At 44.9% G+C, this 110,403-nt stretch overlaps 5 protein-coding genes and 1 long non-coding RNA gene across 28 annotated transcripts; 4 read left to right on the top strand and 2 right to left on the bottom strand.

Moving 5' to 3' along the window:
- Window positions 1–858: 858 nt before the first annotated feature.
- LOC118686697 (uncharacterized) lies at window positions 859–5,226 on the top strand. Of its 5 annotated transcripts, none has more exons than XM_054514678.1 (7): window positions 859–1,621; window positions 2,145–2,209; window positions 2,826–2,889; window positions 3,133–3,201; window positions 3,517–3,592; window positions 3,707–4,491; window positions 4,915–5,226. In XM_054514678.1, exons 1-6 carry the CDS (start codon window positions 1,046–1,048, stop codon window positions 3,940–3,942), a joined length of 1,086 nt encoding a protein of 361 aa, XP_054370653.1. In that variant the 5' UTR covers window positions 859–1,045; the 3' UTR covers window positions 3,943–4,491; window positions 4,915–5,226. The 5 variants fall into 5 exon arrangements, 4 of the variants coding, with proteins under 4 accessions (XP_054370653.1, XP_054370654.1, XP_054370655.1 ...); XM_054514679.1 differs by having other exon boundaries at window positions 860–1,621; window positions 3,133–3,159; XM_054514681.1 differs by having other exon boundaries at window positions 869–1,621; window positions 4,370–4,491.
- A 2,147-nt stretch (window positions 5,227–7,373) lies between these two features.
- Window positions 7,374–8,056, top strand: LOC118686704 (uncharacterized). Its single transcript, XR_004980215.2, has 2 exons — window positions 7,374–7,667; window positions 7,792–8,056. It is a non-coding gene; the product is annotated as an uncharacterized LOC118686704 (long non-coding RNA).
- Window positions 8,057–17,446: 9,390 nt separating this feature from the next.
- On the bottom strand, window positions 17,447–32,702 carry LOC118686699 (ELMO domain-containing protein 2-like). Of its 12 annotated transcripts, XR_008508306.1 has the most exons (11): window positions 32,556–32,702; window positions 31,394–31,422; window positions 30,671–30,765; window positions 29,793–29,922; window positions 28,842–28,975; window positions 28,176–28,244; window positions 22,548–22,672; window positions 21,308–21,385; window positions 21,080–21,205; window positions 20,192–20,466; window positions 19,728–19,839 (listed from the first exon to the last, which is right to left on the bottom strand). XR_008508306.1 is itself a non-coding variant. In XM_054514558.1 (9 exons), the coding sequence occupies exons 1-8, from the start codon at window positions 32,698–32,700 to the stop codon at window positions 19,718–19,720; spliced, it is 849 nt and encodes a 282-aa protein (XP_054370533.1). In that variant the 5' UTR covers window positions 32,701–32,702; the 3' UTR covers window positions 17,447–18,582; window positions 19,685–19,717. The 12 variants fall into 12 exon arrangements, 3 of the variants coding, with proteins under 3 accessions (XP_054370533.1, XP_036238940.1, XP_036238945.1); XR_008508307.1 differs by lacking the exons at window positions 20,192–20,466; window positions 21,080–21,205; window positions 21,308–21,385 and adding exons at window positions 17,447–17,600; window positions 17,869–18,582 and having other exon boundaries at window positions 19,685–19,839; XR_008508308.1 differs by lacking the exons at window positions 20,192–20,466; window positions 21,080–21,205; window positions 21,308–21,385 and adding exons at window positions 17,447–18,117; window positions 18,457–18,582 and having other exon boundaries at window positions 19,685–19,839.
- A 7,388-nt stretch (window positions 32,703–40,090) lies between these two features.
- MGAT4D (MGAT4 family member D) lies at window positions 40,091–71,862 on the top strand. The gene is given in 16 exon segments (XM_036383025.1): window positions 40,091–40,181; window positions 50,038–50,199; window positions 51,164–51,304; window positions 52,929–53,027; window positions 53,030–53,061; window positions 54,666–54,712; window positions 56,553–56,666; window positions 57,919–57,994; window positions 62,726–62,837; window positions 63,390–63,520; window positions 67,511–67,618; window positions 68,442–68,635; window positions 70,342–70,420; window positions 70,528–70,606; window positions 71,206–71,318; window positions 71,836–71,862. Coding segments are annotated over 16 exon segments (1,605 nt in total).
- A 4,609-nt stretch (window positions 71,863–76,471) lies between these two features.
- Window positions 76,472–98,952, top strand: CLGN (calmegin). Of its 6 annotated transcripts, none has more exons than XM_036383022.2 (17): window positions 76,472–76,623; window positions 80,103–80,233; window positions 80,849–81,019; window positions 81,779–81,849; window positions 83,594–83,652; window positions 84,752–84,893; window positions 85,082–85,163; window positions 85,894–86,086; window positions 87,892–88,081; window positions 88,662–88,775; window positions 89,346–89,502; window positions 90,361–90,576; window positions 91,958–92,077; window positions 92,255–92,393; window positions 94,273–94,353; window positions 96,486–96,613; window positions 97,867–98,952. In XM_036383022.2, exons 3-17 carry the CDS (start codon window positions 80,858–80,860, stop codon window positions 97,936–97,938), a joined length of 1,926 nt encoding a protein of 641 aa, XP_036238915.1. In that variant the 5' UTR covers window positions 76,472–76,623; window positions 80,103–80,233; window positions 80,849–80,857; the 3' UTR covers window positions 97,939–98,952. The 6 variants fall into 6 exon arrangements, with proteins under 6 accessions (XP_036238915.1, XP_036238916.1, XP_036238912.1 ...); XM_036383019.2 differs by having other exon boundaries at window positions 76,475–76,623; window positions 97,864–98,952; XM_036383020.2 differs by lacking the exon at window positions 76,472–76,623 and adding an exon at window positions 76,858–77,072 and having other exon boundaries at window positions 97,864–98,952.
- A 1,713-nt stretch (window positions 98,953–100,665) lies between these two features.
- Window positions 100,666–104,431, bottom strand: SCOC (short coiled-coil protein). Of its 3 annotated transcripts, none has more exons than XM_036383058.2 (4): window positions 104,413–104,431; window positions 103,671–103,742; window positions 103,487–103,570; window positions 100,666–102,914 (listed from the first exon to the last, which is right to left on the bottom strand). In XM_036383058.2, exons 2-4 carry the CDS (start codon window positions 103,690–103,692, stop codon window positions 102,772–102,774), a joined length of 249 nt encoding a protein of 82 aa, XP_036238951.1. In that variant the 5' UTR covers window positions 103,693–103,742; window positions 104,413–104,431; the 3' UTR covers window positions 100,666–102,771. The 3 variants fall into 3 exon arrangements, with proteins under 3 accessions (XP_036238951.1, XP_054370695.1, XP_054370694.1); XM_054514720.1 differs by having other exon boundaries at window positions 103,671–103,745; window positions 104,413–104,429; XM_054514719.1 differs by lacking the exon at window positions 104,413–104,431 and adding an exon at window positions 104,391–104,409.
- Window positions 104,432–110,403: the final 5,972 nt, after the last annotated feature.

Below are 110,403 nucleotides of genomic sequence, written 5' to 3'. Positions count from 1 at the left end.
GAAATAGTTTTCCTAAAATCATTACCGTTTTGGGGTTTTTTGCACTCCCCGGTAGCCTGAACGTTTCTACTGCTGCTTTTTTATTCTAAAGCTAGAATGGAAATCCAAGATTAGAAATACAGGGAAAGAAAGAGAGAAAGAAATAAAGAGAGAAAGAAAGAAAGAGAAAAGAGAGAAAGAGAGAAAGAGAGAGAGACAGAAAGAAAGAGAGAGACAGGAAGAGAGCGAGAGAAAGAAAGAGAGAGAGAGAGAAAGAAATAGAGAAAGACAGAAAGAAAGAAAGAGAGGGACAGGAAGAGAGCGAGAGAAAGAAAGAAAGAGAGAGAGAAAGAAATAGAGAAAGACAGAAAGAAAGAAAGAGAGAGACAGGAAGAGAGCGAGAGAAAGAAATAGAGACAGAAAGAAAGAGAGAGACAGAAAGAGAGCGAGAGAAAGAAACAGAGAAAGAAACAGAGACAGAAAGAAGGAGACAGAAAGAGAGCGAGAGAAAGAAAGAAAGAGAGAAAGAAATAGAGAGACAGAAAGAAAGAGAGAGAAAGAGAGAGAGAGACAGAAAGAAAGAAAGAAAGAGAGAGAGAAAGAAATAGAGAAAGGGAGACAGAAAGAAAGAAAGAAAGAAAGAAAGAAAGAAAGAAAGAAAGAAAGAAAGAAAGAAAGAAAGAAAGAAAGAAAGAAAGAAAGAAAGAAAGAAGGGAAAAAGGGAAAAAGGAAAGGAAGAAAAAAAAGAAGGAAGAGAAAGGAAGAAAAAAAAATGAAAAAGGAAAAGGGTGAGAGTGAAAAAGAAAGAGCGAAAGTGGAAAAGGGGGTGAAAAACAGAGTGAAAACACGAAAAAAGAGTTGGAGTGGAAAAGAAAGGACATTCGGGAGGGGCGGTGCTGCCTAAGGTGCTTCCGCGCCCAGGAGCGAAGGAGCCGTTTGATCCCCCGGCGGGACCGCAGCTCCCGGTGGCGGCAAACGGAGCGGTGGCTGTCAGTCCGAGACTACAACTCCCGGCAGGCCCTGCGGCCGTAAAGCGCGGCGTCTGACGCAACGGCCGACGCGCCATATGAATGGCTGGCGGGCCGAGGCGGCCGCGCGCCGGGGGAGCGGGCTGGGCGCGGGGAGCTCCCGGCGCCTCTCCCGCGCGGGACGGAGCCGCGGCAGCGACGCTGGAGGGGCGAAGCCTCCGGCCGGCCGCCCGCACGGAGCCGAGCGGCGCGGAAGGGGCGTCCGCCCGGTGCCTCGGCCTCGCTCAGCGGTCCCGGTGGCGGGGGCTCGGCTCGGGCGGGGCGCGCTGCCGCCCGCCGATGGCGGAGCGCCAGGCGGTGCTTTGCTGCCGCGGGCCGGGAGCTGCAGGAGCCGCCCCGGGCGAGCGGCGCCGGGCGCTGCCGCGGTCACTGTGCGGCGGCTGGCGGAGGCGCGGGAGCCGCCGAGCTGCAGCCGTGTCCCTCGGGCTGCTGCCGCTGCTGCGGGCGGGGGCGGACGAGCGGCTGGAATGACACGGCTGCTGAGTGCCTCAGTGCTCGTGGCTCTTTCTTCCACGCAAACAGATGGAGCGGCATCGCTGAGCAGTAAAACACAGCGATGGCCCGGAGAATGGCGAGCGCAAGGAGCGCCGGGCTGGATCCTTCTGCTGGCACAGGTGCGATCCGCAAACTCAGCCCCTGGTGCCCCTACCCTCCCGACCCCCAGGGGAAATGCTCTCCAGCCTCGAGCTGCTGCAAGACAAAACGTGTGATTTGACACTAGGGTCCGGAAAAGGTTTCCGTTTAGATTAGCAAATGCCTCAATTGTTCTTGGTTACATCCTAGGATCGGTTTTAGGCAGTGACTTTATACCGCTTGTCGGATTTTCTTGTGCAATGGTAAGAAAATAGGCAGGTCCGATACTGGTTTCGCTTTTTTTCTACTTCATGTTCCATGAGCTGCTTTTATCCAAGCAATTGTTTTAAAGTTCTACTGTAGGCGTTTCTGGTTCACTTTTTTTTTCTTTGCAGCACCCGTGACTTTTTTTTTTCTCTAAATCGGCAGTAAATATAGCTGAGTAAAATTACCTTGGTTTTCTTCCTTCTTTTTTAACTTAATTGTTTTTATTGATAATCCTATTTGAATATGCAGAACAAGTGGGTATGTCCTGTAATATATCCTAGCTTTTCTTGTTTTCAGGGTACTCAGAAAATCTGTCTCCCTTGGAGTCCCACAAAACCATTCTCAGTGCAATCTCCATTAAGGTATGGATTGACAAGCCACCATCAGTTTAGATATTTGCCTGTGTACCTTTTCCTGTAATTCAGAGCTTGCGTTCTGTGGTTTTTATGATAAACCTATCAAACATGTAAAAATGGTTTTGCAAGTCTTAATCGTTGAAGGCAGCAAGAAGTGGTTTTAAAGCTTGTTCTTGAGCAGACAAAGGGAAAAAGTGTGCATTTGATGCTGAACTTGTCCTTTTTCATTTGACTTGCCTTGAATGATTTAGGAAGAGAGAGAACTAGAAAAAAGAGAGAAATAGAATTGGTTCTTGGGCCCTCCTAAAATGCTCCCCGTGATTCTGTGTGGAGCCAAAGTGAAGGGTGATGGAACAGAGCCCTGTGCTTTAGAAGGAAATCAATTCCAACCTGATCTCCACCCTGAGTCTCCCTAATTTCTGTTTTTAAAATGCAAACTAAGTTTAGGAAGTGTTGGAAGTCAGTATTTTGGGGAAGAAATGGCAGTTGCACCAACCGTTCCATTTCCCAGAGGCTCTGGGAACGATTCATTTTGTAAGCGCTGTAACTGCAATCGGTTGGTGGTTCGGGGTTGGAATGTGCACTTGCCCTCCTCTAAAGCACTCGTTCCTTTGCATTTCAGTGCCAGGAGTCTGGAGAAACTGGAGAAGAGCCCAAGAGACATTTTTCATCCTGAGATACAAAAGGTAGGAAGTGACTTTTTTTTGTTTGGTTCTTTTTCTTTATGATTTCCTGGAAATAGAAGTAATTAAGTATAGATACTACTGGTTTGTTTCTTCCAGTAGCTAATAATAATCTAATACTACTTAAACTGTCTCTTTCTCCATTGAACTGGCCATTTCAAATCCAAACTTCTAAACACAAATAAAACCATCATCCTTGTAGAATCTTTAATAGGAGGGGGCTAAAGATGCTGTTTTTGTTGACAGGATTTATTGGTTGTTGAAGGGCAAGAGGTGAGTACAAGCCTGACTACTTCTTGCTCACAGACCCGTCCGGTCAATGCAGCTTTGTATTTTGATGGGCTTTTGATGACTTCTAAATCAATTGCTCGTTACAGTAAAAAGAAGTAATGTTTTTTTGAACCTGACAGCAAAAATAACTTGAAGCACCAACTTAATAATAATAGATCACCAATATAAGTTACTGATTTTATGCTATACTATCAAAGTTTAAAGGTAAATTATTGTGTATTGGGAGATGGTATAAAATGTATGTTCTGATGTGTAGGATGTATGCCAAGATTAGAGGAAACAAATTTTTACATCTTCTGTTTGACTGTTTATCATACAATATCTGGTTTTATTTCCCAGGGATCGGTGAATTTTAAATTTGGAGTCCTCTATGCTAAGGATGGTCAGCTTACAGGTGATGAAATGTTCAGTCATGGTGAATTTTTCACCTTCTCCTTAATTGTTTTGCTCATCTGAAAAAAAAAAAAAAGGCAAGTTAAAAAAAAAGCGATGTTTATTATTTGTTACCCTGTTCTGTCCGTTTCCTCAGTATTTGCTGGAGCTCTGCTTACCCAAGCTTTGGGTAAAACAAGCTTTGGGTTCCTTCTGTCCCACTGGGTGTTGCCCAGTTTGGCTGCATCTGGTGAAATTCACCCTGAGCCCTTACAGAACCAGCTCAAACCACGTGAGAGCCATTCGCAGCTCTCTCAGGACACCCGGAGGAGGATGGGTGACGTTTCTGAGCATCTGGCCAAGTGTACTTGTATCAAAACTCGGCCTGTGTAATTTCTGGGGAAAACCCTTCTGTATCCTGGAGGGTTCCTCAGACTCTGTTGAGGATCCAGGTAGCAGTTGCTCACCTGGATGGTTCCAGCTCCTCAAGTTAACACTTGTACTCTTGCCCTGTAGTTTAGATCTATTGTAGTTTTGTTATTTTGCACGATTTTACGTCTTTGGAAAATAACGTGCGTTTCACTCTTTGGAACCTCTCGGATCATTCTTTGGTGCAGCACCACCTAATGGGACACTTGGCTGCTGTGCTGAAGGGCTTGGTTACTGGGATTGTAAATCCCGGAGAGTTTGTAAGTCTTCTGTCCCCAGGGAGGTGTCACGCTTTGTTCACTCTGTTTGTCAGGTGCTGCTTCTCGTCGGAAGTATTAACTTCAAACTGCCCTGTTCTTTTTTTAACTTTTTTTCCTGGTTCTCTCCGTAGGGCAGGGAAGGACTCTCGTATCCCGGTCGTCAGACTCAGCGCTGCCCGAGAAGATACAGAGAGTGTAAAAATCATAAGGAGCAAATAGGACTGCAGAGGAAACAAACTGGAGAGAACAAAAGGTGATATTGTTCTCCTTAGCCTGGATTAGAAACATCCCCTGTGCTTTGATGCTGGTGGCTGCCAGGGGCTCGTTAGGTCTTTTTAGGCAGGTGTAGGTGTTCACTTGTAGGTTCTATTTTTTGGCAAAGGACCATGAGAGAAGTTTATTTCTACATCCAAATAAACATTCATCTTATCTGAACATAACCTGTCATCCCATTTCTGACGTTAAGGACTCCTGTATAAATACTTGGGGAGGTTTTCTTTGTCATTTCTGAATGGTTCCATTTTGGTTCCATCTACCTGCCGGATACTTGAACGAGTCTGAGGTGGTTTAATTGCATACTGCTTCCTTGAAATTCTGTTGGTCTCTGCTTGGAACCCTTCTTGTAGTGCTCAATGAAAGACTTCTGATGGTGTTTTCTTGCCTGTTTGTGTTTAAGGTCGTGCTCTGATGCATTTACAGAAACCATGGCAGGAGAGAGTCAGCTGCTGGAGAAGAGGAGACAGTATTATCCCTGTGCAGCATAGAACTGCGCTACTGCTGTGTCATCAGCTGTGTCTGCACTGAAAGTAGCCACCTTCACTTGTAGGTAGCTCCTTGGTGCTTTAGGACACGCTGAGGGATTTATTCCTTTTGGGATCCACGATGAGAATTCCCAAGAGAGGTAGTAATAAGGTATGAGATTGGAAAAAAGCCTGTGTCCTTGGAATGTTGTTGTTGTCGTCAAAAGTTAATTTTTCCTTCTTTCTTAGCCAGTAGTCAGCTTTCTGCTTTATTTTTTGTGGGATCAGTACTTGATTGTTTAAAAAATGGCTTCAAAATAACTGCAGCGGCTGGCCACCAGGACCTTGTTCAGATTTGCCTATTTGCTTGTAGCTAAAACGTTTCCATATTGTTTATCATTCTATTGAAGAAACTGCTGCCCAGTCAACTAAGAACTGAACATCTATCTGTCTAGGACATGGGGAGAGGATTTAGGTCGTGTCTTTGTTTCCAGAAAAAAGTTCCAGTGTAGTTTCTAACTGGAGGCAAAGGGGGGGTGAAGACTCGGGGCTCTGATGCTGTTGGGGGCACCCCGAGGTGCCCAGGAGAGGGAGCCCCACTGCGGTGCAGGAGCAGGTATGTTATCACGTACTAGAGAGCAAATGATAAATAGAAAGAGGAAAATTATAAATATAAAAATATTTTTTAAGTCGTTAAATAAAGCGGGGTTTTTTTACTTGTCAATAGGCAGGGTTTTGATTATAAAAATTATAAATACAAACAATATGAAGGTAGAAAACTAAGTCTAGAAATATATCATAAATACATACAGTTTAAAAGTAGAAGAAAAAATCAGTTGCAGCAGTAGATACGATACATAATATAAATAATACTTTAAATACATGTCTAGAATTTTATAGATATTATAGATAATTATTAATAGATTGCATCAAAAGAAACTATAAATATAAATGTGAATGTAATTCTACAAAGTATAAATAAAAATATTTCAATATCGTTTAAAAGAAGGCATTTATTGTATTTATTTGGTTAGAGATGGGGTTTTTATTTGGATTAATAGAAGTATTCTAGAAATATAAATCTAACTATAGAAAGATACAATCGATAGAGAAAGATATTTCTAAAAACACAACCGAACGCCGCCGCCTTCGGGGGAATCGCACGAGCTCGGCCGAAGCAAGGCGCGAGCGGCCGACCCTGACGGCCTCGAGCGAACCGGGGCGAGGCTTCCGAGGCTGCCTGGAGCGAAGCGAGCCGAGCTCAGGCGAAGCGAGCCTGCCGCTCTCGTGCGCGCTAATTAGCGCCAGTGCGGTCCCAGCCTAATGAGCTCCTGCCCGAGCCCGCGCTCCCGGTCGTGTCCGCGCCATGGCCGGGCCGCCCGCGGGACGCGGCAGCGGGAGAGCCCCGAGCCGGGCGAGCTGAACGTGAGGCGGCGGCGCTTGCCCGCCCGCCCTCAGGGAGCCGAGCCGAGGCGAGCGGAGCCGAGGCGCGCCGAAGGCACAGAGCGGCTGGGAGTTGGGCCGAAGCGAGCCGAGCTCTGCCGAAGAGGCGAATGCAGGCGCCAAGAGCCGAGTTGAGGCGACAGTAGCCGACTCGAGCCGAGTGTGTCTCCGGAGGGAGCCGAGCTCCGCCGAGCGCAGCATCCCGGGCAGGGCGAGGCGCCGGGCCGGGCTCGGGGTGCAGCCGGGGCTCTGGGGGGCTTCCCCGCCTGTCCCTCTCTCTAGCCCTCCTTCCTTCTCCCCGTATTCGCCTTCTCTCGCTCCCTTTCCCCCATTCCCTCTCCCCCCACAAACCCGGCTCCTTCCTGTCCTGTCCCTAGCCCGCTACTCCCTTCTGTTCCCCCTCTCTCCTTCCTCTGCCCAGCCTCCCTGTACCCCCGTCCCGGGCTTTCCCTTCCCGTCCCGCTTTCCTGCACAGCCCGAGCTCCCTCGCCGCCCTTTCTCATGCCCTGCTCTCGCTCCTCTCTTCCCGTGCCCCCTTTCCTTCTTTGCCCCGCAGCCGCGGGGCTCGGGCTGCCGGAGAATAAAGCCCCGAGGGCCGGAGCCCGGCGCCCCTGGGCCCTTGCAGGAGTCCCCGCGCGGGGCCGGAGGCTCTCGGCGGATCCCCCCGTGCCGCTCAAGCAGCCCGGCCGACAGCGCCGGAGCTGCGGCTTTGCCGGCATCGCGCTGAGAGCGGCCCCCGCCCTGTGCCGGGCCGTCCCCGCCGTCTGTGCCGCTCCCTCTCTCGCTGCCCCCGGCCCGTGACAGCGAGGCTGGGCAGGAACCTCAACCCTTCTGGGGGCTGCCCCCGCTTTCTTGTTGCAGCAGAATCCCTTGCTGGGGCCATGCACGTGTGGGAAGGGCTTGGGGGAAGCGCTGCGCTGCTGTCCAGGGCAGTTCTGAGCCTTCTTTGGGGGTCAGGAAAAGGGGGGGTGAAGACTCGGGGCTCTGATGCCGTTGGGGGCACCCCAAGGTGCCCAGGAGAGGGAGCCCCACTGCGGTGCAGGAGCAGGTGGGGGGCGGGCGAGGGGCGGGGGTCACGCTGGGTGCCGTCCCCCAGAGGGACCCAAAGCTGCCACCAAACGCGCAGGGAAATTGCATTCCAATGTCTTGGGACAGACGCTCATGGGAAGTTTTCTCAGCTATCCAAGGCACGGAGCCCTGGAGCCAAGTCAGCCTGAGCTGCTGCGTGCTTGCTGTGAGCCTTGAGGTGAGCGCGCATCATTGCGGGCTTGGGATCGATTGAAATGCGCTAAGGAAACCAGCTCTGGCGAGGGAGGCAGGGAGGGAAATGCTCTCTTAACATGTGCCAATGCTTCTGTCAAACTCATCAGGGCAGGACAGCGTTCAGACTGAAAGTGTGAGAAGATGTGCAGTGAGACAGAGAGTCTGACAGGAGCACCGGACTCACAAGTGCACGAATTTTGCTTTTGGCTTGGATTTAAACTCAGAAGTTGTAAGGAATTTGGGAAGGAGAAGGGACATTTCAGAAGGAGAAGGAGAAGATGTTACAGTCCTGGCAAAACCTTTTGTTCTGGCTAATAAAAGAAGTTAGTTTAAAAAATAAAAAAGAAAAAAAAGTAGATTTTTTTTCCTTCACTGTTGTATTTGTTGGTGGTATATGGTGTGTTGTTTTATTTCTTGGTCTTATTAACTCTGTGTAAATAGTTCTTTGAGTGAAGCTCACTTTCTGGACGGGTTGGTTTGTATTTGAGGTAGGATTAATTTCAAGAGGTTTCTTTCCTAGACTTCTGACAGGTATTCCTGGGATTTTGGTTTTGTTTACTGTATGTATCAACAGAGAGATTTGGTAGGGCCAGCCGGGCTGCTGGAGTTTTGGGTGTTAATTTATTAGATGGCTTTTGTTCAATGCAGTTTTGAATTGTTGAAAGGGTTTTTAATGTAGTGGTTTTAAGGCGGTTTTTAAGAATTGTTTGTATTGTTTCATGTTGTTTGTAGTTGGTGTATGATCAGGGATATGGTGGAACTTCTTGAACGTTCTGGTTTTAGTGTTCCTAAGTTCCGATTTCTTTCTGGTTTGATTTTTTTTTTTAGTTTTATTTTTTGAGACAGGGGCATTTATATGGTGGGTTTTTATAGGCAATATGCTTTTAAATTTGGGTAGTGATATTTTTTAGTATTTTAATAGTTTAGATTTTTTATTTTAATGCTTTTTTAATATTTTAAAATAATTTTTATAGATGATTGGTTATTATTTGTGGGTTAGCATAAATGTAGAGCTTTGGGGGTTTTTATAGTAATGTTTAGGGTCAGTTGTAGGGTTTTGAGTTTAGTGAGTTGGTTTGATTTTTTTAATTGGTGTTTGTTTTTACTAGCAGTTCTGTCATTTTCAATGTGTATCTGAGTTTTTTGGGGTTTTGAGCCATTGGTTTAGGAGGAAGTTTATGATGAGAATGTACGGAGCTTTTGGGCTAGTTATAGTGGGATTTCAAATTTCTTGACAGTTCGGTTGATTTGAGTTTTTCTTAGGGTTAAATGTTGTGGGGTCTTTGTTCTGTTAGTCCTAGAAATAGGTTTTGTTTGGATATGCTGCGATGGATGAGCGTGGGCTGCGTACCGGTGCTGACGAAGGCGCAGGATTTTTGTGGTTCTGATGTGTTGGGTCAATGAATTGATATGGTCTAATATATAGATTAATTAAAGTAGAAATAAATATAAATATAAAAATAAATATAAAATGATAGTGGTAAACATAAATATAGAAAACAAATAGATAAATATGTAAAACTATAATATATAGTATATTATTGTAACATACCATAATATATATAAATGATAGTCTATTTTATATATATATCCAACGACATATAAATCTAGATTGTAAATCTAAAAGTATTTAAATATAGTTAAAATAAATTGGGGATTTTTTGATTTTATTTGGTTATAGGCTGGGTTTTTTTATAAATAATATAAATAATATAAAAATATAAATAGAAATATACAAATATATATTATATACACCCATATCTATAAATATGTATTACAAATAAATATAAGAAATATACAATATAAAAATAATATCTCTATTTTTTATTATTTATATTATTTATAAAAACCCCCTCCTCTGTGCAGTCTGTCACAGTTGCCCACAGTCTGTCGTGCTGCTTACGGAAGTGCCAAAAGCCAAAACCTTGAGGAACAGACCTTAATGTGACTCTATAAATGGCTTTAACAATCCCCTCCTTTCTTGTTTTCATTTTGAGGCAATCCTGATTGCCTTTGGTTTTCTCCAGCCAGAGTTAATCCAAAATCTGTCTCTTCAGGCCCCTTTCTGGCCTTGCCTAGAGCACAGCACACTTTTTCCCCTTGAATGTTTCTCCTGGCTGGTGAGGCCATGAAAGGAGTGGGAGATGATGGGAGAGGAGCTCAGTGCAGGCAATTGCAGAGTTCCTCGCTCTCCCCTGTGCAATAAGGAGGGGAGCATTGCCCAGCAGGCAGACGATGGAACGAGTGGAGATGCCTTGTGAGGAAGGCAGAAGGAATTAATGTCTGCAGGAGCCCAGGGAGCGCTGGGGCTGTAACTGGGAGATGCACAGCAGACATTCTCCCCAAAGGCAGGGCAGGGGCGGTTTCTCCTGTTTCTGGGCAATGCCGGGGTGGCTGTCACTGCTGCTGCCACTGGAACTCTCAGCCCAGGGCTCAGGCCAGCGCCAGCAATCATCTCTGCCAGCTCATGGGCATTGCTGGATGTCTCCTGTGCTGCTCAGTGACGCTCAGCAGCCTCAGTTCTGGTCAAAACCATTTCAGTGGGAGCTATGAGGCACAAAAATGCTGAGACCGATTTCACAGAGCCACCTGTCCCTCGTGAGTGCAGGGTGCAATCCCAGCAGAGCAGGGGCAGCTCTCCCTGGCTGTGCTTTCTCTCAGCACCTGAATGACCCTCAGTGTTTGGCAGGAAAGGGGCTCCAGTAAACTGCCTCCTTTCTCCTCCTCCTGGAGTCCCAGCTGCAGAAAGAACTGAGCAGTGGGGTGCAATCCTTGTTTGAAATGGCTGAGAATGAATCTCGATCCCAGCCTCAGAACTGAGCCCCGGTCGTTGCGTTTGCCTTCTCCTGGGTGCGCTGCAGTCGCTGCCGTGCCCCAGGGCAGGGATTTGTGTGCCAGCCTTAGCAGGCTGAAGTGCTGGAGATCTCTCGGTGGGCAGGAAATGGAATGGGCTGCCTTGGCCGCACCTGCTCCTGCCAGCTGGATCCAATATCCATGGGGGACTTTGCAGGCACCGCGTGCGTCAGTCCCGCTCCTTAGGACAGGCTCCCAGCTCTGCCCTGGCACTGATCCGGGAGCTCTGGGACACCAAAGGTTTGGAGCGGCCCCTGAGCCTCGGCAATGCCTGCAGGGCTGGAGGCTTCCCTGGGCCAGGGCAGGGAATCCCTGCTTGTTCCCAGGCGGGAATGCCCGGGCTGGAGCAGCTGGGAGGCGTGGCCCATGGAAAGGGACGCGAGCTAAAGGCCGAGAGCTCAGGTGGAAGCAGCGGCTGCCAAGGGAGCTGAGCCAGAGGCAGCCCGGGCAGGGCAGAGGATGGGAATCCTGAAAGGTGAACGTGCCCAGACCGGCAAAGGGCAGAAAGCAAAAGTCCAAGCCAGCAAAAGACAATGTAAACCGTGGAGATAAAAAGACTCTTGAATTTGCCTTTTCATAATGAAATAAATCCAGCTGGAACAACATCAATAAAAGCAGTGGGAAGGATCATAGCAACAGGTGGGGTTTTGCTCAGCTCTGCTTCGCTTTGATTCCACTACAAAAGATCAAGGCTTCTCAGGAAGATGGAAATGAACACATAGGTTGATCCAAGAGCAGTGAAAAGTGGGAATGAGGCACTTGTAGCCCCAGGAATGGCTCTGCCCTTGTGCGCTAAGAGAGCTTCAGCAGCAATTCCCGCTTTGGTGACATTTTCCAACAACGTGGATTTTCTACAGGGGCAGACTTGGAAAAGAGCAGCTCCACGCTGAGATCACGTTGAGAGCTGCTCATGAGTGTCACAGCCGCAGCTCCCCAGAAGCTGAACTGTTCACTGCAGAAAGAAGGAGAGGCAATTTGTTTTGCCATTATCAGTGTGCTAACAATGTGTGCCATGCAAAGGTCACGAGCAGAGATGGCAGCAGGCTTTGCTCTGAGAAGCAGAACAGGTTGGATTTAGGGCATCCTAATGAGATTAGAGTGAGACAAAAGCTCAGCTGATAGGAGCAGAGGAGCACGTGGATCCATCCAGGGATTTCTGTCATGGAAAGCTAAATAGGCAAAGATCTGGCATCAGCTTTAATTGATGGCTGTCATCTTTCTGCTTTTGAGACCTAGTCAGTGGCATGGTATTGGCCAGAGTTTTAAACAGAAAATGGCATCAGGTGTTATTAATCTTAACTAGGTTTGATTGCATAAAGAAGGAAAGGAGAACAGCGTTGTTTATCTTTGTTTTGGAGCCTGCAGCCATTGTGGCTGCTTTGCACAGTGCACGTTGGTAGCGGTCGGTGTGCGAGAGTCTGTAAAATGAATATGAAAGCTTCTGGCCATGCCTTGATCCCGCCCAAGGAGCACAGAGCGAGTTCTCCCCTCAGGAGCAGCCCTGTCGGCCGGCAGTGCCGGCTCCTCCCGGGCACTCCCATCCGCCTCCTCCTCCTGGCGGAGCCCGAGCAGAGAGCCCGCGTCCCCGAGTCCCCGGGCGGGATGCGAGTCCCGGGCTCGGGCCCGTCCCTCTGCTCCCGCTCCGTGCAAGGGGCTCGGTGCCGGCTGCTGCCGAGCCCCGGCCGCTGGGGCTCCGCTTCCTCTGCCAAAGCTGCCGCTGTCCCTGAGAGAGGCGGGGCAGCTGCCATGGCCCGGGAGCGCGGCCATCCTTGGGGAGCTGCTCCTTCCCGGCGGCGGCAGCTGGGAGCTGCCTCAGCCTGAGCTCAGGAGCCGAGCAGGAGCGCCCGGATCGTCACCCGCTGCTGCCCGCTCCGGCCCGGGCACCGGGCACCCCTTCGCTTCCCCCGGGCCGAGCGGATCCGGGGCTGCTCCCCGCGCCGCGGCAGCGCCCGGAGCCACGAGCGGCATCGCTCCGTGAGCCGGAGGCGGCGCAACAAACCCGGCTGGGGATAATGGGATATCACAGTGCTGGGATAACGCGGTATTGCAGACGGGCTGCATTTTATGGCATCCTTTCAGGGCAGGCATCCTACCTTCTAATGCCACGAGTGGGTTTTTTGCCAGCCTGAGGCAGTTCTCCCAGGAGAATCAAATGTGTGAGAGGTCCATTCCCTGTGACCATCTGTGGGGATGTCCGCAGTCAATTCCACGACCCTGTGAACTGAGACTAATAAATTGGGCATTTTTCTGGTCTCCAAATCGAAGTCTTAAGTCCTGTGGGTTGTTTTTTTTTGTTTTTTTTTTTTTTTTTTTTCTTTTTTTTTTTGTGGTGGTGAAGGTGAGGAGGGCTCAGGGACAAAGTCCTCCGCTGCTGGCACTTGGACCCAGTCCCAGCCGGCCAGGCCGAGGGCTGTGAAGCCGGGACTTGAGCCCTGTGTTTCGGGGGTGCAGAACGAGGCTCGCCCAGGCCTCGAGCACAAAGGCCGAGTCCTGCATTTTGGGGTCCGGGCCAGAGGCCAAATGCTGCGTGCGAGTGCTCGGAAGGCGGAGCCCCGGCCCGGCGCTGTCCGGGCCCGGCCCCGGCCTGACGGGGGCGGCTTCGGGGCTGAGAGAAGCGCTCGGGCGCTCCCTCGTGGCGCTCGGCAGCGGAGGCCGAGCTGCGGCCGAGGCTCTTCCCGGAGCCGGGACACTCGTGGGGCCTCTCCCCGGTGCCGATGGGCGGGGGGTGAGGAGCCGGGAGCGCGGCGTTGCGGGGCCCGTGGGGCCGGCGTTCGGGGGCTCGGGCCCAGCCCCCGCCGCGGTCTCGGGTGCCGGAGGCCCCGGGGCCGTTGCCGGGCGGGCGGGGAGGTGCCGGGGGCAGGAGGCGGGGCGGGAGCCGCGGTGTCCCCGGGCCTGGGCGGGTCCCGGCCGGGGCTCGGCGAGCCCGGGCCCGACGGAGCGGGACGGGAAGGCGGGGCCGGCGGTTGCCGCTCCCTGGCCGCCACTCCCGCCCGCGGCGCCGGGACACGGAAGGTGACACCGGGACGGGGCTCTGCGGGCTCAGGAGAGCCAGGCCCCTCCCGCCCCATAGCGATGCCAGTCGCGATGGCGACGGAGGAGAGGCGGCACCGGCCGGGACCCCCGGCAGAGCCGGGCAGCGCTCGGCCCCCGCAGCCCAGGCCGCGGTCACGGCCCCGCCGCAGCGCCCCGGGCTCCGAGCGGTCCCCGGCGGGAGCAGCCGTCGGGCGGGGCTCGAACAGCGCCGAGCGAGGCTCCCGAGCGATAGCCCCGGGACCGGGGGGGACAGGGGGGCGGGGCCGGCACAGGTGCGAGGGGCGGGGCCACGGAGCGCGGGCACGGGGCGATGCGACGTTGCCACCGCCACCGTGGGCGGGGGGCAGAGCGCCGCTGGGGTGTGCCGGGCGGTGCCGCCTCTCCCCCGTCGGGCGGATGGAAGCGGCATCGGGCCCGGGACCGGTTTGGGGCCCGGGTTGGCCGCGGGCACGGGGCGCTGCCGGGTGCGGGATCGCGGCCGTTCCCCGGTGCGGAGCCGCCGTGTGGGGCCGGGACCCCGCAGGGCGCCCTCTGGCGGACACGGAGCGCGGTGCGAGCGCGGCGCCCCCGCCTGGCGGGGGACAGCGGTGCGGGGGGCGGAGCCTGAAAACAGGGGGCGGGGACAGGGGCGGAACCGGGCGGAACAAGGGACGGGGCCTGAGAGAACGGGGGCGGGGCCAGGCGGCACAAAGGGCGGGACCAGGGGCGGGGCCGGCTCAGGTGTGCACGGCGGGCGCGGCTCAGGTGTGCGGGGCCCCAGAGCGGCTGCGCGGGGCGGGGCCGAGGTGTTTTAGACCCCGGAAATCGCCTCGGCCGCCATTTGCTCACTCAGAGCACGGTGCGGACGGGAGCTCCGTGTGCGGGCTCCGCCGGTAAGGCGCGGAGGCTTCGGCCTCCCCTTCTGTCCCTCTTTCTATCCCCCTCCTTCCTTCCCCGCGTATTCCCTTTCTTTCTCCCCCTTCCCTCTCGCCCTAAAACGCTCCTTTCATCTCCTCCCAAACCCGACTCCCCCCACTCGTTCCTGTCGTGTCCCTTCCCTGCTACTCCCTTCTATTCCTCCTCTTTCTACCGTCCCTATTGTCCCCCCTCGGCCTTTCCCTTCCTGTCCCGCTTCCCTCCTCACTCCGACCCCTCTCCCTCCCCGTCCTCACCACCCCCATCTCTCCTGTCTCCCCGTCCTCCCCTCTCCTCCTTTCTCTCGCCGCCGCGGGGCTCGGGGTGCCGGGCAATAATAAAGCCCTGAGGGCCGGAGCCCGGCGCCCCCGGCCTCGCTGGGGTCCCCACACGGGGCCGGAGCCGCTCTGCGGGTCCCCCCATTGCAGTCGAACACACCGCCCGACACCGCCGGGGCTCCGGCTTTCCCAACATCACACTGGGGGGGTCCTGGGGCGGGGGGCCCGAGTTACAGGGGCCCCCTCATTAGGAGGGGGTCCCAGGGGGGCGGGGGGTTTAGGAGGGGCCCCCTCATTAGGAGGGGGTCCCAGGGGGGAGGGGGGGTTAGGAGGGGCCCCCTCCGGAGGAGGGGGTCCCTGGGGGGAGGTGGGGGAGGGCCCCCTCCGGAGGAGGGGGTCCAGGGGAGGGGGCGGGGCCTGGGGGGCGTAATCCCCCCTCCAGGCTCCGCCCCCTTCCCCGGACCCCCTCCTCCGGACGGGGTCCCACCCCGGCCCCCTCCAGGGACCCCCTCCTCCGGACCGGGGCCCGGGAGGGGGGGAAGGGCGGGTGGGGTGGGGAGGGAAGCGGAGGGGGGCACGTCACTGTGCAGCGTCAACACACGTAAAAAAAAAAAATTTGCCAGACACCCGACCGTCCCCTGCCGTCCTGTCCCCGCCCGCCCCACCCTCCCCCCCGGGCCCCGGTCCGGAGGAGGGGGTCCCTGGAGGGGGCCGGGGCGGGACCCCGTCCAGAGGAGGGGGTCCGGGGAAGGGGGCGGAGCCTGGAGGGGGGTTGCCCCCCCAGGCCCCGCCCCCTCCCCTGGACCCCCTCCTCCGGAGGGGGCCCTCCCCGACCCCCCCCAGGGACCCCCTCCTCCGGAGGGGGCCCCTCCTAACCCCCCTCCCCCCTGGGACCCCCTCCTAATGAGGGGGCCCCTCCTAAACCCCCCTCCCCCCTGGGACCCCCTCCTAATGAGGGGGCCCCCCCTAAACCCCCCCCCCCCCCCCGGGACCCCCTCCTAATGAGGGGGCCCCTGTAACTCGGGCCCCCCGCCGCAGGACCCCCCCAGTGTGATGTTGGGAAAGCCGGAGCCCCGGCGGTGTCGGGCGGTGTGTTCGACTGCAATGGGGGGACCCGCAGAGCGGCTCCGGCCCCGTGTGGGGACCCCAGCGAGGCCGGGGGCGCCGGGCTCCGGCCCTCAGGGCTTTATTATTGCCCGGCACCCCGAGCCCCGCGGCGGCGAGAGAAAGGAAAAGAGTAGGGAATGGAAAACGAGAACAGGGGAACGGAGGAGAAGGTGGGGAGAGATCGGGGTGTGCAGGACAGCAGGGGACGGGGCTGGGGGGAAGGCAGGGTAGAGGAAGGAGCAGGATTGAGGGCGGGTGGGGAGCGACTGGTGGGGGGGAAGGGGGAGCTGGGAGCGGGGTCAGGGGGGAGTCTGGCTGGGGAGGGAAGACAGAGGATGGAAAAGTAGAATAGGGTAGGTAGGGTAGAGAGTAAGAGAAGGGCGGCCGCGGGGGGGGAGGGAGGGGAGGGCTAGGGGGGAGAGGGAGGGGGGGGGTTTGGGGGGGGGAGGGTGTAGGGGGTGGGGGAGGGGAGGAAGGGAGGGTAGAAAGGAGAAGTACACAGAAATACAACACAACAGAAACGCAGGAGAAAAGAAACGCAGAGAAAAAGAGATATAGGGCCCCGGCCGGCAGCAACCTCCCTCACCCAACGCCCAGGAGCAAATGGCTCCGCCGTGCCCTCCCCGCGCCTTAAATCCCCCAAGGCCCCGCCCCGCGCAGCCGCACTGGGGTCCCTCACACCTGTGCAGGCCCCGCCCCTCGCACCTGTGCCGGCCCCGCCCCCGGGGCCCCGCCTTCCCCCCGCCCCCCGCCCGCCCATAAATCCCGGCGGAGCGGCGCCTATCCCGTTTTCTGCGGGGGATGTTCATCTCGGGAAGCAGCGGGAGCGTCGGTCGGAGCGCTGTGCGGAGATCCGGATCGGGAGCTGCTGCTGGTGCTGCGCGGGATCCAAGGCGCTCGGGTGGGGTCGGGATCGGGATCTAGGCCTGGGTATTCGCATCCTGGTACTGTCGGTATTTCTTGTGGGAGCTGGGCTGAGCCGTTTCTTCCTCAGCGAGCAGGGTATGGCTCCCGGGACCGGAAGATCGAGGTGGGATTGGGGCTGGGATCGGGACCACCACCGCCGCGCTGGGGAAAAGCCGCTCCGGGACAGGCGCTGCCGCTCCGGCTGCGGCTAGTGCGGGGCTGGGTCCCGCCGGGGCTCCAGGCACGCTCCGGCTGCGGCAGCAGGGAGCCGGTGCTGTGCCGCTGCCGTGCTCGCCAGGAGAACGACGCTTCCCCGAGCAGCCTCTGGATCGCGGCTGGCAGCGGGAAGGACACCGAGACCGCCCGTACCGGCCCCGGGACCCCATGGGCATCGCCGCTCGCTCAGCGCCGCCGCCCGCCCCGCGGGGCGCCCCCTGGCGGACACGGCGCCGCCCCGCAGCCCCCGGCCCGGTAACGCCACGAGCGCCGCGCTCCCCTACGAGCCACAGCGCCCGCAGCCCCTGCTCCGTGCCCGCAGCCCCTGCTGGGGGCTGCAGCTTCCCAGCCAGGAGCAGCCGCTCTGGGACGGCCGCTGGGGCCGAGGCGTTGCTGCTCCCGCTCCCGTTGTGCCTGGGGTGGGACTGGAGCCCCAGGGAAACGCTAGGAAAAACCCCATGGGTTAAAAAAGCAGTGCAAACGATTTGTTCTTTATTTCCAGAGCCGTGAGAATCATCAAGTCAAATGCTGAGAAGGGACCGACCCAGCTGCGCGTCAAACCCAGAATTTGGCCTTCTCAGCACCCTGCTCCAAATATCTGGGCCAATCCCAGGGCTGTTCCAAAGGCCCTGTGTGGGATGGGAATGACTGCTGCCACTAAGAGAACTCCTCTACAAATGCAGCTCCTTCCCTTCTGCTACTGCTGCTTTACACAGCAGCCCCTGCAATGGCTGTGGGGCAGAACTGGCTGGCACTCAACATGGCAGCACCAAACTCTTCCCCATAGCCCTGATTGTTCTGCCCTTGCCAGGATTTCCCCAGCAGCTGTAAATGTGCTCCCACAATGTCCCTTTGTTTCCCCAGGAAGAAGCGAACAAGACAAGCCCTGAGGGTTACCTTGCTCTGTGGCCAAAGCTCTTCTGGAGAGTGCTGGGGGGCGTTGCCTGCAGGTGAGTGCTGCCAGCTCCAAACGATGCTGGCTGCTGGGGCCAGGGCTGTTTTTCTGGCCCAGGGGCCTCGGTGTCTCCTGCTGGCTGCCAGCCATGCTCCTTGGTGTTCCCTGGCTGTGTCCCAGCTGGCTGGGAGCGCAGGGCAGGAGGAGGCCAGGAGCTCCTGAAAGGCAGCAGCACCTCGTGTCTTTGGCATCTGCAGGGGAGGAGCTGTGCCTGCACCGTGGCTCCTGGGCCAGGGGCTGCTCTGAGCAGGCCCCTGGAAATGCTTCAGCCCGGACAAAGCCACACCAGCAGCCCAGCAGGACCCCAAGGAGCAGCTGGCATTGCTGGGAATGGAGGCACGGGCCCTTTGCAGAGGGGCTCAAGCAGCAACTCCTGGCTCAGAGCTCCCACACAGCTGCCAGCTGTGGCCCAGCCACCCCAAATCCCTTCCCTCCTCCCCAGCCTGAGGCCATCGGCCATCAGCAGCATCAAAGCCAAGGCCATCTTCCCCCACAGATGTTCAATCCCAGGCAGCAGCCCTCAGAGGTACCTGAAAATCAGTGGGATGGAGTTTGGAGTTTTCCAGGGATCCAGCTGGAAGTGCAGAAGTGATGGAAAGCTTTCCCAGGTAGGTGCCACTGGAGGTGTGCTGAAGACAAAGCTGTGCATCCCTTTCCTGAGAGAAAAGAATTTGTAGAGGCCCCTGCTGAGGCTCTGAAAGGAGCTGAGCTTCTGCAGGGAGAGATGTCCCCCCCTGGGCACAGGGGCTGCCTCAGCTCAGGCTGGGAGCACATCTGGCCACTGCCTTCTCCTGCTCTAAACCATCCACTGGATGTTCTCCATCCTGGAGCTCAGGGGGGTGAAATGGGCTCCATTCCAGGCAGCTCTGGCCAGTGAGCCCAGGGACACCATTGGGCTGAGGGTTCCCAACAGCCACTTCTATGGAATAGAACCCTGGCCTTGTCCCTGTGCTGCTGAGCTTCCTTGGAAGCTCTGCTGGCTCCTGACACAGCTGCTGTCCAAGGCAGCAGCTCTGCATGGGAATGCCCACACTCCATGGGGCACTGGGAGGTTACTGCAGCGGGAATGGAGCAGGGAATTTGGGGCTATGGGTGTAACTCATCAGAACTGGCACAGCTGACAGGGAACCCCAAATCTGGGCACCACACAGAGAACAATCTTTGTCCTGCCTTGTCAGCTCCAACCTCTGGGCTGAGAAGTTTTGGGAATTAAGTGGATGGAATGATACAAACCACAGCAAGTGGCATCACCCAGAGGGACAATCCAGGTCCCAGACAATTGCTCCACAATCCACTATGGGGGAAAACACCCTGTGCCTGCCAGGAGCTCTGACTCTGCTTTTCTACCAGCTCCTGAGCAGTGTCAGAGCCACCATGAGGCTTTAAAATCCAAACAAACCCCCTATCCCACACAGTGAATAATCCAAATAAAGAAATGCATTCTTGTCATCAAAGCTCCAAACTGTGTCAGGAGCTCTGCCAACAAGTTAATGGGATTCCCAGGAATCTCATTAATGCTCTTGGTTTCATTTTTATGTATTTTTAATCCCTCAGTGGGCAGCCTGTACAACTTATCCTGGGATTTAGAGGCTGAGCAGGGCTGGCTTTGGGTTGACCTCCACCTCTGGCCCCAGCCTGTGCAAACACACCTTGTGCCAGGCTGGGTGAACTCATCACCTCAGCTTTTCCCTCCTAAATATCCCCTCCTTATCTCTCTGGAGATTCGCTGACATTTTGCCCAAACCATGCACTCCTCACCTCCATGTGGCCTCCAAGTGTCCATTCTGTTCCTCACAGGTGCCCTGGTGCCACCGTGTTGGTCCCTTGGCCTTTCTCCAGCCCGAGGCTGCTCCTCTGCTCGCTCTCTGCAGTCTCATCCCACAGGGATCCTCTTCTCCCTTCCCTGCTGGCTGCTGCCAAGGAAGGAGGACACAGGGAGTCTCCAGTGCTGCCCCCTCAGCCCTGGAGAGTCCTGGCTGTGGGCCCGAGGGGCCTGGGATTTCCCAGGGAAATTGTCTGCTGGTCTCCCTTCAATGACCTCAGCAATTCCCTCCAAAATGCCACCTCACTGCCCCTGACATCCCCTCACATTCCATTGCCCTACACAAACAGTTCTTGGATCCCCTCTAGATCACACCAGGTTTTCAGCCACATGAATGGCATCACCTGTGCCCACTGCTTGTTATTGACCCAACCAAAAGCAAGAGCAAATGTTGGTTGGGCTTTAATAACAACTTGAAATAACTTTACAGCAAAATAACTCACCTTTTTCTTCTGTGGGTTTTTTTTCCCTTCAGCTGCTGGGCTTCCCTGCGAGGATGTGTGCTGAGCTCTGGGTGGAGGGGACTGTCAGGCTGAATGGCTGTGGGTTTGTGCTCTTCTCCCTGGGCATCAGCCACTGCCCCAATCCCTTTGCCCAGGCTGTTCCCTGTGCCTGTGCTCAGGCTGGGGCAGCACAGGCAGACGCAGCTCTCAGCACTCCCTGCTCCAAACACAGCTCTGGCCTCCACTGCAATCTGGCTCTGCTGGGAGGTTTGCTCCTAGAGAAATCCAAGAATTGCTCATGGCAATGTGGAGAATCAATCTCCACAAAGGGAGGTAAGGAATAAAATCCTGCTCTGGGAGCCCTTGGGATCTGCAGGGCTGCTGAGGGAAGGGGACATTCCCTGCCTGCAGGGCACACAGCCCCACCTGCAGCAGCCAGCCCAGCCTGCCAGCTGGGCTCTGCCAGCCCCTCTCTGAGCCCCCTCCCTGTGCTGCTCCCTCTCGGTGCCTTTGGCAATCCCAGCCTGAGCCTGAGCAGCCCAAAGCTCTGGCTGGCAGCCCAGGGACAAAGGGACGCTCCCAGGGATGGGGCACATTCCCAGCAAACGCTCCCAGCAGGGCACAGAGGCACCCCTGGAGCTCCTGGCTGGGGCTGGCAGGAGGGCACAGCCCCCAGCTGGGCTGGCAGTGGCAGTGACAGCAGCAGAGTGCCACGCTCTGGTGGCACAGCACAGACACCCAGGCCAGCGCTGCCCGTGGCAGGGGCACAATGAATTCTGCTCCCTGTGCTGCCCCATGCCAGCAGGAAAGCTCCAGGGGCATGGAAACTCCTGCCCCTTCCCCCCAGCCCAGATGAGCTCTCCTCAGTTCCCAACACCCAGTTCTCACCTCCAGCCTGCTCCCGGGGCTGCTGCCACGTTCCTGACAAGGTGCCAAAGGCCCCTGGGCACAGGGCTCCCTCTGTGTCTCAGGGCTTGGGCACGGCAGGGACCAGGCTGCTCCAGCAAGGACAGCCTGGAACCAGAGCCGATGTCCCAGGGCTGGCAACGGGCTGGGGACAGCAGCTCTGAAACCCAGAGTGCTGAAAACAGCCCCCAAAGTGTTCTATGGTCACACCTTTAACATGGCTCCAAAGGGCAGCAGCTCTGGTGCCAGAGCAGCACCTGCACCATTCCCTGTGCCAGCCCCGGCTCACTGAAAAACAAAACAAATCAACCACACCCAGGCCTTGTTTGCACAATTCCTGATCCAAACCCTCACCTTTCCTGCCCAGCACTGCGGCAAATCTGACACAGCATTGAGAAGTGACCTTTGCTGAGAGCAGCCATCATCCCAGTCCTCCAGCCTTGGCAAGATTGTGCAGTGAATGGACCTCAGTTCTAATCCTAAACCTCAATTTCTGTCAGTTTTTGTTAGAAAGATACTGGACAGTAACTCATGCAGCAGAATTTGCAAATTGCACAAGGAATAACAGGGCCCAGAGCAAAGCCAACCACCCCCATCACTGCTGCACCCCAATTCTGGGAGAAATGCTGATCTCATTTCTAAACACTGCCCTTCCCTCCCACTCAGTCCTTCCCTGCACATCCCTGCAGAGCATTGACTCCATCTTTTGCTGCCAACAGCCCCTCTCCAGCCCAGAGCCCACTGCTCACAGACACAAACTGAGCAAGCCTAAGGCAATGTTCCCAGCAGCAGATGCAATTCCTGAACTCCCTTTTCCCTGGATTCTGAGCCCTTGCAGGAAACTCAGCTCAGCCCAGAGTCTGTTCTGCTTTCCCAGAGGGAAATACAGCCTGCTGGGCCCCAGCTCTGGCACCACATTGCCCTTGTTCCTGTGCCCTGGAAAGGCACAGGCAAAGCCAGTCCCTCAGAGCCCATCCCTGGGCCCCAGGAGAGCTGGAGCTGCTCCCAGATGCCAGGGCCCTGCAGGGCTGTGCTGACACCAGCACAGGCTGACCCCTGTGCCCAGCACCACCCCTCACTCTGCTCCCATGGCTCCCAAATGCTGCCAGCCCTGCCCCTGCCCCTGTGCCAGGGCCGTGCCTGCCCCCAGCCCCAGCAGAGGCTGTCACCCAGCCCTGCAGCGGCTGCCAGCCCTGGCAGAGCTGGGCATGCACTGAGAGCTCCCGAAGGAAGGCCCAGAGCAGCCCTGGGCTGCACAGACAGTGCCCAAGCTGCCCTAGGGCACAGCCAGCACCACAGCTCCAGCATCCCCAGGGAACTCTGGCACTGCCTCTGCACCTCTGCCCTTCTCCAGCAGGCACAGCTGGGGCTGGGCTGGCAGCAATGGCATTGCCATGGCAGCTCATGCCAGCAGAGAGGAAAAGGGGAGCCCTGTGTCCCTCTGACTCACCCCACAGCGTGGGCAGGACCAGAGCCCTCCAGCGCAGAGCCCTGCTGCTGAAGCCTCTTGCCTTTGGCTGCTCCAACACCAAAGCTGTGGGCAAAGATGGGAGGAGTTGGATGATTTTTCCTGCCCTGAAAGAGAGGAGAAAAGAAAATTAAGTCCCCTGTGGAAGTCCAAGGATCCCAGCTCTCATAGCTCTGCTCTGCTGGCTCACTATGGGGTTTTACCCATGAGAGGTGACACCAATTCAAACACAAACGTGTCCTTTGCCAGCACTTTTATTCCTGACTATTTCAGACAATGAAAGGATGCTCATTTTTCATCTTGCATTCTCTGCCTCATTTGAACAGAACCATTTTTATCCCAGAGCCCACGTGGCAGCCATTCCATCCTTTCCCACTGGACTTTGCACAAAGGAAGGGACACCCGGGACGCTGCGCCACAAGAAATCCCAAAGAGAATCCCCTCCAAAACCTTCCAGGGAAAGGCTTTTTGCCTTTGGGACACAAGAAAGGCCTTGGGCCATTTGCACCCACATGGAAAGCCCACACTGAGCACTTGCTTTTAAAGATGTTGCACTTGAAGTTACAGACATGGAATTGCTTTGGGATTTGGCATTTCCTGCACCCACACAAACACATTCAAGGAATTAAGCGCAGAGTCCTGAAGTTTGGTTATTCCAATGCTGTTTTGGTAGTGCCACTTGACACACCAAAATCCACAGCAACACTTCACAAAATGCAAAGCAACTTTCACCCCCACAGCCCCCTTCCTTTCCATTTTGCAGTTTTGGGCTCCTCTTAAGAACAGGTTAAAGCAAAGAAGAGAAAAGGCCAGGACCTGCTCCCAGCCAGTGCCCCAGCCACCTGTTTGCCAGAGATTCTCCTTTCAGCTGATGGCTTTTCTAAGAAAGCTCCAGCTCAGCCTTATCACAATCCCCTGGCAGCCCTCACCATCAGCCCCAAAGGCCAGGGCACATCTGTGTGCTGCCTCAGGAAGCTCAGTGGCTCTCTGGGGGACAAAACCTGGTTTGGGCCCAGAGCTGACTCTGCTCCCTGCTGGCTGAACTGTGCAGCTGTGGGATGCAGCTGGGTGCTGCAGGGCAGAGTGTGTCACCCTCTGTGCCAGCCAGGCTCCAAAGGCAGCCCTTGGTGCCCCAGCAGCGCTGCTGGAAGCGCTGGCAGCGCTTGGCACAGATGGGATGGAGCCTTCCCACAGCTCTGTGCCCTGGCAGCGAGGCTGGCACAGCAGAGAGGCTGATGGCAGCAGAACAAACGCTGGGTTTCCATGGGCACTGATGGGCCTGAGAGCCCCAGGCCAGAGCTGCTCCCTGCCCAGCCCAGGAGCTCCCAGTGCTGCTGCAGGGCACGGGCTCTGAGGGAACCCTGCAGCTGGGCCAGGAACGCAGCAGCGACAATTCCCAGGCACAAAGAGATCCCCGCCTGCTCCAGCAACTGAACCTCTGGGGCTCAGCCCCGCGGGCTGTCCCTGCTCCAGGCAGGAGGAGCCACACAGCCCCCGAGGCTGGGCTCACACCCTGCCCTGCCAGCAGGAAACAAGGGCTTCATGAAGCTTTGGGGACACCTTCTGTCCCCAGAGGGCTCTGACACAACATCCAGCAGTGTGGATCTTTAATAAAGACAGCTCGGACCTATCCTTGCCACAGACTCGCCTTTGTTATTGCCTCACAGTCTCTGCTTTAAAATATTTTGCTATTACAAGTGTTTAAACAAGACTGACCGTGAGCCCTGCACCCTTGCCGTGCTCCAAGCCCTAAGGCAGAGCTGGATATCCTCACACTCATCCAGCCTGAGGGAGCTGCTGCAGCATTTAAAACATTTACAAACCACCCCTGCCCTGAGGGTGTGCAGCCCTGCAGGTGCCTGGGTGCCAGCCCAGCATGAGAGATGGGACATCAGGAGAGCGAGCAGACAACGCCCACTGCAGCCTCTGCACTCTCGGCACTGCAGCTGCACGATCCTCACTGCTCAGCGACTCTCAGCTCTGATTCCAGGACTCCCGCCAGGAAACTGAGGGCCCTTTCCAGATGCAAATCCCCACAGAGCCACTGCTCTCCTCTCCACCCACCCTCCTGCTCCAGCTTTTACCGCTTTGGTAGCCACCACCCCGCCCAGGACACAGAGGAGGCTCTCGGGTGCCAACTGAGACCCAAATCGATCCAGGTGCCTCAGGAAATAAATACAAACAAACTCGCCCCTTCTAGGCTAACAAAATGTCTCGGTGCCCAGTTCCTGTTTCCTAAGGCAAAACCCACGGATCAGGGGAAAATGGCAAGTCCCAAACCCAACCAAACCCGGTTTGGCATCGGTTTCCATCAGGACCGTTCAGGTTTCCCAGTGCCCCTCAGCTGCAGCCACAGGAGCAGCTTCTCTCTGGGACCCAGGGGGGTGGGCACAGGGACACCCATCCCGCTGCTTCCCGGCAAACAGAGCTCAGCCCAGCCCAGAATGAAACATAACAAATGCAGGTATTGCCCTTGCCATTCATGTCTGAGCTCTGGCACGGTGTTATTGACCACAAAACTCCCGAGAGGGGACAGTCTGTAACTACTGCTCTGGACCAAGGATAATCTGTCAGTTCGTGTATGCACTGCACAGCTTTCATAAACAGCACTGTAACAGACACTAGTTTAGACTGCAGCATCATAGAGACTGTGAAATGTTCAAATGCTGTTACATGTAAGGAACTCAGAAAATGGTGTCAGATAATGAGGTGATTTCCCACAGCTGGGGACAATCTTATCTGAAACACAAGATAACAGAAACAGAAACCAGAGCACTGAAAAAAAAAAAGGAAAAATTTACTGACCCTCGTTATCAAATAACGAGGGAGTGAAAATAAAACAGGATGGCACCACAGGAAGAAATAAAGTATATTGGTGTAATCCACAAGATGGCACGAAGCTTCCAACCAAGCAAAAGAACATCTAAACTGAAAAGGACTCTTTGAATATGTATAAACTCTAATGAATATGCACACACCACTGCAATGGAACAGAATCTAGAGAACACGGTTTAAGGGAACCGGGTGCTCCTGGCAAACAGCCAAGCACCCCAGCGCTGCCTTTTATCCCTTAACAAACGTGTAAAAATTCGAGACAGTGAACTCTGTTTCTCACCCAATAAAACGCTGTTCCCGCAGCTGGGACGAGCCCCAGCTTTATTCCACGGCACACGATCCCAGAGAGCCGCAAGGCCCGGGACAGAGCCGTGCCACCCGCAGCGGGTCCCACGCAGCAGCGCCCAAAGCAGCCCCGGCCCCCTGTGGGTGCCCCCGGCCCCGGTGCCCCCGGCCCAGCTCCCTCCCCTCCGGCCGCTCACCTGAGGGCACCGCCCGCTGCCTCCCGGCGCTGCTGCCGAGCCGAGGGCATTGTCCCCGCTCCTGGCCCAAAGGCCGCGTTCTGCGCTGCAGGGCGTGCTCCGGGGGACGCGGGGGCGGGCAGGGACAGGGTGACCCGGGCTGAGGCGGCTGTCCCGGCGCTCTGTCCCCTCCCGGGGCTCAGGCCGGGGAGCGGGGCCCTGCCAGCGGCCGCCATTGCAGCGCGGAGCAGAGTCAGGCAGGGCCGAAGAGCCGAGTGTGGCCGAGTGGAGCCGGCAACAGCCGAGGGCCGAATCGAGTCGACAACAGCCGAGTGTGGCCGAGTGGAGCCGAAAACAGCCGAGTGTGGCCGAATCGAGTCGACAACAGCCGAGTGTGGCCGAGTGGAGCCGGCAACAGCCGAGTGTGGCCGAGTGGAGCCGACAACAGCCGAGTGTGGCCGAGTGGAGCCGACAACACCCGAGCGTGGCCGAATCGAGTCGACAATAGCCGAGTCTGGCCGACAACTGCCGATCCTACCCGAACGGCCGACTCTGGCCGCGATTTGCCGAATCCATCCGACCTTAGCTGAGGTGAACTGAACGGAACGCGACGGAACCGCGTTCAGCCCGACCGAACTAGATAAGCCCAACCGAACTAAATAAGCCCGACCGAACTAGATAAGCCCGACCGAACTAGATAAGCCGAACCAACGCGAGATCAGCCGAACCCACCTGAACATTACGGCGTCGCTCACTCACCCGTCTCTCAGTGTGGGCAGGCACCCTCAGCTCCAAGGAGCTGTGCAGAGCGAGCGTTCCGTCCCTTGGCAAGCACAGAGTGATCAGCCCCAGGGACAGGAAAGTACAGACAAATGCCGTGGTCAGCCCTGAGGATTCAGGAGGATTCAGAGCCAGTGGCCCAGAACCTGCCACAATTCTATCTACAATTGCAATGTAATTACGGTGGGACAGTGCAAGGCTGGAGTTCAGAGAGCTCAGCCGTTCCACCGGGGCTGGGGACATGACTGAGGGGGTTTTGTGTCAGTCTGATGGCCCTGAGCAGCATCGAGAACTAAAACGAAATTTTACAGAATTGTTTTGAGACAGATTGCCCCAAAACCTTGGGCTGCTTCTAGGGGGACAAAAGATTGAAAAAGCTTTCTGTTGAATTCCTGTCAGAAAGTCCAGACCCACTGGTTCAGCTATGGAAGGGATGGATATGATGCACCATAGAAAGAGACAAAAGCAGAAAGGTTAAAAGGTCTATCTCCCATCCTTCCCCAAACACGCTCCAAGGAAAAAGTTTCAGACAATGAAATAACAAAGAACTGGTTCCTACCTCTGGAGTTCAGTCCTGTTGTAGTGTGTTTTTATATTTTGTAATACTTTGACGTAGCTTTGTTTTGTATCCCCATATTTTTCCCAAATGGTTTATCACAAACTGTATCCCCCTCCCTTTACCAGTGTTATCCCTCTCCTGGGATGAGATCATCCCCAAACCCCCACCCTGCCTCTCTGTCAATCACTCAGCCTCCCATCCCCTCCATGCAGAATTTCGGTCCAAGTCGTCGACTGATCAGTACCCTCGGGGCACACACAGAGAGTGTCTCCCCCCAGCCCAGGTGCCCTCAGCACCCTCGGGGCACAGAGGGTGTCTCCCCACTCTCGGCCGTGTCGGGGCTGCCCCCCCGGTGTCTGCCGACTCAGGACTGGCCCAGGGTTCCTGAGAGGCTCGCAGAGGGACCGAGACAGTTAACAAGGAGCTAGACAGATCAGATTATTATATCTGACTGGTTTGAGAGCATATTTCTCTGTAAAAACAGCTAAATGCTTAAATATGCCAAGTTTTTGAAAACAAATTTAAACAAACAAGCCACCTGTTTGTAAACACTTATTACACAGCAGAAGCCTAGAGGGAAAAAAAGGACCTTAAGAGGTAATCTAAACTATCCCAACACAGGATCAGTAAGAAGGTGAAAAACAAGTATGAATTTCTAAATCTAATCGAAGTCCACTATAAATAAAACTAACTACAACGTTAAAGGCATTTACTATGCTAAATAAAGATGGTGTTTTGCAACATTTTTGCCCCAACAAATCTGTTCTGGGGGAAAAAAAAAGCTGCACTTAGTTCCCAGCTAGAAATTGCTTTCTGTGTTTGGTTTCTCACACCTTTCTATTTTGACCCTTTTTTTCATTCTTTAATGGAAAAAGCCCACATGTATTTTCCTCTTTACCTTCTGGACACATGTTTAACAGTGTTCACTTAAGTTCGTACATAGAAGCAGCCAGAAAAAATTCTGGAGTGACTTACCCCAGCTTTGGGTGGTTTGACCGAGAAAGGATCTGACGAGCTTCATTGGTGTAATGCTTACTGAAATACCTGGAGGTGTAAAATATCATTTTAAATTCTTTGAAAAAAAAATACTGTGCTCATGTCAACATTAAAATCTGTACCTTTAAACTAAAGGTGAAAATCAGCTTTGAATTGGAAAATGGCACAAAATGAAAACCACGGAAAAGGCAGCAAAATAAACTATATTCAGCATGAACTAATACTGTAAAAAAAAATCATTGTGATCTGAACATCAAATATGAAGTTCAACCTAGTCCAAAAAGTTAGCTTAGCAAAGATTTGTAAACTTGTCTATTTTTCATTACAGCTTAGCAAAGATTTGTAAACTTGTCTATTGTTCATTACAGCAGGAATTTTTAAAGCTTTTGACAAGTTAGGTACAACCTACCGACTCTATCATAAGGCAACAACAAAACGAGGTGTCTTGGGCAGATTTCTGTCCCTTCCCTCGTTTCTTACCTTACCCAAGCCCATCACATGTTTACAGTGTGCAGCCCCTAGAGATGTTGAACATGATGCTTTCTACTTGTCTCTGCTCAGTTTTTACTGGAAATAGCATTAACGAGAGAAAAGACAGACGCTGAAAATGAGTTACCAAGAGAAAGAAATCCTTCTTTGACTTACAGCAGATTGACCAAGCCCAGCAGCCCCATTCCTCTGAAGTCTGTTTTAGGATCCTCGCCCTGGAAGCCGATGTCGCACCACTGTTTGCTGATTCTGGCCCTCAGGTTCTCGTGGGGCATCAGCAAGTTCCAGAGCTGCACAAACACACTGCCATGTCAGGCTGCCCAAGTGTTCCCAGGGACAGAATGCAGAGCCCTTGCTGTGCTGCTGCAGCCTGAAACCATTCTCCAGGCACTGAGCAGGGCACAGTCTGCAAGCTGCTTTGTTCCCTTGGTGCAATCTGGGCTCTGCTACAATGGCTCACTTCAGCAGTCATGGAAGTTATTGCATTTAAGATTAAGTGGGGTATTTTCCCTTCACAGACAAAGATGCTGTGTGAATACCAAAGAAACAAGGCTTGCTTCACTACAGAAATTACCTCATGCATTATTTTGTAATAGGACAGCTATAAACTGAAATATAAATTCTCAATGAATACTCATTTAACATGTCAGTGCTGGGGCTTCCATAGCAAGCTGAGATAATTATGAAGTTTTATCTTCCAGCACCAAACTACATTCCTTGATATTGACTGGGATGCAGTAATAAGAAAAATTAGTGTCTTTTTTATTTAGTAATTAGTGGTTTACAAAGTTAGACGTGTGCATAAGGTTATAAATCTTTTTAGTAGTGATTCTTCAGTGATGCATCACAAACTCATTTTTCTACATATATATTGTTATGTCTGATTTCACACAAAATAACTCCACTGCATGTAACTCTAGTTTTTTTCTCTGAGGTTTTATTTCAATGTGTCATTTCTGCAGTTTGCAGTTCTGCTTTGCAGTTTGTGAGTAGAAAAGAGCTTTAAACAGCTGGTAAGAATGCTACCAATAAGTTCTTTCAAGGTGTTGGACTTAGAGGGGGGAAAAAACCAAACAAACAGGACATGTATTTTAAAAATTATTTCACCTCAATTAACTGTTCCTCGTGTTCTTCATTCTCTGAATCATATGGGACCTTCCTTAGGTTCTCCACATCCAAATACAATTTTTTATAACCTGATATCTGTAGCAAGGATATTTGCAAGTTTGTCTTAAACCTGAAACAATGACAAAACACCATAGAGGAGATTTAAATAGGCATACTCAGCCATAAATTCTAGCTTGAATTACAAAATAAGACCTTTCTTATGTAAACACCAGAATTAGGAAGTGCTTTGTGTGTACCTTTACAAACTCCAGCCTTTATGTGCATCTTTACAAGCTACAGCATACTGTAGTTAAGTGCACTTACATACTTTAAACATCTCTAGCTTATTCCAGTGCTGCAGTCAGACACTATTGCCTTCAATTATGGGGAAGAAAAAAAAAGCAAAAAAAAAAGCAAAAAAAAAAGCTAAAATCAACTCCATAGATCATCCTGACCACTGTACCTTCACCCACCCCAAACTTTTTGTAAGTCAAAAAAAACGAGAAAAATAAGAAATTTTGATCATTCCCTGTCACTCACTAATTACTTATGCAGATGAAGGCAAACATTAATCAGACATCACTATATTCTCTCAAATATATCTAAGGTATTATACAGTTCTTGTACTCAACTAATGCAGTGACCATCCTAGTTAGAAACACGGAGTAACAGAAGGGACTTGCAAAGCAGACAGACAGTAATGCCAAACCCACGTGAATTAAACTTGGCAATTTGTTTTCTAGAACTGATGAGAACATAATCACACTTCACTTGCAGATTTCATTCTGAATACTTGTGTTGAATATAAACATGGCACCAGGTTAAGCAGCTGAAGAACATGGAAACAAGTGAGAACAGAGAAAGGTCTCCAAACACACCTTGTGTCCTTCTGTCCAATCTTCTTTTCTTTCATTACATCTCTGACACACTTCTCCACCTCAGCTTCTTCAACGTGCACAGCATTTCTTAATACCTGGGCAGTTAGCACAGCAGAGGACTTCATGAGGAATGAAGACTTCATTATAATAATCAAGTCTAATAAATTACTACTTTATTATTACTGCTCAGCCTCTCTGTATCTGTTGTGTGTATTATTTGCTCCAAGAGGAGAAGGGTCAGTTCAAGGCAATTGCTTACAATGCACTGCCTCAAACTGCATCTAAAAGATCTGCAATAATTACATGAGAGTGTGATTTGTACTTTGTCAGGCTGTAAACAACAATGTTACATAGGAGTTGCACAAAGAATAAATACAAAGCTGGAGAGTTGCTTGCTCTAGGTTCTTGTTTGCTTTCACTGCTGAATTATGTTTTCTTAATCCAACTGAAACAAGTGCAGCCAAGAAAATGTTTCTGAATTAGAAGACAGGTAGCTAACAAAGCTGAGATTTCACTGAAACAAATGTTGGAACGGCCATGGGATTATTGTTGAGAAACCTTAAATAAACCCAGCACACAGAACACAAAATTCCAAGTTCTCTTCTCTCTGTCCTTTACTCATCTTCAGTTTGCCCCTCTCAAAAAGTGAATGCATGTGTTATTTTTCTGGGATCTGTCTCTGAAAAAAGGTTTTATTACACTTTCATCTCTGCTATCTCTTACCTTATTTTTTGATGATTCCAGTGAATGTTCTGCAATATGGAAAAAAGTAGATGTCACTGTTAAATTGAACTGTTTTAAATAATTGTCAGTAAGTGTTCTTGCAGTATGTAACCATTATGAAATTCTGCATCCCTTTTATACATGTTATAAAAAATTAATCAACCTTAAAATGAACAGTTTATCAGGTAACAGAATGTCTTAATTTACACAGATTTTTTTTTCTAACTCTTCAGTACAATGCTGAAAGTAGATTTGGATTTTTTAAAGCATCAATTACATGTACAAAACAAAGACAAATTTGAAGAGGTGTCAGGAGAGAAATATGTCAATTGATATCTTCCTGTTTCATGTTTATTACTGAAGAGTAAGGAAGCACGGTCACTTCTGCAGTTTACTGTAAAACCACAAAAATGTTCAGCAGTTTCTTCAATTGCTATTTTTGATCAAAATTCTGCATCAAGCACATCTGTAGGTTAAATCACTCTTCCTCACCTCCAAGAAAATCCATTTATGTCTATACAATGTCAATTTTTTTAGTAAAGGAAGGTAAAAACATATACCCAAAGTGATGGGAGGACTCTAGTGAAGTATGATTTCTGATTCGCTTTTTGATGGCACTGGAATTCCCTCAGCAGGGAGACAAGGAAGCCGGTGCTGGCACTGATTTAGAGTTCTCACAGGCCGGCTGGGCTGGCAGGAAGGGTGACAATACAGTTCTGGGGCTGCACGCCAGGCACCGGTGCGCAAGCAGGCGGCTCAGGGGGCTGGATCGCTCCCCACAGCCCCTGCCAAGGAGCCTGTGGGCAGGAGGGGGCCGATCCCTCCTCCCGGCTGACAGGAGGACAGGGAACGTCCTCGGGTGGTGCCAGGGGAGGTTCAGGTTGGATATGAGGGCAAATGCCAGCACCGACAGGGTTGTCAAGCACTGAACAGGCTGCCCGGGGCAGTGGTTCAGTCACCACCATTCCCGGAGAGATTTAAAGCACGGGTGCATGCGGCACTGGGAGACACGGTTTAACGCCGGGTTCGTTCGGCAGTGCCGGGTTAATGGCCGGAATCGATGATCACGGAGGTCTTTCCCAGGCTCAACGATGCCGTCACTGCTGCCGCACCCGCCGCTTCCGAGGCGCTCCCGCGGCCCCGGCCCCGGCCCCTCCATTACCTACGCTCAGCGTCCTTCGCGCGCCCGCCTCCGCGCCGCCCAGGAGGAGCTGCAGCTCGCACTTGCCCGTCAGCAGCCGCAGGACCCACTTGAGCCAGAACCGAAAGTAGCTGCTGTACAGGAACCCCCAGACGTGCGCCCACATCTTCCGCGAGGCCGGCGGGGCCCGAGCGCGGCCCGGCCCCGGCCGCGGCCCCCGCGCGCTGCCCCCTCGCGGCCGGGCCGCCGCGGCCCCTCAGAGCGCGGCGGGCAGCGAGCGGGGCCCGGCCGCGGCCCGCGTCCCGCCGGAAGCCGGATCCCGACCTGGAAGCGATCGCGGGCACGGCGGGCGGCGGAAGTGGCGCCCGGGAAGAGGCTTCCCTTGGGAAGAGGCTTCCCTTTCGCCGCGGCCCTCAGCGGCTCCGGGCGCGGCTGCTCCCTCGCCCGCTGCCCGCCCGCCTCCTGCCCGCCGCGCCGGGCAGCGCTGTCACCGCTGCCCGCAGATCCGGGCTGGGCGCCCGGCGCGCAGCGAGCCGACAGTGAGAGAGACATCGAGTGCCCGTTTCAGAGTTGCACAACCCTGGGTGCTTCATCCACAGATAATCCACAGATCAAGCGCTCCCACTATCAGAACTTTTTCCTACTTATACATTTTAGCAAACAAAGGGATTGCTGTTCGTTGGCTGCAAGTTACACAGTTCTTGTAATACTAATGGGTATTCTGTCTTCTGCTGGTTAATGGTCCTCTCACCTCTGTGCTCATTAACCCCGGGCTCCGTCTCTCTCCTGTGTGGCCGGTGCTCTGAGAGTCGGTCGGGATCTGCCCCTGCCGCAATTCCCTGTTACCCAGTGGGAGCCGATTTCAGCACAATTACTGAGTTACCTTCATTTGTTTCTTCCTTACCTTGGGAGCTCTGCCAGATGTCCCTGTGGCCCCTAAATTCTGCATTTCTTGTGGGCACTATGGGCACCCACTTTGTCCACAGCGGTGCCTCCTCCTTCCCAAGCTTTGTTAACCTCTCCTGGCTCGGAGAACATTGAAGCCTGTCCAGCCCTAAACCGTAACAAGACAATTCCACCCACGAACAATTTTTGGTAGAACACGTGGACATCACCTAGAGCTTGTTGGATGCTCTCTGTTTCATGACTTAAATCTCCCCTCTTGCTGGTTAGTCTTGAAAGTAGATAAAGATCACAAAACACCAAAGGATATTCTTTCTTAAGAAAATTTTTACATATTCCACATCTTGCAACAGTTGGGCTAGAGTACTTCAAGGAGTGTGTTAACGTGGATCTTGCCTTGCCTTTGCTGAATGAAGGTTCAGCCTGAGTGTTCCATTTAGTTTCAGTCACTACTGCCATTGTATTACAATTTATTGTTTCAGTAAACATGGGTTGAACACTGAATTGTATGCAAAATTTGGAGTGTTGTAAGGAAGCTGGCAGACTTGCTTGACTGCATTCTGATACATTTTTGATCTGTGGAAATTGAACTTACTTTTACACTAAATCAAAAGCCACACAGCAGGCCTGATGGCCTATGTCCCACAGAGGATTTCAGAGCACAGACCAGCTTGTTTGGCATCCTCTCTCTGGGTTCTGCACTCACAGGGGTGCAAGGTTTCATGTGGGGAAGCCACTGACATGTGAACTTCAATTGTTTGCATGTCTTATCCCTACACTTCAAAACTGTGAGGAGAGCTGGTGCCTGTTGCATGTTCAGAGGCAATGTAACTGCTTAGTTGTAATGCAATCTGACTTTCAAAGCATTGGGGCATTGTGTGAAAATAAGCTGGAAAGTATTTATCTCTGTTTAAAAGTATTCTTGGTGACAAGATGACATCATGATTTTATCACATTACCTCTGTATAAGTTGTTCCAAGGTAGCCAAACCCCAGGAAACATGTAATTAAAAAATTAAAGATCCAGTGCCTAAGAACTGGTAACAGAAACCAGAGGAAAGGAATTTGTCTGTATGGCAGGACCTGGGTGTAAACTATAGTTTTTCCCACCTAGTTTGTAGATGAACAATTCTGAGCAAACACTCAGGGAGGAAAAGATTGTGCTGTCCCTGCCATCTGGGGACAGCTGGGCAGCTGCTGTGATGTTCAAACAGAGCTGGGCTGACCCCACCTTGCCAGAGGAGCCCTGGCTACACCAGCAGCTGAAGGGCATCCCTTGGGTGTTGGAAGGCAGAAGAACTGCAGCCATGTGAAGAAATGTCGGGGTGGCCAGATCCTGACACGAGGATTTCACTGAGGAGTTCATTAAAGTGTGAGCTACTGACATTTTAGCAAGTCCAGCAGGTGCATCCCTAAAGTGTGGGTGTGAACAAATAACACAGGGAAATTTCCAGCTGATGAGAATTTTCTTGATTTTTAATACCAAAATTAAACTGTGCTGCTGATTCAAGGGTTTTACTTTCCATGGGATCTTTTAAGAGATTAAATAGCTTCATACCAATATGAATATTTTTCATTATATTTATGCTTAAACAGAAATTACATTTTGTGTGGAATGTTAAGAACCAAAGTAACTTTTACTATAATTTTTGGAATTTGTTCCACTTTCTATTGTGATTTACTGTAACAATACATACACAGAGTACAGGATTACTGTTTTATCAGTTCTTTTTGCTTCCAGTCTCCAGGACTGATGTGGAGAATATCTGGTGTTGACAGAACATTGCACAACACTTCTCTGTGACATAATTAGATTTGTTGAGGTAAGCTTGACAGATTTTAAGGTCTTGGTTTAAATTAAGCCCTTCTGAAATGTGAGTTTAAAAGATGCAAGCTTTAGTCTTACACTTATTTTTGCTTATTTGATGTTTTCTTCACTTGAAATCTGTATTTTAAAGTAAAATCTGTAACCAATTAATGATTTAAAAATATTATAGCATGCTTTTTTGACTGTTTTTTTCACAGCTTTTTGTAAATTGCAAGACAGCAAGCATCTTTGATTTTGTACAAATGTTAGCACTTGAATCATGCAAGATGCTTCTGTATCATCATGTGCAGTCAGTTCATAAATTATATTAAGACAGTAAAAAATACCATGCAGTAGCTTAAAAAAAATCCACCTTCCTCTTGTATTCAGTATTTGCCTTCAGGTCTTACCTTCACAGAGATTTTGGTTGAAGTAAAGATCATAACCTGTTTACTTTTTTAAATCCCATTTCTTGGGTGACCAGCAGGGCAAATATCCAGCAGCTGGATCTCTCTCTGGTCAGAAAACTTTCCATGGCAGCAGTCATTACCTGTTATTACTGGTGGTTATTCTTTGCTCCTATACCTTTGCAGATGGAGGACATGGAAAATAATCTACTGCTTGGCTCAGCCAGAAGCCTGGATAATGTCAAATACTTATTTAATGTTTCTTTTATCTACCCTTGCTTACACATGGATGTGTGAAAACAGTATAAAAACGTGGAGCAATCATCTGAGCAGGAAGAGACGTTCACTTGCCAAGCACAAGGACCAGCTTAGGAGCTCTCTCTTGCAGCTAAGGAGAGCCAGCCCACTGAATCACTTGCTTGGTGTTAAGAATTACAGGTTATTCAGCAAGGTGTCCTTCTCTAGAGTCTTTGTAAAGATAATCCATCTGCAGAGATGCAGGAGGGCTGCTGATGGGAGGTGAAACTGCTCTGAAACAAGTGGCAGCCCCAGAGCCCCAGCACAACTTACTCCAGTTATAGACAGTTCTTGAGCGTGTGAAATGAGGTATGAAGGGAGCCCTGGGAGGGAGACACTGTGGAAGCATGAAGCAGATAAGGGACCCTGTTTGCCAGTAGGTCCAAGTGCTGTGGAAGTTCGTGACAGTTTCACTCATGAGGTTTCTGATTTGTTTTTTTGAGGAACACTTAATGCACGACCTCATTGAAAGCTAATGACCTGGTCCATGGAGTGAGCATCAAGTAAATGATCACCACAGCTCAGCATGGCTGAGGAACTGTATCTGCTGCCTTAATAGACAGCATCAAATGCAGTCAGTGGCAGCCTCCAGGGACCTTCCCCCCACACTGTGTCACTTTGTTATTAGTTTCTGGAAATACATCACGGTCTCATCTTTTTTATAAGCTAAAATGAAATGTGTGTTAGATTTCTGTTAATCTTATCTTCAGCAGCCCTCCTGCTTGACCACATCATTTACATGTTCGTTTTAGCTTCATTACAGATAGAACATCAACCAATAAAGATATTTTATTCATTACTTGGGGGGTGTTTAATGCTCATTTGTTCTTTTTAGTTCTTAATCTCTATTTTACTGCAAATGTGCCAAAATCTACGTTGACCCCCCATCAAAATGTGTGCCCTGAGCTTTTAGTTTATTAAGTGGGAGAGGGGAATGCTGATGGGGAGGCAGTAGAAGAGGATTGTGTTGTGATTGCACTGCATCTTATTTGCCAATTATAAATGCATTTCCAAAGTGTCGCTTAAAGAAGATTTCTCAGTAAAATATTTCCATGGCACAGAAACAGAAGGTTGGGGGAAGTTCCTAAGAAATGGAATAGGACAGGAATAATGAGGTCTTGCTCAAGGCTTCACAGCAATTCATGGAGCCACACTGAGATTTTTAGTTCATGTATATACTGACACAGGTTACTAGCAGTCTCCTGCATTTTTAATGAATAATAACATTTATAATTCAAAGTAATTAGTAAACAGAGATATAAACCCATCCATATCATAATTCAAACACAGGAAGGTCATGCTAACCTTGCCAGAGCAGCAATATTCAATTTGTGAGGTCTAAAATTTCCAAAGTGGACATAGTTCTACTGTTGTTAGTATAAAGAGTGGCATATAAAGGCAGCATTGATTTAGGACTCCAGCACACCTGTGTCTGGACACATCTATTGTTGGATTTGGGATTGCTTTGCACCACACCATTCATTCTGCACACAAAATGATTTGGGGGTTTGGTTCAAAATGAGGTAAATTGTTAAGTAAGCAAATGGAGAAAGGGAAGGAAGAGATACTGTATTAATAATACAAGCATATTTTTAGAAAACAAATTGTCTAGATTACTTCAGGGTAGGCAAGGTAATGAATTATATATGCTAGTAATACATTAAGAAGTAGATAACAGTTCAGATAGCAAAGAGCTTTCTGCTTTTGAGAGCCACCCAAGCCCAGTCTGATTTCTGGAGCTGTCCTTTGCATGTTTGCAGCACAGAACAGGAAAGCAAAGCGTGTTTTCTCTGTCACAGCTGTAGAATGAAAGGTAGGTTTGTGAGCAGGTAGAGAACATGGCAAAGCAAAAGCCACTAAACACCTGCTCATCAGGTATGAGAAGGAGGAACCATTTGTCTATAAAACATGGGTGGTTTATTTAGAACTGTGTTGCTGTAAGTGGTTCCAGGAACCTGTTCCCTTTATAAACTATTGTTGTAGGAGATGTATTCTAAGCAGTGACTATTTTTTTGTTTTCTTATGGATTGCTGAAGACCTAAAAAGGCAACAGGTGTGTGTGTGCCTGAATGGAAAGGCCCATGTGTGGAGCAAGGTACAAGGGCTGCAGGATAATGCTGTTACCAAGGGAGAGGTACCAGTGCACCATTAGACTTTGATCCGCTGAGATTTTGCACCTGCTCGCCCTCCTTCCTCTCTAAAGGTGAACTGAAAAGCTTGGTTTATTTACCTGATTCCGTGACTGTGCTAAATGCATGTATTAATTGGACACAGCTTGGCTTCCTGATACAATCTTGCAAGCAATATAAAAACAAATGCCCCATTGGTTTTGAGTGAGTCAAATAATGTTCACCATTACAATGTTGTGCAGAAAAAAATTCACATCACGAAAGATTTATGTTCAAAAAGGAGACAGAGGAGTTCTGTAACTTTATTCATGAACAAAGGGAGAGGCCATGAGGCATTTCCCATGGGGTCTCTCCAATTGTTGGAGGACACAGCCCCCTTATTATCCTGATTTTCCCAGCCGCATCACCCTCTTGCTTTCCACATTGGTTGAGGTACCTGGAAGGTACAGACTTCCCAATTCACCCACTACATGTCCCCCTTTGTGTGCTCACACACACGCACCACCCCTTGCATAACATAGTTTTATCAAGTCTTTATTCTTTTCCTCGAAGTTCGGGAATTAAGCATGACCTCGGCTGAGCAGTAGTCCCTGTCAATGAGTAACATTTTCTGAAACTGGTAGTTGCTGTCATTACTTCCTTATCTACAAGTCTCTGGCCCTAGCTACCAGCAGATTCACAGCACCTGTTTGTAGAGACACATTCATCTTATTCCTTTCAATGTTATTGTGAAATACAAAGCTGTGTTCCATGTCAGGTACAAACAGGCCAAGTGTGTACTTGCTGAATGCGAAATGTGTGGACATCGACCATGGGATAGTTGCGAATTCTAATAATAACTGAGGAAAATAAAGCATGGAAAAAGGCCTTTGAACCTGACTTTTGTTTGCAATTAACCCTGGTTGATTTAGGAGCATTGGAATTGAGGTGTTAAGGATGTTGCTTTTTGCTTGCATTTAATCCATGAAAAAGCTCTTCAATAATAATCTTTTGAAGTATAATTATAGAATATTGCTTGTATCGTTGAAACTATAGCTTTGGAATATATATAAAGGAAATATGCTTATCTCACAGCCTTATGGAAGCACAGAAAAACAGCTTGAGAAAGGAAGATGAACATCACCTCAAGGATTTATGGTTTCGACCAAAGGGAAGCTGGACATCACTGTTTTTAGATTTATAGAGCTGGACTCCACCAGATGGGGTTCGTCTTTCTTCTTTCGGAAACTGGACCATCACCATCTGGGATACTCCTTTTGAGATACATCCTGAGAAACTAAGATCACAATAGTGTATAGAATTGTGATGTAATAATTTGGAATAAAAATTGCTGATGAGTAAAAATTGGAAATAGACACTGCTGAAAAAGCTGATGAGTACCCCTATAAATACCTGTAAGCCTCAACTATTGGTGTGCAGTTGGAGGGAACACTTCCCCCACTGTACCCAGCGCTGTATTGCTCATACTTTACCATATTAAATAATAAATTGATTGCTGCTTGAATACTGTCCTAGTCAAGCTTCTTATTCATAACATTATGACTTCGGCTAAACAGCACCTGCCCAAGTGCCGGTCCGAGACGTTTTTGGGCGGGCAGTCGATCCTTGCCGCAGCCTTGGGGTTTTTCGGTGCGGCTCCGAGCCTCGGGAGAGCTGAGGGCGGGCAGGGGAGGGCCCTGCCAGGGGCTCCGCAGCGGGCACTGCCGTGGGCACGGGGCCGGTGCTGTGTCCCGGGCAAGGCCGGGCGGCGGGAGGAGCGGCTGCCCGTGCGCAGGGACTCGCGAAGCACCCGCTGCCCGGGGAGCGCCGGTGTGCGGCGGGAGGGCTCGGCGCCCCGCCCGGCCACCGGCGGGGCAGGACGCGTCCCGGCCCCGTGCGCAGCGGGTGGGCAGGGCAGGGCAGGGCAGGGCAGCGCGAACCCGCCCGGCCCGCGGTGCCCGGGCGCTGCCGGTGGCGGTGCCGGTGGCGGTGCCGGTGGCGGTGCCGGTGGCGGTGCGGGCAGCGCCCGCGGGAGATGCGGCTGCGGCTCAGGCAGGTGCTGCCGGCGCTGTGCCTCGGCGCCGCCTTCCCCCTGCTGTGGTACGCGCTGTGGCAGGGCAGCCGAGGTGAGAGCGGGCGGCGGGGGCGCCCCGTCCGTGCCGTCGGTGCGGGCGCGAAGGGCGCGAAGGGCGGGGGGCGCGGCGGCGGCGCCGGCCCTGGCCCCGGCCGGGCCGTGAGGCGGTGGGCGCTGGCTCCCGCCCCGGTGCGCCCGCAGCCCGCCCGGCGGTACCGGGGGCAGCGTCGGGGTTCGGGGGGCGTCCCGGCCGTGCTGCGGCTCCGTGCCGCCGGGCAGGGCACGGCCGGGAGCGCGGCGGGGCTCCCGTGCCCTGCCGGGGCTCCGGGGCCCATGGGCTCTGTGTGGGCACATGCGGAACCTGCGCGGGCCCGGGGCTTGGCCGCGTGTGAGGCCGGGCATGCGGGGCTCGCCCGCTCCCCCGGCCGGGGCTTAGCTGCGCCCAGCACAGCCTTGCCAAACAGCCTCGGGCCATGCTTGCCCTATTAAAAACACAACCCTAAACTTAAGAAACAATAAAAGTTTCTTCTTATCTTTTTTTCCCTCCCCTCTTTTTCCCCCCTTTTATTTTTTTAACTCTTTTTCTAACCAGCATCTTACATTGAGATGGGAAGAAAAATCTAAACGTGATTGCCGTGGCTGTCGCTTTTAAAGCAGTTTTGATTTTGTTGTTGTGGAGGATAAAAGTAGCATTATCCATCCTGTAATTGTATTTGGGCCTCAAGTACCATCACTTTTTCCTGTGCATATTTCCAGGACCAGAATGCAGAGGAAAAAAACCCCAAATTTTTAGATTTTATCTCTAAACTTTAAAATGATACACTACCTTTTTAGTAGGTTATGTAGGTGGCACATGCCAAATCGATCTTCATTAAGCCATGTCTAAAATTCTCTGAACCAATGTAGGAAAGATAAAACTGATGGCACTTTCCAGAAAGAAATGAGGTGGTCTTTCCCAATAGTATCTCTGAGACTTGAGACATGAGTGTTATGGGTGAGGGGCTGGTTGGTTTGGGGTGAGGGAAAGGGAGTGGATCTTTGAGTGCTTCCTACACACACCCTTTATAAGAGGTTTGGTGTTACAGGTGCAGAAGAATTGGAATAAACCACTTAGTAATTTCTGGGATGAACACAACTCCAGGTAGCAGATAATTTGTTTATATTAATTATTCCTATAGCAAATAAAAGTGGTGTAGAGATCTTGGCCCCACAATCGCATACTGAATAGAGTGGAGACAGTGCTGATCCTCCAGCCTTTTAGGTCAACTGTATGGTTGTTTACCTTACAACATTTTAAGTTTCCTTCAGTGGCACTTCTATGAGGAGTGGGGAAGGAAAAATGAGGAAAAATCTTAGGCGACTGAAATCCAGGAGAGGTCAGAATGCAAGAGTTTGTCCAATCTGCAGTTACCATTGTGTTGTCTTGTGGTTCATGTTTTGAGGCTCCTCATTACAGACATTACATTTTCATTTCATTTTCTTTTTGACGTTTCTCTGATGACATTCCATACTGGGCTGCTTTGCTTTGGGATTTTGTTTGTGTTTTGTTTGTTTGTTTTGGGAAGAGGGATAATGCGTTGTGGTGTACATGTGTTGTCTTAACTTCTCTTTCCCCAGCTGGCTCCTCCTCCACAGTAAACTGAGTAACTAATTCCTCTCGGATGGTATAATTTTCCTAATTACTGTTATTTGTGACTGGTTTTTAGCAACCTTTTGGTCATTGCATCCGTGAATACCTAGCCTTTGGACTCTCACGCGCTTGGTAAATCTCACCAATGTGTAAATAAAATCGTTAATATTAGTTACTAAAGGAGGAAGTAGCAGTATGTGGTGAATGACTTTGTATTATATTTATTTTACTGAAAGTATAGTCTGTGCTCCCAAGGGGTGTTAGAGGACAAACCTTCTACCCATCCAGAAAGCCTTAGGAACAGCCAGCCATAGGTAACAATAACAAAGGTTGTTACCTTTTTCTGCAGAGAGACAACTATTGGGAGCAAAACCACTAATGCCCTGTCGTTGTCACAGGGCATTTGTTTAAGCAAATGGTTTGTAATTAATATTTTTCTAGGAAAACAGGCAGATGTCTCTGCTTAGATGTTGTTCAACCTCTGGTTTTGTCCTTCTGCGCTGCTGAATTGGCCCTCCATTGTCGTGCTTAGGGCACTATAGGAATTCCCACTTCTGGTGCCCCTCAAACCACCATGTGTATTTTCTTTCCTAATGCCCTTTTCACTTGGCCCACCAGTTTCTGTGAGCACCGTTGCAGCTTGGCAGCTCCTGTCTCTTTCCCTCATTTGTCAAACGTTTTCTACTCATTTTCTTTCATGCATTTGTTAAATCTCCCCTAACTTCTGTTAACTTCTCTGCTCTGCCCATTGAAATGTTTGGGCTGCTCTTGATTTTTTGACTACAGTCTATCACACTAAGCAGCAGTAGTCAGTAGTATTCCCTCTGGTTTCTGTCTATTAATTGTTCTGGTTTCTTCTGTTAATTGTTTCTTGGAAAGCAGTGATTTTGGGATAGTAAATAAGCTTTGTAAAACGAGGACAGGGCACCCAAGCTCAAGACTAGTGGTCTTAAGTACTTCTATAATACAAAAATCTGTAAAATATCCTTCAGTTCGTCTGCAGTCTCAGAGCCTTTCAGCCCTTGAGTATTATACGTTTGAATCAGATATTGGCTCTGTCCCAAATTCTGCGCAAATAAAAATCAGTACCATAAGTCACCTTTAAGCTAAAGTGACCTCTAAACACCTTATGATAAAGGTGGCTTGAGAGATTTGAGCTGGAGTGTATTTACTGTCAAGACAGCAGTAAATAATTGGCTCCTTGGTGCTGCTGCTGGCTATTACGTGCAGCCTGAGTATTGAGTTGGACATGTGAGACCAAAATCAAGTACACTTAACTCACACTGGCATAGCAGGGAAGATGCTACTTGCTCATTCACTTAAAAAATAAAAGATCAGAGTCTACCACAGCCACTGGGCTTCAGTTATTGTGGATGATACTGTGTATATTTCAACTATGCTTAGGAGGATGTTTTTATAGTCACTTTTCCCATTGCTTTATAAATATAATCAAAGGTTTCATACTAAATATGCTGATATTTTTTGTGGCCAGAAAAAAAAAAAAAAAAAGAAAAAGATATTAAAGTAATTGTGGAGACAACTGGTAATGATCAGGTCTTCAGCAAAAGCAAATGCTGTGCCTAAAGTAGAGTGGTGATTGCTTCAGCATGCCCTGGGGTGCTGTGAATGGGGGCTGCTCTTAGTGAGCAGTCAGGCCGGGCTGCTGCCGCAATTCCTGCCCCATGTCCCGCATGGCTTGGCTGAGAACTTCTTGGTCCCTCCCCAGGCCCCAGGCCGAACCTGCCTGAAGCAAACCGCTTGTATCCGAGCATAGGAAAGGCTCTTGTTAGGATGGTGCAGAGGTTTCTGCTTGTGAAACTCGAGTTGCAATTCACTTGTTAATTCACCTGACCAAAACTGTCTGCTCTCACAAAAGCACTCTTCATATAGCTTGGGAGTTCTGAGAAATAGTATCCAACCTACAATATATGTAGTGCTTTTCTCACACAGTATTAGTTATTGTTTTCCATGTAAATACTAATCCATTAAAAAAAACCCCACCCATATATAAAAACAAGAAAGTAAATGTAAGGAGGCAGTAATGTTATTGCCACTTGAAAAACAGAAGGCAAAACCATATTATAAACTCATTATGAACTTACATAAAGTTTCTTCAGAGGAAACAGTATTCATGGATAAAAAGAAGTTTTGATGTCTTTGCTGAATAACAGTGAAATTTTTGTAAGTCACAGCAACGACATAAATCAGATAATCTATTTTGGCAGTACTTCTTCATGTTGCTCTCAGGGGTTACAAGATTAAATCTCTTTGCATTGGTTTGTAACATGTTGCTCTTCACCTAAATTTGTGGGATACTTTGTCCAAGCAAATTAAAAGTGAGCTTTGCCTGGAAGTTAGGAGAAGTTGGTGCTGAAATATGATGTCACAAGGATCTAGGCATACGCCCATTGTGTCAAACATCGTGAAACCTGAAATTCTTTAGTTATTCCTTTGAGGTGGGATGAACACGAGAGAGACTGCTCATACAATTGTACAATTACATTCACACAAGTGTATGTAAGGATCATGGATTTCTTTTTAAATCTGCATTTTGAATTTGTTCCACGAATTTGGTGGGGGGTATTTCCAGTAATCTTCTGCCTATGGTGTTCTGCTTTGTTTCAGCTGTGCAGCCAAGTGCAGGTCCCCAGGAGGTTCTGCCATTTGTGATGGAGTTCTTTGCAGGTTTCCTGTCCAGTCCCAACTGGCATTCTCTGGCTCAAAGGTTCAGTGAAATGGTGGCAAATGGACAGATTTGATAAGGAAGTCTTGGATTACCCTGCTCTCACTTGAGGCCATGCAGCTTATCCAGATTTCTCCACGTGCAGAAGCCAATCCTCCTGTCTTCTGTGGGACAGCTTGGCTGTGTTTAACCACCCCTTTTCCCAGCTGTCCCAGGTGACTGCTAGGCCACATCTTCCCTTCGTGTGTACATTTCCTTCCAGTGACACTGAGAGCAAACAAAGGTTGTTGCACATTCAGGTTTTGCCTCAACGTGCACTTGGGATGTGGCTGACATGCACAGTGTGATAAGGAAAGAGTTTTTCAGTCCATCAGTTGCTTACTCGGTTTCTTTGTGCGGTTCTGCATTTGGCATTTTAAAAACCCTCCAACATACAGCAGCCCTCAAAGGGTCCACTTAAAGCTCAGTATTTACTGATCCAAAATTTTATATCAAAATTCATATCCAAGACTTAGAAAAGCTGTGTAGTTTCACTGGCTTCAACATGTGCAATCTATTAAACAAAGATTGTGCTGCTTCTTACTGTTTCTTCAGGCAGGACTGTGCCTAGAGAGTAGAGGGACCTAGCCATAAATCCTGTGGTACAACAGGAGGCCAGAAATTGTTGGGTTTTGTAGAAAAAGGGATAAGGGAGCCTTTCAGACCTCTCTCTGTTCGCTGTACAGTGTCTTGTCATAACCTTGGGCAAGTGTAACCACATGAGCTTCTGCTTTCCTAGTGTTGCACACTGAGCCTTGAGGAACAGAGTTTTGTCTAGAAATACCTTAGCTGATGGCTAGGCATTTAACTGAATGTGTGTATAATTTGGTGGTTGTTGCTACCTCAGGAAGACAAGTAAAATATTTAAATATTTAAAATACCAACCAGGACAAAGCAATAGCAATTGCTTGAAGTGAGTGAGTACTACCTTAAAACCAAACTATACCAATTATGGCCAAACACCATACAATATCCATTCAATTTCTATATTTTTTCATTTATTTTAATAATATTGCCTTCCTATATGGTGATGTTCTGACTGAATGCTTCAAGATCACTTTTCACTACATTCTAACATAGGAAAAGACTTGAGTCTAAAATGAGGATTGTTTGCCAGCATTTAAGGAAATATTGTTAGAGCTTAAGTTGTATTTTCTTTGATACAAGTTTGCTTATTTATTTTCAGTTAGAGACAGTATTGTTCAGTACAAGTATTCTGTGCCAAACTCAAGACTGAGTCCATGTTCATTAGACAATATTGCGAGTTTTTAAAATCCACGTATTAACTTTGATCTGCCTTCAACTCTGTCAGGTGTGTGTTTGTTTTAATATTGAAAGCATTCTGATCCTCTTCCCAGTACGGCCTGTGTGGGGCATGGAGGAACCCCATCTCCCCTGCTCCAAGTTGCTGTTCTTTGATGTGCCTGGGTTAGGGCAAAGTCCCTCTGCTGCCTTGCAGCTCCTGATGTGGACACTGTCAAAGGCAAGTCGATGTCTCTAACATTTTGGAAGACACAAATAATACTGTGCTGTAAGACTCTAAACAGCATGGTTAAAGGTAATGCACATTGTTGAATTTAAATATTTGCCTAAGAACTCGCTGTTCTGACCCGAGATGGGGGCATTGTTTGGGGATTTTTTTTCCTTCCTTACTCAGAGAGCACACAACCTGAGCATGCAACGAGATTCAGAAAGGTATCTGGTATTAGAGCAGTTATGGAGAGATAATAAAGTGCCAGTTATTAGTGCAATGCATGCCTCGGTGGTTTAATATGCCTCATTAACCTGAACAGTGAGCAGTGGCTCCAAGCACACAGTATGACAAGATCTTTTGCAGTTAGTCTGCTTATATGGTTTTCTTTTAAGGAGTCCATTAACCAAATTTCAGTTTCTAAAGAATCAGTCTTTAGGTATGATAAGCAATTTAGCTTGTAATCAACAAATAGGAACAAGATTCACTGCTAGACTTGGAAGTGTTTTCTTCCCTCCTTTCTGCCACTCCAAATTCTCCTTTTATTTTCTTTTCTGTTTGAGTGCTGCGGTGAGATAGGGGTGAATTGTTCCACAGCTCTCAGATACTGCCAGAAGTCGTTAAAGAGACTGGAAGCATTTATGATCATACAGGAAGCATGTGTGTATGGAGCTAAGAGATATAATCAGGTGGATTTGAGAATGAGCCTTTGCTTGAGAGATTGGTATTGTTTCTAAACAGTTTCAATATGCAGTGCAGGAAGTTTCATATATATAAAATCTATCTATTAGGAGGTAACACAAGAGAGCATTTTAAACCATTTTAAATGTTGCTGTCTTATGGTTACAGTATCCATAGGTATAAATGCCAGTGTGTAGTTCGCAGTCAGAGGAAAGCTACAGTAGAGCTGAAAATCCATTGCAAAGGCTTTTGAGTGCCATCACTGTGTCTGGGAGGCAGCTGGGTCTTTTTTTGCTCCTATGGCTTGTGGCTGGTAGTCCCATTGCCTTTTCTTAGAAGGAAAATTCAGTGAACCACTCTAAACCCATCAGAGAGATTCATCTTCAGCTCACCAAGGGGAGAAGAAGCCTTTACACAGAATCCCAGAATATGCTTAGATGGAAGGGACACACAAGGATAATTGAGTCCAACTCCTGGCCTTGCACACGGTCACACCATGCTCCTGAGAGTGTTGTTCAAAAGCTTCTTGAACTCCAGCCAGGCTTGGCGATGTGACCACTGCACTGGGAAGCCTGTTCCAGTGCCCAACCATCCTTTGGGTGAAGAACCTTTTCCTGTTATCCAGCCTAAACCTCTCCTGACACAGCTTCATGCCATTTCCTTGGCTCTTGTCACCACAGAGAAGAGATCAGTGCCTGCCCTGCTGCTTCCCCTCCTGATGAAGTTTTAACCGCAGTGAGGTCTCCCCTCAGTCTCCTCCTCTCCGGGCTGAACAGGCCAAGTGACCTCAGGCACCCCGTCACACAACTTCCCCTCAAGGCCCTTCCCCATCCTCGTGGCCTCCTTTGGGCACTCTCTAGTGGCTCCATGCCTTGTTTCCATCGGGGCACCCCACAGTGCCCCCAGCACTGTCCCCACAGCCAGGGCTGCCCCATCCCAGATGCAGAATCTGGCACCTGCCCTTGTTGAACTCCCTGTGGTTGGTGATTGCCCAGCCCTGGTTTGTTGGGGTCTCTCTGCAGGCCTCCTTTACCTTCATTTGCTTTCTGTAGTTTCACCATAGGCCCTCATCCTGCTCTTTTCCGGTTTTATTCTGACGCTCCTCGCTGCTGATGGAACCATTGTTGGACAGGGCATTGCCAAGTCAAGTCACAGGCTACTGCTGTCCCCCAAGCTCCATCTCCCTGGCCCTCCTTGTCAGAAAGCACTGCGTTTGTAAAAATGCCCCGTGTCTTTGTAAGCAATCTGTTGCAAGCAGCTGTTTTAGTTCTCTGTGGGTCATGAGATGCTGAAAGAACATTTTCCACACACACACACACACACACACACGAGACTATTTAAACTCAATGACTGTTGAAATATTTCGAGTGTTTAGCTTCATAAAATGCTTTCTAAACACACATTTTTTGACAAAAGTTTAGTAACAGTTAATGTTGCCTAGTAAATGTGCTCTCGTAAAATTTAGTTAATGTGCTCTAGTAAAATTTAGAACATTTAATGTTCTATTTCAAACTCTAGATTTTTATAATAAATTAATTCTTCACCAAAGGTGAGTGAATATTTTGTTCCTTGTGCCAAACCCTTCCTTCCTGAGCCATCAAAAACAAATGAGATAAGTGATTACTAAGAATCATGTTCTGCTGACTGAAGAGAGGGTTCAGTTTGAAAAGACTGAAAAATGTACTTTCCCTCTTCTATTTCTGAAGAAATAGATGAGGCCGATTACAAATGCCAGCTTCTCTGGCTGCACTCAAGGACAGTTGAGTGCTGACATTTTATTTCCAAGAGGCCCTTGTGACCCTTTGGAAGGCTCCTCTGTCACTAAGCAAATACAGGTGCCACTGCTTGGTGCCTTGCCAAAATGTCAGCCCAGAGGTGGCTCTGGTCACTTTGAGTCACACTGACACTGCATAGCTGAGACAACTATGAGGAGAGGGACTATGATGTTATAATTCATCAGCAATTTCTGTATCAATTCCTTCCCTAAACTGGAATTTAAAGAAAAACTCATGCCCATGACCATATCTTTAGTTGATACTTCTGAAGTCGTCTAGGAAATGCAGGGTAAATCTCCACCATGGTTATGTGTGTTGATGTTCCATCTGGAATCACTTTCTTGCCATGAAAATGGTGTGATGATTATCTGTCAGTCACCCGCATCAGCTTAAACCTTTTGTTCTCACTTTATTCACATACATTCTAAAGGAAGAAACCTAAAGATTGGATTATGGCATTGGAAACACAGCTGCAAAAGAAAAGCATAAACAAGCAAGTGTATTCATACATGGTAGCTGATGAAAGGGATCTTCCTTAGGTGTGCCAAAAAGTTTAGCTTGTTTGGGGTTCTAGCTCTGTAGCTTGATGCCTTGTGACAGATTTTTTAATTTGAAATCTATTTTAATCTATTTTATCTATTTTATATTAATGGGATTTTATTAAACATCCTTTAGAATTTTAATGAGGTAAATAATGATAATACACATCACATGTTTACTTCTTTTTTTTTCTAACCGCTTTCTTCCTAGGCGTGTTAAACTTCAGTCTTCCAATCACACATTTATTGATTAAATTAAGGACTTGTGTTTAATGCAAATAAAACCCCGTTTATCCAAAATGCAAACTAATTCCAGTTTAGTTACCTCTGTATTTTGCTCGTAGTGTCTTTTACAGGTGAGAATCCCTGGGAATTCACTTTTCCAGAGAGACAGTGGTGGGTTCTGGAAAATGAGAGCTGCCACAGATAAAATCCAGCACAGCCCACAAATAGAATGGGATAATATGTTATCTAAATAACAGCATTTAACTAGGAAAAAAACCAAGCCAAACCAACTCAACCACAACAAAACCAATAAAAGAAGCAGCATTATAAAACATTTTAAAATGAGGCAGAAGTCCTCTTCTACTTTCTTCACTCTCTGTTGCAAAGGGGTGATGTTATTGAAGTATTGCTTTATATTAACCATCTTTAGTAACAGTTCTTATCATACTCATAGATGAAGACTGTAACTGATAGACTGAATGCTTTTAATATCTCTGTTTTATTCTTAACAGTGTTTGAAACACAGGACAAGCCATTACATGATTACACTGTTCAGTGTTAGAAGGGCCATCATGATTTGTAATTTGGTGAAGAAAGGAGCACCTTGCCCTTCCAACTCACAGTCTTTCACTGACTTTTTCCTTAATGGATTTTGTCTTCTTGGTTTTGTCTTCAATTTACCTTTACCCAGCTGTGCTCCCTAAACTCTACCTTCTTAATATTCTTCCAGACTACTTCTTCTCCTGACTAAACTTTATTATTGTTTATGCAGTTTGGTGATGTGATCGTCTGGACCATCTCCTATTTTTCAACTTCATTCCATCATAAATCACCTTTTAGAAAATGAATTCTGTTCCTATTGCAGGAAATGACTTAGATATGTACGAACACCACTTGCTGGAACTTCAGCAAAGACTGTTGTATGCTGATATGGAAAATAAAAAAAGATCACATGAACTGAGCAGTGCCCTAGATGAAATCAAAAATATAGTTGCAAGAAGAATGAACATGACAAAAAATCACACAGGTAGGTGTGTAGGGATTTCTTAAAATAGAAATTTCTGCAGAAATTTCTTAAAATAATTTTCCTTTTATTTTTACTTACCCTTCTGCTTGCCATTCCAGCTGTGTTTTATTATACAACCAAAATTGAAAGGTTCATTGTAGTCAATGACACTGAACTCCCTTGCCCAATATTTGATAGGTGCCACTTCCAAATAAAGAAGGAAAGCCCTTGAAAAGTTGTGAAGGTGGTTTCTGTGCAGCAAAATTCCAGTATATTTAATGGCTTAACAGTGTGGAAGGACTTGTGGGTCTCTCTCAGTACAAATCTCTGGGCAGGTATATACGGTTGCTTCAGGGTTTTTAAAAGTATTTTCTGTAGGGTAGGAAATCTCCTTTTAGACCTAATTTTCAGTGGGAGTACCTTTTGGAAGTTGCAAAACTTAAAATATTGCCCATTCAGTAAGCCTCTCTAAGCTGAGTGAGTAAAACTGATGATGGTTTTTGTGATACATGTATGTAACTTGGAAGGGTGGTAAATTTTGGGAGTTATTTTAGATGCATTCCTTGGGAAAAGTAACTTTCCATCCCAGTCAATAAATGTTCTGTTGCTTTCATTTGTAAAAAAAAAATAAATCCCCAAACCAAACAGTTTTTTAGTGTTGCCTTTAAAGTAACTACTTACTGTGTTTTAAGATGAGTCAGTCCTGCAAGTGTGCAAGCACAGGGAAATACAGATGCTATCCCGGATGTTCAGGCTTGGAGCTCTGCATCACCACCTGAGTGGGAAGTTCTGGGAAATTCTCAATTGAATGTTATGTAATATATGTGCCATATAATCATTTCTGAGGAATAGTTCTGATTGAATAACCTTGTGTGTGGTAATCTGACAGCGCTCAGTTGAGCAAAACAGGTGAGGAAATGAAGAAATAGGCTTCTCTGCCTGCTTTTTATTTTATGTGGATCTCTGTGTTTGTTGTGTCTTTAAGGGGAATTAAAGTGGAAAGAGTTAAACCTCCCCAGAAAACTCCCCATGCATCTTACAAATATCTACTACTATCTCCCCCACCTTCGAGAATATGAAGATGCAATTTTCCCAAATATTATTTTTGGGCAGCAGAGAACTGGAGGTAGGAAATAAAGTTTGGCTTCTATTTGCTATATGTTTGTATTTTTTATTAATTTCTAGCAATGAAAGATAATCAAAAGTTTGAATAGATTTTCTCCCTTAACTTTCTAATGTTGCCAAGCTGAATGAATTTTAATAGCAATAGCAAAAGTACTTTTAAAATGCCCACCCCCTATTCCAGGTCTTTATCTTAAAGTATTCTGAAAACCTTTGGAAATAGCAATAAAAATAATCTTAATCGAAAAACAAGATTATTTTTTGTTTTAATCATATATTCATATGGCTAAGATGCAGTAGCTGACATTTTCTCCCCACAAAAATGAGTATGGATGAGGAAGCCAAGGCAAATTTGCAATGCATTCAGTTTGCCAATATGAGAAGCAAAGGGCAAGGTGATGTGATCATTTAAAGGAAATTAATATATCTTCAATGTAGCTTTCTTTATCCACATGAGAAATCAGCTGGCACCTGTAGAAATCATCATGAATTCCAGTGAACTATAATACAAATTTTAAATGCATTTTCCTAACTGTCATGTGACAGGTAAAAGGAACATACAAAAACAGTGAGCAAAGAAGAAACTAGTCAACCATTTTGTTGAATTTTGTATTTTGTTGCAATTTTTACTTTTCAAAAAAGGTAAAATCACCTAGGGTGATTTTATATGAAGAAACATTGGCAGTGTTTTTAATTTAACTAAAAAAAACCCCAAACCCTGGGCCATGCTCATGACAGTGGATAACTTTCTACAGGCTACTTATTAGTAGGTGTAATTGTAGCAATGTGATCTAGTGTTGGAGCTCTCACTAGAGTGCCCACAGATGAGTGCCACTAATAAAAGAATACTCCATATTTGACCTTCTTTTATTTGTGCAGGAAAATCACAATAGCCAGACCGCAGTTTCATAAGTACAGGCTGACCTTCAGCGTGTAAAATGAAACAAACCTCAAACATGGGCACTTGGGTTTTTGAGCTGACATTGGCATGGAAGTGCGAGTCAGAAGCAAGTCACTAACTCCACCTACTGTTTGATTTCAAGCTGTTGCTTCCTCGCCAGCCTGCTGGGATGTTGGTGAATAGAAATGAATGATGAATAATGAAAAAAGAGACATGCTGCTTATGTTCTGATGATGCACCACAGCATAGGTGTGCTGCTAGTGGAGTCCTTGCCAGAGACAGTTTCAGTTCCTTCGTTTTTAATAACAGTAACATCTTAGTTCTTTTATTCTTATTGATGCTATGAGAACCATTGATGCATGTCAATTAAACTGCCCAGAAGGATTTTTGAATTGGATTCCTTTCTGAAATACACAGTGTTCACTCCCTATGAGAGAGAACCTGCTCACTAGAGCAGTGCAACACTCACTTTTGAATCTCAGTACAGAGGGAGTGGCATCTCCAGGTTCTCAAGCGTAGACCTGGTGTTTATGGCAGAGACACAGGTGTCTCTGAACTAAACATAGCTGGAGGTTTCTCCCCTGCCAGGCAGTAGAGCAAATGCTGTCTCAGTGCTAAGGAAATATTAACTGTCACCAAGTTTCATGGCCACATCAAATCCAAATTACAATATGATTTCAATTTCCCTTTAAGAAGTTGCATGGCTTGAGGCATTCTCTCTTTGCAGTCTCCCTGGTGATGGGTATCCCTACAGTGAAAAGGGAAAAACAAAGTTACCTGATTGATACACTGCATTCCCTGCTGTCCCAGCTATCTGAGGAGCAAAGAAGGACTGTGTGATAATCATCTTTGTAGCAGAGGTGAGTGTGCATGGAAAGGTGCAGGATGCTGATAGAAAATATGGAGATTTGTGTCTAAATGTAATCGTGCAAAATACTGTTAGCCTTTGGGAGGGATTTCTTCAGGGCTGGAGGAGATGGTGAGCAGTTAGCGCCTCAGTGTTCATATGTGAAAAAAAAACCCTGTTATGCAGGTGATCTAAGGGTAAAAAGTCTTATTACATTTACCAACACAGTCCTTGGATCAGATTTTCCATCAAAACCATATGAACTCATTGTTTATCTCTGAAAGTAAGGTTTTCTGCTTCCAGAATGAAATGTAAGTCCTCACAGCAAAGTGCCCTAGAAGCTGAAGAAAGTAAACTTAGTCTAAGAAATGTTCAAATTATTTATCTGCTGTTTTGATAACATGTATCTTGCAAAGCATCTTGACATATTGGAGCTTTCTCCAATGTGTGTTTTGGCATTTCCCATGCAAAAGAAAACTGTTCAGAGCCTTGAATATGTTTGGGAAAGTAAACAGTGCTCAAGGTAAGATATTAAGGATAAATGCTTTTTTTTCCTCACTCAAAAATACCTTGATTACATCAGAAAAGAAAAAAAAAAAAAGAAAAGAAAAAGAAAAGAAAAAAAAAGCTGCAGAATGGAATTAGCTAGTAATAGCTTCTAGCAGGTAAAATGACTGTGCAATTATTCAGAATTCATATTAATAAATTGGAGCAGATAACCATGCTGATCTGAGAGCTGATAAGAACATTTTGTTATGAGAGGAGGGCAGGTGTGTTCAGTGGTCATGAATCCACACCTTCCTTTTTCCCCACAAAGTTCAAAGATCAAGGTGAGTCACATCACGGGCTAAGCTTGAGTAACTCACTGACTGAGAGTGAGTTTTAAGTTCTGGGTATTTTTTTTTTTCTTACCACAGTTCTGTATGTCACTTTTTTTTACCTAGCACAAGTTTAATATATAATTGCTAACACTTATATATTAAAGAATTTGTTTATTTAAAGAAAAAATCTGAGCTCCTAAGACAGTTAGTGTGTTGCTTTAGAAATGAAACTTTTCACTCTAAACGTAGTTAACAGATATGTTTGGCACACTAACATTGTTACTTTTGTGAAACAGCAATAATGAATGTCTCAAAATTTCCAAACATAGAGCTATAAGTTTGTTTTATTAGGAAGACATTAAATAAAAATTTTAAGTATTGCTGGCTTTAGAATATTTTGCTTAGGTGATTTTTCTCATCAGCCTTAGGCATCTTTTGTGATTTCTGGATTACTGACCCAAACCAGGTTTTTTTCCTGATAGTTTTATGGCTGTGCTTTACTGGCATGGCAGAACACAATTTTAGCCAGGAAACAGCCTGGTCTTCTGCAAAAGCAGTGAAAAGCAGTGCCAGAAATGGCAGCTGGAGGTAGTTGGAAACAAAAGTGAACTATAGTGAAAGTTTGACTGGCTTGAAAAGCCCATGGTGTTCCTTACTGGAAATGCTGCTGTAACATACCACATTTGTTTGGAAGGAAAAAAAAAACAAGTGTTTGCATATATACATATTCCCTACAAAGTGTTGTTTAATACAAAAATGAGTGACTTTTAATGAAACCCTCCCTTCTTTTCTTTAGGTGGATGCAGAGTATGTTAAGAGTGTTGCAGAAAGTGTCAAAACCAGGTAAGTCCTACACTCAGCCACCAGTGTGAATGTATTTGGAGCTTTTATGAAAGAACTAGAACATTCCCACATTGAAATGCAACTTGAGGCAAAGGTGCACTCTCAATATCTGTGCCATGACACACTGTGAAATTGAGAGCAGAAGTATGTATATCAATTTATTTTTCATTTCTTATTTGATAAAGATGCTTTAACTAACCAGCCAAGGTCTCAGCTTAAATCTCTGATAAATATTTACTCGGGCCTAAGTCTTTTCTCCATGAGATTAGTGATGCAATTGATGCACCTGAGGTTGCATCTATGAGGTCCCCACTGACTACACAACCCTGCAGTGTAATCTGGCATCTGTCACGGAATCACAGAATTCCTTAGGTTGGAAAAACCCTCTAAGAACAACAGAGTTCATTAGCCCAGCACTGCCACCACTGAACTGTGCCACAACACAGCCATGTTTTCCCAGGGGTCTTTGTTTCCTTTTTTTTTTGTTTTACTGTTTTTCAGGAAGGCAATACACTTGGGACAGCATGGGATTACATTTATAATCCTAAATGCTACTGCATGATGTGCAGCATGAGATGGGTGGTCTCTGCCCTGCCAGATTAACCCTAGAGATGCCAAATGCAAGCTTGGTTCCCACTGCAGTTCTGCTTGCTCTTATCTTCCTAGAACAAGATCCCTGGAGGATCCCTTTTCTTCCTCATTTCAGGGTTCCTGCACACCCTCCTTCACTCAAGGGTTTCCCAGACTGTGTTTTGTGTGTGGGTTTCCCCCAGCAAACTCCTCATAGCGAGGCTGTTAGCAAAGTAATATTCATCATTTCCTGCCTTCAGAGGGTTTAGCTCAGCTGGGAGGATAAAGGGACAAGGGGAAGAGGCAACTTAAATCTGAGTGTTTAAATTGCTGTAGGCATTGTACCTTCCTTCTTGGCACTGCCAAGGTACAATGCCTACAGCAACTTAAACGCTCAGATAATTTTAATTACTGCTTTGTGACTTGTGAAAAAATTACACAGAGTATTTGCTTCGTCAGGGTTACACAGTCAGATTGATATTTTTCCCATAATGCTGATACTCTGATGTGTTTAATTTTTAGTGTTATCTTTTGTTTACTAATCATAGGAAATGGGAAACTCCGTTTTGAAAGCACTACTCTACCTGTTTTGTGTTGGGGTGATGCAATTTATGCAGATGAGGCCTGATTGTTTGTTTTTGTTGGGTTATTTGTTCGGTTGTTGGTTTTTGTTTAGATTTTTTGATTAGTTGCTTTGTGGAGGAATTAGTTCCTATTTTGGAGGAAAGGGGAAATTTGACTTCCAGCTTTGGCTCCCAAAGTAGGTTACACATTTTTTCAATGTCTCTTTAAACTGAAAATTTAATTCTTGGAGCAGAGACTAGATCCAGACTCCCTGTTCTGCACTCCTGCTGTGGGACAGTGTAATTTTGCTTAGAAAGTAGAGTTGGAGCAACGGGAAGGAAACTGGGAGCTCTCATGCAAGGGGAAACAGTTGTGTGTTGTTCTGGGCAGTGGGCTGGTAGTGAATCACTGCTGCGCTGTGGCAGCCTTCTCTGGATTGCTGGTGAGCATCTACAGCTGCAGGAGGGGCAGGGTTTCTGAGAGACGCTTCTCTCCAGTGTTTTCTGAGGCTGGGCTGAGTTCCTGGCCTGTCTGTTCTGATGGTTGTTAAGGACCCCTTCGTGGTTCCAAATTTGCAGTCAGTTCCTTGGCTAGAGCGGAGAATTCCACTTCTGGAGGCGCAGGCCTAACTTAGGGCAGCTGCTGGCTGTGGTTGCCCTCAAAAGTCTTTTTGAGGAACAGGGTCTCACTAGGATTCTCTTCCCAGCTTCCCCAGAGAAGTCCAGTCTGGAGTCCTAGAGGTCATTGCTCCTCCTGCTTCCTATTACCCAGATCTTTCCAATCTGGAGAAAACACTCGGAGATTCTGAGGACCGAGTAAGGTAAGATTGCTGAGTAAAACCTAAGAACTTTTGCTAAGAGTGTGAAATGGAAAATTCAGAAAAAGTCAGCGTTGTTTGAGCTGACAATATTTTTGTGTTTCAGAGCTAAAGGACCTCATTTGTACTGGTAAAAAAAAAATTACAAGGGGATCTTGGGAAATGCTTTGCTGCACATCAGCTTCAGGGTGAGAGCCAAGGCAGCTCCTTTAGGTCTTGACTCTGGGTATCCAAGAGGTTTTAAAGCAGGTGGATAATGCCAACAAGTAATAGGCTATATGATCTGTCATAGAGGAAAAAATAGAAAAATCTTTAATGTGTCTGATGAGGGAGAGTCTCTGTGAACACACAGCCCATGGTGATTTCATTCACTCCCATGCCCCAAATTCAGTAAAACAGAGATTATAACCTTATATAAATAATATATCTGTATTGGAGGAAAGAAATTTTCTTCATCAACGATAACCAATTTATCAGAAGCCACCGCAACAATGCAGCAAGAGTGTTGCAGTACTAAGAGTTTAGGCTGGAGGAAATCAGCTAGTATATTTACATTTATGTCTGTGTGAATATTGGCTTTATAGATAAACCTTATGTGCTCATACCATAGACCATAAACAAGTTTACATACTTATAATTTAGTTTGAGATATGATTTGATTTGGATCAGTTATACTTTTATGTTAATTAACTACCAATAAATTACTCTGTAGTCTTTCAGTGTTGATTATCAAACATCATTGTCATCCCCTGGTAAAATGAGAGACTGTACAAAATATGTGTTGATATTTAAACCTGAAAATTATGGTTATCAACCTGCTGTTGTGCTGTTCATATGTGAAACCATTTACTTTTACCATTTACTTTGTTCATATGTTCATATGTGAAACCATTTACTTTTTCATCTATAAATAATCCATGTGTCTTTATTTTTACTCTTCATGAAATAATTAGTAGATTATTATAAGTCATTTGATATTAATAACTTGTTAGACATTTTGTTTCAAGCTCCATTGACAGAGATCAATTTTTTTTTTGTTTATTTAATGTTAACTTTTACAGGAAAATAAAATTATTTACAAATGTTTACATTGATTGTAGGTGAATGCTTTTGCACTTAACAATGGGTTGGAATATACAACCTTAAAATTTTATTGTAGAGACAAAAAATGCAGAGCATTGGAAGTTCTCTTATTATAGAAATAACTCTTGCAACCCCCTCAAAAAGCTTATCAGAATTTGCTGCTTATGTCTAGGTGGAGAGCTAAACAGAATTTGGATTATAGCATTTTAATGCTATATGCTCAGCCTAAGGGAACATTTTATTTACAGGTATGTCCATATTATCATTAAGTAGCAGCAATACCTCTGTACTGATGATTAGTTTTGGCAATTTTCATTTCAAAGGCCTCCATAAAACCAGCAAACTCATGTCATTTTCTGTGTATTTTGCCTATGCTCCTTACAAGCATCCACACATTTCTGTATTTATCTACATCTTGCAGCCAGGTACTGTTTGATTAAAACCATCTCTACCTTCCTGTCATTTGTGAGGTTGAAGAGCAAGGTAAATGAACCATGAAGCCCTCATTTGATTGGGTTAAGAAAGTCAGGCTTTAGTGTCTTTTTGCTCACTGCAGCCAGGTAAAAGAGTAGTGGTAGGTTCAGGTGTTATAGCCCAGATGGCAATGAAGTGACATATTTCAGACAGCGACGTACCAGTAGACTGATACTTGAGATAAGGTCAACTACAGGTTGGCACAGATCCTTAATTCTCCAGAAGATTTTGTGTTAGCCTTCAGGAAGATGCCCATGCATTTAAGCTTAGCTTTAACCATCATTCAAGATTTGTGCTCATTTGCACTCCATAAAGATCTTAACCACCACCACAGATTGCAAACTTTGTAAGAGCTGCTTAATCATGGAGCAGGTCTCTAAAATGTCACCTATCTCAATAATTTCAACAGTTTTTTAAAAAGCTCAGAAGAGCATTTTGCCTCAGGGTTGGTATTCCATAAGGACATCACAGGTTTCCTGAAGGCAGAAGACTGCAGGACCTGGCATCTCCTACAGTTTTTCTCAGGATTCAACAAAATCACATTTGAGCTGGGCTGCTTAAGAGTCCCCACGCTCTGTTCTCAAATGTGGCATAGGTGCTCAGGATGCAGGTGGACAAACAAAAATGCTGTGTTTTGAACAATTATGGTTTAATAGAAAATGAAGTATTTTCCTGTGGCTTTTGTATATTTTTAAGAACATTTTCCAAGTTTACTGAGTGCACTGGAGCATCAAGGTGTAGGAAACCCAGTGAAGTGAAACATTAAGATGCTGCCAGACACTTGATGTCCCTTCCTGTTACCAAGCTCTCCAAGGATTCATATTTGCACCACAATGACTTACCTATGTATTTGTATTTCTAAAGGAAATTGAGGACATGTGGTTTCTTATCTGAGACATTACATAACACCTGAACTGTGTTATTAAGGACAGAGCCTGGATGGTGGTGGTCTGGTGAGAGCTATGTCTGCTTCGGAATTTTCTCAAACAGGAACTATACTTTCCTCATACCATTCTTCATCCTGCTCCTGCTATATCCCATCTTGGTTTCTATGCCCAGCCTGCAGCTGCTCCTGCAGCACAGGTGCTGCTCTGCCCAAAAGCTGCTCTGTAGAGTGCACTTGCTGCCACAAACTTAGTTATGCCCTCCTCTATTCACAAGTCTTGCATTAAAGGAAAGCAAACAGCTAAAAACTTTTTCTTTACTTTTCCTTAAACTGGTACAATATTTACTTCAGTACTCATAAGCAAAACTTGAGCTAGGTTAGATTTTGATTTAGTTTAGTCAGGAATGGAATGGATTGAGTGGCTGACCCTAACTCCCAAACCCTGAAAGAAGATAAGCACACATAATTAGTCTTGACTGTCTACAGAACAGTTGATGTCATGAGTCAGACAGGATCTTTGCTGAATAAACACTTGTTCCAGCATCCTGCTGAACCAGGATTCAAGTCTCTTTGTCAAGTCCATTGGAGCTAACAGGCTTACACTGGGCATGAACCTTACCCACTGATTACCCACTGATCAACTTGTCTACTTAAAGCTTTTTTTGCCCCCCCAGCCCAAGAGAACTTTGAGGTCCTTGTTTCCACTTTCACTAAACCTCCTGGCAGGCACCAGGGACCCTTGAAGCACTTAGAATAATGGGATGAGAACACTGCCATAAAAGCAGGCAATCCAACCAATCCAACCAATTTCTTGCCCATGTAGACTTAGTTCACTGCAGGAATCAAACATTTCAAATCTGAACGCAACACAGTTACAGCAGTTTTTAAGTGTTTTCTATTAGCACTGAGATGAAACAAAAATGAACCATTAAATAAATCTTAGCTTCTTCAGATAAAATCTCTTATCAAGTTCCAACTTGAACTTTCTAATAGTAGTTTCCTGAACTACTGCTATGATTTTTCTTACCTCATATGGAGCCTGGGAAAGCTTTGTGCATTTATTTATTTTATATATGTATATATATATATATATACATATACACACTTTAATATTCACTAATATTCACTCCCAGCAGCACTTTTCTAATGGATTTAAAGCCTGAGCAGTATCTCAGTGAGTTCTCTAGTACTCTTTAGGTGGACTTTGTTTTTTCTTCCCCTCACTAGACTCTAGGTTATGCCTGCTATTTGGTAGAGCTGCTCAGAGGAGTTCCACAGTTTTCACAATTCATTGTCAGTGAGACAAAATGTCAGTGAGACAAAAATACTCTAATGAAATTCAGAAAGGAAGAACCTTCCTATCTGATGCCTAAAATTCCATTGTATTCTTCCATTTTTTTTGTTACTATTTCATTTTTACTTCTCTCAGACAACCTGCATAAGAAAAATGAAAGGAAACCCATTTGGTACCTATCAGTAGGAAATTTTCATAGTCTTGCTGTAGTGGATGCATATTTTTTCATTCAAAGGTGCTGATGAGTGAAGTTAGCTGTGATTATGTATTTTGCTGGCCTTCCCATGGCAATGGGGCAAGTGAATTAGGCAGTTCATTTCTTAAATTTCCTATTCCAGATGTGTGCAGCTGCACAACCTCCTTTGTTAGATAAGAGCATATGAGAAAACAAGTGGCTGTAAGCTGAAGGCAGAAAAAAATCAATTTTCTATTTGGATGCAAAGTATTAAATATGCAGGATAATAAAATGTTGTATAACATACTGAAAAAATGGATACTGGAATCTCTAAGCAATAAGAGAGGTTTTCCAAGATGTGCTTTAGTTGAACACAAATGACAGGGTTAAATAAATAACTTGAATGGCTCGTGCTACATGGGATATCAAACTACATCATCTAATAATCACTGTCAGCTTCAGGAAAGACCATCTCAGACTGCAAAATTACTTTCTGTTCATAACCACAGTCACAGTCACTTTACATCACAGCCTCTGTGCTTTTAATCTTCACTGCTTTTGCATACTTGTCTGTGGTGTTTCTCCATATGGTGCCCTCCCTAGGTTTTTGAGATACACCAGTCTGCTTTTTATCCTTTTTTGGTGCCCCTCAATTTCTCTGTAAGGATTCTCTAAAACCTTCTTTGAGTCTTTGCTCTTCTCCCTTTACATCTTGCTCCTGGCTAATGCTTTAAGCTCATTTAATTTTATGCCAGATTTCTTGTAAATTGATGTTTGGGGGTTTTTTTGGTTGTTGTTCTTGTTTTCTTCTGCCCAGCTGTCAGCTCAGCTCAATCCCCAGATCTCAGAATCTGTTAGGAAGCATTCATCTTGATCAGTTGGTCTCTATCTATACATTTTTTATCTTACCATCAGCAAAAGCTGCCAGGGTCAAACCAGATCTCTTAATCTCAATTTTCTAACTTCATTCTATTGATTCGGGTTCACCGTTGCCAAGACATTTCTTGTCAGCCAGCCCTACACTTGTAGCGATGCAGAAATTAATCTAAAACCTCTGGGCCTGATCTCTCAAGCTCTTGATGATGATCCTGCTGCATCAGTTGAAGACCCAAAACCAGCAGGAAATCATGTTTTGCTTGGCTGGGGCTTTTTTCCTCATTACAGGATGAATTTTCTAGCTGTTTAGCTTTCTGAAGCCAGTTCCAGCACGTTCAGCAGGGCCAGTGAAGTGCAGCAGTTGGAATAAATTACTGTATGGTTATACTACACCCCAGCAATATTTTCCTGCAGTCTTTGCCTTCTCTTCCTGTGTTTTCACACCCATACTGAATTCAAACCATCAATTACTTGCTCCTTAATTATATCTGGAGTACATTTATTTCCTTTGTGTCATTGCCTCCAACCTCCTTGTCTGGGTTCATAACCGTGAGGTTCAGCAGCAGGAACAGCTTCTGGCTTTTCAGATGCCCAGTTCTTGTCTGAAAGCCAGGCAGAAATGAAGGCAATGCCTTTGCCATTTCCTTGATGGATGTCAGTCTCCTCTTCCAAGAACCCTTCTGTGCTGGCCCTTACACCGTCCTGCAAGCTCTGCATATCCCTGTCCTTCAGGGTGATTCACAGAGCACAGCCCTTCATCTCCAGTGTCCCCTGGGACAGCCTGCTTCCTGCAGGCATCTCAGGAACCATCCACGGTGCTTCTCAGTCACCTTGCTTCAGTGACAAAGGCTGCACAGGAGCTTTCAGACACCTTTCCTCTCAGACAGCTTGCTCTTCTCACTTCTCAGTGCTTATACAACCTAAGAACAAACTGCTTATTGTTGTCTTCCTGAATCTCCTGTCTGTTTGCTTAATGTTTGCTTCCAAGTGAGATCTCTTTAAGGCAGGGAGTCCTTCATCAAACAAGGGAGAAGCAGCCATGGTGTGATGTTCACTCCTGTAGGTAATGACCTAATGAGTGATACTAAACCAGAGATGTATGTAGAAACTAAATACCAATCCACTGTAGTTTGGCACAGCTTCAGTACCTGTGGTACAGCAGTTAAACACAGCACAGTTTTCACTTGCTTGTGGCAATGTCACCACCCCCTCTGCAAACAATAAAATCATTGCTTGCCTTCTCTTTTTCTGTTGCATTTCCCCCCCACTCCCAGCTGGAAGATGATATTATAGCCAAACCTGATTTTATTGAGAGTATAAAAAGCTTTGCTGCTCAACAGTCTCAAGATTGGATGGTTCTTGAGTTCTCACAGCTTGGATTTATTGGTAAGTATTAAGACCCTGAGCAGGATGAACTGCATTTTGAGCTGTGTAGATCAAAAAGGTCTCAGTGAGAATCACATCTCAAAGCATGGAAGAACCTGCATATCAAAACTTCCTTGGTTCTTCAGGAAACAGCCCTCTGAAAGTAGTTTACTTTTTGTTCTCTTTAAAACTGCCTTGTTAACACAGAGTCTCTTCAGCATAGAATCTGTAATTGAGTTCCCATAAGGAGGAAATTGTTCCACCTCAGGGGACTATGTGACCCTGTAATGTGTAGTTCTCTTTTCAAGAAGGGAATTTGAACAATCTATTAAAAAACCCCAAAAACTTCCTTTTATTTGTGGAGGAGAATATGCATCCCATATCCAAGGGCTGGATGATCAGAACTCTTCAAAGCCAGATTCTATGTGAAGTTTTTCATGAAATATCATAATTGCATTCATGTGTGCAAGGCTGGTGTGATACTTAAATGTTTATTTAAATAAACTACATTTAAACATAAAGCTGATGGTTTTTGCATAGCAGTAAAAAGATACCTTCTTGTCTTGTTTTCAGGAAAATTGTTTAAATCAGAAGACTTACCACTCATAGTGGAATTTTTTCTCATGTTCTATAAGGATAAGCCTATAGACTGGCTCATAGACCACCTGCTCTGGGTTAAAGTGTGCAATCCAGAAAAGGATGCAGTAAGTATAACTGTGAGCTTATGAAGATGAATAACATTCAGACACTCACAATGACAAAATTCATTTTCAAAAAGTGGAATATAAATCTCTCAAACTGGACTTACTTTGGACTGACCAGAGTTTCTGCTTCTTCTTGGGTTTTAGGATGCAGGAGTTTTAACTGGTGCAGCCGGTTCCTGCTCCAGGATTTGCACGTGTTCCTTATGTGTTGATAAAGGAGCAGGAAGAAACAGACAGGAATTATGCAGAGCAGTAGATTAAGGAGAACAGAACAAGCAAGCCTCAAGTTTTACCCTGTAGCATAAGTGACTTCTGGGGATAGCAGAAGGTCCCTGGTTTTAGACTTAGTAATGCACTGCAGAGTCTCCAGACCCACTTCATGCAGACAGGAGCAAGCTTTTAAATCCTGCTCTGTGGGTTAGGCCAGCTCACAGGAGTTAGAGTGTGCCTCAAGAAACTAATTTCAGTTCTTGCCTGCCCGTGAAAACGGATTAAAAGCCAGATGCTATTATGCTGACATCACTTATTCCAGATCTAACATGTGCCAACTTCCATCCAATAGACAAAGTGCTTTATTTATGGCTGTTCCATCTTCTAAGACCTGATTCCTACCTAAAATAAAGCTGTGTTCCCAAAAGGCAGGCAGGCAGGCAGCTTGTGGAAGTCTGCTCTGATCAAGCCAAAGCAGAGTGGTGTCCCCAAGCTTCTACTGAGTTTCACTTCTGCATTTGCAATTTCGATTGCTGTGGGTAGAGAAAAGCTGCTGAGACAAATCAGTGTCACATGGCCCTTGGGGGCAGTGACCAGTGGCATGACCTGCTGGGACTGTTCATGAGAAAGCAGAACATGGGAACCGGGAGGAGGCCGGGGGTCCCAGCTGTGGTACCTTCTCTGTTTGACAGGTTAAAGCAGTGAACTTCCCTATAGGCACCAGAGAGGGCAAGCTGGCAGCTCCTCACACTTTCCCTCCTTTCCAACCAACCAAGAGTGATCACACACTGTGCTACACAGGAGGGTCAGCAGAGCACTGGTTTGTGGTTTCTATGTGACATCCTGTGGTGAAGGATGTTTGGCATGTGTTTGCACAGAATCATAGAATTGTTTGGGTTGGAAAAGACCTTAAAGATCATTTCATTCCAACCATGAATGATCTTGGGGAGGGACACCTTCCACTAGACCAGGTTGCTCAGAGCCCCATCCAGCCTGGCCTTGAGCATCTCCAGGGTTGGGGCATCCACAGCTTCCCTGGCCAACCTGCTTCTGTGCCTCACCATCCTCACAGGGAAGAACTTCCTCCTCACAGCGAATCCAAACCTACTCTCTTGTAGCTGGAATCCATTCCTTCCTCCTCTCACTCCAGGCTCTTGCAAAAAGCCTCTCTCTGTGTTCCTTGCAGGATCCCTTCAGGCACTGAAAGGCTGCAATTCCAAAGCCTTCTTTTCTCCAAGCTGAACAATCTCAATTCTCGCAGCCTCTCCTCACAGGAGGGGTGCTCCAGCCACCTGATCACCTTGGTGGACTCCTCTGGATTCAACAGGACAGGTCCATGTCCTTCCTGTGCTGGGAGCCCAGAGCTGGATGCAGCACTGCAGCTGGGCTCTCAGCAGAGCAGAGCAGAGCAGAGCAGAGCAGAGCAGAGCAGAGGGGCACAATCCCCTCCTCCCCTGCTGCCCTCTGCACGAGCCCAGCATATCCCAGGATATATGTGGCTCTCTGAGCTGCGAGTGCCATGGCCAGGGCACGTCCAGCCTCTCCTCCACCAGCACCCCCAAGTCCTTCTGGGCAGGGCTGCCCTCAATCTGTTCATCCCCAGCCTGGATTGATGCTGGAGGTTGCTCCAACCCAGGAGCAGCACCAGCACTTGGTCTTGTTAAACCCTGTGATATTCCCATGGGCCACTTCTCAACCTTGTCCAAATTTTCAGCCTGGACTGACCATGAATACATCAAGGTTCAGCTGCATCTGCTCACCAAGAAAACAGAGTTTGTGATGATCAGAGCCATCAGATCTCTGCATGGTTCAGAAACTTTGTCCTGCTTGCCTCCTGTGGACCATCATCACTGCTGGGGTTCCCAGTCCAAAAAAAAAGCTATGGACCCGTTAGAGCAGGTGGAGAGGCCACAGAGAGGAGCAGAGGGCTGGAGACAGGCTGAAAGAGTCAGAGCTCTTCAGCTTCAAGAAGAGAAGGCTTCAGGGGAGACCATATAGCACCTTCCACAGTATCTAAAGGGAGCTTGTAGGAAAGAGGGACAAAGTCTTTTTCTGTGTTATGATAAGACAAGGGGCAACAGTCCTAAACTGAAAGAGGGTATGTTTAGATTAGATATGAGGATAACATTTTTTATGCTTAGGGTGGTAAGTGACTGGCACAGGTTGCCCAGGGAAGGTGTGGATGCCACATCCACTGTTTGTGGCCAGGCTGCCTGGGGCTCTGAGCAGCCTGGCTTAGTGGGAGCCTGTCCATGGCAGGGAAGTCGGAAGAAGAGGATCTCTGCAGGCTGCTTTGAAGCCAGCCATTCTCTGTTTCTGTGCAATGGCCTGCGCCCGTCACGTGCAGGGGGAACTGCAGGTGCAAGGGTGGCAGCCCTGCCTCAACAAGCAGCCTTATCTCAGCCTCTGCAGACATGACCACAGCAGCGCTCAGACACACAATAACCGTGCCACTGATTACCCTGAGCTGCTGCCAGGAGCAGCTCTGCTGGTAGTGCTGCCAGGGCATAAAACAGGACATTCTAGAGCCTGCATTATTGCAGGGGATGAATTGCAAAGCCTGTCAGTAGAAAGATCACAAATTTATTTTCTCAACAATGTTTCTTCTTTACTCAAGTCTAGTGCCTTTTAGAGAAACACTTGCCAGTAAATCAATTTGCACACAATGTATTGTGGTTTTACATTGTTTTGCTGAACATCTGCTGCGGACAAAAAAAAACAGCTTAGTTTTTTTAATAGATTTCCAGGGCATTTTGAACTTGTAATTAGTACTCCTGTGGAAAGCATAAATCCCTCATGAGTTTTGATGGTTTTAAGCCAGCTGAGTGAAGACTTAATCACTTCTGGCTTTAGAAGGCATTGGTATATTTAATGTAACATTTTTCTTTTATGGAACTGAAAGCACTTGATGGAAGAGGTAAGCACATTATCCTCTCAAATTTTAAGGTCTGAGACCTGGAATACAGAAAAGTTAAACGATCTTCCAAACTCATGTAATAATTCTGTGGCAGCACCAAGAGTACAACCCAGGCAGTCTCATTTTAGCTCTTTGCTTTGTTCCTTGCCTTATGCTTCATTATCATATTAATTACTGTGGCACGTTTGTGTCATTGTATCAGACTACAATGATCTATATATACAAAGAAAAAAAATTATATTTAAAGAAGTAGTTTGCTATCATTCAAATATCAAGAAACTACAAGATTAGTACCAATTATAGTTATTTAATTCCTTGATATATGTCATGTCCCAGGTGTAGTAAACCAGAAAATCATGGGCTTTCTCTAACTATGTGATAAAAGATCCATAACTTAGAATACATTAAAGCCTGCCAAACACAACAGAAAGAGGCAAAAGTATGAATATTGAAATGTAACCAGAATCCTTCTTGAGAAGGTCAGTTTTGGTCAAAATAGTTTAATTAGAATGATTTGGCGAGACTAAAAGTTGAAATAAAGTTTGCCAGAAACAGCGAAGAAATCAGTCAGTTTCAGATTTGTGTCAATTTTTGTCACCCTGAGAGTGATTCCTCACATACTATGCAGAAATCCATTAATTCCTGCTGATTGAGCCTTCAAATCTCAATAACAGCATGAGTGGAATTATGAGTTTTGGTCTAGAAACAGTGTGTGTGACAGAAGTAATTTAAGGATTACTCATTTAAATATGGATAAAAAATCTGAACCCATACTCTTAGCTACATAATGAAATTGCCTTATGGAACATAGCTTGTCTCTCCTTGGTTAAATAATCCTTCACTCCCTTTTGCTTTCCTTCTAGACACACTGTGAGAAGGAAAAGTCGAAGCTGCGCATCCGTGCTAAGCCATCTCTCTTTCAGCATATGGGAACTTTCTCATCCTTGGCCGGGAAGATCCAGAATTTGAAAGTAAGAACAAGAAGTGAATGCCATATTTTTATATTATATGCTCGTGTTCTGACTTGTTTCTCAAGTGAATTTCAAGGACCAAATGCCATTTGGCATTATATGGCATTTCAATATCCAGTCATGTTCTACAGGTTTGGTAGAGAATTTTGACCTGGCATCTAAGCTGCAGGTGCACAAACACCTTTGAAGCTCTCATCTGGACAGCATTTCATGGCCTGTAGGAACCCTCTTCACAGCACAAGGTTTCAGATGCTCTGCTCCATGCTAACAAAGCCATGACAATTTGTTTTGCCTGAGCAGTTCGCATTCCCAGTAAGAGGGACAATTAGGAAGGTAGGACAAAGGTGTGCCTAACTTGATGGCCACAGATTTTTAGGGAGAGTTTGGAGGGCAAACCACATGTGTGATAAGCACATGAGCAGTGATGAACCAGACTCCAGGGATCTCCTGATGGTGCCATCTGGACTAGCGACAAGATTTCTCACTTGGATCAGAGCAGAGATTCACGTAGCCTTTAGCAGAGCCCAGCAATCACACGTTCTGGCACAAGGCATCCTAGACAGCTATGAAATGGCCTCCTGTGAAGATTTTTATTTTTAAATCTTGGCAGCTAAGACACAATCAGTACAGCTCTGTCTACAAATCGTAACATTGAGTCCCAGTGATTACAGTGAAATTAATATTCTATATGTATTAAAAATAGATGGTGCATTTTTTGACACTGAGGTGATTATTTTCTGGAATAGTTTCCTGTACTAATTACAGATATCAATGCACTTTTTTTCCATTGTATGGGTGAAATTACATTTCTTTATGTCAACAGGATAAAGATTTTGGAAAAATGTTGCTACATAAAGCACATAATAATCCACCTGCAAAAGTGGACACAAGCCTAAAAATATACGAGCAATATACCTTGGAAAAAGTTTACAAAGGACAAGACTGTTTTTGGGCCTTAGCTCCAGTGGCAGGTGACTACATCAGGTTCACATTTTTAAATCCACTAGAAGTTGAAAAGTAAGTATTACATGATATGGAACATGGAAGCTTACATATATCCAGTTTGGAAATGCTTGATTCTGTTTGCAGTTATTGGTGCTCAGCTGTTTGCATAAACCTTGTTACTAAAAAAAAACCCCATGATTTACTATTTATCTGCTCTTCTTGAGCAGATCCCCTCCTGAAATACATGTCTTCATTGGTAGTTAAAGAGCTTCTGATTTTCTTTCCTTTTATTTCTTCAGGTAAATAGTATTATTTATTTCTTCAGGTAAATATTTTACACGACAATTCTCAAAGGAATTTGTTTTTAACTGATGGATTTCATCAGTGGTGTCAGGGAAAGCTTTATTTGTGTGGTTGCCAACAGAAAGGCTGTTTGCCCGATGTCAGGTCTGTATCTCCACCTAGTGAGCTGCAGGGAATGACACTGTTCCAATAAACACTGGCGTTCTGTACTCATTAACTGGTTCATGCTTTATCAAACTTGGGTCGGCTGTAGTTTGGCATGTGCTCTCATTGTGCAGCTGCCCTGGATGAGGCTAACTCACATCTGGCAGTGTCTAATGGCTGGTCCTGATGCCTTGAGAGTCTCCCTGGAACAGAGGCCAGACAGAGCTAAAGGAATGAAGTAGGGATTTATTGAAAGGCCTTCAAAGGTTACACACCTTGGGCAGTGCAAGAGCCCGGCCAAGGCTACACACACCCAAGATGGACGATGGGTCATGAATTTTCACACTTTTGGGTCCATTTACATGTTGGGGTTAATTGCCCAATTACAGCTTCAGGTTATGACATCCCATCCTCCCAGATTGCTCTCCTCAATTTGCTGTTGTTTACACTTTTTTTTTGGGCCTGAAACTGCAACGGTGTCCTTGGTTCTCAGGCTGGAAAAGGATTGTTTAGTCTCACTAAACTGTGAGGAGAACTTGCTAACACTTTTTATGTGATTCAGTTATATACTAATGCACTACAGAATCTGGAAAATATGACAGCTAAAACTTAAGGCATCAGTCCCAGCCCTGCTACATTGCTAGTCTGTGAAATGTATGGTAAATCCTGTAATGTTTGGTGGGTTTAAGCCTTGAATATTTGATATCAGAGGAGAGAGTTTGATGATTTAACTTCTCCTAGTTCTTTTCGAATCTAAAACCCTAAGAACTCTTAATGCCAGAAATTTAAAACCAAACGGGGATTTTTATTCTTAGATGGTTTTGCTTGCATTGTTGTTCGGTCAATGCTCTTGGTTACTGGCTATAAAGGAAATTCTTTAGAAGCACCTGAGTTGACCAGTATTGATAAAAAAGGGGAATTCTCCTGGCATGTAGTATATGGCCTAGTAGAAACAGAAATTTTTGCAGCCACTCACCTTCCAGAAGCCCATTCCACCTCAGTCTTACAATTACAGGAACAGATCAGAGGGCAGACCTTCCTGAGCCATTTAAACATGGGAAGTTAATTTATTTGGGACTTGAGCAGTAAAAATGGGCAACGCTTGCCTTTGTGGTCCCAGAGAAAGATGGTTTAAATATTTGTTCTGTTTAAAATAAAAATCCTATATTATGCTTTGGTTTATAGTTTCAAGGCCTATTTGTGTTCTCTGTATAGCCCAAAATATATAAAGAAAAGGTATCTGAAACTTTCCTTCCAAACTGGAAAGAATTACTTCCCTAGAACTCTTCTAAAGTATAAAATACCTGGAAATAATACACCTTTATCATCAGGTACTTGTTCAGAAGTGGAAACATGGAGCACCCTGGTGATAAACTGTTTAACACTACTGTGGAAGTGTTGCCAGCTGATGTAAGTCTCTCATTTAGAACCATACTTCATTTTCAGAATGATATTCAGCATAAAATATCATAACCTAGAAAATACTTCTTGAAATGTTCTTGTTTTATTTTTTACAGAAAATGCTAAGGAAAGAATTGGTTGATAGTGGAAGTAAATTTAACTACCCAGCAACCAAAGATGGATATTTAAAAATAGGTAAATTATTTACTGTTCCTTCAAAACCAGTCATTTTGTTCCTACATATAAAATGTTTCTGCTCTTAAGGGTTTCATTAACTCTTTGATAAAGTCAGCATTCCAAGGTGAACTAGTAAGGAAAAGAAGCCCTTTGCATTATTGTAGGGTATGGTGTCTGATCAATGACTCCCCCATTCTGATTTAAATATCACCAGTGGCAAAAGCCAAGACATCTAATTAGAAGGAGAACTAATGACCCCCATTCCCTGTCCCCCTGCACACCTGGGCATGAGGAGGTAGAGAAAATCAAGAGTCAGGTTTGGCCCAAGAAGAAGGGAGGGTTGGGGGAAGGTGTTCTTAAGACTTGATTTTATTTCTCATTACCCTACTTTGATATGAATAATTTTTTTCCCCCAGGTCACGTCTGGCTTGCCCATGACAGTAATTTGTGACTGATTGATGTCTCCTTGTCCTTATTTCAACCCACAAGTCCTTTCCAAAACATTTCTTTCCCTCACGTATTCCTGGATTTAATGTATAGTTTGTAATTAAGAGCTTTTTCACCAGGTTTGCTGGGAAGTGCTTTCATTCACATGGGTCCTGTGGGTTTTTTTTCAGGGGCTTTTGAAAATGGCACAGCAGAAGGCATCATCAGTCAGGCCATAGGAAGAATAGAGGCCATTCGTTTATCAGTCAGCTCTGATTCTCCAGTCTGGGCAATACTGAGTGAGGTAAGCATGGCAATTAAAGCACTTTTATTTTTCATTAGTAAATGAATTTTGCTTCTTCCAATTGTATACTATTCGTTTTATTTCGTTTGGAATAGAACTTTGTGTGGAAAAACACAAGTGAAGAATTATGTTGATTATTTTCAGGAGAGAAATTAAACATATTTCATTGAAAATGCTGGAAATGCTCATACAGGATGATTCTCCAGTTTTGCAGTGCTGTAACTGTAGTGGCTAGGACTTGGGTTTTGGCAAACAAAGCTCTTTTCAGTCACCATCTTCAACATTAATTACATTATGTCAACATTTTCAGAGGAGCCTCTGATTTTTAATTCTTCTTCTTTTAATTCTTCAAGTGTTTAAATGTCAGTAAGTCATAAATAGAAATCTTTAGCAGAAGTCACTGAAGAGAATTACTGCAGCCTTAAACCTTAGCCATAGCTGGAAGAAGGGAAAAAACTAATGTTGTATGCAAAGCTCCTGCAGATTTTAGAAAATAATAGGTTTTGTTTTTTTCCAGGTACTTATCAAGACATCTGAAAACTGAAAAAAATTACATTTTTGATGTGTCACTTGTCATGTATTTCTTGAAAAGAAGGCTGACTTCAACAAAACAAAACAAAAAGACTGGGTCAAAAGATCAATTCCATACCCATTTAGTTATTAATGCTCTGTATTAGGAAAGAGTTGAGATAAATCTTAGGTCTGTATATGACAAGGTATATGAAAAGAATGTTAGTAAGTTCTATAACATGTTCTTGAGAAATGTGTCATATATAAAAATATCACCTTAGTTTGGCAACATTAAATAGATATTATTAGGAACAATTGATAGGGCATTACAGCCTGCCTCAGGGACTAAAGCATAAAAGTGCAAGAAGTTTCACCAGAAATAAAAATACAGGCAGTTTTGAAAAATGTTCAGGGCATGGTGTTCAACTCTATTAAAAACACTGGTCAATTTTGTAGGGAAATTAGAACTGGAGGAAAAGTTGTCAATATTCATTGCAAGTATTTAAAGTAGTTCACAGGAACACCTTAATGTTATGAAAACTGATCTCAAACTTATGTTACATTAAGGCTGAAATACATTTATATTAAGTATTTTTTAATGAAAATTGCCTACAAATTATCATTTAAATAACTTGAAACATAAACAGGTATTTTTTTTGAAGATTGTATAACTTCTCAGTGAATCGTGCATTGAATTAATTACAGGAAATAAGGGTATTATGTGTAACTATATTTTTGTAAAACAAAAATCTATTTAAATAAAATTTTGGATCCTGGAATTAGATAATCAGTGTGTACTGATATTTCAATTCTTGTCACAAGTTCAAATTCAACATAAGTTTGAAAATAAAGAGTAAACCACAGCAGTCTCATTTGAAAAGTTTTTGGGAAATGACAATCTACCTTGGACACCTACCTGTTAATGGTCAGAATTCCAGATCACTTCCTTAGCACATGAAGCACGGCTGCAGCCTCATTCCCCTGCACAGGCATTGCATCCTGACAGCAGGAAATAAACTGCAATATGTGGATTTGTACTGAATAGGTTACCTTAATGTAGAGTTGTCTTCCTAATGCCACAGTGTTTTTCATTTAGAATTAGATGGAATTAGTGGGTTTTTTTGCATTAAAACAGTTCAGGAGAGTGTTGCTTTTTTTTCACAAACAACCTCTAGTAATATTTTGATAATATTGCTTAGAGGTCTGTTGTTTATTTATTTTCCTTTATTTAGGCTTTTATGCACAGGGTTGTTTATGCACTGTGGTGCTATGTGTCCGTGCGTGCAGATGTATGTACATAGATACATTGGAACAAATGCTGCAGCCTTCATTAGGTTGGGAGTTCAGTGCCAGTTAAAAATGAGTGCAGTAATTCAGCATGCCTAGAGGTGTACTGGGGGGCACCTTTGTTCCTCAGCACTCACAGGAAAACACAACACCTTACTTTGCCATTGCTCTCACTGCAACAGATTGGCTGTTGGGAGTAGTGTCTGCACTCAGGGTGCCTTACATTCACTTGTTACAGGGCAGTGTCACCGAGGGGGAAACTCCACAGCAATTATTTAAATCAGTGAAAACACAGAATATACTAAAATAATAGATTTTGCTCCCAGAACATCTCATTTTCACAGTAAAATGAGATTTCTCTCTAGTTGTTGAAGCGTATTTTCAAGCTCAAAAGCTTATCAGAATACTTGAAATTGTATTAGCAAATGACTGGACTTAAAAAAATTGAATGAAATTTTCCATTCTGTGCTGCCAGCTTGGTGCTTCATTCCTCGTTTCTGTGTTTACGTATTTTAGACAACTGTAAATCAGAGCATACCCTTCTCATCACTCTGATGCTGTCAATAATGAATCCTTCACAAGAACCATTAATTCCACCCCGTGCTTTCGCAAGAGCAGAGCTTTCTTGCACAGTCTGCAGAACCACAGCTCCACTGTAAGATCAAAGGAACCTCCTCAGAGGAACTCTGGATTTTCACTGAAGAAGCAATGGAGGAAAAGCAAGTATCCCAGCCCCAGGAGGTTTACCACAAGGGAGTGCAGTGGCACAATACTTGAGCAACAGCTGAATCCTTCCGTGGGCTATTGGCAGCAGCCACCACAGCGAGGGAAGGAGCTGGGTTTGCAGAACACCTGCAGCTTCCTCTCCACCCTGCCAGCAAGGTCTCACCTGTGGTTTCCCATGTAATAATCTGTGCGCTGAACCTTCACACTCCACGGCTCCGAGGCCAGATCAAAGGCTGAATAGCTCAGGTCCAGGGAATAAGGAACTCCCTCTAACTTTATGAGTGACTGGTTTTCAAGTCTAGGCATTGTGACTGTCACTCACAGAACCAAAGGCGGTAAACCGCAAGTAAAGAAAATAACTCGGAAAAGAGTTTCAGATTACAAACCAGATCACCAGGCTCACTGAGTGGGGACTTTTACTACAGCAATTTCATGCAGTTTAAAACATCAGTCTCCAAAATAAGGTCTACCTCAGGCTCGTAGCACATGTACTTAATCATGTTAAATGTCTGTGTGGTAAGAAACCACAATTTTCAAGCTAGGTCTGTTACCAAAAATCCTCTGAAAACACTGGGAAAAATAAGACTCCCCCAACACTCAGCTTTTTAGTGTTAGGTAGTAAGGCATTACTTTATTCTTGGCCAAGAGGTGTGTGCAGCTGACAGTCTGAGCTTCCGTGCTGGCACAGATACAAAACTTCCTCACTGATTTATGCATTTTTAGCAAAGAAAGGAATTACTGCTCATTGGTTCCAAGTTACATAATTCTCTTCATTAATTAGTATTCTATCCTCTCTTGGTTTCATGCTCTTCATGCTAATTTCATCCACATTTTTTTAGTCCTTTTATCATCTTTTTCTATGGACTCTAGAGATCTGATCACCACAGTATGGGACTCTAGAAATAGAACAACAACAATTGGTGACCCTGATGTGATAGTTGGTAGAAGATAAGGCAGCCAAGAGATGCAAGAGATCATAGCCTTTGGGTCAGGGAGCTGTGAAATAATATGGCCTTTGAGCAAGGAGCCATGTGTGTTGTACAAGGCCTTGGAGTCATGGAGAAATGTATGTATTGTACTTGAAGTATTGTACTTGAATATCTGTACAACTGTTCACAAGTACAAGAAAAGGGGGATATATAGTAGAGGAAATGTATTGTACTTGAATATCCGTATAAAGGCTTTGCCCCAGAAGTCCCGGTTGTCCCTGATAGGCTGCAGCTGTGATGCCCTTAATTGGGCTGCAGCTGTGACCAATGAAGATAACTGGGATAAAAGGGGGTGGGCTGGCCGGGCAGGGAAAGCCTTGAAGGAGCCCTGCACTGTGATGGTGGCACATGCTGCAGAAGGAGTCTGTGCTGTGAGGGTCTGCAGCCATGAGAAGGCACTGAGGAGGTATGGACTTTAGAAATCTGATCACAACAGTGTGGGACTCTAGAAAGAGAACATCAACATTTTTCTCAGATAATAAGTCCCCAGTTTTTCAGGTATTAATCCCCTTTCTGTCTTCCAGTTACTTCAATATCCTTGAAGGGCCGCACACTTAAGATCCCAGTTGTCCAGTCTTTAGTTCTCTTTGGCTCTGTTTTTTGAAGTTGTTTTAGCCAACTTAAGGTTTCACTGATTTAAGGATCATAGTAGGAGTCTATGAAGAAAACTAGTGCTGGCTAGAAGCAGGTATTGCTTACAGTTCATGAAAACAGCTAATTAAAAATTTGTTAAGAAACATATGACTTTCAACAGTTCAATATTAACAATGTTTTATTCAAACAATTTTGATTTTTCACTGTAGCACAGTTAGTCAATTCTCTGAATGATGTGTCTCTGTTCTCATCTTACGTCTTTTTAGGGACTTTTGAAAAGGGCATGCCAACACTTGTCTTCAGTACAAGAGGCAGATATGAACTTGGCTTTAGTAACTTAGTTAAAATGTTTTCATTTCGCTTTGCTTCGCGGCACCTATGTTCAAGCGTCAGGGTGAGTATCCCGCTGTAACTAATGGTTTCGTTAACTCTAGGTTACAGCTTGGAAAATTCTTACCCTGGCGGCTCCCTGGCTGCAGCTGTGTGGGGACGGGCGACGGGCGCCGTCCCAGTCCTGCGGCCATACCAGCAAAGCCCCTGACGCCGTGCCGAATGCCGAGGGGCGGGGCCGGCCAGCGGCGGCGGGCGATTGGCTGAGGCGCCCCTAGCGGGGCGGGCCGGCAGCCGCGATCAAGCCGCGCATTGGCTCTCGCCTCAGTTCGGGCACCTCCGATTGGCGGAGCTCGCTGCCCATCTCCCTTGCCCTCACACGCTCCTCGGCGGCTCCGCTCGGCCGTGCCGGGCCGCGCGCGCAGCGCCGTGATTGGCCGGCGCGGCACGAGCTGCGGCACCTGCTCCCGCACCCCCGGCAGCGGCGGGGGCGCCGTGCGCGTGCGCGGCCGGGGATGCGCCGGGACCAGCGGCCGGGCCCGGCTCCGGCTCCCGCCGCCGGTAACCGCCCGCCGCGGGCCGGGCAGCGCCGGGACCGCCGCCGGTAACCGCCCGCCGCGGGCCGGGCAGCGCCGGGACCGCCGCCGGTAACCGCCCGCCGCGGGCCGGGCAGCGCCGGGACCGCCGCCGGTAACCGCCCGCCGCGGGCCGGGCAGCGCCGGGACCGCCGCCGGTAACCGCCCGCCGCGGGCCGGGCAGCGCCGGGACCGTCGCCCATAAACGCCTGCCGTGGGAGGAGCGGCGTCGCGGTGCTTGGTAACCAGGCCGGGGGAAGCGGCGGCCGCCCTGCCCCGCCGTGGCGGCGGGAGGTGCGTGTGGGTCCCGGGGGCGCGGGGAGGGGAGGGGACGGTGGCTGCCCTGCTCCGCCTCGCTCTGCTCCGTCCCCGGCGGCGGCGGCTCCCGAGGGCGGCGTGGGGAGCTGGGTGGAGGCGCCGCCGGGCAGGGTCCCGGAGCTCGCCCCGTCCCCGAGGCGGGCGGGAGAAGCGGCGTCGCGGCCTTCGTTCTCCCTTGGCGGTATCCCCCAAAGCAGGTTCGTGTTGGGTGCTGCAGAAGGCCGGGTGGCTGTTTGGCCCTAAGGTCTGTTTTTTAAAATCGGGAAATGAGGTCGTCCTGAAGGGTTTAGTGGAGCTCGTTGTAGCAGCAGAATACCTCGAGGCGCCTGTGGGAGCGCAGCATTGCGGCTGGAGCACCTGCTGAACTCCACGATCGGCATCCCTGCCAGCGCAGCGTGCTCAACATCGCAGGTAAAGGGAGGCAGGTACAGTTTTCACACCCAATAAAGGAGAAATTTCAAGTTGTGTAAGTGTTCTTGCATGTGTTTGATGGAGCAGTTACAGCTGGATGTTGTCTTATGTCAGGTTGATGCCAATGTAGGAGAATAGGGGAGGAATAAAGCAGCTAATGGGTACAGATGGAAGAAGGGGTGTGTGAAAAAATCCTCCAGTTTTTGTGGCCCTGGATAGAATTGATGTTTGGTCTATGACAAGCCCATGTGTTGATACTGGATGCAGGAGCTTTGGACTTCAGGGTGAGAGCGGCTGTCTTATTATTCCCTTTCTGCTTGAGAATCCAGTACTCCCGGAGTTGCATGGAGAAGGCATGACAGTTTTAAAAGTCCAGAACAATGTTAGTGATCTAGAAGATCTGACCTTTTCCTTGGTTCTACAGCAGTTGGCACAATGATGCCAGTAACTTACTGGCACGTACACAGTGTGCAGAACACCGTGGTACAGAGGTGCAAAGGTGGACCCGTCTGCACCATGCAACCGAAATCACATCATGCGGGTGGGAAGGGATGCCAGAAGGGCTCTCCTGACCTGCTGCTCACAACAGGGGCAGCCCTGAGGCTGGTCCAGCTTGCTTAAGGTTTTGTTCTGGACAGTCTTGGAAAACCCCAGGGACTGAGGCTAGGCAGCCTGTGTTGGTGCTTATCTGTCCTCGTGGGGAAAAACATTCTGATCTCCAGTCAGACCATGTTTACAGCTTATGCCCTTGTCTGTTATAGATGCTAGTCTGTGTCTCAGCACAAGCAGCTTGTTACTTTAGGTGCAATGTTGTGCTGGTGTTGCAGCACCGTTGCTGGTCCCTGGAGCATGCTTTGCAATAGTACTGCTGGCTTAAATGTCCTGCTGATGTGCAGCTGTGCCGTGGTTACCCATGGCAAAAGGTGACCAAGTTATGCCAAATGTATGTTTAAAATTAGTCTGAACTTAGGTACATTGACAAGACTGCTAGTAGACATGTCTGGTGTTTTGTGAGAGCCACAGGCTCTTGCAATTTGCTTTGTTTTGCTGAGGAAGTGATAACAGTGAGAATCCTTTTGGCTTACTTTCTTTGCCACCTTGTAAATAGAGTAAGAAAAGTTTGTTAGTCTTCATGTGTTAATTAGGGAAATTCAGTAGGTTTTAAAGATAATTGTGTAGTGTGAACTTCTGTTTTGAGACCAGAATCTCACTGGCTTAGTTGAAAGATTTATTTTATATTCTAAGACTTAAGTGTGGCACAGTTCATAAAAATGAAAGATGTCATGGGCTGGTTAAAACCATGTTTGCCTGGCAGCTGAGTGATAACTGTAATTGGTCTTGATAATGTATTTCAGCATTTTTGGAATTATTTTAAAAGTATATCAAACGGTCGAAGGTTAAAATGCGCCTTTTCTCCTTGAAGCAAGAAGTAAGAGATCCAATTGCAAGTTGAAGGAAATTAGGGAAGTCCTAGGTAGGATCAGGGGGTAGTGATAACATTCAGTGGGAACAAAGTGAAGTGTCAGAAATTCTGGAAGGGAACTGTTTGCCAAGGTGAGTACTAGTGTGTCTTTTGGATGCCCAGGTTAGTCTGTGTATGGCACAGAAGTGAGTGGGGCTAATTAGAGTAAACTTACAGCTATGTAAGTGGAAAGCATTTTGGATTATACACAAACACACCTGGGTGTACTGGAAGAGAAAGTTGTACCCCCATTCTGCTTCAGGAGAAGCAGAGACCACGTGCATGACGAGCTAGCGAAGGTAAGGTAGGCAAGCTGCATGCTAAAAATGCAGGTCTGATACTTGGTTAGTATTTAACTCTTTAGCTAGGAGCTGAGGAGCCCAGAAGGTATTGATAGGGGATTCTTTGAGTGCTTGTCCTAATATGGTGGTTAAGGACCAAGAAAATGGGGTTGGTAAAACTGAGACTCCTCAGACAAAGGTGTTCAAAAATACACCCTAAGGTTAAATGGTCACCTCTGCTAAACTCAGTGACTTTAGATCTTCTGGGTGAGATTATTTTAAGTTCTAGAACTGCTAAGGAGGTCTATGAACTAACACTATCTCTAGTTTTAACCTAAAAATAATAAAAAAAAGGCAAATACAAAACACTAGTAAAATTGGCAGATGACTATTGAAATGTATCACCTGAGGAGCCACAGGACTCACCATCTTCAAGCAAGGTTGTAAAGTCCCACAGAGAACAGCAGGAATTGTGGATAGTAGTGGGGGAGAAAAAAAAGAATGGTAACATGATTAATGTAGTTTTGTGGAAAATAGGTGTTAGTCCCCAAAAAAAGAGCTTTTGATTATTTCCTAGTATTGACGTAGTACTGGTGTGTGAAACAGTTCTTTATGGTAATCTTGTGGTTTATGTATGTCCTGGCTCTAGGTATAATCAGTGCAGTTAATGTTAAATTAGTAGATGGTAAAAGAAATAAAGCCCTGATACTGTTTGATCTCTATATGTGTTGCTTGATTTTTAACACTTGCAGGTGTTAAAAAATGAATGATGAAGTAATTATCGGTGCAGTTCCAGTGTTTGAATTGCTTACCACATTTGATAAAGCCAGGAAGAAGGAAAGAAAGCAAGAGATTCACACTTTGAGTATAAGATAGTATCTCTAATTGCTGGGACATTTAGAGTTGTAGTGGTAAACAATCTAATCTCTAGGGAGTGATGATGTGACTGAGAGGGTGGCTGCTCTCTCAGGTGCAGAAGGCACCTCAGCACCAGAGCTTTGAATATAACTAGTAGTGGCTGCAAGTAATGCAAGGCTTGAACATGTCTTAAAATAGCAAAATAAATACCAGCGTTTATTTAAGCTTACTGTGAATATAAATCAGTAAGAAACAAGTGATAAATACCTGTGCAGAGGTGTCTAGAATCTGTCTTCATACTGTTTACAAATTCAGACAAAAATAATTTCAAAAAACTGTGTTTTTGCAAGACCTTTGAGGAAACTGTCGTAGGCATTTTTGACACTGCACTTCCACAAACCACTGGCTACTCTGACATAAAATTGGATTGGTCTATCTTCCAGATGTGAAGCCAAAAATACTGGGCAACCATCATTTCACAGCAGATCAGATTGACAGGCTGGGGCAATTGACTGCTATTGACATTCCTTCTTCTACAGCTGAAAGATTTTCAGGTTTCCCTGATATTAGTAAGGTATTTGCATTTAAGCTTAAAGTCTTGTTCTACCTAACTTCAACTTGAAAATTACTGGATAATAGTTTCAGAAAATATTTTCTGTTTAAAATCATCTTACACTGTCTTGTGGCACTTAGAGATGGAGCCAGGATACACTCTGCACTCATCTAAATGTAGTCATGGGAAGTAGGGGCAAATGCAATTCTGGCAGCAGATAATAATGCATTCTAAATCTATAATTTAATTTTTCCTAATGAAAGGGATGTTAGTTATTGCTGCATTATAGAGACTGATTCAATTTAATTACTTGTTCAGGTTGTTTATGAATGAGAAGAATAAAAGCAGTCTTGGTTAGTTCTTAAAAAGCATACATATTGCAGTCAGATTCATGCTAGGTTTGGCCAGGGAAAGGAACAGGCTATGAACACTTCCAGAGGGGAAAGAGTCTGAGTCAGGCTCAGTAATTAAAAAAGCAAGTTAAGACAATATTATAGTGACAACACTTTTTGATAGTCATTTCTCATAATTTTCATGTTTTTTTTCTCTTTTAGATAAAGTCTGGGGTAAAATTGAAATAATACTCATAATATAATTGAAATTATATTTAAATTCTATAACGCTTCAATTCTGCAGATAACCAAGATGCGCTTCCAGTGGGACTGGCTGTGCTTGGGTGTCCTGATAATTAGCTCAGTGACTGCAGGCATGGAAAACGAAGAAAATCTGGATGCAGATGTTGAAGTGGAGAATTTTGACAAGCAGTCCCAAGAAGCTGATGTTGACAGAGATAAATCTTCTCTAGAGGTAAGATGACAGAAGTCTCTAGTTCAAGCTGCTTAAGTACAAGATGCATAGTTATAACTAGTGCAAGTTTATCTGGGTTTGACAACTGAGTGCGTCTCAGGTATGGCAGTCTGAGTTGTTCACTTGCTGTATGTGACATATAAGGCAAAGTTAAAGAGTGACTCTCTTATGCCCATGTGTAAAATCTCCTGCCTGTGGTCAGTAGTCATGAAAAAGGTTGTTCTTCAATCTAGGTACAGGACCTTTTGTTGCAAGTCCTAACATGACGCTTGTCAAGTAGTAAATGGAAAGCACCTTGGTCTCGCTGAGACTTTGACTTTAGAGCAGTTTCTTGACTTCATCAGTCACAGCTGCATTTTGACAGTCTTTATTGTAAGAGAATCTGTATGCTGTTCTTCAAAATAGATGTAGGCAACAGATGGCAAAACAGAAGAATGGAAAACATACAAAGAGAGCAACATGGAGAAGCAGGTTTGGTGCGGGTTCAGAGAAATTTTTGGGGTTTTGTTTCACAGAAGATGGAACAAAGCTTTAGTTATGAGATTTGAACAGAGGAAGCAAATTTTAAAGGTCAGAGATAGGAAACTGCTCGGTGTTGGAGGGATGCACACAAACTCTTGAAGTGTGGCTGGGGGAGAAGTGGTTTTGTGCTGCTAGGTATTTCTCATGAACAATATCGGTTGTTCTGCCTGGGTGGATTACTTCTGGAGATAGCAGAGTGTATTTCAGTTGTAATTGATGTTGGGATGTGTATCTTAGGTTGTGTACCAGACTCCAAAGCCAACTGGGGAAGTGTATTTTACAGAAACCTTTGATGAAGGATTGTCGGGGTAAGTTGATGTCTTAAAATGATACACTTGTACTTTCAGCAGTTTCACTTACACTGGCAGGACTTATTTGGTATTCCTTTTTCTGCTACGATCTTTATAAAAATAATTTTTATGGGGATTAGAATTGGGAAGACTATGAAGGCTTGCTCCTAATACATCATAATGTTAAGCTGGACACTTAACATTTCAGATATATTACTTTTTGTGTGTTTTAAGGAAGCTTTTACTAAACTCTGGGTTTGTGGACATTAGGAAAAATAGTCTAAAGGTTTAGCTAGTTGGGTTTGACTAGCTGAGAGGTCAAGTGCCATTACATTTCACTAGCAAACTCTCTTTCTTTCCACATAATCTTAGGTATGTGTCAGTTCTAAATGTTAAGTGCAAAAGCAGCGCCTGTGATGGCAGAAAAAATTATTAGATAGAAGAGGTGATAATGGTTGTTAAAAAAAACCAAACAAACAAACCACTGAAATCCTTGATTAACAGATGCAAAGATTTAACTGGGGTACTTGAATGCTATCATTCATCCAAGTTTCTAGGTTTTTTGAGAACTCTTCAAAGATTAGTTTGTCTTCTACTAAATCTCATGTTCCAAGTTTTAGCTGAAATGCCTGGGACTTTTTGGTCTAGCTTTGCATAATTTATGTAAGACTAAGGAGTATGAAAGCAAGATTTATGAGAAAGCAAGCTGCCTTTCTTCCCTGAAGTGTGGAAAAGACTATATATAAACTGACTAGGTAAGAACAGAGTAGCTTTTTTGAGAATGGGCCTTGAAAATTTTTTTCACATGGCTTGTAGAGATGTTTTATGTCCTCACTGGTCTCTCTCCTGGTAGGCTGAGGATCTAGTTTGCTATTTATGCTGTGAAGCTTTTCCAGCATCTCTGTTCACAGTGAACAAATGTGACTGCAATGCGAGCAGAAAAGAGAAAGTATTCATCCCTGATTGACTCTATGCAGAGCGAAGTTCAGGAAGAATGAGAGCAGTTCTTTGCAGAATGAATTGTTAGCACGTGTTCCTGTGGCTGATAGAATAAGGAGTTGAGCATATTCCTGTGCATGGCTCCAGAGAGAGCTGCTGTCTGTCCAGATGAGGGGGGACTGCCCTTTGCTTTGTTCCCTTTGCAGAGGAACACCTTGTGTGGGGACTGTGCCCATGCTGTGATAGCCTTGATGAGGTGGCCAAGTGTGTCTTGCTCACAGAATCCACATCAGGCCTGGGTTTGCCCTGTCGGGTCTCCTGTGTGCAGTGCACTTGGTGTCTTGCATTTGTCCCTTTTGTCCTCTGCTCTGTGTGGGTGCTGGTACTGTCAGATCAAGTTAAGGTTCATGTGGCTGATTGCTTTTTCTTTGCTATTGAAAGGTATTATTTCCTCTATTGAAGGTATTATACTTGAAACTTGCTCTTTTCAGTACGTTTTTTACATTAAATGCATATTACGTTCTGCCAAACTGAACTTGTGGATTAAAACTCAAGTTTATTCAGAATTAACTAATTCAGGAATTTAATTACTTTAGACTTTTGTCTATTCATTTACATATTTAGGAAGTATTTTGAAATGCTTTATTAGACTATTCTCCCTTAATTTTTCTTTGCATGTTCTTAGAGCTACATGCAGTTCCATGATGCTGACTCGAAATCACTATTACAGGTTCACAGCCTAGAAACAAAAGCTTTTTTCCTTGTTTGTTAAATAATACAGCTTTGCCTAGATAGATCAATGACCGGTACAATTTTTTTTTAGGTGGGTGTTGTCTGTAACTCTGAAAGAAGACATGGATGATAATGTTGCTAAATATGATGGTAAGCAACTTTAATGTTTACCTCCACTGTGTAGTTTATGATGTTCTGTTCCTTTTGAGAAATAATTATTTCCTTGAGAAATAACACAGGAACTTGTCTTTGAATGTATAGATGGCGCAGGTCAAAATGTTAGTTTGTATCATGACTGTTATCCTGAAACTGTTAAATGTTGCTCATTGGGTTATTTAGTGTGAAGATAACTTCTTTTTTTTTTATCATTCCAACAATGTATTGCCATGGATGATACTAGAATACCCTTCGCAAACTGAATACTTAATCCTGTTTGTTTATGAGTACTGTTTATTTAGAACTGTTTTCTCTGAAATCCTGAGAGAGACTTATCACTTGAATTGCAGTTATTAAATAGTTTTCTAAAGCATTGGGTTCCTTTTTGCTCCATCTGTCCTACTAGTGATTCATGGAATGGTCTCTTGGTATAGCCTCTGAAACAAGAAAATTAAAACAGATTTTTCCAAGTAGGGTATTTTGTGCTGTGTTCTTTACTGGAAAAAAACCCCACTGCATCTTGTCCTCTTCATCTCTGAGAAAATGTAACTGCCCTTTTAGAAGCTATCTTGTTCTTTGGTTATTGGACATGGGTGTATTTATCCCAAACTTGGAGGATGTATAAATAGAAAATCTTCTATTTTCAAAGCTGTAGGATTGTTTTGGACCAAATCTGATAATTCCTGGAAAGACTTTGGGGAGGAGGAGGGAACTTCATCTACCCTGTGATTAGATTTGACTCAAGATATTTTAATTTTATGTAAGCAGAAAAAAGTACTGATGCAGTGACTCATGTCTTTTATGTGATGATGGTAGAAGTAAATTTAAAATCTGGAGAAATATTTTGTTCCTCAAAATAGCCATTGTAGGATCCCACAACCTAAAGATAGAGATCTACAGTAATAAAGTTTACTTACTGGTTTTTGTAAATTTGAGAATAACAAGAAATAACATCTTTGTCATCAGATGCCAACGTTTCTGCCCTATTTTGACAGCTAGGCTTTATTTGTTACTAACTCTTTACTTTGAGCAAGGCTGTGATTTGTTTTTTCAGACTGCATTTTTTCAAAGACTTTGTGCATGTGTGTTTTAGGAAGATGGGAAGTAGAAGAGCTGAAGGAAAATGCGATGCCTGGAGACAGAGGATTAGTGTTAAAATCAGTGGCCAAGTATCATGCAATATCAGCAATGCTAACAAAAGCATTTGTTTTTGATGATAAACCTTTGATTGTTCAGTAAGTATTCCTTCAGATTTTTTATTTGGTGTTTATTAGTAAGTTAAAACATTTTGCTAACATAGAAGTGTTTTGACAGTAGGTACTAATATGCAGTCTGAATACATTCTTAATTAGAACTGCAGATTAGCAGTTATTTCTTATTTTTCTGCTACTCAGCAAGTTTTTCTCCCTTTGTCTTTGCCCAGATACGAAGTGAATTTTCAAAAAGGCATTGACTGTGGTGGTGCATATATTAAACTTCTCTCCAGTAGCAATGACTTGAATCTGGTATGTCCTTTGCTTAATATTTGCTATCAGTTGTGCATGGGAGGGACAGCTTGGTTCTGCATGGCTGGTGTCTGCTATGCAGGACAGAGGACTTTGGTGTACATTTAGTATGACTCTGTGAATTAATAGAAGCCAGAGGATCTTAACTCATAACTTGTGAAACAATTTTACTGCTCAGCACATGCATATTACTGTGTATTCCAAACACAGAAAACATAGATAGTTTGAAGATGCTGACATAACTTTGTAATGCAACATACTCTGAAGGAGAAGAACTATATCTGATATTTTCAGGGTGGTTTGTTGCTGTTACTTGATGTGGAGAGAAAAAGGTACTTATAAAACACTGGCTATTAATATCCTTGGGTTTACCCTTACTGGAAAAGACAATTGTTATGAAGAAGAGTAACTAGTTCCCTTCCATCTTGTAGTGTAATGTTTGTAGAGGGAAAGAGATACTTGAGTGTTTTGATTTGTAACAGGCATTCCTACTTAACATAAGGAGCAAGTGTAAATATAAATGTGTTCATCTTCCTTGAAGAGACTGAGAGTCCATTCCCTGGAAATAGAGAACTCCAGAGGACTTCAATTCCTTTCATGATTTACCCTACCACTTTTCATTTACCTTTTACAGATAGGTGACTATGCTCTGCACCAAGAAAAAGAAGGACCAAAAGTGACATAATAAAATGTCCAGTATATCACATGCTCAGCTTTCTTGCTTCTACAGGAATACTTTTTTGACAAAACACCTTACACAATTATGTTTGGACCAGATAAATGTGGAGAGGATTACAAACTACACTTCATCTTCAGACATAAGAATCCTAAAACTGGAGAATATGATGAAAAACATGCTGAACGTCCTGATGTAGACCTAAAAAAATTCTATTTGGACAAGAAGACACATCTATATACTCTTGGTATTGTTCCATTCTTTAAAATGGAATTCCAATTCTTATACTGGAAAGGAGAGATGAAAAATGTGCTTTTGTCTGCTGAAGCTTTGTAACCGAGTCTTTGTTTGTTTGTAATAGCTTGTTAATTCTGAGTGGTGGTTGCTTAATGATTTGGGTTAAAGGGTTTAATGACAGGGCTTAACTGCAGGACATAAAGCAGCTTTCAGATGCTACTGCTTAATATTCAGTTATAGCAAAAACTTACCAGCCCTGCCTAACCTTGACTAATAAATGCCCTCAGTATTCATTATAATAAAACTATTTTTACTGGGAAAGATGGTAAAATGTCCAACAGCCCAATATTCCGGAAAGGTGTCAGAGTTCAGAGGAATTGAGTTAAGTCTCTTTTCCTCATGTTAAGAGTTCTCCCCAACCCCTGCATCTGAAGCAGTGTGCACAAACAGGTCAGCACAGACTCTGAAGTGAATGGGCATGGGCTGGTTTTAATTCATGGGACAGCTCTTCTTGTACCAGTGAACTGTACAGAGAAATACAAGTTAATTTTAATCCCCTTTTTCTGACTTCTGAGGAAGAAGAGCAGTCAGAGAATGGCCTAACCTATGGCATGCTGCAAATCCAGCTAAATTGACTGTACTTAGGAACTTGCACTGAGTAGTAATAACAGAAGGCATGTTTGAGTGCTGTGCCATAGGAAAATCATTTAGTGGTTTCTAAAATAGATGGCTGTAGTATGCCACAGCAAACTTTCACTTTTAGATAGTGGGAATCTCATAATGAAGGAATGCATGCATTCCTGTATTTGGATTGTTTGTTAGAAATTATGAATCAAGGTCCGTGAATTTGAATTGCATTTCTTCTGTTATACTTGTTCAAAGAGACTCCATAGAGCTATGTGATTCCAGTGCATTTATGTGACTGATAACAGGAGTTGAAAATTAGTTCTTTGTGTTTTATCTAAAGGTGATACGGGAGTTTCATTTTTGTATTTATGGATATTTTAATGCTGTGGATAATTTCAGGGCCATCATTAGCTATTATCAAACTGTTACAGGACTGTTACTGTGGTTTTCTTAACCTGATTTTAGAAAACTGTGATGAAAGTAGAATAGTAATTACTGTTACTTAGTCATCTTGATTATGTTAAATGGGCAGTTGAATCTGCTATTTAACCAGTGAGTGCACTTAGAGGTGCTTATTAGAAATAGATCTGGATGCATCTGGGTACCGAGTGTGACAGTGCTCAGTTCTTGACCTTGGCTTCTCAGTTCCTCACACTTGCTAACATCCAGGAAATCCTCTTCAAATGTGTAAGCTCTTGCAGTGTGGCATTTGAGGAAAATGGCTTAGAGAGGTTAGAACCTGATAGAAAAAGCTGTTTTGATCCTTCTCCTATGTTACTGGTACAATTCTTGTGTTCCCATGCTTTTAAGTGTGAGGTTATAATTGAGTAGCAGAGAGGCCTTTTGGGATTCTTTTTTCACTGCCTCTGCTTTGGAAGTAAAACCACAGAATTTAGGCCAAGTTGGTAGGGTTTTGAAAGATCTCTTAGGATGTGTTGGGGTGTGTTTCAGCATTTGAGTTTTCTTCCAATTTAATCTCTGGGGGCCTGATGCTGGTCCTGCATCCCCTCAAGGGCCATGTTTTGTGTCCAGATGCAGTGCCTGAGTGAGGAGTCTGTCTCCTCTGCTAGTGAGGATCCTGTTTGCTGTTATTTGACTGAGTCTGTGCTTATTCGGTAGTTTTGGTTAAATGTATCTGTAAAATTAAATGGCTACCTTATATCTTCAATATCAATTTCTTCAATTTAGTGCTAAAACCAGATGATACGTTTGAAATATTAATCGACCAAACGGTTGTCAGTAAAGGAAGTCTTCTTGAGAATATGGTTCCTCCAGTAAATCCTTCCAAAGAAATAGAGGATCCTACTGATAAAAAGCCTGATGATTGGGATGAGAGACCAAAAATACCTGATCCAAATGCTGTCAAACCAGATGACTGGTAAGGGGAGCGTTTTCATTTTTACTATGTCTCTTACATGCAGGCTGTTTACTTGAAAGATTTGACTGGCTTTATTTTGAGGTTTGCTAATGACAATTGGAATGCATTTCACTAAAAGCACTGAAGTTTGAAAACATATTTGAGGTGGGCATAAGGAAACAAATAAAATCATTATTTGCTGGTTTTGTGCCCTGCATGGTTGCAAGTAGTAACTAAGCTTGCTACACATGAATAAGAAGTTGTTTTCTACCTTATAGTCCTAATTTACAATGCATTTCTACTTCTGTGTGAGCTACTGTTATGGCAACTCAGGAAGGATAGGGAAACCTCAATGGGAAGACCTGACTGATACCTGCCACTCGATGCCCGCACTTTGTGGACTAAATAGCACTATAAAACAATGTCAATATAATCCAGATATTTCTAAGCAGATAATTGTATGGGTAATGCTCATGATCAGCGAGTCCAGTTCTGTCATGTTTTTGGAAATCATCCCTTTGATGCCAGTTGCAGTCCTCTGAACTGAGCATTGTTCCAAAGCCGGGCTGCTTTATTTTGTAACACAAGTCTGTCATTGAAGGGATGAAGATGAACCTGCCAAAATAGAAGATCCTGATGCTGTTAAGCCTGAGGGGTGGCTTGATGATGAACCGCAGTATGTTCCAGACCCTAATGCAAAAAAACCCAAGGACTGGTAAGTGCGGATTGGTGATGTGTTGTGCACATAAGACTGTTCCCTGTGGGAGGTTATTAGTTGTGGAAGTCAGTTCAAATCTCATTGTCTTTTGAGGCACTAAGTTGGAATGTGTAAGGAATGGTCAAATGTTTGTTTGTGTGGGGGACTGCTTCTATAAAAAGATGAACTTGTCATTGCCTTGTGTTTTCTGAAGATACATGAGTGAAAACAGCTTATGAAGGTCCCCCTTGAAAGAATTTGCTACAGTTTAAGTGGATAGCTTAAAATCATAATGTAAGCCTTGAAGGGATCTCTAAGCATTCTGTGTAGAAGTCTTTCAAGCTGTCTGCAGAGGCAGTCATGTCATTGGAGTCAGAAATGCTGTGGTAGTTATTAACATGTGACCTTTAAGTAAAAATGTGTTAGCACCCCTTAAAAAAAAAAGTTTATACTGTAGGGTGAAGTTCTTTGAGCTGGTCAGAGTTCTGAGGTTGTTAGAACAATACACTAGACCCTAACTGGAGACTGCTAGTGTTTGATAGCTGGCTGATCTTGAAGCAGTTGTTTGGAATTGCTTTTTCTCTCTAGGGATGAAGAAATGGATGGGGAGTGGGAAGCCCCTCAGATCCGTAATGCCAAATGTGAGAGTGCACCTGGTTGTGGAGAGTGGGTGCGTCCCATGAAGAATAACCCCAAGTATAAAGGAAAATGGAGAGCACCTATGATAGACAATCCTAACTATCAGGTAATAGGCAGATTGTTGGGTGTGGCTAAAAGATACAGAGTCAGCAGAGCAAGCAAGTCAAAGTACTATATTTACTTAGGCGTTTCTGCAGTGTATTTATTTTGTGGAATGAGTCTGAATACCCTCACTAATTTGAGTTTTTTTTGCTTTTAATTTACTTTTTTTTCCCTGAAGTATACTGGGAAACAGTAATGCTTCTTGTATTAAAACAATTTAGCTGTTTAAAGTTGCCCTTTGTACAATTTTCATTGATACCATTTATTCAGTATTGCCTTCAGAACTGTATTCTGAATTACATTAGGGTTTTAAATGTGAGTCTGTTGAATTAGTCTTTTTTTTAAATTAACAAATGAAGCCTTTCAGCCAGCAGATTGCCTTGCTAGTTCAAGGAAGCTTCAATTTTGGATAATTAAAGTCTCATCCTCCCCTCCAAATATAAGAGGTAATGAACTGGATATTAAAGAGAGTTACTTTGTATTAGTTATGGGAGTACTTGAAATTGATGTCTCAGAGGGTAAGATCCTAAGCAGGTTTGCAAACAGAATTGGCTCTAATTTGCACAGGTACCATAAGGCTGAATTTTCCTTTCCTAACATTTTCTCTAATGCTTTTGGTTAGAGTCAGTTATTACTGTAACCTCTACAGTAAAAAAGAGAAAATTATTTAGGATGTCTTCCCTAAACGATGAAAATTGAGACCCATTTGGCAAAATTCTACAGGCTACTTCCAGTTCTGTCTTAGATTCAAGTCTACTGCTTGTCCTTTAAAAGAAAGGTTCTTATTATTTGGTAATCTCTTTCAGAAGTTGTTCCTTTGGTGAGTTATAGGTACTGTGCTTATGTTTGTTTCCATTAACAGGGAATCTGGAGCCCTCGGAAAATACCAAACCCGGACTATTTTGAAGATCTTCACCCATTCAAGATGACTGCTGTCAGTGCTATTGGTTTAGAACTCTGGTCTATGACATCTGATATCTACTTTGATAACTTCATCATCTGTTCAGAAAAAGAAGTAGCAGATCGCTGGGCAGCAGATAGCTGGGGCTTGAAGAAATTAGTAGCAAGTGCTAATGAGGTATAAATTTTGCTATGTTCTTGATAGTAGAAAGTAGTAAGGAAGCTGTGCTGTTGGAAGAATTTTCTGTCCATGCTGACTGAGTATTAATTTGTCTGCAATTAATAATTATGCTGAGTAACTGCTAGGTTTTCTGTCTTGTAGTTTGGCCTCTTACCTTTCCCAGATGAATATGTTCTTGAGGTTAAAAGGGTAGTGCATTTCACTTAAACACCTAGTGAGAAATTAACTTCCTCTGAAGCCTTCTGCTGTTGACATTGATATTAGAAATCCAGTACCTGACAGCAAGTGCAAGAATGAAGGCTGAGTTATATTCCAAGTAATTCCTGCCCCTTGCCCCCTGTTTTTCCTTAGAGTTATATCCATGATATATATTCATGCTTTTGATACTTCCTTCCCATTTGGCATCATTAGTCTAGTGTTGGTTTCTGTTCAGTCACTTTAGGCCTTTGGCTGTTTAGGTGTGTGTTTCTATGTGTGCACGCACATCTTGTTTGTGTAGGGCGCTTTGGCAGCTTTGCTCTCTGCTTCCCTGTGCTGTGGGCTGGATCTGCCCTGCCCTATGGGGTCATGGGCCCCGCCTGCACTCCTGTTTCTGTTTAACAGGCCTCTGTTCTCTTTGATTCAATGGCAACAGCAGGCTACTGTTCTGGGGAGAAACAATGGACTGGTGGCCAATGTGGCCAATTGTGTACAGCTGCTGTTTGTCACAGAGTGAGCAAGTAGCAACAGCATATCTGTCCATGCAGGCAGGAGAGCTGTCTCTTCACACAGCCTTGCCCTTTTCCAAAATATTGGGGTTGTGTCTGAACCTGTATCCGTACCTGTATGCACAATGGCAAAAAAAATTCCTTTGAGTCCCCTTGTTGCGTTGTGCCTCTCCAACTTGGTTAGTGGCTGATGCACCTCTTACAGAGATGCACCAGGCACTTGCCTGAGAGTTTCTATAAATCAGAGCTGTGCTGGGAGGATGGCTTACTCCCTGAATAATTGGCTGTCAAAGGAGAGAAGGTCATAGTACAAGTGGAGCCAGCATTTCTCCTCTGGAACTGCTGCTCTCAGGCTCTTGATGCTTTGGGAGCTTTCAGCTGAGTTGGTCCAGTGTGCAGGTATTACTTTACAAAGCTGAGTTGTGGCTGGTCTGGTGTGTTTTGAGTTCTACGTCTGTTCGTTCTTACTCAACACCTGCCACTTATTTGCGATTTGTAGAGTTGTTGCTTTACCAGTACTGAAATGCATGATTGCTGTAGTCATTAAAAAGCAAAGGTCAAGAAGGGTTTTGGACAACATAAATGTATACAGTATACTTCATAAAATTATTTAAGTGTAGAGAGGGATTTGAATGCAGTTCTTTTAATTTAATGGTTTTTTTTAACCACAGCCTGGTATGTTTAGTCAGTTGGTGACTGCTGCAGAAGAACACCCATGGCTCTGGGTTCTTTACATCTTGACTTTAGCTCTCCCTGTTGGTCTAACCGTGTTGTTCTGCTGGCCAGGAAAGGTTAGTGAAATGTACTATATTTTGATTTGCTTTTATTCTTAATACTTTATTTGGAAACTCTTGAGCATCTGTGCAATAATGTGCCCTTCTAATATGCCATTGGTATGACTTAGCTTACAGTGCCTGTTTAATTCTTAACTGGAGTTGAAATGTAAATACATTTTTAATTTGTTGTAGAAATCAGATGAATATATTGCCTTCAAAAAGCCTGATGTATCTAAGCAAATTACAAAGGGAAAACTAAAAGAAGAGACAGAGGAGTTTGAAGATGATGAACTAGAAGAGGAAAAAGAAAATGAAGATACTGATGAAGATGGTAAGATGAGTAAGAGTGTGTCAGCTTGCAGTTGGGTTAAAGACGTGAATAGAGCTAGTTCATGGATTGCATTGCCAATAATCACAATCTGTTTTCTTAGACTATGTGACATGTGCCTTGCTCTGAGCCTTTTTTTGTCTTTGCTAACTTGCATTAAGTGGCATCCTGGCAGACCTAATAGGTCTGATAAATATACTCAGAAAGTAAGGCTCTACTCAGCATTTCTTCACTTTGAAGAAATAAACATGCTTCCAACACCTCTTTTTTTATCTTTGTAGACAGTGATACATATGTTGTCCCTTGTAAATATTTCAAAATATTTCATATATTAAACACCTTTTAATTATTCAGGTATTAGTACCTGAAGCAGTTAAAGTCACGTTATTCTTTAATGTGTGTCAGGAATAGCTTTAAGTCTCCTAACATAAACCTGCTTACACTTCTCTGGGAGGGTTCTACTATTCTGTTGGTCAGTGATTTGAGTTATTCTTGTTAAAAGTTGAGAATACAGTAGGCTTGAAATACTGAAGTCTGCAGCTTCCTTCATGTTGCTTTTTAGTGACCTATTTGCACACCTGCAGAGGTGTGTCCTGCTGCCCAGGGAGAAATTGATGGCTCAGTAGGTTGAGCTGTACTCCAGCATCCAAGGATAAAATGATCCTGTGTTACTGTATCAAAGGTGACTGGCTGCTACTCAGCTGTAACTTTGAGGTGCTGTTAGCATTTCCCTGTGTCTATATAGAGAATAAAAATCAAGGCACCTGACTTGCCATGTGTTACCTTGACTTTGATGAGAACATTTTTAGCTTCAGAGTTCTGTAAGATTCTGCCTCGTACTTCAGTCTTCCTTGGTGAGAACCAAGTAAGTGACAAGGGACTAGCATGGATAGGGACATAGCTGACATTGATGTTTTGGTGGGGTCTTTGTCTTGGTGCTGACGTCTCTTGGTATTGCTGACTGAAATTTGGTGGGTTTTGTCTGTCTTTGCACCATGTTCCATGAGTGTAGATGGCTTCTGTGTGTGCAGAAGACATCACTCATCATCAGCAGTTCCCATGCCATTCCTGACAGAATTGAGTACATATTTGCCACACCAAACTTAGTCCATTTGCCTTGCTATTGGAGAGCCTTATCAAGGCACTTAATTATTCTGGTAATGCTACATAGCTTCTTTACTTAAAATTAAATACCTACATAAAAGTACCTACATTAAATTGTAGGTATGTGATTTCAGTGTTGTACCTTCCTACATTGTCCTTTTAATCTTACTCTACTCAACCTGTTCTTTGCTCCTGAATTGCAGACTCTGTTTTTTTCTACCCAGTCTTGATGCAAATCACAGTTTGTACGTAATATTCTGCAGTTGCAAGGCTGCCGTTCCTCAGTTCCAATATTCAGTTAATTTATTGAATTAAACACATCACTTAATAAATAATACCCTAAAATGTGTGTTTCAATGTTAGAAATAAGGCCTGGGCAATTGCAGAGGAACACTGTTCAGCTCCTACAGCTTTCTTAAATTGTGCTTGGAACAGCTGTTCATGGTGTTGCAAAGGTAGGTTCTATTTTAGACTGTTACTTTTAGTTACTAAACAGAACACACAGTAAAACTAACCTAGCTCGCTTTTTTGTGACTAATCCAGGGTTTTCAAATAAATTCTAGGCTTCAGAAGGAAGGATTACACTTTGCTGTCATATGTCTTCATGGTTTCTGGCTTTAAGGAGAATTGCTTAGCTTCCCTCAGCTTCCTGCCACCTTTTACATTTGCTAGTTGAAGTCTTCGCTTTTTTTTTTTCTATTGCTCTTTTGCCTCTTGGTGTCAGAAAGCATTAGAGAATTTGTCTTCTGCCTCCTTTTCCTCATTGTTTTTGCTACAGAGAGAAGAGAAATGGAGGAGACAAAAAGAGAACTAATCAAGGATAATACAGAGAAGATGGGAAGGGAGGCTTCTGTTTCAGGTACTGGGAAAGGGAAGCAATTTGGGCCAGGACTCTCAAGTGGGTCTCTCCTATCTGTTTTCTTCCCTCTGCTTCCTTGTTGATGGTAGAACTTCAGGCTGGTGGATGCCAGCTTCCATCAGGTCCAAATGCAAGTTTCCTCTGAGATTTCTCTCTGTGGTATCCATAGTCATAAATATTTTCTACTAGTATCTTTCTCTCCTTAGGTTTTTTACCTTTTTTTATGATTTTGTTCCTTCATAGTCATTACCTCCTCCTCTGATTTTTTTTTTTTTTTTTTGGATTTGAAGGCAATGGGGTTTGGAGCTGTTGAATACTGAGTGACTCCAAATCCACATTGTATTTTGGGACCATTTAAAAGAGAAAGCAAAAGGAAGTGCAGCACAACAGCAAATTTTAGAAACACTTGACAGTTTCTTTAACACCAGCGACAATGAGTTGCTGGCCAGAGTATTTCTTGGAGGGCGTTGTCCATGGGCTTTACTGCTTTATTTTCTTCTGTGTTAATTTTCGTGGCATTGTCTATTTGTCTGCTTTGTCTCCTTACTTTCTTTGACCTGTAGCAAGATATTGCAGGAAGTAAAAAAATGTTGCCACAGAATGGAATTTCAGGGGCACAGTCTGAACCTTATTTGTCAAGCTCTACATTTATTTTTGTGAAATAATGCTTCAATTGCTATATGGTTCAATTAAAAATAATAATTTTAACCAGTATAGTTTTCCAATTTTGGGTTCTTTAGCTTCTGATACCTGAAGTACTTTTTTGGGAAGGTTTTTTTCACTTCTATTGAAATCTGCACTTGTGGGAGGAGCTGGATTTGCATCATTTATCATTTCCAATCTCTTTTTTAGCATATGACCCAAGGCTTTGTGAATTTCTGCCAAGCTCTTGTATTAAGGGCTGATTTTTAGGACTGAGATCTTTGTCGGCATCTTTCTGAAACATGATCTTCATTATTGGGTCATATTTCTCCTTTTGGTAATGGAGAGACATAGTACACATGAACCAGGTATACTGACATAGAGCAAAACTGACTTCTTAGTTCACAACAAGTAGTGAAGCTCTGTTTGGCCCAATTTATAGCTATATTGCAGACAAAGTTGTTGGGACTTTGACAGTACAAAGATGGGACTTGCTCAGTTTCAGACAGAAGTCTCTAATATTTTAACAAATGAGGTATTTCTAGCTTTTCATCACCAAGAATGAGGAGAGGCAGGTCTGGTACGTGACTACATTCTTAATTTGTCTGGATACTTTTGGTTCAGTTTAATTCAGATGCAACAGTAAGAATTTGGTGTGGGTACAGATAGTTGGTATTTGTTTTTGGTTTTTTGCTATTTTTTTTTCCACACCTGAGCAGTGCTTATGACATGTGGGTGTGACCTGACAAGGGCAGAATTGAGCACTGCTTCACTGCTGTTTTTAAGTAGGCCACTGGCAGGCTGTTAAGTTGCAAAATGCCAACGAATATCCTTTCTGTCAGATATAAGTTTTGCTTACTCTTGATATTTTACAGAATACTGGTAGTGTAGTAGTGTAGTGCAAGCTGGACCTACTTTGAATGAGCTGAGGGGAGTACAGTGCTTTTCTGACGAGTTTCTGCATTGCAAAAATGCACAAGAAGGGTGGAAATAAAAAGCTGCTTATCCCTCAAACAAAACAGGATGTCCGAAGAATTCCCTGCTGAAAAGGGGAAGTACCCTTAGGATGTAGGTGTCTCCCATGCTGCATGACTGATAAATGCAGTATTTTACTTCCCCATCTAAATCATAATTTGGTCAGTTGTCCTGTGTTGGACTCTGCTCTCAAAACTGTCCAATACAATAGCTAGTTTTAAAGTAAAGTAAATCAAGTCCTTTCAAGTCAGTAACAAGTCTGAAGACAGTATGGACTATTAGGAAAAGAGGCAAAGTTGGGGCTGTTAAAATTGGTTATTAAATCTGGCAGTTAGCACTTTCTACTAATTCATGAGAATTCTACTCTGTATCCCAGAGATGTGTTTATGGGTTATTCTAAACAAGCAGTTCATGCTAGGACTGAAATTGGCTCATTTTCCTTACTGGTATGCCTGGATGTAGTATATTATAGTAATATAGTTCTGTTCATGAAGTAAAATTAACTTCTTGTGCAGAAGGTGAAGGTGGTGAAGATATTTATGATGATGAAGAAGAAAATGGAGTTCCAGATGGACAAGAAAATCAAGTTCCAGATGGAAGTCAAGAAGGTGATTGGTCAAATAAATCTGATTCGGAAGATGAGGTAAGTTTGCGTTTTTCCCTGCTTTCTCCTTGCCATTGTCTGACATTGTACTTCCAACTAAACTCAGATACCTACAGATGTTTTTCTTCTGTTGAGCCGTAAAACAAATTGTGAGGGAGAAATCTGCTTTTCTTTGAATTTGACACCTCAAATGCTCTGCATAAATACAGGTATGGTATAGAAGTGGTCAGGCAGCTACCTAAATGTGAAATATTTTTACAGGAATGTAGCTTTTAACAGATTATTAAATTAATTGCAAGCCTTGAGAGTTTGCATGTTGCAGCAGATGGGTCAGTTTTCATTGTGCTCCTCAACTGATAGAACATGCTTACAACTGAATAGCCTTTTCCCAAGACCTAGAAAAACCTTAATCTTTTCAGTTACATTTTGGGGTTTTTTATTCCAAAATAAGGTGTTAAGCCAAATGACAATACTGGTTTTGAACACAGCATCTGCAGTTTTGTTTTTCTTGTGCAGAATAATCCAGTCAGCCAGATATTCTACTAAATTACTTTCATAAAATATCATTGTATAATGGAATTTATGCTTTTCTTGTTTGTCAGCTACTCATTACTCTTTCATTTAGGAACTGCTCATGTCTGAACACTTTAGATCCACCCATTGATAGTCTTGTGCTTGTCACTCCTTAAATGAGTGACTATGCAGGTTAAGGAAGTTGTTTAATATGTAATGTTAACTCCTTTTCATGTACAGCTCTTGTAGGAAACTGTACCTTGCATGAGGTTGCGTTGTTTCAGCACTGAAAGGCTTTGTTAATGACCCCTCATTCTGTACTTTATCTTGTTCCTCTAAGAAGTTTTCTTTTCCTTGTACACCACATCTGATTTAAGGACAGTTTGCTCTATTTGTAGCTCTCCAAAGGGAACAGTTAAAATGTTTTAAATTCATCTTGCTTCAGAAGCGGAAATAACATTAGCAAAAGGTTTTCTTTAAGGAAGTTGGTAAATTAATTTAGAAGTCACTGCTTTTAAACCAGCAAAGACACAGGCAAAACCAAGTTTGTGACATCAGTTTAAACATACAGCTCTCTTTTCTGAATATAGAAATGAAAGTTCTCTACCCACTTTATTAATCATTACATTAGTAGTGTGGAAGAAATGTCCCATCACTTAAGCGCTGCATTTAGTGATAGAATGGCTGGGGAATTCAGGAGGAGGAATAACATAGTGTGCCAGTTTGAAGAATTAAAATGAGTTTCAAATGTTAATGCTGAACTTGTTTTTTCCCAGAAGAGAGAAGCTGATGAAGGAATGGGAGATGGTCCGCTGAAATCAGTGCGCAAAAGAAGAGTACGGAAGGACTGAGTTCTTTGCAGCTGCTGTTTGCAGCTCTAGAGACAGTGCTGGTAACTTCTGGTGTGCCGCTTCAGTGGGCCTGGCCAATTGCTGAGCTTGGATGGGGAAAGGAGGGGCTCGTTGCTGTACAACCTCCTCGTTTAGTTCTCTGTCAGCCGTCCTGAACTTCCTCTATTAACCATCCCAAACTTCCTCAATTCCCCTTTTTTAAGGATAAACGCTATCTGTGAAGAGTTAGCTGGTATTTCAAATTCCAAATAAAAGGGAAATTACAAGCTGACCAACTGATTTTTAGGTGAAGATTCTTAAGAAGATTTGAACTTTCTTAGAAATTAGTATTAGTTGGAGATAAACTTACTCTAAATATTTTTTTAAATAAATGCATTACAATACTTTTGTAGCTCTAGCACAGAATAAGCCGTTTACAGTTTTCAGCTTCAAGAAGATGGTAGTATAGATGTAGCATCTATAGCAGTTCACATTGCTATGAGGAAAGGTAGGATTTTCTGTGCAGAGCTAAATGCAATAATTGTTTTTGTATGATGATTTTGTGCTAGGAACGATTTTTATTGTAAATTATTTATTTTAGTTGATCTTGTTACATGGGTGGTCACCTGTTCACTTTAGGCATTGGTTGCAGTAATTTATTTTCAAGATGTGTTTTAAAATAGAATACAAGTGGTAATTGATGTGATTTGTTTTACTCTAGAATGCCGGTATAAAATCTGCAGGCCGTATACAGATGATTTTTTCAAACTTTTATAGATCCCATGTTCCAAACCAGAGTGGTATAACCTGTTTATAGAATACTTGCTAAGTGTATATTGTCACCTAAAAATATTTATTAATTCTTGCTTAATATGAAATACATTAATATAGATAATAATTTTTGATGGATTAAGTTTTTTACGATGTGAGTAACTTGGGTATTCTCTTAGTTTAAATAAACTGCTTATTGTAAAGAAATCTTGTTTCATTGAAGTTCAGCTGTATATTAAACAATAAAATTTCAGTCACCAGAAACCTCTTGCTGCTTGGCAGCTGCTTGGTAGTAGTAGTAGAATGTGTAAATGCTAGCAAAAGTAGTCCTACATTACAAACAAAGTAGAAATACATTAATGCATAAGGCATCTAACAGATTGTCTTGTCCCTGTCATAAAAGTTGTCTGCTTTAAAAAGAAGTATTTTCACAGCAGATTCCACAAAAGTCTCTAAGAAATGCTTAACCCTAATGAAGAAGCCACTGTCCTCAAGTTCAAAAGTTCATTATACGGGACTTGTATTTGGTGTGAATTACATGGAAATGTCTCTAGGTTTTGGTTTAATTTGGGGCTTTTCGTGTCTTTTTTAAGTTTATTGCAAGTTCCCATCTCTTTATTTAGGGCCTCCATGCAAAAGGTAGGACGTGAAGACTCCAGGTTACCCCTCAGCAGTAGACAGGAGCCCTTAGCAGTGTAGAACCCTGCTGACAGCAGTTGCTGTGAGCTGTCGGGGCTCACTCACCTTTTACATGAAGTAGATCATTTCAACATGAATTATAGCACTTCAGCTCACCTTTTCAATGAGTTATGTCTGATACAAGTCCTTTGGCATTCTCACAGCATTTGGGTGTCCTGGGGGTCTGGTTTGTTTGTTTTCTTAGGTGTTTTGGAGGGTTTTTTTCTCTGATATGTGATAGTTACTATGTTTTTTTTGATGTGATTTAGTTAGTCCAGGGATTGGTCACCCTGTGAGGGATGCTCATCTTCCCTTAGGGTTTTGAATTTCAAGTTCCCATAAGTCTTGGTTGATGCCACATCAGCTTTTATCACCTAGAATCTAGTGATAGCCTACATCCTTCTGCACATCAGCTTACTTGGATCTAGATTTATGCTGGTAATTAGAGCAGAAATACCAGACATGTTGAGGATTTAAGGCTCTAAAGGTAGAAAGCCAAGCAAAAGGGCAACCAACCCCTGTCCATTGATGCAGTACAACAATGAGATTTCACACACTTCCTGCGCACTGTCCATTTTTATCTGAGCAGGTATTTTGGGAAACATGGTTCATCTTGCTATCATGGTTGCTTGAAACATCTTTAAACTTAACAAAATAATGATTTTCAGTTCCAGCCTGTCTTGCTATGAAAACTGTCAGTCATCTTTGGAACTCTGTAAGTAGCAAGACCTCTACAGCCTGCACTCCCTCTGACTCTGTTGCAGCTTGGTGAAAGAGCTCTTATTGAGGATGCCAGATCCCAGCCTGAACACTTGATATGCAGGGAAGGCCAAGTAGTACTGAGGGCCTTGGACTGAGTTACAGTTGAAGCTGCTCTTCAGTTGGCATCTACATTCACAAAAGCACGATCAAGTAATATTTGTAGGTTCTGTCTAATGTAAAGCTCCCTGAAAGTGTAGGACCAAGTAACTTTTCTAACTTGGCCTAGCAGTCTCCCACATGGAGAAGTGTAAGTTTTAACTTTATTACAACAGTGGATGCAGTCTACCAGTCCTTTAACAAGAACAGCAAAGTGGACAGAAATTGAAGATTGATAGCTGAAAATAGCAAGTGAGTCAGGAACTGAAGCTTGGCTAAAACTAGATTCTTTAACTCAGGTTTAATATCAAATATATCTGGTTTTTCAGACAATTGAGCTATGTCGAAAGCTTGAAGATTACTAACCCTACTGCTTTTTCACCTTTTGACTACAGATATTTATGAGAAGTTTTAGGGTTTACAAATGTTAAACCAAACTACTTGAGACAAATGAAAAGTTTTTATTTGGTGTAAAGTCAGAAATACAACATCTTTAAAATGTTCATAAGTTAAATGAAGGCCACAGTAGTGGGATGTAAAATGGCATGGAGATGAAATAACTGCTGTATACACACTGATGGATAAAATATCACTATCCAATCTACAATACAAAACCATGGTTTTAAAATGACCTTCTATTGGGAATTGCTGAAGTCTAAGAAGCGCATGCTGTGTTAGCAGGTGATCCACAGTGCAGATGGAGATGGCAGTGACGTGGCTGTAAAGCTCCGATGGCTGCAATGCAATGCAATCTTCACAAGACAAGTGCTTGCTGTGACTTCTCCTTTAATGCTCAAACTCTGCACTAGCCATGTGCTCTACTCTACCTGCTAGCAATTCTTGGATTAATTCAGAGTTCCAGTCATGTGAGAAAGTAGTCCATAGAAGATGAGAACTAAGTTTAGGTGTTGACAAGGAGCCCGTGACACAAATGGTATCCTCCACTTTTATTCATTGGGTTTCTTGACCCAGACTTGTAGCCAGCCCTCAAGACTGTACTATTAGTGCTTTGTTTGCAGTCTTCTGACTTTGTTTAGAGTCTTCTGACTCCGGTGAGCACTGTACAACCATTTTAAATGGGGAGAAATGGGCAGCCTCACCTTTGGGAGGGGGGAACCTCACAATGTCAACTTAGACTGTGAGACACAGCAGTGCCTAGTAAGAAACTTGGGATTTGAGAGGGATTTATTATTCTATTACACTGACTCATTCACACCATGCTTGAGGGAGATCCTTGAACTAGAGGTTTCCTTTTAAAAGGTCAAGCAAAATGGCTTCATTACTGAAGCAACAACTCAGTCCTAGCCAACATCATAAGTAAGTCTACAGTGCTGCTGTAGGGCAAGATGAAACAGATGCAACTGCTAAAATTTACACAGTTGGTTGTATTTCAGCCTCTGCTCTCCCTTAATACTGACTGTGCTGGACATGCTGCTTCTGTGCGAAGTGCTCAGACCCATCATCTGGGCTGAGCTCCCCTAACAAAACCTAACAGCCAAGACAGGAAAAACCAGCACCTTGACACCAGGCGCTGCCCAGAGCAGCACAGTTTTGAAAGGTAAAATCCACCCCTGTTCCACTACATCCTTCTGCTTCAGATGTTTCTATGCAGTGCCTCAAGAAGCACTTAGCAAGTGTAGCTGTGAGGCAGGAAAAGAGCTGCTCTGAGGCCTGAAGCGAAGGCAAGTTTGGCACTGCAGGAGGACAGTAAAAGGCAGGAAGGACAAGACTTGTTCTCAGTTCCTCACTGCACTGTTCACGAGCACAAGGAGCATTGCTGACCTCTTCTCGCAAGGTTTATCACTCAGGTTGTTACAACAGAAGAACTTCAGGAAGATCATACATTGTGATGATGTGCCTGGGCATTCTTCAGGGAAATGGGAAAGTAGCAATGGTTTCAAGCATACATATTACATCTGATACTGCATCAGTTTAGTATTTCCCTGATAAGTTGCTTACCCTTGTTGCTCCTCTTACCTTCCCCCTTCCCAAAAACATCTGAGGTGTTTCTCTGCAAGTAAGCCCTGCAAACAATGTCATACTGTTCCTACTTCACAGAAATGCTTAACTGGTTTACAGGTTTTTGTTTTGTTTTGCAGAACTGCAAACAGTACTATGCAGTAAACACATCTCAGGTGCAAAAAAGTCATGCAATAAACTCGGAATATTTTTATCAAATGGGGTTTCAACACAATATTGTAACACAATATAGTCAAGAAATCTACCCTAAGACCTCAGAGTACCAACAGACCTTTGTTTAACCTGACCAACGAATCTTCTTTTGAACAAGATATGGTAATTTTTAAAACAAATACAAAAATTTTGTAATTATCTACACTGCATTTGCACATTGCTCAATCTTAATACACAATCTTCTGTCTCCTGTTCATGATAATGCTCTTAATTCTGTTTATTATCCAAGTCTATAATCTCTGAGGATCCAGTAAGCCACAAACTAAAGTATTTTAGCTTATGTAGCCTATGCCAGTTAAAACAAAACAAAACAAAAAACCAGCAGCAATACAATGACATAATCTTAGCCAACCCTTACTTCCTTTTGCTTTTTGTGTCAGTTGTTTGGAAAACACTAGATGCTGACATCAGATTTTCTATATACTGTCCAAGAACTTGGTTTTCTGATTTCAGTTTCAAGTTTTCTTCCTTAACAGCATCTACTCGTGCTGAGAGATCTGCAAAGGTGATATTAGAAGAAAAATGTTAAGACACTGTTGTGAACAATAATGAATATGTTCTACGGGCCTACATCAGACTAGTCACACCTTTAATCCAGAAGGCATTACCAGAGGGTATTATGTTATAAAACATTTTCCTAGTCATGTTTTACCTAAAGGGCATTTTTCCTCTATTATTTTGTAGTACAGTATTTTGACCCGCTTGTTAAACTGAATGCTAGTCTGTAAGTTTATTACTTTCTTGAATTTTTGAATTAAAAGCTATTGCAAACTAAATTACTTGGAAACAAGAGCTCAGTGCTGAGCAGCCTCAGATATGTGTCTTCTAATAAGCACAGACACATTAGCTGCATCACCTGTTCTACTTGCTGTGTACTACCAAGGCTGAGCAAATGTAATCTTGCACAAAGAGGAAGGAAAAAAACTATTTCCAAGACCTTGGTTTTGTATCTTCAACTGCATTAATTGACATACTTCTGGACACTGCGACTAAGAGCAGAGCAGGCAGGTTCTCTTCTTTTGCTTATTACTGTGTACTTGTAAAAAATCTGATATGTCAAGCTGCTAACCTTCAAGCGTGTGCTGCAGTTCCAAAACTTGATTAATAAGCCGTGTTTTCTCTTCTAATTCCACCTGATTCTCAGCCTCAACAGCTGCAATAAAGCACGAGAGTTTTAGTGCAACCTGTGGTAACAGTTAGAAATTATACTAAATAGAATACCAAGGAAGGACAAGAACATTAGGAATTTATACCATCCATATCGGCGTTCATCATTGTGGTAGGGGCTCTTTCCACTTTTGAAGAGCGTTTACTCGAGCGGTACTCTGCTTGAAGAGAAACAAAAAAAATGGAGGCAGCAATTATTGGAACTTCCGTTATATTTGAATTTTAGGTGTATTTTTCTAATTCTGAAGGGTCAGTGCTTTAGCCTAAGTCAGAGCAACCTTTTTTACCATTCCTGAATTATTTTTCCTAGGCCTCATGCTGTACATACCTATGGTTCGTTGAGTAACTATGCTTCTGTTTACAAAAATAACTGATCTAGATTACTGCAAAGCATGAATTACCGCCGTTTCAATAATGTAATCGCCGCCTTCTCAGCTGGGATCATTCTGGAATGGGTTATTCCAGACTGGCTATTCCCGAAGGCCGAAGCGGAATGGCTCTGCCCTGTACCCCCGCCACCCCTGGCCAGTGCACGGGCCTGCGAGACGGGGGTGTTCGCCTCGGGGCCTGGCATCCCCGCACCGCCCGCTCCCATCCCCGCCTCGAACTGCGGGACGGGGCCGGTGCGGGAGCAGCCGCACCCGCGGCCCGGGAGGCGCCGGCCGGGCACTGGCAGCACTGCAGAGGGGCGTCCCCGCAGGACCCGGCCGCCAGCCGCCCGGCCCCGCCCGCACATCCCACCATGCGCTCCCAGCCTGGCTCGGCCCCGCGCCCCCTCGCTCCCGCCCGGCGCGGCCGCTCCGCACCTGCCCCGCACCTGCCCCGCACCTGCCCCGCCGCCGCCTCCCGCGGGCCCTGCCCCGGCTCGGCCCGGCCCGGCCCGCTCTGCGCCGCCAACGCGCCTGCGCCGCGCGCGGGGCGGGGCGGGAGCGCCATGGCCCCGCCCCCGGGGCGGGCCGGCCGTGCCCCCTCACGGGCTCCTCCCGGCACATCCCGCTGGGCAAGTGAGATACCATGGTTCTGATCCATTCCTTCTGCGTTCATGGGCCGGCCGTGCCCCCTCATGGGCTCCTGCGGCCATATCGGTCCCTCCCGGCACATCCCGCTGGGCAGTGCCCCCTGACGGGCTCCTGCGGCCATACCGGCCCCCTCACGGCACATCCCGCTGGGCGCCAAGCAAGATACAATGGTTCTGCTCCGTTCCTTCTGTGCTCATGGGCCGGCCGTGTCCCCTCACGGGCTCCTCCCGGCACATCCCGCTGGGCAAGTGAGATACGATGGTTCTGATTCATTCCTTCTGCGCTCATGGGCCGGCCGTGCCCCCTCACGGGCTCCTGCGGCCATATCGGTCCCTCCCGGCACATCCCGCTGGGCAGCAAGTAAGATACAATGGTTCTGGTCCATTTCTTCTGTGCTCAGGGGCCGCCAGTGTTGAGAGCAGCGGTCCTCAATGGTTGGTCGCTCTGCGTAGTGTTCAGAAGAGGTTAAGAAAAGGCATTTGTTCCCTGGTGTGGAACCCCTTCAGATTTAGGGGTTGGCAGAGCCTGAGGAAGGTCCGAGGAAACAGCGTGTGGGTGGCTGCCGTCAACTCCCAGGTGCTTTTATGTGGAGCTCTGGGAGAAAGGAGCCTCCCAGACGGAGTCCAGCGAGTTTTCCCTGGCGCACCTCAGTCCGTGTACACCCGGCCCAGCTGCTTCCACTGGGGCCCGTCAGAAGCCTTTTCCACAGCAGTGTCCAGAGGAAGAAACTTGTGGTTAGCTCCGTGCCTCTGGGCCTCACAGCGCTGAGATCACATCACTCAAGAAGCTCAGTAACTTGGCGGAGTTGCTCTCATCTAATGGCTCAGTAGCTCCAAAACAACGCTCCTGTGTCATTGTTCTTCCCTGGCTCCCTGGAGGGAATAATCCTTGCAGAACACGCTGCGCAGGATCCTCACTTTAATGTCACGGCACAGTCCATGAGCCACAGCAAAGGAATGGAAAACATTCATGACCTGAGCTAATTTTGGTGGCTTCACTGAAGTGAGTGCACTGCATAACTTGTAGTACCAGGTAGCTTGAACCATATGTTGCATTGAAATATATTCATATTGTATCTGTAAATTGCAGTCATATATCTAGTTGTAAATAAATAATTCAGTGCTGTGCAGACACTTAGGAAGATAAAGGCATTTGGGAAGTGAGCCCTCTACTGTATTTTTAAGTACACTTCAGAAAGTGTATATTCCTAACATCATCTTTTGGCTGCCTCCACGCTATTATTGTGTCAATGACTTTTTTTAACCTTACAATCAGATAAATTCAGATTAGACTGAATGCTTTTCAAGGTCTGAAAATGTACTGCAATTAGAGTCTTGCTATCCATCTGTACTGGAAAATGAACCTATTTCCAGTTCCTTTAGCTAGTTTACTTAAACGTCTCTACCAAGGGCAGGCATTTTAACACAGCAATCCTCCTTATTTCTTGCAAGCAGTCCTCCTCTCAGGTGGTGGCTGGGTTTAGGAGCTTGTTGGAAAGTTTCCTTGATGGCTGTTTTTTAAATGCCAGATGCTTGCACTTTTCAATCTTGCTGGCTGCACTGGCAAACCTTGCAATCAACAGGTTCTCTAATTCTTTCTAATGAGACAATCTCCAGCACTTGCATTAACAGGGGAAAAAAATATGGCCAGATTCTCCAGGTGTGTACAAATGGATGGAGAGCCTGCTTACCTGGTGAAGGATGTGCTGTGTTTTTATACTGTAAGAGGGGAAAAAGTCATTGGGGGCTGATCTTGAGGAAATGCACCTCTCTGCTGCGGAAATTGCACTTTTCTTGCTGCATTACAGTTGCAGATTATTGTCAAAACTGTCCCAAAATGAGCAAAATGGGGAAGTCCTTGATGTTAAATTAGAGGACAGAATGGAAAGCAGACATATTGGCTGCTGTGCTGCTGTAGTTAAAGCAGTAGTAATTTCAAGAGCTGCTGGTTTACCTCCTGTTTCCTTTTTGGTATGTGTACCGTTGGGGTTCATTCTACTTTGCCTGGCTGTGGTTTCTCACTGTACTACTTTCTTTTGATTCTGAACTCTGACCACGAGCAGCAGGATGAACACCTTTGCAGAGATCAGCCTCTGGGAGAGGTTTTTTTGGTTTTCCTATAGAGAAAGCTGTTGTTCTGAGCTCCCACTGTTGGCGTGGCAGAGGGGTTATCAGCAGAGAGCAGATGACATGCCTAGGCTCAGAGTGCTGTGGGTTATGAGGTTAGCTCTGAAACGGTCCAGGCGCCAAAAGGAGTGGATTGATACTGCTGGGTGCAAATTCCACAGGGAGAATGCCCAGATCATCCTGTGTTCCCCTAAAAAGGCTTGCATTCCTAACCCTTCCTCTGTTTTCCAGTGCAAAGGAGGCAGCTCCAGAATTCTAAATATCCAGTGCGCCACTACTTCTAAACAAACAAACACCAAAAAACATGCGCACGCTCAAAAACCCCAAAACACAAATGCAAAAATGCCCAAACCAAATATATCACAAAATAAAGGTCCACAGCCCAAAGTATTCTTGTATGAGAAATCAACCAAGAAACCAGAAGCTTAACATTATCACGATTTACCTACTGCTTTTTAAAAATCCTTAAAATTCCTTTAAAATACCTCACCTGTGTTGCATTGCATAATCTATTAAAAATGGTGTGCACTTTTAATGCAAAGCTTTAGGGGCTTAGGAAGCATCCCCAACAATCAGATTCCTTTCATAACACAGAATGTGTCCCAGGGAAGGCACCTATGCATATTATGACACCAAGCTGGGTGGGAGTGTTGATCTGGCAGGTCCTGCACTTGGGTCACAACAACCCCAGGCAGTGCCACAGAATATTTTCTAAGGCATTTAGTTAAATCAGAGGAGCAATTCATGATATTGTCATTATATTAAATTTATAGCAACAAGCTTCAGTTTACAAATGCAGCTAGCTATACTTACTTGTAGCCTAAGTTCTAGTTAGAGTTTCTGAGAGTAGCTGATGTCACTGGCAAAAGGAATCAACTTACTCAGTTTCACTGAAAGAGCAATTTTTGTTTGAAATAAAACAACCTCCTAGGATGAAATGCATCATTAATAGTTTACCTGAATTCATATACAGGGAAAGTTACAAACTGAGAGGAGAGGATTTTATTGCTCTGCACTCAGACTCTCAGTCATTGCTGCTAATGACAAACATTTTCAGACATTTTATTTCTGCAACTCACTTTTACATCCTGTTTTTCCCATGGCACCCAGTGCAAACCACCAGGCCCGTGCCTTCCCTTCTGGCGGCGTTCCAGGCAGCAGAGGCGCGCCTGCAGAAGCTCTGGCGGATGACAGGGGCGCCGCTGTTCACCGCTGCAGTAGGAATGCATCCTTTCCGTCACTGACACCGGGAGGCGGCATTGTGAGTATGGCTGAGATGGCTTTGCTAGTGCCACCGTACCCTTTGCTCCTTTGACTAATTGTTGCCACAAAGAAAAAGACACAAAGGAACACAAGTGGCTTAAGTGTTTTTCCTTGCGTTGCTAACTGGTGAGACCTTTTACATCAAATCTTCATTCCTTTGTATCTTTGGAGAAATAACAGACTCTGAGGAGAGTTGGTTTTTTTCATGTAATGTTGCTTTACACCAAATTCTTTGCAATTCTTATTACTCTTTTAGAATAACCTCAAAAAGCTTTTGTATCCTAGTGCATATTCTTGAGCAAATAACCAATGGGGGTCTTCTGTTAAATGCAGAATTTGAGTACTTCTTAGATTTTGCTTTTTCCAACTAAATCAATTTATGCAAAATGAGCAAATATTTGGCTTACATTGTTCCAACTCATCTGTGTCCTTACTTATTGTAAGATGAGTTAGAACAATGTAAGCCAAATATTTAATGGCCTGGTTTTGCCTTAGGTCTGAGTGAGAGTGGGACCCCATGAGATGGTGTAACCTGTGAGCATACAGTGGGAATGAAAAACTGCCCTCTCTTTAGAAAGGCTACAAAAAGCAAGCCTCAGGAGGCCATAATTTCTTTTTATTCCTGAAGAGGCCTGCCTTCATATAGCTACATGCAGATATATAGGCAACATACAGCTTCAGCCTGTCCTTTGCAAGATTGAGCTGGAGTGCAAAAGCTCTCCTTTCTGCTGACTCCACAAAAATGCATTTTTAAATAGACTGAGGAACTGAACACTTTGCTGCTTTGGGCAGTGAATACCAACGTATATTACATAACATTGTCCTCCTAACTGTTTGATCCTCCTTGTAATCATCAGCTATGGGTTTGCCACCAGGTTTTGTGCAAGGATATTTAGCAAGGTTCCATAAAGCTTTACTGGTAACTTAATTAGATGAAAAATTGTTTTGTCTTTCTATAAGATAAGGGTTTGTATCTGCTTTTAAAAGGAGGGGTTCACATGAGAAACATAGTCACTAATGTTGGTTTTCTGTAAAGCATATTTGAAAAAAGAGTAAGATAATTTCTAGGTACTCTTCAATGAGTAAAGAGGGCCTTGATTCTGCTTATTCAACATTAATTGGAAGTACAGTAAAGAAATTTTTGCAGCTGTTGGACAACATTTCAGTGTTTTGTTTTGGTTGGATTTTGTGTGCTTTTGTTTGGGTTGGTCATTTTTTGAGGGAACTTTATCTAGTGCTTTGGGTTTCTAAAATGAAAGGTATTTCTTTCATTAAAGGTGAAAATATTTTCATGTGTTTTATTTGATTTCATATGCTGTTAATATTGCTATAAAAATACTTTCCAGAAAGTTTCTATCTTGCTACCATTTTATGTTTGTCTTAATTTACATGTTTTAGTTTTAATACCTGCATACTTAACAAATAGAAAGATAGTGCTCTTTTGAAAGAGCAATAGCTATTAAATATTCACAGCTTGTGCTTGGTTAGGGAGGCTCAGTAACCCCTGTTGCTTTGACACAGTGGCTTTTCACTGTCCCATGGAAACTTTGATATGAAAGCTGTATTCTGATTATACATACATAGCATGTTGTTCTACTTTGCCTGTTTAGTATCTTTCCAGTATGTTTTAAGTACTGGGGGGAAATCTTATGCAGTAACAGATGTGCTTAAGTTCACTAAAACCAGTGCACCTTTGTGAACCTTTTTAATATTTTAATATTTAAATGTTTTCATTTTAAGAGTTGAATTTTGCCTAAGGTTGCAAATGCAAGATGTGGCTGGGGGTGTTAATAAGGTGAGGAATTCGTGGATTTTTAACTTCCTCTGGAAGGTGGGCCCATGGGTTCACACTAACTGTGTGTTTTTGGGGTTACTTTAATAATGGTGCCTATTGTGAGGAAATGACCCCAGGGGAAGTTTTCTCCCAACCCTTCACCCAGCTCTTTGCACCTACCCCACCAGTTTTCAAAGGGTTCAAACCTCTGTAAATACTAATGATCTCATGCAGTGAGTGGCTGCTGTTGCTGATAGGCCTGTGCTATTTAGCATTCAGAGGTGAGGGAAGATGGACTTGGATAACGCACCCTGACACTGCCCCAGAGACCAGGGATGCTGCCCCAGAACTTGACATGGCCCCAGAAACTACGGATACTGCCACGGAAGCAACATTTGCCATTTCAAGGGAGGCTCCTGCCTTGCATGTAAAACATGGTCATTCTCAGACAAAGTCCACTTGGGATCTGCATATTGCAAGCCTCGTTTCCTTGTTCCTTGCTTGAACTTGCTGCTGTCCATCCTGGGGAATCTTTTTCTCTCTCTCACTGTGCAGACTTTTAGGTTCCCTGCTCTACTGGAATTGCTGTCAATCTCCAGTCTCACTGCTAGAGCCATAAGGCTCACTGTCTCTGCTA

Source organism: Molothrus ater, chromosome 4, assembly GCF_012460135.2.
Source record: "Molothrus ater isolate BHLD 08-10-18 breed brown headed cowbird chromosome 4, BPBGC_Mater_1.1, whole genome shotgun sequence".
Taxonomy (NCBI): Eukaryota; Metazoa; Chordata; class Aves; order Passeriformes; family Icteridae; genus Molothrus; species Molothrus ater.
Note: the sequence above shows the minus strand (reverse complement) of the source record. Positions and strands in the feature narration are given on the sequence as shown.

What these genes read in the sequence shown, in the direction of transcription:
- LOC118686697 (XM_054514678.1), top strand. Translation starts at nt 1,046, where the DNA reads ATGAATGGCTGGCGGGCCGAGGCGGCCGCGCGCCGGGGGAGCGGGCTG. An exon ending in GGATCCTTCTGCTGGCACAG is followed by an intron (nt 1,622 to 2,144) that starts GTGCGATCCGCA and finishes TCTTGTTTTCAG; the next exon opens with GGTACTCAGAAAATCTGTCT. An exon ending in TGATGAAATGTTCAGTCATG is followed by an intron (nt 3,593 to 3,706) that starts GTGAATTTTTCA and finishes CCGTTTCCTCAG; the next exon opens with TATTTGCTGGAGCTCTGCTT.
- LOC118686699 (XM_054514558.1), bottom strand. Translation starts at nt 32,700, where the DNA reads ATGTGGGCGCACGTCTGGGGGTTCCTGTACAGCAGCTACTTTCGGTTC. An exon ending in GCGAAGGACGCTGAGCGTAG is followed by an intron (nt 31,423 to 32,555) that starts GTAATGGAGGGG and finishes TCCATATTGCAG; the next exon opens with AACATTCACTGGAATCATCA. An exon ending in GGTCCTGCCCACGCTGTGGG is followed by an intron (nt 19,840 to 22,547) that starts GTGAGTCAGAGG and finishes CTTCCTTGGCAG; the next exon opens with CAGCCAGCAGGGAAGGGAGA.
- CLGN (XM_036383021.2), top strand. Translation starts at nt 80,858, where the DNA reads ATGCGCTTCCAGTGGGACTGGCTGTGCTTGGGTGTCCTGATAATTAGC. An exon ending in TTTGATGAAGGATTGTCGGG is followed by an intron (nt 81,850 to 83,593) that starts GTAAGTTGATGT and finishes ATTTTTTTTTAG; the next exon opens with GTGGGTGTTGTCTGTAACTC. An exon ending in AATCTGATTCGGAAGATGAG is followed by an intron (nt 96,614 to 97,863) that starts GTAAGTTTGCGT and finishes GTTTTTTCCCAG; the next exon opens with AAGAGAGAAGCTGATGAAGG.
- SCOC (XM_036383058.2), bottom strand. Translation starts at nt 103,692, where the DNA reads ATGATGAACGCCGATATGGATG. An exon ending in GATGAACGCCGATATGGATG is followed by an intron (nt 103,571 to 103,670) that starts GTATAAATTCCT and finishes GCTTTATTGCAG; the next exon opens with CTGTTGAGGCTGAGAATCAG. An exon ending in ACTGCAGCACACGCTTGAAG is followed by an intron (nt 102,915 to 103,486) that starts GTTAGCAGCTTG and finishes TCACCTTTGCAG; the next exon opens with ATCTCTCAGCACGAGTAGAT.